The sequence below is a fragment of the Stomoxys calcitrans genome, chromosome 2 (genome assembly GCF_963082655.1).
Source record: "Stomoxys calcitrans chromosome 2, idStoCalc2.1, whole genome shotgun sequence".
Taxonomy (NCBI): Eukaryota; Metazoa; Arthropoda; class Insecta; order Diptera; family Muscidae; genus Stomoxys; species Stomoxys calcitrans.
Window position 1 is genome coordinate 211,355,919 of NC_081553.1, and position 121,896 is coordinate 211,477,814.

Consider the following 121,896-nt stretch of genomic DNA (forward strand, 5'->3'; position numbering starts at 1 on the left):
TTCTTCGATATGATGGCAACAGAGGCTGTTCGACAACATTGTTGCTGGGGCGTTAGTAAAATATTGTATAATATATTGGGTTGCTCAAAAAGTAATTGCGGATTTTTTAAAAGAAAGTAAATGCATTTTTAATAAAACTTAGAATGAACTTTAATCAAATATACTTTTTTACACTTTTTTCTAAAGCAAGCTAAAAGTAACAGCTGATAACTGACAGAAGAAAGAATGCAATTACAGAGTCACAAGCTGTGAAAAAATTTGTCAAAGCCGACTATATGAAAATTCCGCAATTACTTTTTGGGCAACCCAATAATATAAAAGGTTACATTGTTTTCAACTCTGAATTTTTCGACACGACGGCAACAGATACTCGTAGTCCTGGTAGAGCCAGTTCGAGCAGTATCGATATTGTGCTACCATACGTAGTTGATTTTTATTCTAGCGATTTTAGCGAAGATGGAGATCAATATTGTTGCACGGGCGCCAAGAGAAAGTTGTATGATGGCATAAGTTACACTGTTTGCAACACTGGTTGTTTTGGGCACAACTACAACAGCTGGTCCTGATGGAGGCTATTCAAGCAGTATCGATATTGTTCTACCATACACAATCGATTCTCATGCCCTTTCTGTTTCTAAGGAAATCAGCAAACTGAATCCTGTTTGTACGAGGGCATAAGTTACACTGTTTGCAACAGTGGTTGTTTTGGAAACGACTGCAAGAGCTGTTCCTGGTGGGAAAGCATTCCGAGCAGTATCGATAATGGGTTACCATATGTAGTCGATTTTTATGCTTTCCAAACAATATCGATAATGGGTTACCATATGTAGTCGATTTTTATGCCCCATATGTTTATAAGGAAATCAACAGAGCGAATGCTTTCCTTTGACGATGATGAGTTTGGAAAAAAGGCTTACTTTGGACGGACGGACGGTTTTCTTCCTAAAGATGGACGCACAGACAAGCAACAGTGTTGCACGGGCACTAATAAACAATTTAATGATGGCGTTAGTTTGATTGTTTTCAAGACTGAGTGCTTGTGCATGAAGGCAACGATGGTCCTGGTGGGGGCTGTCCGAGTAGTATCGATACACATGTAGTCGATTTTTATGCCCCTAATGTTTATAAGGATATCAGCAGAGAGAACGCTGTTTAGACTACTGCAACTTAATATACTACGTTGAATGACCCTTAAAACTAAGGTCTTTGACCGGACGGAACGGAAACGAATATTTCGTGTGACGACCTTGGAAAAGGGTAGTTTTAGTACCCTTAACCTAGGGAAAGGGTAGTTTTAATACCCTTTACCTTGGGAAAGGGTAGTTTTAATACCCTTTACCTTGAGAAAGGGTAGTTTTAATACCCTTTACCTTGGGAAAGGGTAGTTTTAATACCCTTTACCTTGGGAAAGGGTAGTTTTAATACCCTTTACCTTGGGAAAGGGTAGTTTTAGTACCCTTTGCCTTGGAAAAGAGTAGTTTGAGTACCCTTTAACTTGGGAAAGGGTAGTTTTAGTATCCGTTACCTGGAGAATAGGTAGTTTTATTACCATTTACCTTAAGAAAAGGTAGTTTTAATGCTACTTAGGGTAGTCTTAGTACCCTTTACCTTGGAAAAGGGTAGTTTTAGCACCCGTTACCTTGGAAAAATGTAGTTTTAGTATCCTTTGCCTTGGGAAAGGGTAGTTTTAGTACCTTTTACCTTGGGAAAGGGTAGTTTTAGCACCCTTTACCTTGGGAAAGGTTAGTTTTAGCACACTTTACCATGGAAGGAGTAGTTTTTGTACCCTTTACCAATGGGAAAGGATAGTTTTAGTACGCTTTACCCTGGGAAAGGGAAGTTTTAGTTATCTTTACCTTGGAAAAGTATAGTTTCAGTACCCTTTACCTTAGGAAAGGGTAGTTTTAGTACCCTTTACCTTAGGAAAGTGTAGTTTTGGTACCCTTTACCTTGAAAAAGGGTATTTTGAGTACCCTTTAACTTGGGAAAGGGTAGTTTAAGTATCCGTTGCCTAGAGAATAGGTAGTTTTATTACCATTTTTACCTTAAGAAAAGGTAGTTTTAGTACTATTTACCTTGGAAGAGGGTAGTCTTAGTACCCTTTATCTTGGAAAAGGGTAGTTTTAGTACCCTTTGCCTTGGGAAAGTGTAGTTTTAGTACCCCTTTGACTTGGAAAAGGGTAGTTTGAGTACACTTTACCTTGAAAGGAGAAGTTTTTGTACCCTTTATTTTGGGAAGGGGTAGTTTTAGTACCCTTTACCATGGGAAAAGATAGTTTTAGTACCTTTTACCTTGGGAAAGGGTAGTTTTAGTACACTTTACCTTAGAAAGGGAAGTTTTAATAAACTTTACCTTCGGAAAGGGTAGTTGTAGAACCCCTTATCTTGGGAAGGGGTAGTTTTAGCACCATTTATCAGGGGAAAGTGTACCCTTTACCTTGGGAAGAATAGTTTTTGTACCCTTTACCCTAGGAAGGGGTAGTTTTAGTACCCTTTACCATGGGAAAGGATAGTTTTGGTACCATTTACCTTGGAAAAGGGTAGTTTTAGCACCCTTTACCTTTGGAAAGGGTAGTTTTAGTACCCTTTGCCTTGGAAAAGGGTAGTTTTAACACACTTTACCTTGGGAAAGAGTATTTTTAGTACACTTTACCTTGGAAAGGAGTAGTTTTAGTATCTTTTGCCTCGGGAAAGGGTAGTTTTAGTACCCTTTACCTTGGGACAGAGTAGTTTTAACACCCATTACCTTGGGAAAGGGAATTTTTAGTACACTTTACCTTAGGAAGGTGTAGTTTAAGTACCCTTAACTATGGGAAGGGGTAGTTTTAGTACCGTTTACCTTGAGAAAGGGTAGTTTTAGTGACTTTTACCTTGCACTTAAATATTACTTTAAGTGCAAATATATTCAATGTTCATGTCTAATCTTAATTCGATCGACATGCCAAAACTCTAATTCAACTGGATTGGTATATAGAAGATATATAGATAAACCAACAACCTTCACCAAATCTGTCCTAGTTCAGAAGATAAAAGAGGCAATGAAATTCAATTAAAAAGTGAAATCTTTTTTCATTAACGCATATCATCAACTGACTTTACATAAAGTTAACAACAAGCCAAAAATCTTTTAATTAAAAAAAAAATGTGAAATCTTTTTCCATTAACGCAAGGCCCCGGCGAGATTCGAACTCACGATCTCCTGTTTACTAGACAGGCGCTTTAACCAACTAAGCCACGGCGCCATGAAATCGGTCTTGACGAACGCCCATTATTTTTGACATAAATAAGGGATGCTTAGTTACTTATGCCAAGTGATGAATGATGACTTGCGAATTGTTTTTCGCTTCCATGGTACAAGTAACTGAAGCATCGATGACAATTACTAGGGAATTACATGGATTTTATAGTGTGAAATTCACTTCTATGGCTACCATGTTATGTAGACCTTACATTGCACATTACAAGGCGTGTGTAAGACATTTTATAAGTAAACAAAGTAAAGAAAGTTTTTGCTGCGGTAATCATTCTTTACTCGCAATATTTGTGATAAGGAGAAGGCATACCTTTAAGCTTTGTTGGAGAACTTTTTGCATTTGTTAAACTTATCTCAAAACTGTTATAAAAACCATTTTATAAAATCGAACTCGGAACAGCGAAACGATCGGTGGGACGGCAAAAATCCTATGGGAAGATCCGGATCGTGAGAAGACGAGGCTATTACTGAAAGAATGTAAGAAGGTCAGTATAGCTTTCGGTTCCATAACGGGACACATGGGCCTACGAGCTCGCTTATGCAAAATCGGTGCGGCAAGTGAACTTACTTAGGGGCGTGGTATGGAAAAAAAATTAAGGATTTTGTCGTCGTTGTAGACACATTTTTATGTTGAGGTCGCGATCCTCATCCAGCTCTTATAGATGAGCAAGCTCGTTCTGGTCCAAAAGACCGATCGCCGTGGAACAGGGTGACCATTGGTTATTTAAATGTGCCAATAACTAGTCTTGTCATATCGAGCAGGTGCCGCCCGGCCTCTCACTGAGACTTTCCGCTCGATACCGCCGATTGTCCGCGACTGCCGTTGCAGCTACTCCGCATGGAGCATTCCACTATCTGCAACCTGTGGACACGCTAAGCTTCTCATGACGGCAATGAATACCACACAAATTGGAGCTCAATTTCCCAGCCTGTGTGGTGCTCGTCGTCCTCGCGTTAGCACCACACCACCTCACGCATTTCGTGACGCCCCGATCTAAGCCTGCAGGACCGGCAGTCTAAAACACATCTCAGTCCCTGGATTCTCAATGTAGACCCTCAGGCTCTCTTTGTTCTCCAGCTTTGATCCATCCGTGTAACATGATCTCCAAGATGGCAATACTAGGATTCCTTCAGTCCAAAACTGTGCCGCTGGCAGCAGTGTCTCACACTCGACTTCAAGTATCGTCTTAGGTATCCGATTGGAAACCTATTCCCTTCCTTACAGTTTTCTTATCGTCGCCTTGATTATACCGCGATGGTATGAGCTGCTCCCATCCTCAATCCATTCTCCCATCCCCTTAAGCCCCTTAGTCGCAGTGGTTGCTTCACACTTAATCTGTATGTCAATAGGTCGGATATCTAGAATAGTCTCCAGTGCTCTAGAGGGCGTGGTCCTCATTGCTTCACCTATGCCATGTTCTCTGAACCTGTTCTATGGTCCTTATGTTGCACTTTTTCTCAATAGCAGTCCACCAAACTACTGAGGCGTAAGTAAGTATTGGTCTAATCACGCTCCTGTAGAGCCAGTGGTCTAACCTGGGATTCAGGCCCCATTTTGAGCCTACGGCCCGTCTTTGATATCGCCGAGCCCCGAATACAATGCGAGACATAAAGGAACATTTTTAGAAACCGGGAGATCTTTGAGACCCTTAAGTACCATGGCATTTGAAGAAGTTTGGAATAAAAAAAAATATTGAAAAAAATATAGAAACCAATTAAAACCAAAAAAAAGCAAAAATTTAATGAAAAAAAATAAATTTTTTTTATAAATAAAATTTTTTTTATAAAAAAAAAAAAAAAATATTAAAAAAATTTGGAAACAATTTTTTTTTTGAAAAATTCTTTATGAAACAAATTTGAAAAAAATTAAGGAAAAAATTAAAATTTTTTTTTTATAAAACTATTTTTTTGTGGTTTTTCAAACATTTTAGCTCAAGATCATATTCAATGCTTTCTATTCAAAGAGTAACATAGCAAAGAACTTATAAAAGTCGGGCAAGTCTGTGCTGTCATCAAAACATTTTGAATGGGATGGTAGATCACGATTTCTGATGTTCCATGTATCTTCACCAACAGCTTTGTCAGGCGCTCTACATACCCAACGACTATTGAGTACAGTGTAGAGCACCCTTTTTGAAAACAGCACACATTTGCTTAACTTTTATAAGTTGTTTGGTACGCTATTCTTTGAATAAAAAGCATTGAATATGATCTCGAGCTGGAATATGTTCGAAAAATCAAAAAAAAAAAAAAAATTAACAAAAAAAATTTTAAAATTTTTTTCAAAAAAATTTTTTCCTTTATTTTTTTTAATTTGTTTTTTGAATATGATCACGAGGTGGAATATTTAATTTTTTTATTCTCTAAAATGAACGCAAGCAGAAAAATTTTTCGTTAAGTGAATAGCAGACCTTTATATATTTTTATATAAGCTAAAACTATCCGATAAGACATATAAAAAAATTTCTATCAAATTTTTTAAGAAAAACAAATTTTCTAAGAAAAACAAATTTTGACGAACTTTTTTAGAAATTAAATTTTTATAAAAAATTTCACAAAAAAACTGTGAAAAAAGAAACTTAAAAATCAAGTTCTCAACAAAATTGTCTGAAAAATATTCATTTTTGACGGAGAAATCTTTGAAAATTAATTTTTGAAAATATTTTCTTTGTGAATTAATTTTTGAAAAAATTTCGATACAATATGAAATCCGATTTTGACAAAATTTACAATAAAACGTAAAAAATCCTATTAAAATTCATTGAAACTTTTAATTTAAATGAAATTTTGTCTGTTTGTGCTTTCTTTTTTCGGTCTTTAAATATTAAAATCAAATTTAATAAAACTTTGTTGGATAAAAATGTTGGCAACATTTTTTAGGAAATTTAAATTTTTCCAAGATTTTTTTGATTTAAATAACTTTCGGCAAAATGTTCAATAAAATTTTGATATTGACGGAATTTTTTATGAAAATCTAATTTCTAAGTAAATTATAAAATTCGTATTTATTATTTTATTATCTAAAAATCTAAATATTTTAATGAATTTTTAGTTGGACTTTTATACTTTCATTTCGGGTAAATTGTAATATAGCGCATAATTGTCAAATGCAAATGTATCATTTAGTAAAGTAAGCCACTTAAGAAACAATTCCTATACTGAGAAGCAAAGAGAAGCTGAGAAGCCACTTTAGAGACAATTCCTATACTGAGAAGCAAAATCACCTATTTTTGTATCATCAAATGCTGTTTAAGAATGTTTGGGATAGATTTTGTTGCCTTATGAAGCCTTTTTTCTTTCAAAATTTTAATCTCAAATTTTATTCCAGGACAACTCCTTTTCAGGCTCCTGATTTTTATTTGAGCATAGGCCCCGGCGAGATTCGAACTCACGATCTCCTGTTTACTAGACAGGCGCTTTAACCAACTAAGCCACGGCGCCATCTGGCCACCGAAGTTAACAACTGCATATTGTTCTTAAAATACACTTTTACAAAAATTAATAAAAAAATAAATATATAAAAAAGTTGCATTTTTACAAGTCTTAAATAAAAAAATCACTTTTATCAAAAAAAAAAAAATTATTCTATGACGATCTCTTTTTCGTCTAGGCCCCGGCGAGATTCGAACTCACGATCTCCTGTTTACTAGACAGGCGCTTTAACCAACTAAGCCACGGCGCCACAGTGCGCACCGTTGCCAATAGCCACACTTCGCCTAGCGAAGTGGTTATAATGGTAAGGTATGACTTATTTTGAAATGTTTAGCAATGATAAAATATGTTTAAAGAATCATAACTAGAGAGTATTAACCCTGATACAATCAATAATTATGTGCTTTATATGAATTTTTGGCAGTACAAATATATTCAACACAACAATACCTTGTGGTATAATTATCTCGAATTTAATCAATAAATAAAATTAAAAAAAATCCATAACTTTTTAGTTAATTGATAATGAAACAAAAAGAATTGATACAAAAAGAACTTTCACAATTCATTTTTCTTTATTCACATGATATTGTGGATAGGCCCCGGCGAGATTCGAACTCACGATCTCCTGTTTACTAGACAGGCGCTTTAACCAACTAAGCCACGGCGCCACTTGAATACCGTTACATTGGTAAAAGACAGGTACAGTGGGTCAGATAGAACAAAATCATAGGGATTTTTGACGAAATTAATTTGTATACAAATGTTAACAAAAAATATGATTTCGTACAAATATAAATTTCGTACAAATTTAATTTTCTTAGAAATTATCTTAAAACTTTCATAGCGTCAAAAAATTTTTCAAAACTTAAATTATTTTTTTTCGTAATTTTTTGAAAATATTCCAGCTCAAGATCATATTCAATGCTTTCTGTTCAAAGAATAGCATAGCAAATAACTTATAAAAATTAGGCAAGGGTATGCTGTTATTCAAAACACTTTGATTGGCATGATGGGTCGCAATTTCTGGTACACCATGTATCTTCATCAATACTTTTGTCAAATTGATTAAGGAGCTCTACATACCCAACGACTATTGAGTACGGTGTAGAGTACGCTTTTGTTTTTAAAATAGGGCACAATAAATCCTTTAACTCTTCTTCGGACAGTAGGAGAGAGAGGAAAGTCTTACTATCCACTATTCCGATACAAACTAATCATCAATGCTAAGAACAACAAAGATATCAACACAAAACACTTGGATTGGCATGGTGGATCGCGATTTCTGGTGCACCATGTATCTTCATCAATACATTTGTCAAATTGATTAAGGAGCTCTACATACCCAACGACTATTGAGTACGGTGTAGAGCACGCTTTTGTTTTTAAAACAGGGCACAATAAATCCTTTAACTCTCCTTAGCACAGTTAGAGAGACGAAAGCCTTACTATCCGCTATTCCGATACAAACTAATCATCAATGCTAAGAACAACAAAGATATCAACACAAAACACTTGGACTGGCATGGTGGATCTCGATTTCTGGTACACCATGTATCTTCGTCAATACCTTTGTTAAATTGACTGAGAATACCCTCTATTCCGACTCCAACTATTTATCAATGCTAAGAACAATGTTGTCAAATTAGATTTTCATAAAAAAAAATTTTCAAAACTTCAAATTTTATTTTTTTTAATAAATAGATTTTTATTAAAAGAATGAAAATTTGACTTTCATAAAAATCTTTTCAAACTTTGGTTTTATAAAAATAAATTTAAAACTTGATTTTCTCAGACATTTTTGTCAAAATTTTATTTTTATAAAAAAATGTTACAATACGACATTTTTAATAAATTTGACTTTTTTAAAAATTTTGTCACAATTTTATTTTAATAAAAAATTTTGTTTCTATTTATTTCCTCGAACATTATGTCAAAAATTTTATTTTTAAGAAAAATTTTTATAACAAAATTTTCTATGAAGAAATTTACCAAAATTTTCTTTAAAAAAAGCCAAATCTAATTTTTATGAAAAATTTTGTCAAAATATAATTTTATAGAAAATTTTGTCAAAATTTTTTTTCATAAAAAATTTATTTTTTAATTTTATTTTAATAATTTTTTTTTAAAATTTGATTTAAAAAAAAAACAAATTCATAATTTTCATAGAAAAATTTTTGTTTTCATGGAAAATTTGTTTTTTATAGAAAAGTTCGACAAAATTAGATTTTCATATTTTTCAATTTTTATAAAAACTTAATTTTTACGGATGGCTAATTTCATTAAAATGTCAAAATACTTTCCTTAAACCAAATATGTTTATAAAAAAGTAACTAATTTATTTCATGTCAAGGCCCCGGCGAGATTCGAACTCACGATCTCCTGTTTACTAGACAGGCGCTTTAACCAACTAAGCCACGGCGCCTTTTTGGAACCAGTTGTAGTGCCATATTTTGGTATAAGACATCAAAACTTAAACTGCTAATAGAAAACTTTATGAAATGTCATAGATTTTTGCAATGATTATTTATTCTAATATTGGAGGCTGGCCTTAACAAAAAATGTGAACACAATTGTTTTCTAACCATATTTTACAATTTATTTGACATATGCCAAATAAGGATTTCCTCTTATTTTTTAGTTTTTTTCCGGTAATGAGGAATAATAACCTTATTTATATTCTCTTCTTTTATTTTTTCTCCAAAATACGTACTCACAAATGCTTTGTGCGAAAGGCCCCGGCGAGATTCGAACTCACGATCTCCTGTTTACTAGACAGGCGCTTTAACCAACTAAGCCACGGCGCCATGCATATACCGTTAATGCGTGTGAATTGTTGGTAACAGGACCCACCTGCTACCAATGTGTTAGGGTGTGTGTGTGTGTAAGTATCCTTTTATGTTTTGCTGTTACCATGGCCAACAAAAGGCGCCGTGGCTTAGTTGGTTAAAGCGCCTGTCTAGTAAACAGGAGATCGTGAGTTCGAATCTCGCCGGGGCCTTGACATAAAACTCTAAGTGCAATACTGCTTTTTGATGGTACATAGTTAAAAAGGATAACGTAGGAGCTCAGTAGAAGCGATTTTGTGATGGTCAAGTGAATGGAAAGGGAAAATACACGAGATTTGGAAGCAACTGCTGAACTACAAGAGTGAATTAAGGCCGTATGGTATGCTATAGCAGATACCTTTTACAATGAGGCGCAGAATATGTTTTTTTGTTATCGAAGGATGTGACAAACTTTTATTGGGTTGCCCAAAAAGTAATTGCGGATTTTTTAAAAGAAAGTAAATGCATTTTTAATAAAACCCTAGAGTGAACTTTAATCAAATATACTTTTTTTACACTTTTTTTCTAAAGCAAGCTAAAAGTCACAGCTGATAACTGACAGAAGAAAGAATGCAATTACAGAGTCACAAGTTGTGAAGAAATTTGTCAACGCCGACTATATGAAAAATCGGCAATTACTTTTTGGGCAACCCAATAGTTGTCTGGCAAATAATTTTACCGAGAAGACACAGGAATCATTAATAGAAGGTTAGGTCACATGCGTAAAAATAAAGTGGATAGGCCCCATGAACATCATTAAGGATGTCAAATCTGTCGATTGAAAATGTCATCATATAGAAGAAATCATAAACAAAAAATGAATGTATAAGGAGAACAATTTGACATCCTCAATGCCAAGTACTGCAAAAAATTTTATGTCAACTGATCGCTTGGCTTAATTTTATTCAGTGTATCCTAGAGAAGACATAGGATTTTCGATTATCGATAAAAACATGATGTTCTTTCGTGTAAAGCCCCTTTTAGTTGATATGTTTAATGATACTTTATCGAGAAAGTGTTTTTTTCATATTTTCAAATTTCTTTCCGACAAGTCCCCACTTTTTATACCATGTGATGTATTGAACATTGTTGTCGGCCTTGTAAATTTACAAAATAATGTACTCTTACAAATCATTGTTCTTCTTGATTAGCGTGTTTGTGTGAGTTTCCATTTTTGAGTTTCTTTTATTTTGCACACAACTAACTGCTCGATGTGTAACTGACAATTTGATGGACATTAACTACCGCTGCTGTTTGGCAAATTGTTTTAAGCAAACAAATTGTTTGTCTCTATTTTCGATTTTAACACAGTGCCAAAAGAGATTTGAATGTTTTTTTTTTTCCTCAAATAGTAGGGGTATTCACGAAAATAATGGAGGTATATTAAGTCTAGGTAGTGTAGATAGTATTGAAATTATCCATAGGTTTCAAAATTTACCAATGACGCCAGCTTGCCAATCAAAAGATTCGATAAGGCAGTAAATTTACCTCAATATTGTGTCAGAGGGGGAGGAAAATTACCCTCAAGAAAATCGAATATTTTTCGGAGCCTAAGCCTTATTCCAATAAGGAGTAAGATAAAAGATGTTGACATAAAACTCTGAGTGCAATACTGTTTTGTAGGTAAGGATAATTCAAGACACTATACCCGTATACAGCCTCTCTATTGGTGAGGACGCTCTAAGGTAATTGGTGACTGTAGTTCATATTCAGTTCGAGGCGAACGTTTAACCTCAGGGCGAAGTTTCCGTGGGGTCCATACGAAAAGCAATGTTGTGCAATGAACTAAAGTCAGCTAATCGCGACTTTCAACTCGGATGTGATAACAAAAATTTTTGCATAATCAAAGATATTTAGATTTTAAGGCAGAACGTTGTTCGACAATAATTTAACAAACAATACTTTACTGAAATATAAACTTATTCAAGCAATCCAAGTGTTTCCTTCCTCCTGCTGATACAACCATTTTGAGTTATATTTATATAGCCTCCATCGATGTCTAAAAAATTTTGATTTTAATTGAACTACGCACAACTCGTTGATTAAAATTCTCGGAAAACTTTTAAACAACTCAAAAAAAGGCCAAAGAGGACTTATGTAGAACTAAGATGAAATGTAGTCATTTTCTTGGAGATACAACCATTTTAAGTTCCTAATATTAAATGAGCCACGTCATTGCTGGCACTAAAAGGTTTGGTTTGTAAACATCATGCAAAAAGCTTTTAAACACCTTGAAGATACTCAGAAGCATAGACTTTCAACTCTTAAAGAAATGCCATACGATTTTTTGAATCCAAATCGGAAGCTCTAATCTCTGTAATCTTGGGGAACGCATGACTACTTGATTCACATTTTACAGGGATAGGTTGAAGGTCCTCAACTTTTTAACGTAATAGGCAGACTTCCACACGTCAAGAAAGGTTGTGTAATGGATAAAAAATGTCAAAGAGGACTAACGTAGACCTAAATCCAGTTAACATAATAGGTAGACTTCAGCACGTCGAACAAGGTTGAGCAATGGACAAAGAGGGTTCAAGAGGACTTATGTAAACCCAAATATAGCGAATGAGCTCTAATCTCTATAATCTTGGAGAACGCACGACTACTTGATTCAAATTTCTCGAGGATGGATTAAACGTCCACAACATTTTAACGTAATAGGTAGACAGCCACACGTCAAGTAAGGTTGCGTAATGGGCTAAAGATGTCGAAGAGGACTTTCGCAGACCTAAACCCAGGGAATGAGCTCTAATCTCTATAACCTTACGAAACGCATGACTACTTGGTTCAAATTTCTCGCGGACGGATTGAACGTCCCCAACTTTTAAACGTAATAGGTAGATTCCCATAAGTCTAATAAGTTTGCGTAATGGACAAAACGACTACAACACGTCGAACAAGGTTTAGCAATGGACAAAGAGGATTGAAGAGGACTTACATAAGCCCAAATACAGAAAATGAGCTCTAATCTCTATAATCTTGGAGAACGCACGACTACTTGGTTCAAATTTCTCGTGGATGGATTGAACGTCCAACATTTGAACGCAATAGGTAATTTAATGGACAAAAAGATTCGAAGAGGACTTACGTAGACCTAAACCCAGGGAATGAGTTATTATCTCTAGAACGTCGGGAAACGCACAGCTAATTGGTTCCCCTTTTACAGGGATCATTTTAACGTCCCAAGATGACTTGCTGGAACAAAGCCCGGGAAATTGTCTAATTATCCAATCTCTCTCACTCCGTTGGGAACATCAATTATTAAATATTGACTTAACACCCTCTAAAGATCTTACATGTTTGATCGCAATGGCATTCTAAGTCGCAAAGCCATAACAGTGCGCCTCTCTGCCGAAAATTACGGAATTCAATGTAGGTAACAAATTAAAATTTAATCTTCTCCTTGGAGATATCAGCATTTTAAGTTTTAATTTTCTACTTCACCGATGTCTAAGAAAGCTTGATATTAGTGTGGCAAGGTCATTATTGGCAACCAAAATTTGATTTGAGCCCAACATGTTTGTTGCTATTAAATTCCTTGGAGATATTCAGAAATAGCATAAAGTCCTAGTAGAGCAAACCGTATGCTTTCAATGGCTAGTATGGCCATTGAACTCGAACTGTACTTTGCACAACATTAGGAAACACACGACTACTTGGTTTGCCTTTTAAGGGATAGGTTGAACGTCTCCAACCACTTAATGTAATAGTAAATCTACCACGTATTAGGAAATCTACCACATAATAGATAATCGACCACTTAATAGGTAATCGGTTGAACGTCTCTAACCTCTATGCAATAGGCACTCTTCTGTGTAATAAGTAATCTACCGTGTACTAGGTAATCTACCACGTAATAGGTACTCTTCTGCGTACTAGGTAATCTGCCGTAATAGGTAATCTACCACGTAATAGGTAATCAAGTACGTAATAGGTTATTTACGTAATAACTAATCCACCACGAAATAGGTAATCTACCACGCATTTGCAAGATTGTGTGATGGACGAAAAAGGAGTGAAGAGGACTTACTTCAGGGGTGCACAAAACCGTCCCCATTCTTTCTACGTAATGGGTCGGGATGAAGATATCAAAAATATTTTAACCTACCAACTATTGGAGATACAGCTGTCAAAAAAAGTATTCATCATTCAATATTTTTTTTTAATAAGTCTACAAAAGACAATTGGAATAAAAACATATTAAACTAATGATGCAGTAGTGCTTGTGTGATATATATATACACAATTTCATTGTTTTTAAAGAAAAAAATAGTATTTATTGGAACAAAAAGGGCCATTTTACAGCTGAACACAAAAAATTAAACAAAAAAAGTATTCATCATTGCAAAAAAACAAAAAAATAAATAACATAATTTAAAAAAATTAATACTTTGTTATTCGACCACCGCGTCTTATAACTTCTTTTAAACGGTTTGACATCGATTGGACTAATTTAGCGGTTATATTTTGGTCTATATTAGTCCATTCCTCCATTATCACCTGTTGCATTTGACTCTTGCTCGAAAAATTGCGCGTTCTCAATTTGCGTTCGAGATGTTCCCAAAGATGTTCAATTGAGTTCAAGTCGGGACTTTGAGGAGGAGTTTTAATGACTTTGGGGCAGTTATACAGCATCCACATCTTGGTATTTAATGCAGAATGTTTGGGGTCATTATCTTGATAATATTGAAAGTTATTACCAAGCCCAAGTTTTACAGCACTATCTTTTAAATTCCTCTTTAAAATGTCAATGTAATACTTATGATCCATTACTCCATTAATAATTTCAAGATTTCCCGCTCCTGAAGCCGCCATACACCCCCAAACCATTAAACCACCTCCACCATGTTTTACAGTAGCAACTGTGTTTCGTTCTTCAAGCTCTGTATTTGGTTTTCTGTACACTATGACCTTTCCATCGCACCCAAAAAGATTAAACTTGCTCTCGTCTGCAAAAATGACTGTTTTCCAAAATGATTCGGGCTGTTTTACATACATTTTTGCGAAGTTTAGCCTTTTCACTCGGTTTATTTTATTTATAAAGGGCTTCTTACGTGCAGTTCTTCCTCTGTAACTATGCCTTTTGAGTGTATTTCGAATTGTTTGTGTAGTAACTTCCTTCCCTAAATATTCCATAGTGTTTTACGAAGAATGGTCGCATTTGTCTTCGGAGTTTTCTGAACTTGCCGCACTAGCCAACGCACATCTCCAACTGAAAGTGCTTTTGGTCGACCAGATCTTGGTTTATTGTCAACAGTTTTCGTTTCTGTCCACTTTCTGATGATGGATTGTATAGTAGATCGTGGTCTATTTAATATTTCACTGATAGTTTTTTGAGTTAAACCATTCCTGTGGTGTTTTATTATCAAAACTTTTACCTCATCAGAAACCTCGTTTTGCTTACGACCCATTTTGACAAAAACTATATTTTCAATGAAATTAAATATTTGCTGTCAAGGGCAAAGCCTCCTTTACTAAATAAAACAGAAAAGGGGGATTCCCAAATAATATTTGAATTTGACTTTGATGATAGCACATCAATGATGAATACTTTTTTTGTTCTGTTTTTGGTGTTATTATATAAAATCGCATTTTTTGCGCTAATTAAATTTATTTTTTAAATTTATTTTAAAACATATTACGAAAAATAAACTATTGCATAAAACTGCATTATTTGTTTACTTTAAATTTTCTTCAATTACCCAAAATAAGTGAATTTATTATCAATTTTGCTAATGATGAATACTTTTTTTGACCGCTGTACAAGCATTTTAAGTTATAGATGAACTTGCGACTATTCTACCCATCATTCCGTTTGAAACACCTCAAATAGTTATAGTTAAGGCCCAATAATGCATATGTATTTTTAATCGAATGTCGTTTTAAGTTGATATTGCCAAGTCCGTCTGTCTGCCTAATGCATATGTATTTCTAATCGAATGACCGTCTAATCGAAAATTTGTCTGTCTGCCAAAGCTGATATAGCTGCCATACAAACCGATATTTAAATTTGCTTTCTAAGGCCCCTATATAGGAAATTTTTATACAATTTGGATGGCAAATCTAAACAGATTTGCCCTACAAGTCATATTCCGAAGTAGTTGGCATATGCCATTCATAATAAAAGAAATTCAAAATTCTGCCCGGAAGAACTCAAATAAGGCAAACTATTCGAGGCATTTTTTTTCAGTAAAACCTTGTTCGAACAAATTCGCTTGCTATTTCGCATAGAAGAAATACATGTGCAAAATTTCAAGATGTAGGACATTAGGAATTGAAAAAGGTTCAAATCATTTAATGTTTGGATAAAGCTCCTAAGGCCCTAGGATCGTCAATTTGTATCCCCTTTGATACGTATAGTACATTTACGCACTCCAAGATATCGATTCTATACTTCCTTGTTTTGCTTTTCTACAGCTTCAGTCTACATTTCTCTTTAATTAAACATTTGATTGGGAGATAGAAGCATTTTAAGTTAAAAATTTCAAATAGGTTACCAAATGAATAGTACTACCGACCTAAGAGGCAGCCTACTAAATTTGCCCAGCTTTTTCAAATAGCGAATACCCCAAATAGCCATAACGCACTCCGACCAGTTCCTTTAACTCCAATCGAGACAAGAAAAAAATGTTGCTATGCCAGCCATTGATACCCAATTACCTATAATGATTGATCAGCGGCAACGGTTGGCAGATCAACGTCAGTCGAACAACATTTTATAAGTGCCAGAGCTTACATTTAAAACATTTAAACGATGTACAATTGACATTTTGATTACACTTAATGTCTGTGAATTGAGATCATTTGAAATTGTTATTTTATTTTCGCTTAGATATAATATGGGTAGTGTATCATTTAAAAGGCACTTAACCTCCAAGTAAGTTAGTTTTTGCTTGCTGCATATACTATTTTGTTTTGACATTTTGCAAGTAATAAAATCAGTTTTCGTATTAGTGTATTACCAAGAGAGCCAGTCACACCTTAACACCGCCGCCACACTCCCTCTGTTACTGGTGAAAGCTTTTTTTTATAACTTAATAGACAAAAATCTAAACGCATTTGTCCCGAGAGAATCGAAGACAACCGTTAAAGGCCCCGGCGAGATTCGAACTCACGATCTCCTGTTTACTAGACAGGCGCTTTAACCAACTAAGCCACGGCGCCTTTTGAGGCGCCTTCGTCCAATGCCAAACACTTAAGAGAGAGCACCTTACAGGGCGGCGTAGAAGAATAAGAATGCTGTGTGTGCGTTATTTTTAGAAAAGATTTATTAATTAGATAGCCATACACAGACTTTGGCATATAACACATTATTGCTTCCACTATAAGGTTTCTCGAAACATTTGAACAATCATAAAACAATTTTATGTGTGTGTGTGTGTGTTTCTATCTATATCTGACAGATAGTGTGTAATAATTGCACAATGTGTGCTAAATAACGGCATGCTTAGGGTATATGAAATACGAAAACACCAACAACTATCGATATGAATGAAAAATGCTTAGTTGACAATATAGACCAATCATAATTTCATTTCAATACTTGAATTGATAGTGGCGCGAAGACGTTTAATTGGGTTTTATTGTTTTGTTTTCTAAAAATAAACATATAAGAGTGGGACATGTTTTTTGAATCAACAAAAAATATATTCAGCAAGAAGGCATTGATAATACCGCCACCCCGAAAAAATTAAATAAAATAGTTTACCACAATTTAAGAATTATATTCTATTTAAGTATAAAACTTCGTTCTTTCCTGTTTTGATAATATATTTAGATTGGGAAATACAAGCATTTTAAGTTTTGCATTAAAAAGTCTATTACAGAAGTAACTTCGCCAGATGGAAAGTTCCCGGCATCTTGTAAGTACACTTCGCCAGAAAGAAAATCTTATGCGCCACTCAAATCAGCATGTCCCATGACAAGGTTATGGGAAAAGTTTGCCCCTGTTCCTTAATGGAATGTTCATGGACAAAATTTTTAATACCCCAATCACTTCTCGGAATTCCCCTAATCTTTCTTGCAACTCCTGCCATTCCTTCATTCAAGTGAACCGAGGAAACCATACTCTCTAAAACAGTCACTACGAAAAATTTTATAAGCGAAATGTAGCTGATCCTAGCTCCGCCAGTTCGAATCGTGGATAGAAAATTTCACGACAATATGTTCTTGAGTCAGCACAACACGATGTCTCTGTTTCTTCACAATATCCATGGCCTACTCGCCACGAGTTTCCAGTGCAAGTCTAGGATCGTCTTCAACTAAGACGAACTGGTCATCCGCATATGCACTGATCTCAGTCAAACACCGCAACAACAGATCCGTAATGCGGTGGATTTTGTTGATCTAGTGATATTTTCATCTCAAAAGCCAAACAGGTACGGTGATTTACGCTCGTCGCAGAACACTTTTGTTACCATTATACTCTTCACTACTTTTCAATTACTGGAATAAAGGTGACGCCCCCCCCTCAATCGATCCTATCTGCGCAGTCATACCAACTATGGAAGGTGACCTCCCGATCCTAAGCCGGCAGACTCTAGCCACCTCACGGGTCAACCAAATGACCTGACTCGATTTGTCACTCTGACGTCTACCAAGGAGCACATTATTCACCATACTTTTTTATCTGCGAATCAGGTCATCTATCGTCGGTGCTCAAAGGTCGTTTAAAGACAACGCTGATGCAGTCTCCCCAAAACGTTCCATATAAAGTCATAGTTTACGTCTCCACCCTTCCAGACCACTCCATCTATCCTTGACAGTAACCATAATATCAGTTGGATTATGTACAGTTATATCCAATTTTTTCAATAACGCCTTCAGACTCTTCAAAGGTATACATCTCACTCACCAGCATCGTTTCCACCTTATATGTCCACACAACGGCCGTACTCGCCTTTTGACGCCTTGATAGGGATTCTCACGAACAAGCGAATGCATATTCGAGAACCCCTTCGGACAAGTTTGCGTCAAGACAAATGATGAGCGGATTGCTACTCGCAACACCTACAGTAGATGTTGGCCAAGTATATCATTCCGCAACGCCCTCGTGCACCAATACAGACCCCCTACTGGCTATAGCTAACTATCGTACAATCAATGTCGCTGCAATCTCCAATTTTAGCAAAGTCTCTCTCGCAGTCAGTGAAGACTAGCATTCCCTCCGAAAATCCTCCACTGCTTCCATCCAGCGTGACTGAGCAACCAGTGCTGAGTATGAACTGGCCTAGTTTCAGAGTCACCGCTCTGGACCGCTGGCAGTTAAATTGGGACATACGCTCTCTGGGCCGCTAGTGGGTAAATTGCTAAAATTTAACTTCCATGAACAATCCATTAATGCCTTGCATTCATGCTAGCCGTCAAACCTGAATATATAGGGCACGCGCTGGAGATCATCATGAGAGCAACCAGTAACCCCTTGAACTTATAATTCCTGAAGCGAACGGTGTTGGGATAGCACGAAATACACTACCTTCTCAGACACACGGTCCCTGAGCTAGCGTGATCGAGTAACCATTGCTGCTTATTACCAGAGCCCTTCCGTCATTGCTCCGGACCGTTGGAAGCTAAATTAGTAAAATGTAACTTTCATGAACGGTTATACCTAGTGTACGGCCCAACCGCCAGATCCGCATATATCGGGCACTCACTGAAGATTATCATTTGATCCACTGGTAAACCTTTAAACTCGCAATACCTAAAGCGAACGGGGTTTGTACAACATGAAACCAAGTGTCCAGCCATTCCGAACCGAAACATAACTCCCGCTTGATGCCGCAATCACGCACACTATCGTCAAAATCCCATACATCTTTTGGCAAAAAAAAAAATACGGCGTCCTGCAACAGAGCCGAAAAACGGAACCACTTGACGTAGGCTTTCTCTTCACACAACATCAAAGGATAATCTTCAAGATCGCACCGTCGGGATTCCAAGGAGCACTGACGAACAGCGCAGACTCACCATCTCCTTCATTTTAAGTTCATACAACTCCAAGGACAATAAAAATAAATCTGGACGACCTTGTTAAATTTCTCAACTCAGCGTAATGGTTATAATCTCGAATAAAATATAGTAGAACCACAGATGTTACTCAAGTGGTGTAGCTTTCAAAACTATATTTTAGCTTACTAGTTGCGACCATAATAGGATAATAGCCAAAATGAAAACCCTCTAACAAACCATCCTACTTTAGGGAATACAAACATTTTAAGTTTTTTTCTTTAATATAGCATTTTCCACTTTCAACGACCATTAATTTAAGTTCCATGTTGACACGGTTGTTCAACTTCTCCGCTTGAGGGTTTTTGGGGGCTGGGGAGACCGACAGATACTTGGCGCCAAGATTTTGTATCAGATTTGTAATCTACACCCAAATTTCTTTCATTTGAGACTCATATTATCCTAATCAGACTACATGAATTTTAAGGTGGTTTTTGGGATAGGTTGTTTCCCCAGATTTCTTAAAACAGACGATAGTCTTCTACGTTTTGGATTTTTTGGGAACGGGAGGAGGCCCCAGACATTTGGTGTCAAGATTTTCTATCAGATATGTAATCTGCATCAAAATTCCCTTTATTTGAGACTCATATGTCCTAATCAGTCTACATGACCTTTAAGGTGGTTTTTGGATACGTTGTTCGCCCAGATTTCTTGACTCCAAAATAAAGGTACATCATTTGAGGGGCTGGACTTATTCCTTCTAAAGATAGGTTATTATCGACTGTTGGATTAGCAGACATTATATTCACCCAGGATGTCATCTTATGTCCTCATATATTTGCTTTTTAGGGCCATAGACCAATATTTCGAGGTTTTGCAATCGTTTCCATGAAAATTGTTTAACTACGCCTATAAATTAAGGATAAACTTTAATACCACCTTATATTTTTTTTGTCTGCTTCTTGCACGAATTCAATGGATATCATTCTATATAAACAACTTGTATCAAATTTGAATACCTCATGTAATAAAGCCATAAATTACGGTAATAATAACGCTAATCTCCCTACTCCAAATCCAAATGAGAATAAACAAAATTATCGAAATGATATGAAATTAGAATAACGAATAAAGAAACCTGCTTCTCATTAAGGACTTCCTTATATCCATGTCCAAAGGGGGAAACAATGATAAGTGTGCCAAGCTAATAATAAGCACTTTGCCTTACAACTTCAAAGTGGATAAAGGATCACATATTGTGTTTGTTAAGCAAATTTAAGGAAAAAAACTCAAAACAAGGATAATTTGGCGTATTATGCGCTTTGTTGGGCGATTTGTTTACTGCAAAAATGTAAGAAATACATATAGCAATAAAAGGATAACCTAGTCTTCAGAGCCAAAGGAGCAACTACACCTGCCACTGATAGTGGATTTAAGCCACTTGCTTAACTCAAAAATTCCCTTAGATCGTAAAGAGCATTGATCGCCACTTGTGTGTAGAGAAAACTGGTTTCTCCCTTGTGGGCAAATTAAAAAAACGCACATAATAATAATTTTAAAATTGAAATAATTTTCTTGGCTTGTAAAAATAATTGTATTTGTAAATTTATGTGAGAGGGAAAATACTTGGCAGTTTTATATAGCGGAAAATCGTCCTACAGTTGCCATTGATCATAAATGGGGTTAAGGATATTTTCATTCATATGGTGGCAAATTTGGGGGATACATTGCAGTTAAATAATGTTGGCTGCTTTTTCTGTGTGTTAATGATATGAAATGGCATTTGACATATTCTCTGCTTGTAAGAGGCCAAGGCAAGGTGTGTTATTCACCAAAGGCCAAGAAAAGAAGCCTCACGGTTGATACTCGTATCCTGAAACAAGCAAAACTACTTTGTGACCAGCGCACAAACAAATTAAAACGTTATCTGTATCGGTAAGGGTTAGTGATGTTCAGAGACTGGGGTAATTTTCTTGCAAACACGTCCTCGTAATATCTAGGGTTTTCTTGCCAAAAGGGACCTAAAAACACTGACATCCTTCATGACACATATCTTTTAAATGGTGATGTCTTGTGCTCATTAGCAACCCTATCTAAGACACGTGCCAATTTCAGTTATTTAACCGTTGTTGACGAAAGAAAAGCTTGGATATCAAGTTTTTTTGCTATGTTCAGTGAAAAGTGAAAAAATGTGTTTTCATAATTACACCTTATCGAAAATTACTTTGAATACCAAAAGCACAATATACATTGCATTTTTTTTTGAGATAATTTATAACACATTTACCATAAACGTTCATCGGAGAATGCCTCTAAATTTATGGCGAATTTAGTTTTAATTAAAATTGAAAAAGAGGAAAACGGTTACTTTATGCCTAGTAGAGAGACGCTACAGAAGGAGGTTTAACTAAAAACTTCAAGGACAACTTCAATGTCAATGACATTCCAGTGATAGCAATGAGAAGGAAATGTTTTTATCTGCGTGGAAAATCTATAGAATGTGTGCCTCAATCTTAAGCACAGGTAAACTTGAAGTACTCTTCAACAGAAGACACAAAATACGGAAGGAAACCTTTTGCAGACATTCTACTTTACAAAGTGAAAAGCACTTAACTTGCCTGGGCAAAATTTTCGCCACTAGGGGGAACCGGTTATGGTGGGATCATGCCGAAAGTCAACATGATCACTTATCTCAACCGGAGCATTACCTGTGGTAGACACATATAATAATCCCTCTTAAATTTAGATAAGGTTATGTCCGTAGTATATGGGTTAATTTCAGATGGCCGAATCTTATGAACCACGGTTTAAAGCATTTGCCCGAATCTTTCAATGACTTTTTCGAGTAAAGTGATAAACTTTTATGGAAGTTTTATCAAATTATGGACAGTTGTGGATCAAACTTGCCATAGCTGTGTCGTTGGTACATCGTTTTCCCCAATCATCTAAACGCTCCAAGTAAAACCCATTGAGCTTTAAACTCATGGACAGATTAAGTTGGGGCACGCCAAGCAAAACCTGTAGGGTATCACAGAGGCAGTCCTAAACTTAGGCAAGCTTGCCATTACAGCCACCCCGTGACGCTTATGTTGAGCTTAACGCAGATACCTGCCTTCACGGCCAAGATTTTCAATGGGTAAATACAATGCGTCTACCAAAGCCCCCACATGTAGTAACTCACACATGAGGGTCAAATTAACCACTCTCATGAGCGCCTTAGAAAGCCCCACAAGCCCCAATAATACTCCATAAGTAGCGTAGCAACAAATAAACCACCATACAACATAACGACCGAGACACCAATCACATCTCAGAATTTGTTTCACCATTCCTGATCGGTCATTCCCTCATCACCCAATTCATGTGGATCAGGAAACCCACACTCTTTGAGACAGTCACTGGCAAAAATTTTATAAGCGCTATGTCCCTGATAACTGATTTGCTTGGTCCGCCTGATGGAATAGTTAGTAAACCATTTTACGGCCCGGCCCGTCTTTAGTACCAATCACCTTGTACAGCATTTGGCAGGTTCATTGAAATACTTTTTCGAACATCGAAATTCCTGCTCTCGGTGCAGAGGACGGCGCTCTTAGGGTCATATCATCTTATCGGACAGTGGCAGAGCCCGCAGCCCTTGTAATAGCCGGAGTGGTTCCCATACGCCCACAGGCCATGGAGCGCGCCAGGCTCTACACCCCGAAGTGCAACACCCAGAGAGGACAAGGTGAGATTCAAACGGATCTTATACTGGCCATACGGGAGAAGACTATAGAGAGATGGCAACAAAGGTGGACGAATGCGTATCGGGCCAGGTGGACGCGATGACTAATAGCCGATGTACGGATGTGGAGATATAGGAAGCATGGCAACGTCAACTATTACGTCACATAGATTTTGACAGGCCATGGTAACTTCCAGAAATACCTGCACAAAATGAGCAAATGCTTTTCAAGCAAGTGCTTTTATTAGGAGATGGAAGTTGCAGACGAACGCACATTCTTCCACTGCGAGCGCTTTGTTGAAAGACGCAGGGAATTGAAAACAGCGATTGGCGACGTTTCAGGACGACGGGACAATAGTCCAGAGGATGCTGACTGAAGTCAAATCGGAAGATTGGTTGTATGGGAAATATATATGAAAACAATTTGGGCTATTTACTTAAATAACAAGACATTAAGTAAAGCCAGCCGAACTTTAGGTATAATATGCGCTATTTATGGGTGACCTTGACCTTCAACTGGGAGATCAGTCTATACGGGGTATATACTCACAAATGGTTCGTAACCTAAATCAGTAGATCGATCTACATGGGGCTATATTAAGATATAGACTAATTTAAACCATGTTAGACGCGGATGTCAAGGAACTTAACGCAAATCGGGAGGCCGGTCTACATCGGGGCTTTATTAAGATATAGATATATGTCATATTCAGCAGTGATGTCGAAATTTTAACACAAATACTTATACCAAATTTCCGCCAAATCGGGTTTTAAATACAGCTTTTTTGAGCCTAAGTCCCTATATCTACAAGTGGGCAATATAAAGATACGGACCGATTCGGATAGTTTTCAGCAGAGATGTCGAGGATCTTAACACAAATCGTTGCGCAAAATTTCGATGTGTTGCAAACGAAATGACAAAATTAATATACCCTCATCCTTCAGTGGTGAGTATAAAAAGTGTTTGCGAAACTCTGGTGTTTTCGAAACTCTGATTTTGTTATCAGTAAGTTCATCTTACACGGTTGGATCAAAGCTGAAGAACAGAGTGAACCTGGGGTCTACATTGAGGAAACAGGGGATATCTGACCATTATACGGTCCTGCATACGGAGATCCAAACGGTCACTAAAGGCGTTAGGTTGTATAGTGTCAGCAACTTTACTGGTCATCATGGTTGTAACAAACCAGACGATATGGTCACGAACAGTCTCGGAATGTAAGAAGGATATTACGGCTTCTCTGAAGATGGCACCATCCACATAGTTTAGGTGTTCGGCAATAGCAGAGTAAAGGGGAACGAAAGGGCAAACGACTTGGACGTAGGGAAAAAGGGACTGCCACCAGCAAAATTGATGACTGCAGTCAGAGTTAAGGGCGTGGGCAACGAACTCCCTTGAGGCAATGAGGTATCCGCATCGTTGGAAGACCCGTCCATTACTGAGAGGAAAATGAAAGAACATTAGTATGGGTTCGGTATCATTACGAGACACATAGAACTACGTACATATTTACACAGAATAGGTGCACCGTTGAACAGTGAAACGGTCGGTAGGACGACGAAAAGCCTAGAAGAGATTCAGAAAGTGAGGAGACGCGGCTATTACTGAGAGGAAGTAACAAGGAGGTCAAGAGGGGCAGCGTGTGTAGGGGATGTGGTAAAGACATTCAAACGTTGAAAACTTTTTCACAGCCTGCAGACTACGACACTTGAGTGTGAATAAGGTACCAGATTTGAACCAACTTTGGAGCATAAACAATTAAAGATTTTGTGAATAGAACAGAAATTTTGACATTGATCTATTCGGATTTAGAGCGCGCTTCAAGCCGATAACTGTCTTAAAATTCAAGTGACTTGCTTCGCTTGCACGGTGCGAAATTTGCATAAAATGTCATTCCGCTACATGTTTTTTTATGAAGGTACAGATCAATAATTCGATGTCAAATGGAATGACGAGAGGCTCAATATATCAAGAACGGAACTATAAACGACTATTATGTTCAATTTGGTCATATTTGGTTTGGTTATTGCAAGAAAAATGAAGCTTGGATGTGATTTATAGGCTAATTAAAAAAAAAGTGTGGAACCATATTAAACAAAAGAGCCTTCTTAGAGGTCAAGAGATGATATGAATGCATAGGTTTATAAGGGCGTACATCTGTATATACACCGATATAGCCCATTTGCATTCACCAACGACCCGCACGAAGAAGAAGTAGCTGAGCTACAGGTGTATAGTTACGTTAGTGTGTCTAAAAATGGCATTACTATTAAGAATTTATGTTCTTTATAGGGCATCATATCGATGCATAATTCTAAAGCTTTAAATGTCCTCAACCAGAATTTAACTAAAAATGTCTGTATGTCCTTAGTTGAAATTTAGCTTAAAATGTCTGTATGTCCTTAGCCGAAATTTAATTAAAATGTTTGTATGTTGTTAGTCAAACTATGCTGAAAGTAAAAAAGAAAACGTTAAAAATTTCCAAGTTTCCACGATTTTTCCTATATAAGAATAAGAAAATTTAATCATTCAAAAATAAAATGTTCTTGACTATCTTTGCCTTTACTTTTGCATGTACACAGACCAATAATTCTACCTTTCTAACACATTGTGATGTACAAGCCTAAAAGCTTTTGAGGTGTTGTTAATATAAATGAATAGGGAACCTCCAAAAGAAAACAACCCCCAAAACAATAAAAGCACCGCTTCTCTAAATAGCACTATGTTGTTAAAAATCATGAATATTCATAAAATAAATTTTAGCAAATATTTTTTGCCATAGTAAAAACGCAGTTTTTTTATCAATAACTTTATATCAAGCTCACTACCTTGTTAATGCCTTTTAGGGGCGGACACTGCAAAATTTTATAAACAAGTTAACGCTTGAACAAAATTCTAAGGACTTTTGACAATGTGTCCCTTAATTTTTCTCCTGCATGTAGTTAAAAGCAAAAGGACATGCTTTTTGTGAAAGGTAAGAAAATTAACGCAACATATAAAATAAATGACATGTGCAAGTGTTGACGAAAAGTGACAAACTGTAGGTTTTTGCGACAAAAAATGCTAGCCAATAGTTTTAGTTAATAATTGACACGTTGAAAAATTATTGTCTTTCTCTTGATTGATGTTTAAATCTAAAGTGTGGATGAGATATCAGACTTGAACCAACTTAGGGGCATAGAGAGGAAGACGATTAGGAAATATGCGAGGAGCACAGAATTCCTGGTGTAGGATTTTGGAAGATACTTTTTATTAGTTGGAGCGCACAACAAGCCCATTACTGGCATTAACGTATGGTAAAGTGGCATAGAACGGTTTAAAAATCCCCTCCGTCTTGTCAACCCGAATATTATTGGGCAAAAGTAACTGTACATTTAAAAACTTATGATAGAGTGCAAACTGCGTTACGAAGATAGGAAACATCGGTGCCGAATGTTACCCGGAGATAGTTAAGCGTTTAAAATACCATGCCTACGTAGGCAGAACCATGTTTTGAGAAAGGAAGGAGCTCGAGCAAGAAAGATATTAAAATCGACAACCCAATATAACTTAAAATTTGTTGGGGTAAGGCTCACGGGGGAAGGATCCTTTGGAGTTGGAGTATGATTTAGAACGAGTTTTGAGATTTCTTATTTTTTATTTGGATAACTTCCGGGTATGTACTGGAGAATGGGTTTCGTTGAGCTTGACCTTATTTCCGATATTCAGGTTTTACTGTGGAAACCCGGCTTAGTACTCCAATGACGGATCTGGGTGTCTTCATGAACAGAGACGCATGTGCAGACTTGGCTAAGTATTCTAGCTACGAATTTGGTGATCCTCAGGGAGGGTAGGCGTGTAGAGATCGTCTACGGTTCTAAAGATCGTAACAAAGGGAAGGAACATAGGGAGATATGGTTAAGTACTAGGGTTGTAGCGAATCTGGTTGCCTTTACGAGGCTTCTGACGGCTTTTTCGGATTAATTTTTTAATTGACAAGAAGAAGTTAAGGAAACCATTCCTAAGCGAATATCAGGTGACTTTCAGGATCATTTTAGGTAGCGCATACTCGTATGCTTATGGGATAACTCTTCTAAGTGTTGGATAACTTTTAAGGGTTTGTGTTCCGTGAAAGAAAATGGTCTAGCTATTGGGTTGCCCAAAAAGTAATTGCGGATTTTTTAAAAGAAAGTAAATGCATTTTTAATAAAACTTAGAATGAACTTTAATCAAATATACTTTTTTTAAACTTTTAAAGCTAAAAGTAACCGCTGATAACTGACAGAAGAAAGAATGCAATTACAGAGTCACAAGCTGTGAAAAAATTTGTCAACGCCGACTATATGAAAAATCCGCAATTACTTTTTGGGCAACCCAATAGAACGACATTTAAATAGAAAAGCCACTATAACGACAAGGTTACTTTATAAGCTGTAGTAAGGCTCATGGTCCGTCAGAGAAATATATAATTTCAGAGATAGAATGTATTTCGAGACTTGTCCCTGGGTAACTTGTAGTTAATACAGGGTAATAGGTTTACTTAGGATTGAGCTGAAGTCCGCAGTTCAGTGTATACGGGGAAAACCTGGCTAAGCAATCCGAAGTCGGATTTGGATAGGCATGTGGAAGAAATGACTAAGTACTCCGGCCACAGACCGGATGATTCTCAGGAACGGTAGGAGCGAGAGAAAAATTGACAATGTAGTCTGGCTACGGATCTAATGATTTTCTTTAAGTTAAGCACGTGTGGGCCTGGCTAAGTACTTCTACCGCTTTCTTCTTTATGTCCCTGCACGGACACAATCAGGCAAGCCCTCCACTTAAGTGGAAGGGTAAGTAGTCGAAATATGTTATTAGAAACGGGAGAAGGATACGAGATCGAAGGGTTACGATAAATGTATTTCGTTCGCCCAACGTCCCTGCGATTCCTTTCGTCCCCTTTCGATTTACGCAAACCTAAACTTTGATGGAAAGATGAATCCATGAAAACATATTAAAACTTGGGCTGTAAATTAGAGAAGAAGCAATGCCACAATGCCTACCAAAGCGCGGAGACAAATGTATTTCGTTAGACCAATATCCCTGCACGGGCGCCATTATGATGAAAAGAGTTAAGGAAGACATCACGGAACTTGGTGCTATATATTGATCATGCAGCGCATAATAATTTCCAAAGTGCTAAGAAAAATGTCATTCGGTCATCCAAAGTCCCTGTACGGGCGCCACTGTTGATTTACACAAACAGGGAAGATCCCAAAGTTCATGGGAAGATCAAGTTGAGGAACACATCCTGAAGCTTGGTGCTATAAATTGGAGAAGAAGCCCACAATACATGCAAAAGCGCCCAGAGAAATACACTTCGTTCGGCCAACGTTCTTACTTGGGCGCTACTTTTGGTTTACGCACTCGGCGAAAACAAAAACCTTAATGGCAAGATCAAGTTGAGAAAAATTTTAAAATTTGGTGCTATATTTTTGAAGAAAATGCCCACAATGCATCCTAAAATGCTCGGAGAAATGTCCTTCGTTTGTCCAAAGTCCCTGCACGGGCGCCCCTGCACGGGCGCTTTACGCAAAGAGAGAACACTTGAACTTTGAGGGAAATATCAAGTTAAAAACAATCTTTAAACTAAGTGAAAATGAAGAAGAAGCACATAGTATTTACCAAAGCGCAAAAACCTTCATTCGGCCAACATCCAGGCTTCACTTTTATTTTACACACACTGGGAAGACCTGGATTTTGATGGATGGATGTTAGAAAATTGAGAAAAAAAACTGGGAACTAGAAATTGAAGAAGAAGCACGACCATGTAATGAAAGTTTCCGTCTTTGACCACATATGTTAACGAGGAATAGGATAATATCAGACATTTACTGCCTAGATATCTGCAGATGCTACCGCGTAGCATAGATCCGGGTGGAATAATGGGCATTGCCTCTGATGAACGACACGCTACATAACTTGATAAAGGATTTCAATCTCCTTCTTTACCTATTTTTTTAAAATCAATCTTTTGTTTACTATAACGTAGAAAAATTAACTCCTTTCGGTCCAAATTCCTGCTCGGGCGCCACTTTAAATTTATGCCCACTGGGAGAACCTGAACTTTGATGGAAAGACTAAGTTAAGAAAAAAAAGCTTAACCTAAGAAAAAAAGCTTGTAGCTTAAAGCTTAAGCTAGAATTTGAAACGAAGCTCAGCCATGAAGGCCATCGTCAATCATTGGTTAGCATGCCCACATATGACACTAAATGGGTTCAAATCATGGCGGAAACATCAGAAGAAATTTTCAACGTTGTCGCCAAAATTTAAAGCTTCTAGGAACCGAACAAGGATGATCGAGAGGCAGTATCGCACAGTTGTTGGAAGTCGTAACTGAATTACGCATGCAATATTTATACAAAATACAAAAATTGTAAGGTATCAAGAAGTCTAATCGGGAGATCGGTTTATATGGGAGCTTTATCATGTTATAGACCGATTCGGACCCTACTCGGCACCATTGTTGGAAGTCATAACGGAACAACACATGCAAAATTTCAGCCAAATCAGACAAAAATTCCGGGTTGGAAGACAAATCCGGTTTATATGGGAGCTATATAAAGTTATAGACTGATATGGACCGTACTAGATGCTCAATTTCAGCCAAATCGGAAAAAATATTGGCTTTTAAGGACTCAAGATGTCAAACCGAGACATCAGTTCATATGGGAGCTATATCAGGTTATAGACCAAATCGGACTAAAATTACGGCTTCCAGGGGCTAAAGAATTCAATTCGATAGATCGGTTTATAAGGAAGCTATATCTTAATCTGAGCCGATATGGCTCATTTCCAATCCCCAACGACCTACATCAAGATTAAGTATGTGTGCAAAATTTCAAGTAGCTAGCTTTACGCGTTCGACCGCTATCTTAATTTCGACAGACAGACGGACGGACATGGCTAGATCGACTCAGAACGTCGAGACGATCAAGTGTATTTATATACATTATGAGGTCTTAGACGAATATATCGAGGTGTTACAAACGGAATGACTAGATTAGTATACCGCCATCCTATGGTGGTGGGTATAAGAAGGAGGCCCCTTATCATTAAACTATAATCGGACAGCTCATGTACAAATTTGAATTTTTTACAGAGCCATGAAATCAAAGTTTTCGTTTTTGGCCACCTATGTTAGGTTGAAATAGGATAATATCAGACATTTTCTGTCTTAGAATTCACTCTTTTTCTCATATTGAGCTGATTCGGGTGGAATAAAAGGCTTTGGCTCTGGTTGTCCGCACGCTTCATCACTTGATAAAGTTTTCAAGTCACCTGCCTAACTTTAACCACCTGGGTTATAGCTTTTGTTTTCTCACCGTGTACTTTGATAAAAACAAAAAAATATTTCGTTAACTGTTTTTATTGGTTTGTCGGCGTTTGTACAACATTTACAATGGCCACTTTTTAATGCATTTGTCTTGTTTATTATGGGGAGTTGTTATTTTTATGTATCTGGCACCTTATTAAAATTTAATATTTATGTTATTTTTTTTTTCAGAAATAACAAGTTTCCTCTTTTTTGATTCCTGACAGCATACCTATTTGTACATAAAATACCATGAGAAGTAAGTGAGGGTGCGTGTGTGTGTGTATGTATGTATGAATGCTAAGCAGTGACCCCTTTACTTTTTGCCACTCAATGCATTGTTGGGGTATTTTTATGATAAGTTTTATTATTGCAATTTGCAATTAAATTTGCAGTAAAATGCAGTTAAAGTGTCCACTTGGCCATGGTAATTAATCATGTGGTGGTTATTGTAGTTTTCTTCTTTCATTTATGGTATAAGTCAAGCATGCGTACATACTGAGGTACATAAATAAAATGTTTAAAATGTCTGAAAAACCAAAAATTCAGCGAATTACTTGCCAAGAGCATACAGCCCCACTGACTTTGTAACAATGGTCATATGGCAACATCACTCATACGACCGCTCGCTGGTATACGAGTAACCGACAGCCAGGCAGGTGACATGTGCAAAAAAAAAACGATATGGCAAGTTGTTGCCTTTGAGCCATTTATTCTATTGTAAAATTAACAGTTCGAGTGTGTATGTGTGTGTGTGTTTGTGCGTTTGAGTCTATGTCAATGAGGGAGCAAGAGAACTCTGTAATTAAATACAAATTATGTGAGCATTTAATAATTATGATGTTGTTAAAAACAATGACATTAAAGTGTACTAAAGAAAGAAAACGAAAATTACATACAATTTGGCTCCAGCGTCACAAAGAACAAAAAAGCTGGTGGGCGTTACAGAGCACACAGGAAATATCATTTTTGTTCTGTCACATTGAGAGTGATAAGCAACTTTTCTAGGCTTTTGCAGTTCACTTGCTCATTAATAGGTGGACATCAACATCATAGAAAGCCCCAAGATGACACCATATCAAATAGAAGGGGAGTGTTTTTCTTACGCCATTACAAAATGCCCCAAGGTTTTATACATCGTTCTACAAGGTTAAATAATGATAGAAATTTGCAAATTTACCCATGAAAATTCCATTAAGGAGCATGGGGGATACTTCTCTCATAGCAATGAGTGATGTACGATTTAAGTTTAAACGCAAGGACAAAGGACCACATTTTTTTGGCCGACTCCGATCACTTCTATATAAAAAACCAAATTTCAATACGACTTGGTTTCAATTTAATGCCTTTTCTCCATAAAATGTTCATCTTTCAGACTTTTTGTCATCTTGCCACTAATCGTTCAATATGACAAATTTCAGACAGAACCCTTTCCGGTCTATGACATTTCAAAGATAACAATCTAACCTTCCGCACGATATTGAATGTTTAATATTGTCGAACTGCGATGACAAAGCATCACAACCATTTCCCACGTTTTTTTTTGTTTAATTTACAAGTGCTGTTGCAATGTTTTCGAGCACATTCTACCATTGCAACGTAAATTTACAGCATCCACCTCTTCATGATCATGGTATGATCTTGGACAACAAGAAAAGACCAGTAGCTGCTAAGTTTAAATTTTAATAAAGCAAAAAAAAAACTACTGCATACATGGTAGACCCAAGAGCAGCTTTGCAAACCAACGAAATTTTTTTAAAACTCCAACATCGTTGTTGTTGTCCACAATGAAGATCGTTTATCGTTTTAACATTTTGTGGGATGACTTTTGGTAGTACAAGCGTATGTATTTTAATTTGAAATGACACCATACATATTCAAACAAAAAAGCTTCCTCCATATGGTACAGAACAATATGAGGGAGGTGAATGTCGTACGGTAGCAGCCTTAAAAGCAGTAGCTTTGCAATCCATCCATTGATCAGGAGGAGACCAACTAAAAAAATCAATGCAAAAACAGAAAAACCAACAGGACACACTCTCAAAAGATCAGCACAGAGAGGTGTTAATGACAAAAGAAGTTTAAATGAAGAAATATGAGAGTGACAGAGGTAACCCGGATACGGGAGTCCAGATAACCGATCCATAAAAATATTCGAAAAACATTGAAACTTACTTAAGTAAGTGGGTAAGCAGAAAAGTAAGTAAGTAAGTAGGTAAGTAAGCATGTGAGTAAGTAGGTAAGTAAGTCAGCAAGTAAGTGGGTTAGTATGTAAGTAAGTAAATAAGTATGTAAGTAAGTAAATAAGTATGTAAGTTAGTAAATAAGTATGTAAGTTAGTAAATAAGTGTGTAAGTATGTGAATAAGTGAGTAAGTAAGTAAGTAGGCTAGATTGATAGCCGTTTCACATAAAGACCTTAGGGTTCATTGGGTTGGGTGAGAAGAGACCGAGACGGAGAAAAAATTTATAAACATACACCACAAAAAGATACCAGGAATCAACAAGTAAATGGGTGCTATGTTCGGCCATACCGAATATTGGGAAACCACCACCACCAATTCTGGTAAAAATTATAATAATTGAAGGGCATAATTTTATTCTACATATCAAACTTCTATCAAACCAGTAAAAATGAAAACTTAGGAAACGAAAAGGATAATAGAGAAACCAAATTATATAGGAGCTATATTAGGTTGTAGACTGATTTTAACCGTACTTAGCACAGTTGTTGGAAGTCGTTGGAATAAGAATACCAAATGGAAAATTTCAGCCAAATCGGACAAAAAATGCGGTTTGTAAGGACTCAAGAAGTCAAATCGGAAATCGGTTTATATAGGAGCTATATCAGGTTGTAGACTGATTTGGACCGTACTTGGTACAATTGTTAGAAACCGTAACAGAACACTACATGCAAAATTCAGCCAAATGGAACAAAAATTGCGGTTTGTAAGGACTTACAAAGTCAAATCGGAAGATCGGTTTATATGGGAGCTATATCAGTTTATAGACCGATTTGGACTGTATTTGGCACAGTAGTTGAAAGTTATAACAGAACACTACATGCAAAATATCAGCCAAATCGGAAAAATTGAGGCTTGTAAGGGCTCAAAAAGACAAATCGGGAGATCGGTTTATATGGGAGCTATATCAGGTTATAGACCAATGTCAACCGTACTTGGCACAGTTATTGGAAGTTATAACAGAACACTATGTTAAAAATTTTAGCCAAATCGAACAAAAATTGCGGCTTGCAGCGACTAAAGATGTCATATCAGGAAATCGGTTTATATGGGAGCTATATATCAGGTTATGGGCCGATTTGGACCGTACTTGGCGCAGTTGATGGAAGTTCGAACAGAACACCGCATGCTAAATTTCAGCCCAATTGGACAAAGTTGAGGCTTCCAGGGGATCCCTATGTCAAATCGGAAGATCGGTTTATATGGGAGCAATATCCACATCTGAATCGATATGATCCATTTGCAATCCCCTGCGACCTACATCAATAGTATGTATCTGTGCAAAATTTGAAGTGGCTGGCTTAACGCCTTCGACCGCTATCATGATTTCTACAGACGTGGCTAGATCGACTCAGAATATCGAGACGATTACGAATATATATACTTATTGAGTTTTAGATCAATATTTCGAGGTGTTACAAACGGAATGACTAGATTAGTATACCCCCATCCTATGGTGGTGGATATAATTAAGGACAGAATAAAAGTCGAAAGCAGTCTCAATAGGTCGAATGCGGCCTCAATAGGTCGAATGCAGCCTCAATTCATCGAATGTGGCCTCAATAGGTCGAATTCGGCCTGAGAATGTCGAATGCGGATTTAGTAGGTCGAATGCAGCCTCAATTGATCGAATTTGGCCTCAATAGGTCGGCCTTAGTAGGTCGAATGCAGCATCAAAAATCGAATGTAGCCTCAATATGACAAATGCGCGCTCATGAGGTCGAATGGCCGTATTCGAACTCTTGAGATCGTATTCGACCTATTGAGGCCGCATTTGACCAAATGAGGCCGAATTTGACCTCATGAGGCTGAATTCGATGACCCGCATTCGACCTGTTGAGGCCGAAAGCGGCCTCAGAAGGTCAAATGCTGCCTCAATACGATAACAATAATACAATAGGTCAAATGCGACCTCAAGACGTCAAATACTACCTCAATTGTTTAAGTGCGGCCACAATAGGTCGAATGCAGCTTCCAGAGGTCGAATGCGGCCTCTAGAGGTTGAATGTGGCCCCAAGTAGTCGTATGGTACCTCAAGAGGTCGTATGGGACCTAATGCGGCGTCGAAAGGTCGAATGCGGCCTCGAAAGGTCAAATGCGACCTCAAGATGTCGAATGCGGCCTCGAAAGGTCTAATGCAGCCTCGAAAGGTCGAATGGGGCCTCGAATGGTCTAATGCAGCCTCGGAAGGTCGAATGGGGCCTCGAAAGGTCGAATGCGGCTTCAAGAGGTCTTATGCGGTCTCAAAAGGTCGTATTCGGCATCAAGAATTAACCCTGTTGACACGAGCGCAGTCTTGGATTGACAGAATTCCGTTTTTGCCATATGGTAGTTTATGTTACACTCAAGGACGTTGAAGTTGCATATCTTTACAGGAAGTTATTGGTGTTGTTGTAAGGGATTCTGGGATTCCCTAGGATTCCCTAGGAATCTCGGATTCCGTAGGAATCTCGGATTCCTTAGGAATTCCCTAGGAATCTCGGATTCCCTAGGAATCTGAGATTCCTCAGATTTCAAGTTTTTGTTACACGCAAGGACGTTGAAGTTGCATATCTTTACAGAAAGTTGTTGGTGTTGTTGTAAGGGATTCTGGGATTGCCTAGGAATCTGGGAATCCCTAGGAATCTCGGATTCCCTAGGAATCTGGGATACCCTAGGAATCTCGGATTCCATAGGAATCTGGGATTCCCTAGGAATCTGGGATTGCCTAGGAATCTGGGATTCCCTCGGAATCTGGGATTCCCTAGGAATCTGGGATTCCCTAGGAATCTCGGATTCCCTAGGAATTCCCTAGGAACCTGAGATTCCCTATGAATCTGAGATTCCTTAGGAATCTGATTCCCTAGGAATCTGGGATTCCCTAGGAATTTGGGATTCCCTAGGAATCTGGGACATTTATCGTAAATCATTTTGGGATCCCTAGGAATCTGAAATTCGTTAGGAATCTGGGATTCGTTAGGAATCTGGGATTCCCTAGGAATCTGGGATTCCCTAGGAATCTGGGATTCGTTAGGAATCTGGGATTCGTTAGAAATCTGGGAGTCCCTAGGATTTGAAATCCTAGATTTAGGAGCTGGGATTTCCTAAGAATCTGGAATTCCTAGGATTCCGGAATATCGACATAACGGAATATATGGGTTCGGAAATAAATAAATATTTCAATGTTTTGCAAATATAATGACCAAATTAACAAATCGCCTACCTTTGATAGTGGGTATAAAAACCGGTTCTTAACTCAAAAATGAACCGTCCAAGACCCGAGCGGATAAACTTGATGACACTTTAAGAAAACAGAGTTAACAATAAGTTATACAAAGTACAAGGTGTTGGTATGATGTTGCAAAACTATGTACACTGAGGGCTTCGGCATTTCGGGTCTCTGGCGGCCAGTAAATGGCAGACAGTTTGTCTGAGAAAACTTTGGTGATAAACACCAAGCATCCAACAAAGCGAGGTGTGAATGCTGGAGTAGATTGTGTAAAAACAAAAAATTATTCATTCGTTTTTAGCATAGGATTCCCTGACTTCCTTTTGCAAAAAAAAAAATAAAAACAAAAAACACTTTCCTCCAAAACTCTGCTGAACACAACTCAAGCCATTCAGCCAATTAAATTAAGAAATCTGATGAGCTGGCCAAGATTCTTGAAACAGCCAAGTCCAAGTTGAACTTAAACAACAACAAAAAAGACAAGTGCTAACTACTACTATGTTTACCTCTTTGGTGGTTTTTTTTTTTTCTTGCAATTTTTTGCTCTTTTTGAGGATCGTGAGTCACAAGCCACAGATATTTTTGTTCACTGTGTAAGTTTAGTAGCTTTTCTAAAAAGGTTTTCCTTAATTTATTTCGTGTGTTTGTTTAACATTTGTCACAGTCTCATTTTTCTTGTTTTTTGTGTGGAACATTTATCGTAAATCATTTTGTTTATGGAAATTAAGTGCATCTTCTTTCAGCCGCCTTGCCAAACATTTATAAATGATTATTACCCAAAGACATCACATCATTAGCAAGTAACCAACCAACCATATCCATGCCAACTGGTAAGGGAAGCTAGCCAAAAGTGCATTTAATGAGTTTTTCTAGGCAGTTAGATGTGGACAGACAGAATCAGCAACTTTGTTAACCAAAAAATTTGAGGCAGACACAAAACTGTATGAATAGAAGAATAGCCATCATCTTAGGCATAGAAAAGAACTTTGTCAATGGTGGGAGATATTTTTCAGCTCACTATGCTAAATTTGAGCAAAATCTGGTAAGAATGCTCATTCTAGTCCTAGACCTTTAATCTTGAGACCAGCATATCTGAGTATTATATCCAAATCAAGTCCGATTTAGACCATACTCGGCACGGATGTCAAGGGTCTTAACACAGCTCAGTGTGATTAATTGCAGTGAAATCAGGTGATAAAATATCCCAGAACCTTTAATCGAGAAATCCGTTTATATGGCAGCTATATCCAAATAGAGACCGACCCGATGAAATCAGGTCATAACATATCCCAGGACCTTTATTCGGGAGATCAGTTTATATGGCAGCTATATCCAAATATCGACCCGGACCATTTTCCATACGAATATAGAGGGGTCAAAAACAGCTCACTTTGTTAAATTTCTACGAAATCGGGAAATAAATGGGCTTTTACAAGGTTACAAGACATCAACATGGGAAATCGGTAAAAATGGCAGCTATAGACCAATCTGGACCATACTCCGTACGAATATCGAGAGTCATAAGACAGTACATTGTGGTTAATTTCGCCGAAATTTGGTAATAAATGTGTGTTTTATGGCCCCAATACTTTAAACCTGTAAATTGGTATATATGACAGCTATATGCAAATGTAGACTCATCTGGACCATACTCGGCAAGGATGTCGAGGGGCCTAACAAAACTCGCTGTTCCAAATTTCAACTGAATTTTGCAATTAAAACAGCTTTTATGGTCCTTAGATGTCAAAACTACTAAATGGTCTATATGGGGACTATAAAGATATAATCCCACATAGCCCATCTTCGACAAAAAGAATCTGTGGAAACTGTCAGCTCAATATTTTCTTTTACAGACAAATTGAAAATGAGTTTGTACAGTACATTTTACAGTACTTGTATGTACAAGTTAACAGTAATAATTTACATCACATTTAAGTACTTTTTACAGTATATACAGTACATTTTTACCTTTTACAGTACATGTTACAAGTCCCACACTGGCAGTCAGGAGTTCCACTTTTCCTTGAGAACTAGTCTGATTTGGCGGATGTGGATATTCTCACGTTGTTGTGGATTTTTAAACGATCTCGATGGTTAAACGGTACGAATTAGAATCATCTTCCTTCTCCTGTTCCTGTAGCTAATGGCCGAAAATGTCGAAGTGAGTCTTATATAGTACATATATACAGTACATTTATATAGTACATTTATAGAGTATATTTAAGTACATATACAGGGCAATTCTACAGTAGAAATACAGTACGTTTATACAATGTATTTTTACAGTTAATATTTCCTCTACATTCTCCTGTTCCTGTGGTATCCCAATGGCCGAAATGCCGAAATCTTCTACAGTACATTTATATAGTCCATTTTAGTACAACACATTTATACAGTCAAGTTTAGTACAGTGGATATACCGTAAGTTGTCAAAGCATATTTATACAGTACGTTTCAGTATAGCATGAACACAGTACTTTTTACAGTCCACTTCAGTATGGTAAAAATACAGTACATTTATGAAGTGAGTTTTTACAGTCCATTTCAGTACAGTAGAAATACAGTACATTTTTAAAGTGCATTTTCACAGCACATTTCTGCAGTAAATTTTTCCTCAGGCTAGACAAATGACATGTCCTAAAACGCTATTTTCAGTTTAAAATATTCCAAAACTTCATTTTTAAAGTTGCTCATTCTCCTATGCCTATGCCACTTCTTGAACAAGCCACAAAAAAAACAATTCCCAGCAGAATTTTCAAAAAAAAAAAACCAATTAAAATGTTTTCAATACCATATTGTGATTACAGTTCCCCCCAAAGACAACATGCCATGGACTCCTCTCTGCCAGTTATTTTGACCCTTAATGCCAAAAAATTCATTCACAAAAGCTATCTTAAAACCTTTGGTTGGTTACTTAGGTCCTTTATTCGCTTGAATTGGGAATTTAGCAGAAAAAAAAAACAAAAACCTCATGCTGCCGCTTAAATAATGAAATCTTTTCACACAATCTCAAATTGCTCATTAACATTTTGTGTTTGTCCTATCACTTGTGAAAATCATCATCATCATCATCATGGGCAAAAGGAAAAGTCATGGACTCAAAGGAGTGTGGGCAAAAAGCAGCACTAAACTCGAGAGTGAATCCGATTCTGGTGTGAAACCAATGATCGCTGTTAATGAATGAAAGTCAAATGGTTACCACTAAGCCATGTAAATGGCTGTGGTTTTTGCAGATTTTAACTCCACAGTTTCTGCTTCTCTCGACTCATTTTAGAATAAGGCAATGGTTTTTGCGAGGTAAAAACAAGTGGATTTCACATAGATTTTTAAAATATTGTATAAAGGTGGTGTAGAGTAGCAATGATTCACAAGGGAATACATACAAGGTGATGACGTAGAAAAAAATGCTGCTTCTTTTAAGTTACGATATTACGATGACCGAACCATCGGTCGCCGATGCTAATGTCATCGGCATAGGCGTGCAGCACCCGGGTTATCCCCTTATTAATGCTGGCTACATTTGTAACGTATCCTGCCATGTTAAAACTTCTCCACCAAGTTGTGTCGCTATGCGGCACGCCGTTCGCATTCGCCCTAAGAAAGGAGAGCCTTTATCAGTGAGCTTAAAATTTATTCGGACTGTACTCATTTCAATTGGATCGGACCACAAATGAAGATTTACCAGCCTGAACAATTTTTCGAAATGCCAAGGTGACCAAATTTAGGGCCCTGTCAAGAGGCTCCTGGACTTTCGAGGGATTCTTGGCACTATCCAGCGAAAAAATGTTTGGAAATCGGAGCACAAATGAAATTTGGCAGCCCGAAATTTTTTTCGAAATGCCAAGGTGACCAAATTTGGGACCATGCCAAGAGGCTCTCGAACCGCCTTGAAATTGTATGCAAATAATCTCGATAACACCTCAACTCTAATCATTTCAAATTTTAATGACTTATTTCCTTTGAGGTTCCTTATTAATAACCTTAAAATTTAATCGGGCTGCACTCATTGATATGAGAGAAGTATCCCCTGCTCCTTAATGTAATGTTTATGAGACCACCTAGGGCCTTGAAAATTTTCCAAATAATCTCGATAAAACCTCAGCTCTAACCATTCCAAATTTCAAGGACTTATCTCCAAGAGGCCACTGTGGCGCAGTGGTTAGCATGTCCGCCTATGACGCCGATAACCTGGGTTCAAACATCAGAACATTTTTCAGCGGTGGTTATCCCCTTACTAATGTTAGCTCCATTTGTGAGGTATGCTGCCATGTTAAAACTTCTCTACCAAGTGGTGTCGCTATGCAGCACGCCGTTCGGATTCACCATAAAAGGAGGCCCCTTATCAGAGAGCTTATTATTTAATCAGACTGCACTCAATGATATGAGAGAAGTATCCCCTGTTCCTTAATGGAATGTTCTTGGGAAAAATTGTATTTAGTAGTATCTCCATCCTTTCTCAAATGGGATATTTTTTACGACATTTTTCGATTTTTGCCATTGTGCAACATGTACATCTTGGCATCGAAAAGTTCTCTTATTTTGTGCAGAAGCTCGTGCAGAACGGTCTCCATTGACCTTCCCTAGACATAGATATGCTCTTTGTATCTGAGCAATTCCCCAAATGTCCTAATCATGGTATCCACTATACGCACCATTTTCAGTTAAAAGGACGTAAGGCTTAATAGTCTATAAGCATAAATTGCCTTGCCGGGTTTAAGATAGTCTTGCTTTGGTTTTTTTATAGGTTATTTTTCCTTTTTTTTAATGCCAAAAATTTTCCATCAACTCCAGGTGACTTTCAAAGTTGGACGCTCCTCAGAGCTTGCTTTACCCTAAAGTCTTTAATGTTGAGTTTTCCATCAATTTTATTGCTTCTAACTCACAGTGTCTCGTAAATCCCGTCCTATTGTGTAGAGTATGCGTTTTTATCAAAAGCCTCAACATGTCCTCCATAAACATTAGCTATCTATGCACAGAAAAGATTCCATTATTTACCTTTGGTCATCCTATTGTATACATTGAGCCTTTTGTAACATACATCTCAAAAATTTGATTTCGAGATTTAATAAACAGAAACCCTCGCTGGCAGCCCTGTTTCTTTCGATCATTGCGATTATCGACAATATGTCAATCAACATCTCCTCCAATGGTGAATTAATAACACAGTGGTGAGTTTGTAAATAAATGGAAAATAATGCATCTCTCCCCCTTTGGCAACCCTGTTTCTATCGTCAAATCATTTTGGTTATCGATCATTGTGATTATCGATAATTTGTTGGTCATCACCGCTTATCTTCTCAAATGGTGAATTAATAATACAGTCGTAATTTTATAAATAAACAGAGAAGAATGCATCTCCCTCCCACACCCTCCTCACATGAACCATTTTAATAAGCCAGCCCACCTTCATTTTAGCATATTTTTGCTATACCTTATTTTCATTTAAAACGGTTTAAGCGGAAAATTATGAAACTAAAATATTAACTTTCATAATTTATAAATATCATATTGCATAGGCGCTGCAAGAGCAGACACAAATTATAAAATAACCATGTTATGGACAAAAGCTTAAGCAAAGATATGTATCAATGATATTATATGCATAATAATTAAATTTGGCACAAGGGGTTAGTTCACATGGCACTAGGCTTGATACGTGCGTCATATCGTAACACATGCATGGAGAGGGGATCTTCGTTTGGGACTTCTCTGCAGACATACACCCTACACTTTTGTTTCGGAGACAAAGATCTGAACTGGGATGATGTTAAAACATTGTACCGTACCTTAGTATGTAAAATGTAAGTGGTAGGAAACTTTAATAACATGCAATAACTCTTAAGAAGTCTTTCGAAGCGGTTTAGCTGTAGCAACGGCAGCAGCCGTCGCTGTACAGGGGTGAGAAATTTCGCGTCCATGGGGAATGCAGAAACAACGATTATGCTAATTGTTGGTCATTGTTCATAACTCATCATCTTCCCCCAACGCCGAGGTCTTGGCCTTAGCGCAAAGCTGTAGGTAAGGCGACGAAGAATACTGCCTTAGTCATGTAAAGGAAATGGGGTCCTTCCATCATCATGTCTTGCAAGTGAACACGAGCGGCCACGCGCATTGACCCAAAAAAACACACAAACACACACACATTCCCTCAGAAGAAATTGGCAAGGTTGGTTTTTTTTCGTTAATTAAATATGTTAATAATTTTTCTCGAGCTTTCGGTTGCATTCACGACCATTAGTAAATGTCAATTTGAATAGAAAACTCATAAAATTAGAGCGCTTGCTAGCTTAACCCTGTCGCGGTTCCCAAAAGCAGTATATGATGCAGTAGTACACGTACTTGTTCACATGTATTGTACTTGAACAAGTGCTGTGGTGGTAGTGAAAGGTGCAAATTTTAAAAATATGTTTCATAAATACACGTTTTTAGCGCAGCATGTACTTGTTCGTTGAACATTTTTTTTTTTCTATGCCAAAGGATGCCAATTTTTCACATGCAATATGGTGTTCATTCCTTTTGGCGTTCAGAGAAGAAAACTCAAAAAGGGGAGTGGAAACATTGGTTTGTAACTGTAAGGCATAAATTTTAGGTTAATACTAGAAAGGTATTTGCATAGGAAATTGCTACAAGGAAAACTTTTGTATGCCGACATTTACCAGGGGTGTCCAATATTTGAAAGACATATTGGATGCGAAAATGTCCATTGCCATTGTTGGTGTATTGGTACACGAATTGATTATTTTATCATGGTATTATAAAATTTCCACGAATAATATCCTCTGTTCCTTAAAGGAATAGGGGATATTATTACATGCGATAAATATCTGGATAGAATTGCAATGCAAACTTGTACTGTATAGTTATCGATATCATGCGATAACAGATAACAAACAACGAATAATCGTGATTTCCCATATATTGTAGTACTACAAAAAAACACTAGAGCTGGCAAAATATCGATGATGCTATCGATATTTTATTTATTGTCTGAATATCGATTGATATTTGATACTTTATCGATACTACAGGCAAAGTTAATTTTTTTTAACAAATTTAACATTGCGCCTATAGAGGGCGCTTCTCTCACGACTTCCAACTGACTTTATTAAATTTGGTTTTATCCGGGCTGTGCATTGATATTGCTTCGATATAAATCGATCTCCTGATTTTTATACCCACCACCATAGGATGGGGGTATACTAATCTAGTCATTCCGTTTGTTACACCTCGAAATATTCGTCTAAGACCTCATAAATTATATATATTCTTGATAGTCTCGGCTTTCTAAATCGATCTAGTCATGTCCGTCTGTCGGAATCATGTTAGCGGTCGAACGCGTAAAGTTAGCCGCTTGAAATTTAACACAGATACTAACTTTTGATGTTGGATGGTGGGGATAGCAAATGGGCCACATCGGTTCAGATTTAGATATAGCTCCCATTTAAACTGATTTCCCGAATTGATTTGTTGAGCCCTTATAAGTCGCACTTTATGTCCGATTTGGCTGAAATTTTGCATGCGGTGTTCTGTGACGACTTTCAACAACTTTCCCAAGAACGATATAATTCAGTCTATAACTTGGTATAGCTCCCATATAAGCCGCAGAATCCATGGTGGTGAGTTCCCAAGATTCGGTACAGGTTAAATTAGAAAAAGAAAAATATAAACAAAAACTACGTGCAAAAAATGGGGTGGTGTGCCGTGAATGTAAACACAGAACTGACATTTGAATACCGTCAAACTGGCCAGCTGTTTTCAGCTGTTCGCGTGAGATCACCTTGTATTAGATTCTTGATTCCTGAAGTCTCATCAATACCCTACCAATACCATAGATGACATACATTTTGACAGGAATGAGAAGTACCCTAAAATAAAACACAAAGCGATAATGTCTGCCAACCGAAGGCACCAAGGTAGAGAATTATGCCGCATTGAAAATCGAATAAATCGAAAGATTCAAATCAAATGATTTGAATCAATTCAAATTGTTATAAAGCACATAGAAGCAATAAAAATAGACGCTATGGCACACTATACCCCTTGGAATCTTTTATATAATATATATTTCTATCAATCAAAATAAAAAATTAAAAAAATTATTACAACTAAAAAATAAAAAAAAAAAAAGTTACCACAAATCAGGCCCCGGCGAGATTCGAACTCACGATCTCCTGTTTACTAGACAGGCGCTTTAACCAACTAAGCCACGGCGCCACGATATATGCCAATTGTTTACATAACATCTAGAAATACGGGCGACAATGTGAAATCATTGAATTGTGTATCGGATGTGTGCGCTGTGTTGAGTGAGTGTGCTGTGTTGAGTTGTATATGTTGTGTTGAGTTAGTCGGGGCTATAAACATACCATCGTACATGGTTGTATTTTATGAATCACTACTTTAATACCAGTACTCATGAATACCATATGAATGGTTCGCAAATACTTCTGTTACAAATATACTTTTAAAATACACCAAAGAGAAGATTTCGATTTGCGATGAGATATTATTATTATTATATTTATATTATATAATTTTTTAGTTCTTAACAACTATGTAATAAACAATTTATCGTTTGGCTTGTAAAATGCTAAAAAGCAGATTTGTGAAATATAAATGTGCATTAAAGGCCGGAACTAAGTTGTATTTCACAGATAATATTAAAGCTTTTCACGATTTCTTTTTTCTAGATTATAAATTTTGAAGCGAAAAAAATACACGTGAAAAGGCGAAAAGGCGTAACGCAGGCCTTTCGAATTTTTCTATAGCAAACACTTGGCGACAAATAACGATACTTTCATTTGAACAATATTTTATACTTATTCGGAAATAAATTATAAAAATTAAGTGTTATGATGTGCAAATAAATATATTATAAAGTACAAAGTATAATCAAATTATTTGTTCCAACTTGATGATGGCGAAAAAATCCTCAATACTTACAATGTCAATGTGTACTTTTACACGATTTCGAGATTTTCGATGTTAATGAAATGTTCTCTAGAGGCATATTTAATTGCTGTCAAATTTCGCCCGCGAAGCAATTAAAAATTTCAGCGGCTATTCCGAAAGCAGAATAACATACCAACCCTCAAGGGTTAAGGGAATAGACGCTGCATTTTTAATTGTTTCTCAAGCGAAATTTGAAAGCAATCAAATGTTTTTGTTTCCATACCAAAACACGTTTCTTTATCTGTACTAATTGTTTTCTCTATATACTTTTTCTCAAATATATAAAGAAAAACGAACCACTGAAACCAATAAAACAAACAAAAATGATGCCGGCAATAGTTTCAAGTGATGCCACTATAATGGTTTTGTGCCATTTTCCTCACTATAAGCAAGGTACTACTTTTCCGCCTTATTTATTATTGAACCGGGATTATTGAACCGGGTATATCCCATCCCGGGATATCTATTCTTTATTATAGTTACCAAGATATATTCATTTACAGGTAGTGGCAGTGTCCCAACAACAAAATATTGAGTGCACTAACTGTCAAAATCAGTGATTAGTGAAGCTCTAGTTTCGTGTATGTTACTTGTTCGCGCCATTTTTCGTTGTTTGTGTATGTGTGGTTTTCAGCTATAATACACATACACAACCAAAACTATGTTGAGAGATAGTGCACTTCGCTAGAAAAAAATTTACTCATCTGCGGTACACTACCTGGTAATTATGTCATGCTCACTAACCTTCTCCTTCATTTCTTTTTAGAGCATTTTAATTATTGTACAGTCGAAAAATCCAACCTAGTACTAGGTTTTAGTTGAGTGGAAATCCCTGCAGTTTCAAAACAATTCTGATTTGCAATCTCTAAACATTTCCCCAGCAAACAGCTGTGTTGACACCAACAAAAGGCAAAATGTCAATTTTTTGATTTTGTGAGGAGCTGAGTTGCTAAAAAATAATTTATTTTATTATATTTCGTTAAAATATTTATTCCAATCTTATAAAGAAACAAATTTTAAACTACAATGGATGATTTGCTGCTGGATTTTCGTGATTTCTCATTGTTGGAAATGTATAAATTCGATGATGAAAAAGTCTCAACGGTGACATCCCGAGAACAGGTGTTTATCGAAAAGAATCCCTAACAGCACCACAACTTTTTGCAACTCATTTTAATGTATTTTAGCAAAAGACAGAAAACTCTATAGAAAAATGTTTTGATCGCTTTCTGCAACTGAGATACTTGGATGGTCTAAGAGTAACGAAATTCTATCGTGAAGAACACCAAAGATTTCTGGAGTGCATGCTGCATAGGCTGCCGCCCAACTATGAATGCCTGGACAGTAGTAGGCCATGGTGCATATATTGGATTTTACAGGCGGCCCATGTTCTTAATTTTACTTTTGCCCCAGAGACTTTGGAGCAGGTGGTGGCATTTTTGGAAAAGTAAGTTTGAAGAAGTATTTTCTCAGCTAATTACTATAATGAAATTGTGTGTTTTTACCTGGTTAAAGATGTCGCCATTCTCAAGGTGGTTTCGCCGGAGGTCCTGGCCAATATGCCCATTTGGCCCCTACTTATGCCGCGGTTAATAGTTTGGCTATGATTGGCACACCTAGTGCATTTCGAGCTATTGATCGTGATTCCTTGGAAAAGTTTCTATTTGCAGTAAGAGAGCCGGATGGCTCATTTCGCCTGCATGTAGATGGGGAAACTGATGTTAGGGGAGCCTATTGTGCTGTTTCAGTTGCAAAACTAACCAACATGCCCGAGCCAACATTGAAGAAATTATTCAATAAGACTGGAGATTGGATAGCAAGTTGTCAGACCTATGAGGGAGGTTTTGGTGGGGCCCCAGATCTTGAGGCACATGGAGGTTATACATTTTGCGGTATAGCTGCCTTGGCTTTACTAAACGAAGGCCATAAATGTGATCAGGAGCAGCTATTGGTAAGACATTTAACAATACCAGACTTATGAAAATGATTGTAGCAACAAATACTTTCACAGAAATGGACTTTACAACGGCAAATGGCGTATGAAGGAGGTTTTCAGGGACGCACCAATAAATTGGTTGATGGTTGTTATTCATTTTGGGTTGGCGCCACAATTCCCGTTACCCAGGCCATAATGAATAATGATGGAAAGCCCTTGGCCAAGGCCCTCTTTGATGTGGGAGCCCTACAGGAGTATATATTACTTTGTTGTCAAAAATCAAATGGTGGTCTTATAGACAAGCCGGGAAAGTATGTTTAACAAATTTTCCAATGTAAAAATTATTTTATCTGATGAGTTTTCATTTTTAAGACCTCAAGATCTTTATCACACCTGTTATACCTTGAGTGGCATAGCGATTGCTCAGCATTCTGAATCTGCCGAAATGCCAGCCGTCTTGGGAGATCCTGCAAATGAACTACAACCCACTCATCCATTGTTTAATGTACCTCCTGAAGCTGTAGCTCATACTACACATTTCTACCAACAATTAAATAATCTGCGTGCATTTGCGCAAAAAGAGCAAAACGGTGATGGTGATGATGTTGCTAATGGAGAGACATCTTAAAGGATATCAAATCACTAGCCCCTAGGGTACAAACTCTCTCACACTTTTTTATATGATAATAAGAAACAGAAATGTTAAATATTTTTTACCTACATACATTTTATTAATATTATTATATATATATTGTACTTTTTGAAAGAAAATTGGAAATACGAACTCTCTAAAATGCACCGAAGTAACAGAATGTCCTTTTAAATTTAAAACCCATATAGCATTAAAGTGTGTGATATACATAAATGTTATTTTCTTAATAAAAACAATTATTTAAAAACTTGAATCGGACAGCAATCAGTGATATGTGAGAAGTTTGTCCCAAATTTGCATTGAACTAAGTACCTCTGATCACCGGACGAATATCAATCAGAACGAACCCGATTGGGACCGCTGCAGACAATAGACCAACCGCGGCTTCAGTGACCTGCCAGCTGTCTCAGATATAGGTATTGCTGAGAAGAAATTCCGAGAGATCATTAATGCACCAGCCGCTGGCTTTGTATCAGCCGATCGACTACCCCAAGTGCGGCTCTACTTCCCAGCGGAGGAAGTGGTAATCGGAGCCGAGCATTCTAGAATTCGCTGTTCTGATCCTACAGGGAACTGAATCTGGAAAGCATTCGGGTGGTTAAGGATCATAAGCGGATTTTACGGATAGAGGACTTGAAGAGCTCTTGCCGATCGGAGCGCGCAGCACGGGATAACTATCAGCATCACGCAGCCCAGAACTTTGAGCTTCAATCTGTGTGGTGTTCTTTGTTATCACGAAAAGCTTAGCTGGGAGCTAACGGGCGCGTCCACAAGTTGCTGATAGTGGAATGCTCCATACGGAGTAGTTGCAACTGCAGTCGCGCACAATCAGCGGTAATGAGTGGAGAGTCTCAGTGAGAGACCGGGTGGCACTGGCTCTTGCTTAAATACTGAGTGTCTATGATGTTCGATACTACCACCAGTTATGGAACGCCACCTCCACATGCAAATATGGTTACAACAACAAGAGCACGCTCTATTCGTATTCGACGTACATTAAGAAAGTCTTGTGGATACAGCGACATATATGTAAATCGCTTTTCGTGCAATAGCACCTTAAGTCACTTTCGAGCCGCTGCAAGAGGGATCACAGGACCTCAAACGTAACATTGGCTGATCCTTAGAAATGCGCCTAGTTATTTAACCATTAATTTATTGAGATTTCGGGATAGTTATTCATCGTATTTGTAGTCTCTGAGCCGTTGAACAACCATCGCAATTTACCTTGGACGAAGCTACAAATTCCACCCGCTTCGTCAATTAGACCATGGCGCTGGGCCCAGACGGAGTATCTAAACTGATGCTGAAGCAACTGGAAGTACGGGTAGTCGAGTACATGACACAAATCCTCAACCTAACTCTGAGTACTCTCATAGTTCCCGATGTCTGGAACATGGGCAGAGTGATTCCACTACTAATGCCTGGAAAGGACCCGAGTCAATCCCATGGCAGGCCGAATTACCCGATGGAGTCCTTCATCGAAAAGGGCTGCCGCCTCAGTGTACAACACGCTGCTACAATAACAAGGACACGAGTAAAATAGAGACGTACTGACCTATCTCGCTTCTTTCGCCAATAGCAACATGCTTGAGGGACTTCTCCTCCCGAGCCTAGTAGAAGAATTTCCATTTGCTGAACATCAGCGTGGATTTCGAAGACTGCATAGCACAACAAGTGCTTTACATGCCATCACCGCACACATTTGCCGTGGCTTCAAACAACCCAGTCCATGTTATTGAACGTTCCTCGTGACCTCGAAAGCATTCGACACGGTCACCCATGCCAAACTATTTGAAGACATGGCTAACACGTCCCTCCAGCCAGGCCTATGTAGAGAAGAAGTGGAAGTCCCGTAAAATGAAAAAGGGATTTCTTCAAGGAGGGGTGAAATCTCTGTTCAACCTCTACCTCACTTATAAACCACCCGGCTAGATGGCATCGAGATCTTAACATATGTGCGCCGTTGAACGGTGGCTTCGGCCATAGTCTTTGATGACATCAGCATGAGGTTGAACTACTTCCTCGCCGATATTGCCGTCAATTTTGCAGCAAAAAATGTGAAGATATAGAATGATGATAAAAAAAGAAACTTTGCTGACTATATATATACAAAGCAATTGGCTGGACAGCGACAATCAGGGGAGAAACAATCACACCTGTCAGAAAGGCAATGACGGCAGTCTGTTACCTCAGTTCTCATGTGGACGACCACCGTCAGGAGGCAAAGATCATACCCTTGCGAAGGCACAACTGTCAATTCGTATCTACTGGGCCGTTATCGCAAAGATGCAGATTTTCCGATGAACATCCCATTAAAGAACAGGGATTTTCCCCTGTTCCTTCTTACCGAACACAGGCGTTCAGATTTATGGTCGGACATGCTTACATCTGCGCTACGGTGACCACAAAGACTATCCGAACAACCATCTTTTGGGTCGGCATCCACCGCCCAGAGATATTAGCCCGATATACGTACCGGATTGACCCGATGTAGTTCCTCATCGGCAAGGGTGAGGCCTCAGTGGGAGGGCGGCCGGCATCGCCTCTTGTTTAAATACTGAGGGTCTATGATGCTCGAAATGACAAGGCGGTTTATAGGCGTTTTTAAATTACCAATGGCCATGTCTTTGTTGTTGTTGTAGCACTAAGGCGGCAGCCCTTGCCTATGAAGGACTTCATCGGGTCAATCCGTACAACCGGCTGCCATGGGATTGGCCAATGGCCATAACGTTCCCGCGGCAATCGATCCTATGAACCGGAACGAACTCGCTCTCAAATGGAGCTTGACGAGTATCGCCACCTCCACATACACATGTGGTTACAACAACAATAAGCTCCAGCACGGGATAGCTGTTAGCACCACACAGACTGGAACACTCAGGTCCGATCTGTGTGGTGTTCATTGATGTCACGAGAAGCTTAGCTGTGAGCTACCGGGCGCGTCCACAGGTTGCGGATAGTGGAATGCTCCATGCGGAATCGAACGGAGAGTCTCAGTGAGAGGTCGGGCGGCAACGGCTCTTGCACAAATACTGAGTGCCCATGATGATCGATATGACAAGGCGAATTGTTTGCGTCTTTAAATAACCAATGGCCAATAACTCTCAACAGATGGCCAATTAAATAACCAATGTTCTCGCGCCGATTGGTCCTATGGACCGGAACGAGCTTGATTGCATACAGGAGCTTGACGAGGATCGCCACCTCCACATGAAAATGTGGCTACGACAACGACAACGACACCAACAACAACAATCAGCTGTATTAAATGGAACATCCCACTGGCAGACTGGTGACACCGACTATGGCTTAAATACTGACTGCGTATGATACTCGATGCGACAAGCTGAGTTACTGGTGCCTTTAAATAAACAATCCGCTTCATATTTTCCCTGCGAGCGGTCCTTTGGACCAGAACAAGCTTGCTCATCTATAGGAGCTTGATGAGAATCGCTACATCCTCATGCATATATGGCTACAACAACATAAAATATTGTTCAAGACAAATACTTTTACAGCTTAATTATATCTCTCGCTTTATGAACTTAAGATATGATACAAATCTTTTTAAATTTTATTAAAACTTTGTAGAAAATTCAGTCCTACCTTTTTTTCTCTGCATATTGGAATTCATCCATCGGGGACCATTGTAGATGAGATCAATCCCATGGCAGCCGGTTAAACGTAACGGAATGTCCCGATGGAGTCATTCATCGGCAAATGCTGCCGTTTCGGTGTACAGCACACTGCTACAAAAACAATATGGTTAATGGGATCCATAATGAAGGCTGCATTGAAAAGTGAGGTTATAAAACTAAGCACTGTCGAGATGTTTTACGAACGAACGTTCCCAACGCATCCACTCTTTCCCACCCCTTCCGACCGTGGGGGCGACCTTCCCTTGACGTGAGAATATCGTACCGTACACACCATGATCCGAATCATGGCGGGTAAAGCAAATAGTAGAAGATGGAAAACCAGCTACAGAAGAAATTTCCAGCAACCGTTTGAATATACCACATATATACATTTAAGCACATTAATAATATTTTGTTGCACATTATTAACTGATATTCTGATTTGTATATCACGTATATCTTTTAACCATTGCACTAAAACTTTGTATAACACATGAACCTACGATCTTTAAGATTGCAACCAAAAATTAGCAAGCAGCATTTTACTCATGATTTATTTATCTCTACTCTGTTAAATGTTTATTTTCCACATATATTTCACAATTGTTTCACAAAACCCAAATTAATTATCTTTTTTAAGCAAATAAAATTTTTATTCCATTTTCCACCTGTTTGTTTACACGCGTTGTTTACGTTTTGTGTGTTTGGCCACATTTAAATAGTCACCGTTATGAGCTTTGTACTATATAAATGTTCATGCAACACAGTTACTCTTTATACTGGTGATGGCAACTCTGTAATTAGCATTGTAATGCAACCCTGTCACCATATGTTTACCTCTGCTTCTTGGCGCGTTCTTCTCTGGCATTCTTGTTTACGTCTGGTGAAATAGTATAGTTTATGCAGAAGTAAAGAAATTGTGCAAAATTTTGTCTGTTGAAAAATTGTAGTGAAAACTTGAATATTGTTGGCATAACATCGAAATCTGAGCGAAAAAAACACCAAAATACAACTGCATAAAGCAGAAAAAGGTTAGTACATATACACGCAGGGGATACAAACAGACGGGCCATTCCTTAAGTTATGGTCTAAGATCAAAGGATACATTTGAGACGGTTTTGTTGGTCTTTTTGCATTGTGACGAAACGTATTTTTTAAGGTAACAACAATAAGTTGTTGTTGTAGCCTCGTTTGTGAGGCCGGCTTCTCGTTGAGACTTTCTGCGATACCACTCTATATAGGGAGCATCCTATTATCCACAATCTTTGGATGCGCTCGGTAACTCTCAACAGATCTTCTCATGATGAGAATGTACACCACACAAATCGAAGCTCAGTTACAATCTGTGTGGTGTCTATAATCATCCCTTGCCAGGCTCGTTGTTTTTGTTGTATTTTTTTTTTTAGAAAATTGAAGTTTTCTGGATAATCTTAAAAGCAATTGTATCTAAATAAAGCACGGCTTCTGTTTCAAACGTTGCTGCTATACAAATAGTTAACTTGCATTCCCTTAAACCTTCTTTCACTAACTCCTGCCTTTGTTCTATTCTTTGCAGCATATTTTCTCTAATCTTTCAAGGGCAACTCAAGCAAAGCCATGTCCTCCACATTGGAACTATGCGAAAAGTTGTTTGATACCAAAGATGTCTACAAACTATTTCAAATTGAAAAGACCGCCACAGAGAAAGAACTGAAAAAAGCATATTACAAATTATCTCTCTTAGTACATCCGGATCGTGTGCCAGAAGCCCAAAAACATGATGCCACAGAAAAATTTAAGCTCATATCAAAATTATACGAAACCCTTTCGGATAAAGACAAGAGGGCTTTGTACGATGAGCAGGGTATCATAGACGATGATGATGATAATTTGGAGGGTAAGCTGAACAATTGGTTGGAATTGTGGAGGAAACTTTTCAAACCCATTACCACCGAAGACATCAATAACTATGAAAAGTCTTATGTGGGATCTGATTTGGAAAAGGCTGACATCAAGAAAGCCTATCTCAATGGAAAGGGTTGTATTAATTACATGATGAATTCGGTGCCGTTTATGAAGGTCGAAGATGAGCCCCGTATTCAGGAGGTTGTACGTAAAATGATTGAAGAAGAAGAGTTGCCAGAATACAAGGCATTCACACAAGAACCAGAAATGAAGCGCAAAAAACGTCACAAGAAATATGCCCGCGAATCTAAGGAGGCCAAAGAAATATTGGCCAAAATTGAAGCAAAAAATAAAAAGCAGGCTGATGCTGCCGGTAGTACCAGTCTGGAGCAAGCCATTATGCATAGACAAAAAGCTCGTGGGGAGGGCTTCAGTTCTCTGCTTGATAACCTAATGGCAAAATATGGTAATGAAGATGATGATGAGGCCATAAGTTTGGAAGATTTGGGAAAATCCAGAGGCAAGAAAAAGGGACAAAAGAAAAGCGCAACAAAAAAAGATAAGGATGAGCCACAATTGCATACTGTAAAAAATGGTAAAGTTAAAAAGCGCTAAATAAGTTTTCCGTGGAAGCCTATGAATATACTTAAAATTATAGAACCACACTGTAGATCATAAGATGTATTTTACTATACTACTCATTTTTGCCCAACCCAATCAACTTGATCTTATCGTAAAAATTATTTGGAAAATGTTTTGCAAGTACGAGTTTTTGTTTTAATCGTCTGAACTTTGGAGGTGTAAAGAAATGTTCTCTACGATTATTTGAATTTTTTGTGTTCACACCTTTTTCTGTTTTGCACTTGAATTTTACCAAACTGTGTTGTAAATTAGTAGTTGTAGTGTCTTTATTAATAAAAAAAAAATCATATATAACAAGTACAAAAATGTGTATCACCCGTTGTCGAAGGCGTAGTCGAATTCCGACCTTAAAGAACGCCATTATGGTTGTCGAAGACGAGTATCACGTAAGTGGAATTCGGCTGTCAAATTTGGTGAACACGGTCTATTGATCGATCACTATGCCTAGGTTTAGAAAGAGCATGGTGCTTCTTCAAATCATACACTGGCGTAGGCAATTAACAAGCTATGATGCCGCTGACCTCAATACTTTGAAACTATACAACGAAGGCAGCTATATGCATTTTCAGCGAACTTGGGTAAAAAAATTAGCATTTTATTAGATAAGGAAGTTCAAGTTTCCGATCGATAGCTTTGTTGTAACTGGGTTCTGTAAATATCTACAAATCACATGGTGCAATCCATCATCTTGCCATCAAGTTGATCGACGTTTTGCAAACTTACACAAAAAAATTTGTGTTTGTATAGGTGTGCGTTCAGGAGCAGGGAATATTCGAGAAAGACAAATACAACATAGGGAATGCAAACAAAAATATGACATCTTAATACCGTACAACAACCAATCCATTGGGAGCCGGTTGTACGTATCGGATTGACCCGATGGAATTCTTCATCGGCAAGGGCTGCCGCTTCAGTGTATACACACTGCTACAACATGGGATTCATAAGTAAAAAAAAGTAATTGCAAAAATTCCACAAATGACTGGCGGCCACACAGATAATACGGGATTTTAGAACTGGCCTGAAGAATGTTTTGACGATTTTCTTTAAAAGCGTGGTAAGGCTGAACGCATTGAAAACCTTCAAGAGGTCCATGGCCGCCAGGGCCATCCTATCTTATTGCCCGACCTGTTTGAAATTAATGTTAATATGATGACGTACAAAGCAGTCGTTGTTGCTTTGTACGTCAGAAATTCTTCAAAAACGCCCGGGAGGAGAATCCCGTCTGCAACTTCGTCCACGATAAATGATAATGGTTGCTTATCGAAGAACACGAATACGTCGAATGACTCTCCTCCTTGCCTTGTCACTCTCGGTATGCTCAATAAATTGACGGTTGAATTACCGGGCGCAATCTGTCACTGTTACGTCGCCAAAAGTGGCAGAGGTCCCTTCATCGCTTTTACAGGGGGTCTTGAATGACCTGGCACGCTACGGGTAGTTAGGAGCACCACACAGGCTGGAACCTTAAGCTTCGATCTGTGTGGTTTTCATTTTTATCACGAGAAGCATCCACAGGTTGCGGATAGTGGAATTCTCCGTATAAGGAGTAGCTGTAACTGCAGTCGCGGTCAACCAGGGGTATTAAGTGCAGAATCTCAATGAGAGGCCGGGCGGCACCGGCTCTTGCTTCAATTCCGAGTGGCTACTACACTCGATATGACAGGGGAGTTATGTGCGCCTTAAAATAATCAATGGTCTTCATATGTCCGCAGCAACAGAGCTTATGGGGTTCACATAAGCTTCTACAGGAGCTTAAAGAATTTCCCCACTACTAAAACGGCATAAAACGACCAATACGTATTGCATTTTACCGCTATTCGACAAACGTTGCCATTGAGCTCGCATTTGCCAGATTTTCCAGTCAATATGGCAACATTAAAGAGTTGTTGACATAAAATGAGAACAGTTTTCAAAGATCATAATACCGGCTTTGTTTACAATTCATAAACCAGATTATTGGCGCAGATAAGAATCTGGGGTATATATTTACAGCAAAAACATTGCGTAGCACAAAAGCGTTAGTAAAACCAAGGAGAGACAATGCTAAAATTCAGTTTAATTGTTGCAGTTTGCGAAAATTTTGGAATTGGTATTAAAGGGGATTTGCCATGGCTCTTAAAGTGGGTATAAGTAAGTCCCTCGCAAAATGCCAATTAAAATATCTTTTATAACCTTACAGATCGGAACTTAAATACTTCAGCAGCACAACCAAACGTCTAAAAGATCCATCGAAACGTAATGTTGTCATTATGGGCCGTAAGACCTATTTTGGTGTTCCCGAATCGAAAAGGCCTTTGCCGCAACGTTTGAATATTGTATTGAGCACCACCTTGAAGGCATCAGATTTGCCCAAGGATGTATTGCTACATCCCAATTTGGAATCGGCCATGGAGTTTCTGGAAAACGACGAGGAAATGAAAAAACAAATCGAAACCGTCTGGATTGTTGGTGGAAGTGGGGTTTACAAGGAAGCCATGGCATCTCCTCGATGTCACCGTTTGTACTTGACAAAGATTCATGCACAATTCGAATGTGATACTTTCTTCCCCTCAATACCGGAGGATTTCAGAGAAGTTGAATTAGATCCCGAAACACCTAAGGGCATACAGGAGGAAAATAACATAACATATGAGTATAAAATCTTGGAGAAACTGGAACAAAAAGAAAATTAAAAAAGCCGCATTCATTTATTCGTAATATCTTCTTTTGTTATGACATCGCCATCGAGGCCCTTGGCAGCTAACATCAACTCATAGAGTTGTACTGCTTGGTCATCCTTCAACATTTCCACAGTTCTCTCATCTATGTCTTCGCCTAGTGTACCCGTAGGCTTTCCTCTAATACCCAATTGTTTTGTGATTGTAACAGCGTATTTCTGAAATGCAAATAAACATCATTTAATGGGCACTCTTGTTGCTCCTTGGGAATATTGTTAGAAACTTACTGCCCATTCTGTCATGAAAAGTTGAGCTTCCATGGGGGTACATTTTAAATGTCTTCGGAATTCATCTTTTACATATTTATCACCCAAGTCTCGCAATTCCTCTGGGAGACCTGTAACCGTCATTATGGAAATTCAAAGTTTGTGACCACAGCCAACATGCCGACTTACCTCTGTGTAACCTTAATATTGTCTTGTATAATATCCTCACTCTTTGTGGATGTGTCAATTGATTAACTACAATTTGTGACATTATTTTTATTTCACGTAATTTCAATTATTTTATATTTGTATTTCTAGCCAATGTTGAGGTTATATAAAAAAATCAAAATAAAAACATATGTTATCAGAGTGTATGTTCAGTATAAGAATATTATTGAATAGGGTTGCCAATAGTTCCTATTCTCCAATATCTTAATGGCACCTTCACATTTAAAGGCCGTCCGTAACCTGTTTAACGAAATGCTTTTGTACAACATATATGCAGAGTTACAAAATGGTTCTAGGCAGGATTCACTAATAGGTAAGGACACTTGCATGGCGAAACAATTAAAGGTGGTCTCATTTGTACAACAACCACAAATCATATGGTGCAATCCGCCATCTTTTCATCGAGCTGATCGAGGATTTGCCAACATTCACAAAGAAATTTGTGTGCGTGGGTGTATACGTGTGCAGAAAGTGTCCGTAGATGAGCAGAGAATGTGCGATGCATATGCACCCTATTATTTACAGGTAGTGGCAATTGCCCAATAACAAAATATTGAGAGCACAGCTGTTAAAATCAATGATTACTGCAAATCTGATTTTAGCCATTTTCGTTGTTTGTGTGTGTTATAGTTCTTAACTATAATACACTCACACAACAAAAACTCGTTGAAAGAGAGTGCACTTAGCGAGAAAAAATTTTACTCAGCTGTTTACGGTCCACTACCTGGTAATTATGTCATGAATCACCATCTTAATACCGTCAAACCTGGCCGGCTGTTAGCAGATGTTCGCGTGAAACCACCTTTTTACTAAATTTTTAAGTAGAGTACTTTTTTTTCGTCTATTTTTTTTCGCGAGCGAAATTTGACAGCCGTCCAATGTTTTTGTTTCCATCCTAAAACACGTTCCTTTATCTGCATTTATTGTTTTTTCTATTTTTCTCAAATAAATAAAGAGCAACGAACCACTGAAACCAATAAAACAAACAAAAATTATGCCTGCAATAGTTTTAAGTTTTGCCACTATAGTAGTTTTTTGCCATTTTCCTCGCTAAAAGCAGAGTACTACTTTTCCGCCTATTTTTAGACAACGTTCCACCGACGTTTTTTTATGGAGTTTGACAGCATTCCGTCTGAAAAACTAAACAGAATACCCTGCTATAGCAAATTAGACAATTTTTTAGTTCTGCAAATCATTACGTGTGTGTCCTCCTGGATTGTACGATAAATCGAACATTATGCAAACAAATACAACCGTGGCCAAAGAATGTACCAGAATAACGCACAATTTTTTGCAAGCGTGCCCTTATTGGGGTTTATAAGGCAAAGTGTGCGCTAAAAAACAGCATTCCTAAATTAAGTGTGAAGTTGACCGAACGTGTGATTGCCGCACGAGACAAAAACGAAAGAAGAAGAAGAAAGAAAAGTGCAACCAAAAATTTGGAGTATTAAGTTTATACAAATTTTACATTAAGTAACTAATAAATAAACACAAAGGTAAGTAAATTAAGTTCATTCAACTTGAAAAAGTAATTAAACAAAATGCATTGCATTGCAAATGTTAGAACACAAAAGTGACTGAAAAGATTTTAGCCAGAAAAAGAAAATGAGGTGATACACACAAAAAAGCACGTGGGGCGTTTCAGATGAATTAACTATTAAAAAATCATTATTTTGTGAAATTTCGAAATACATTGTTTCATTATGTGACGCTGCGTTACAATTTTATTGCTCATACCTTACCTTGAATTCTTAGTAGACACAAAATTTGTTGGGAAGAATCTGGAAATATAGTTTTTTTTTTCTGTATATGGAAGCGACGAGAGTATAACTATGACTCATATTTTTCAATGTTATAATTCTATAGTATAGACTGCAAGAGCAGTGACTTCTACTGTTGACTTTGTGTGTTCGTTAATGGATGATTCGAGTTATGGATAATTTCCCTCGTTATCACCCTTTAACTAAACATTTATACAAACGTGGACTTTGTGTATGATGAAATCAATGTACAATTAACATGAGTTTTTCGCCTTATCTCGATTAAAATGTTCTCACGTTGTAGCTTGCTTTAACCTCCCTTTTTTTTCATTCTCGTGGTTTCATTTTTTTTTTCTGTACCCGCATTGAAAAAAAAGATAGCTTTCGTCTGTTCGTTTATATGTAGTGGTGCATTTCACGGCTTTTTTTTTTTTGCTTTATGTGTAGGCATGTGTATGCCTCGTGTGACTGAGTTTTATTTTCTCCATACTAATCGCCATTGCATTTTATTTCGAGAAGAATGTGTGTGTATGAAAGGGCCTTGGTAACAGAATGTTCCACACTACTACAACGACACGCATGTAAATGACGCCATTACCTGAAAAAGCAACTGTGCGAATAAATTTTAACCCTTCGGCATTTTGTTGCTTTGCTGTAACCGTTATACAATTTGCGCTGCGCAAATCCATATAACAGTTGGTTTTTATTTTTTGTTATAACAATTGTTAAGAGGTATTTTCTGGAATTTCGATTCGCGAGTAGTTGCGGCAATGGTATAATAAGATAAAGGGGCTACGCTGTTTTATTACATCCGAGGTGGTTAAAGATATTTTCTCTGCCCTAAAGATAAAGAAAAGCAAACGTACAAAGTTAATTTATTGTTTTTATAAGGCAATCGTATGCATATTGGATTAAATGCCTGAAAATAATAATTTTTTAATCTCAAGCATTAAATGTGTATAGTATGTTGCATATAACAACTTTAGTTGCTGAAACCATTAGCCTTTACCATTTGCGAATAATAAACAGCAGACTTTTGTAGCTGATTGTAAAAGGGTGTGCCGCAGAGCTACACACGGCCTTATTCAGCACTTTACAAATAAAATCAGGCACATTCTTGATAATGGAGTTGAAAACAAAAAAAAAAAAAACATTTTGGCATTTTTGCAAAAAACCGGCAAAATGCTCAAAATTTGCAAATCTGGCATTTTTTTCTGAAAAACTGTTCAACCAGGGGATGTTTCCAGCTTCGTGAGTTGACACGTTAAAATCTTTGCGCCACAGTGGCATCGAATGCTTATCCCTAAAAAGGTTGGAACACCAGTTGTAGGCTAGTAAGTATAATTCTTTCGGTATGATTTTTATAACACTTTAAAAACTTCCAACCTCCATGATTTTTTTTGTAGATTTTTGGGACATTTTCATCCTTTCCCTTATAGTGTTTCAGTATGAATTTCCTTACCAAACAGGCGTAATTCAATGTATGGAACGTTTCAGAAAATTCTATTAAATAATCGAACTACGTGTAAAAGGCACTTAACTTAGTTCTTAGAAACCACTCTTCATACAAAGCAGGTAGCGCCTAGCATTTCTAAGAAAATATCATAACTGAAGGGGCCACAAATATTTGGTTAACTTTACGATTCCTAGGAGTGCAATGACGAATTGTGTGGTATACCCTGTTATCAAATGCACAACAATTTTGTTTGTTTGTATATATGACTCATGCTCTATTGATGACAATCAAAATTAAAAAAGAAAAGAAAGTCTTGACGAAAGCCCCTGCCACACCAACGAACCAGTTTATCTTTGTGTTTTTGCAAAATTCAGTTGTTGGTGCTAATGAACTTTTTCTTAACAATAGCCGACAACAAAGCAAATAGATTATTGAATTACCCTTTGAAGTTTTTAAATAAACAATTTCTTAATTTTTCTTTTTTTTTCTCTTTCACTTGCAGATGTCTAAAGCTCCTGCTGTTGGTATTGATTTGGGTACCACCTACTCTTGCGTAGGTGTATTCCAACATGGCAAAGTTGAAATTATTGCCAACGATCAGGGTAATCGTACTACACCCTCCTATGTTGCCTTTACCGATACTGAACGTCTTATTGGAGACGCTGCCAAAAATCAAGTCGCTATGAATCCCACAAACACCATTTTTGATGCTAAGCGCTTGATTGGTCGCAAATTTGATGATGCTCCCGTTCAAGCTGACATGAAACATTGGCCCTTCGATGTCGTCAATGTAGATAGCAAACCAAAAATCCAAGTCATCTACAAAGATGAGAAGAAGACCTTCTTCCCCGAGGAAATCTCATCCATGGTTCTGTCCAAAATGAAGGAGACCGCTGAGGCTTACTTGGGTAAAACGGTTACAAATGCTGTCATCACTGTGCCAGCCTATTTCAACGATTCCCAGCGTCAGGCTACAAAGGATGCTGGTACCATTGCCGGTTTGAATGTGTTGCGTATCATCAATGAACCCACTGCTGCCGCCATTGCCTACGGTTTGGATAAGAAGGCCATTGGTGAACGTAATGTGTTGATTTTCGATTTGGGCGGTGGTACTTTTGATGTATCCATTCTCTCCATTGACGACGGCATCTTCGAGGTCAAGTCCACTGCTGGTGACACCCATTTGGGTGGTGAAGATTTCGACAACCGCCTTGTCACCCACTTTGTTCAGGAATTCAAGCGCAAGCACAAGAAGGACCTTGCTAGTAACAAGCGTGCTTTGCGTCGTCTCCGTACCGCTTGCGAACGTGCAAAGCGTACTTTGTCCTCCTCCACTCAGGCTAGCATTGAAATCGATTCCTTGTTCGAGGGTACCGATTTCTATACCTCCATCACCCGTGCTCGTTTCGAGGAATTGAACGCCGATTTGTTCCGCAGCACCATGGATCCCGTTGAGAAGGCTTTGCGTGATGCCAAGCTCGATAAGGCTCAAATCCATGACATTGTTTTGGTCGGTGGTTCCACCCGTATCCCCAAGGTGCAAAAGTTGTTGCAAGATTTCTTCAATGGCAAGGAATTGAACAAGTCCATCAATCCCGATGAGGCTGTTGCCTACGGCGCTGCCGTCCAGGCTGCCATCTTGCACGGTGACAAGTCCCAAGAAGTACAAGACTTGTTGTTGCTCGACGTTACCCCATTGTCCTTGGGTATTGAAACCGCTGGCGGTGTCATGAGTGTACTAATCAAGCGTAACACTACCATCCCCACTAAGCAAACGCAAACCTTCACCACTTACTCCGACAACCAACCCGGTGTATTGATCCAGGTCTACGAAGGTGAACGTGCTATGACCAAAGATAACAACTTGTTGGGCAAATTCGAATTGTCCGGCATTCCACCAGCTCCTCGTGGTGTACCTCAAATCGAAGTTACCTTCGATATTGATGCCAACGGTATCTTGAACGTCACTGCATTGGAACGTTCCACCAACAAGGAAAACAAGATCACCATCACCAACGACAAGGGCCGTCTGTCAAAGGAGGATATCGAACGTATGGTCAACGAGGCTGAAAAATACCGCAATGAAGATGAGAAGCAAAAGGAAACCATTGCCGCCAAGAACTCCTTGGAATCGTACTGCTTCAACATGAAGGCTACATTGGACGAAGAGAACTTGAAGACCAAGATCTCCGAGTCGGACCGCACCACCATCATGGAGAAATGCAACGAGACCATCAAATGGTTGGATGCCAATCAATTGGCCGATAAGGAAGAATACGAGCATCGTCAAAAGGAATTGGAAGGTGTTTGCAACCCCATCATCACCAAGTTGTACCAAGGTGCTGGTGGAGCTCCCGGTGGCATGCCCGGCGGTATGCCTGGCTTCCCCGGTGGCGCTGGTGCTGCTCCCGGTGCCGGTTCCGGTGCCGGTCCCACCATCGAAGAAGTCGATTAAACAACCAATTGACGAAAAACTTCTACTTCTCCATACAGTATATCGTCTACTCCAATTAAAATTAAATACTATGCTGCTTGGATTTTAAATTAAACCCTAGAACAACTGCTCCATGATCGTATTCTATTCTCATCTACGAAACATCCAAACACCATTTCACATTACACACTGAAAGTAAAGCGGATTCCAACATCTTCTAGTAAAAAAAAAAGCATTTTACTTGCATCATTGATTGATTTTCAAAGAAATAAAACTAAAGAATGAAGCTAAAACAGAGAAAACATAAAATTTGGTGTCTTTTATTTGGCGGTCATCAAATGTGGGCATATAAAATGGATTTTTTTGAAGGGTTGTCAAGCAGTCAAGAGGAGGATGCTATTTGGGTGGCATGTAAGAGTTTTGGAAATTTTTTGGATTTTGCAATTCTTGGCTCTTTTTTTTTTATTGTATCAAATAGGGGAATGCACTAGAAAAAAAACGGGAGTTAATAGGCTATTGAACCCTCGGATTTAATAAATTTTGGTTTCAAAACATTTTGGATGATTTTAATAAAGTTCAAAAACCACTATCGAGGGGCGTTTTTAATCATGGACAAGTTTTTTTTGTGCAGCTGGTGAGTGCGAATAGTTTAAGTTTTATATATGTTAGACTTGAAGGCCTGTGATTCATAAATCGATGTTCATTTTCTTCTAGAATTGTGGTGGTATGACGTCAGTAATGTCCGAACAGTTGGCTTTCATTTATTTCTCCACGATTTCACTGCGTTTCTATTTGGTCGATATAAACAAATTTGCCTCCCCAACCACCTAAGGAGGGGGGTGTTTAAAAATAGAATGGAAATGTTTTTTCTTTAGAATAGTGAAGACTTGCGAAACGATATAATCAATAAGGAAGGCGGTGAGTATATCTGACATGATTTATGTATATTATTTCTATTTATATGCGCGCCCTGCTATACAAATCCACTTAATAAGCGCAAAGTCTCTATGGTTCAGTTGGCGTGGTATATATCGAACTTACACCTATAAATTATTGAAAATCTAAAGAATTAAAAGCCAACAAGCTATGAGCTGTAAGCAAGATACACAGAGCCCTGGTGAAAACCATACTAGCACTGATAAGAGTTACTGGTAAAGTCCTGAAACATCTGCTGATGGCGTGTTGTCAGTGACCAAACCACACTGCGGATTCTCCGGCAGGAGTATTTATCCGTAGCTGGAGTAAGCATGCCTAACTGTGAGCCGACCTGCGAAAACGGTTAAATTCTTTGATTTTGACTCGTGTCAACTTCATCTTCATCCTTCTGTTGTCTTGCAATGTATTTCTCCATTCCGTTCCACTAGTCGAACACAGAATAGCGTTCTAAGCGCCTCGATCTTCTGGACTAATTCTAAAATCTCTGACACCAAGTTTCGAGGTGTCTCCCACCACTTGATCTTTCCAACGGCCTTTTGTTCTTCCCGGTTTGTGTGTACCACCGTGTTTGCCTTTAAAAGACTTCTTTGCTGGAGAACATTCCACTAAGGAACAGGGGCAAACTTCTCAGATATCAATGAGTGCAGTCCGATTCAAGTTTAAGCTCAATGATAAGGGGCTTTCTTTTTATAGCCGAGTCCGAATGGTGTACCGCAGTGCGACACCTCTTTGGAGAGAGGTTTTACATAGTATAGTACCTTACAAATGTTGCCAGCATTAGGAGGGGGAAAACCACCGCTGAAAATTTTTTCTGATGGTCTCGCCAGGATTCGAACCCAAGCGTTCAGCATCATAGGCGGACATGCTAATCTCTGCGCTACTTTGGCCTCCGCTAGTGGTTTATACGTCGCCAGTACTCTCCATTGACGCAAACTGGTCCACATATATTTTACGAAGAATCTTTCTCTTAAATACTCCAAGCACTACCTCATCTGCTTTCACAAGTACCCATGTGTCAGAACCCTATAACAACACGGGCAGTATCAGTGTCTTGTATAGTGTAATCTTAGTCTGTCGAAAGGTGGCCTTGTTTCTAAACTGCTAACTTAGTCCAAAGTAGCATCTGTTTGCCAGTATTATTCTTCGCATATTCTCAAAACTCTATTTTCTTTTTCTGTTCGGTTTTACAAGGCGTTTTGGGAGTTGAAACCATCCATTTCTTCTTATCTCCATTTACTGACTTACAGACCCATTTTAACTGAATCTCTTTCGATTTTTTTCAAAGGCTGCAGTTACTACTTCTGGTGACCGACTTTTGATGTCGATGTCGTCGGCGGCATAGGCGAGTAGCATGTTTTCTCTTGTGATTAGTGTGCCATATCTATTCACATCTTCATCTCGTATAATCTTCTCCAGCAGGATATTAAAGAGATCACACGATAGGCTGTCTCCTTGTCTGAAATTTCGTTTCGTATTGAATGGTTCGGAGAGATTCTTTCCTATTCTTACTGAGGAACGCGTATCAGCAAGTGTCATCCTGCAGAGCCTTATTAATTTTTCAGGGATACCAAACTCAGAGATGGATTGACCTTTGAACGTAAAGGAGTATTGAAGGCGGCTCTGTAGTCAACAAAGAGATGGTAGGTGTTGATTTGTTCTTTTCGGGTCCTTTTCAGGATTTGGCGCAGTGTGAATATCTGGTTCAGGGTGGATTTACCAGGTCCAAAGAAAGCCGCATTTATAGAGCCCAATTATCTCATTTACTTTAGGTTTTAATCTTTCACTCAGTACGCTAGAGAGTATCTTGTAGGCAATGGGGAGCAGACTTATTCCTCTGTAGTTGACACATTCCGTCTTGTCTCCTTTCTTGTGTACGGGATATAGTATGCTGAGATTCCAAACATCGGGTATGCGTTCTTCAGGTCATATTGCGCAGATAAGCTGATGCATACGCCTTATCAGCGTTTCGGCTTCGGTCTTAAATAGTTTAGCGGGTAACCCTTCGGCTCCTGCTTCCTTGTTGCTCTTTAGTCGGGTCACTGCTACCTGGGTCTCATTCTGAGTAGGAGGGAAACATTCTATACCATCATCATTGATTGGTTCTGTGGTATCCTCTTCGCCGCCAACGTCAACGTTGGGTAAAATGTTCTTTCCATGCTATCTGTGTCAGTTACCAGATTTCTTTCTTTGTCTCTGCAGGAGGATGTGCCTGCACCAAAGCCATCAGTTTGATGTTTAATTCTTTGGTAGAATTTCCGGACTTCATTCTAACTCCTGTACATCTCAATTCGTTCACACTCACGTCTTTCCATTTCCTTTTTCTTTCTGCGGAATAGACGTTTCTCCTCTCTTCCGATACCTCTTCTTCAACTGGCGCGTTGCTACTGATTGCAGGGTTGCTTCATATGCCCCATTCTTGGTTTCAGTAGCAGCTCGACACTTGGTCGTACCATGGGTTTCTTAGAGGAGGCTTCCGGTAGCCAAATACGGGTTTCGCCTCTTTTTCCGTGGAGTGGGCAATAATTTGCCATTGCGTCATATGAACAAGGAGTGCTTTCTTCACCATCAGTTGGGTCAGTCGAGTAGATTATGCCGCTGCCATATGTTGTGTTTGCAGCTTTTCAATGTCCAGCTTCCGTGCAGTGTCAGATCGTACTTTCCTCGCCATGTTCAAACGAGTGCGAACCTATGCTGCAACAAGGTATCTTGTTGCTGAATCTGAATCTGTATTCGCTCCACGAATCGATCGATAGATGAATACCTTCCATCTATCACAACGAATCAAATTCCTCGTGTTTTGATCGGGTGGCATCCATGTGGCTTTGTGAATATTTTTATGTTGAAATCTTGTGCTACTAACTACCATGTTTTTTGCCGCGGCAAAATCTATCTATTCTGGTGATATTCATAGTCAAATTAGCCCTACACTCCGCTTTGCAAAAAACAAAGAACCAAAGAAAAATGCTTTAGGATCAGCCGGGTCGATTCTAATATACCCTCCACCATGGGCTCCATGTCATAAATTCCCTGGACGACCTTTTTGCTATAGACAGAAATTAAAACGACGTTATTAGTGTTCATAACAGAGTTCCACATGCCAAATTGGATAAGGTACACAATTGGAAATCATACCCGCACTCAACATGCAGTTTCAATCAAATTCTAGATTGTCAAGAAGGCGAATCAGGAGATGTTGCAACTGTGTTGTGTACGGCAGCTCTTGCCAATCAAGGATTCCATTGGGTCAATCCGGTACGTACATCCGGCTGACTTTTTTTTTGGAGTCAGTATGGGAAAATTCTTTACGCCAGTGACGAGTTCGTCTTTCGCCTTATGCCGGACTCCGTTATCAACGTTACCAGCTGAAAACCCACCCTGGTGATTTTTCATATCATCTTTGTTGTGTCTGCGTTCAGACCTTCGCCTTCATACGCTACGCCACTGCGTATTTTCTTCCTGCGCAATACTTGTTCGGCGTATCTCTTCAGCACCTCCCACTTCTTTTTGTCTTCCAGCATCCTCTGGACTATTGTCCTAGGCGAAACGTAGCCAATGGCTGTTTGCAGTTCCCTGCGTCTTTCAACCCAGCGCTCGCAGTGGAAGAATGTGTTTTCCACATCGTTTGCAAATTCTAGCTCCTCATAAAAGCACTTGCTAGAGGAGTATTTGCCCATTCTATGCAGGTATTTCCGAAACTAACCATGGTCTGTCAGCAACTATGTAATGCAACAGTTGACATCGCTATGCTATCTATCTCTTCACAGCCGTACATCGGGTATTAGTCGTCGCGTCCACCTGGCTCGATTCTCATTCGTCCACCTATGTTACTATTGCTCGATAGTCTTCTCTCGTATGGTCTGTGTAAGATATGTTGGAATCTTAATCTGCCTCTATGGGTGTTGCACTTCGCGATGTAGAGCCTGGCACGCTCCATGGCCTGTTGGTCTATCGGAAACATTCCGGCTATTACGAGGGTTGCGTGTTCGGTAGGATGATATGACCCTAAGAGCCGCCGTCCTCAGTATCGAGAACAGGGACTTCGCTCGGCATGCTGTCTGCAGTGTCTGGCGTCATATTTCGCTCACGTAGATGGGGATACTTTCGCATTTCTCTATTTAGAGTCTGCGCTTGCTCGGGAATGGCACACCTATATTTGACAACAGTCGACTGTGTTGCGCCGGTATCTTAGTGACTTTTGTTGCTCCGTGCCGAATTTGATCTGCATAGGTCAGGCTTTGGATCCAGTCGGATACATAGATATGTGTGCATTCTCTTGGTTTTCACCAGTATATCTTCTTTGCGCGTATCCACTTCCACTGGAATATTTTTTCTCATTAGGCGTAGCAACTTCGTCTCCTCCATCGCAAATTGTAAGCCGTGGGAGTCCAGCCAGTACTTTGCCCTTGGCAACACCTGCACCTTTCGTGCCTCTTGCCGTGATGGATGCAGCAATGTTGTAAGCATAACCACTACATTTCTGTGTGTATCAACTGGCATTACAAAGATCCTGTAATGCAAGTAAATTCTCTTTATTCTCATCAGATACGCCGGTACATTAAAGGCCTCTCTGAGTGCTTAAAGAACGTTAGACCATTCCATCATAACTGGCATTACAAAGATCCTGTAATGCAAGTAAATTCTCTTTATTCTCATCAGATACGCCGGTACATTAAAGGCCTCTCTGAGTGCTTAAAGAACGTTAGACCATCCAGCTCCCTCATTGAAATGCCCCCTCCAGACAGCATAGAGATCGTATCATATGTGGACGATTGTGCGATCATAGCATCAGCGCCGCCGTACTGTCCGCATAAATCCTAAGTTTTAAGGGCGGTAGATCCCTTACCAGAATTTTTCTTGCAGCCTTTGCTCGAAGGACCGAAGATTCGTCCGGTAGTCTTAGAAACATACCGATGTTGAGTACTTCGAAGTAGACCCCAAATCCATTCCCTGACTCAATATTGGAGCCATCAGTGAAGATTGAGGACTCATCCCCCTCAAAGACAGCATTGGCAATTCGTGACTCCCTGGAAACGAATCCTGAAGGCCTTTCTCCCAATCGATACCTGTGCCTGATAATCGGAGATCCTCCTCAATTTACCTGTCCTTCAATATACCTACATCAGTCTAAGCGCGACCTTGGCGGCGCAGTTCCGAGTATAGGGCCTGCATATCCCGCACCGCCTCCAGACCTGCATGCGTTGCGGCTCTCAGTGCTCCTGTGATTTCGATGCAGGCCAGTCTCTGGACCTACGGCCTTTTACCATACCAATTTCCTATAGATCAGTACTGGTCTCACAATGGCAGTATACGTCCAAAAAATCATCTTGAAGGTTACCCTCCACTTAAGGACTTATAAGGGAATAGTGCCTTACGGCTCCTTTCCTCCGCATTGCTCTTCCAGGATAGTTTCGAATTGAGGATTATTCCAAGGTACTTCGCTTCCTTCGACCGCTGCAGGGAGTCTAAACTCAGGTTGTTGTTGCTATACACTGAGGCGGCAGCCCTTGCTGATGAAGAACTCCATCGGGTCAATCCGGTACGTACAACCGGCTGCCATGGGATTGCCTGAACTCCGGTATTTTGTATCTGCGAGTGAAGAGCAACAGATTTAAGTATGTGCACAAACATTTTCAATTAAAACACCGAAAGAAATGCTGCCTAAATTATTTATTTATTTTTTGTTGTTGTTTTGGATCATTAATCTAACCAGGCAAAATTAGTATCCTTATCTTTGTTGTTTATATCTTTATTTGATATTATGGGTAATTCCTTATTATTTGGCTTGTAATAACCATCACCATCCGCCACTATATTTGCCGCTTGTTGAGTGTTAATGTGAACGGTTTTAAATTTCCGGCTAAAAACATTGCCCAGACTTTCTCTAGCCTTCAGAGGTGACTTATAACCACTGCTCATATCGAAGTTATCATCATTTTTTGACGTATTTTTACCTGCTGGTCCCTTTTGATGTAGATAAGTTTGCCATTGTTGCAGTTTATCTTCGGCAGCTCGTAATTGGGCCAGCGATTTTTCATGACCTGGATTTAAACCGATTGGTTGTACTCCAGCTACTTCGTTAAGGTCAACTTTAAGCGGTGCCAAGGCAGATATGGCTCGTGATAAACCGATTTGTGAGTGGCGAATGCGATGTTCCATTAAATCGGCACCCAATAACTCCTCATTGGGATCCATGCGTATGGGAACGATTTTATTGACAATATAAAGAAGCAGAAATGTTGAACATATGCCCCAACATGTCAAGCACAGGGCTGAAAGACATTGTATGCCCAGTAAATACCAGCCGCCACCTTTGAAAAGGCCCGAACGACCCTTGGTAGTATCGAGGGGAATGGGATTATCGGCAAATAGACCCACAGCAATGACGCCCTACAACGAGAAAAAATAATTAAATCAGGTAAAAGTGCATTAAGTTCGGCTGGGCCGAATCATATTTACCCTCCAGCATGGATCGTATTTGTCAAGTTCGTTGAATGACTTTTTCAAGTATATATGAGCTATATCAAGTTATTGACCGATATGGACCGTACTTTTCATGACTGTACTAAAATTTCAGGCATATCAAGTATTATTTGCGCCCTCTAGGGGCTCAGAAAATCAAATTGGGATATCGGTTTATATGGTAGCTATATTAGATTATTAGCCGATTTAGACTATACTTGGCACAGTTGTTAGAAGACATGGACAAAATTTCAACCGAATTGTAAAAGAATTTCGCCCTCTAGAGGCTAAAGGAGTCTAATCAGGAGATCGGTTTATGTGACAGCTATATCAGGTTGCTGACAGATTTATTCCATAATTGGCACAGTTGTTGGAAGGCTTACCAAAACAACATGTGCAAAATTTCAACCAAATTGTAAAAGAATTGCGCCCTCTAGAGGCTAAAAAAGTCTAATCGGGAGATCGGTTTATGTGGCAGCTACATCAGGTTATAGACTGATTTATACCATACGTGGCACAGTTGTTTGAAGTCATACCATAATAACATGTGCAAAATTTCAACCAAATTGTAAAAGAATTACCCCCTCTAAAGGCTAGAGAAGTCTAATCGGGAGATGGGTTTGTGTGACAGCTATATCAGGTTACAGACTGATTTAGACCATACTTGGCACTGCTGTTTGAAGTCATATCAAAATAACATGTGCAATATTTCAACCAAATTGTAAAAGAATTGCGCCCTCTAGGGGGTAAAGAATTAGAATCGGGAGATGGGTTTATATGGCAGCTACATCAGATTACAGACTGATTTATACCATACTTTGCACAGTTGTTTGAAGACATATCAAACAAATTGTAAGAGAATTGCGCCCTCTAGAGGTTAAAGATGTCTAATCAGGAGATCGGTTTATGTTGCAGCTATATCAGGTTGCTGATTTATACCATACGTGGCACAGTTGTTTGAAGTCATACCAAAATAACATGTGCAAAATTTCAAACGAATTGTAAAAGAATTGCCCCCTCTAGACCATACTTGGCACTGCTGTTTGAAGTCATATCAAAATAACATGTACAAAATTTCAACCAAATTGTAAAAGCATTGCGCCCTTTAGAGGTTAAAGAAGTCTAATCGGGAGATCGGATTATGTGGCAGCTACACCAGGTTATAGACTGATTTATACTATACGTGGCACAGTTGTTTGAAGTCATACCAAAATAACATGTGCAAAATGTCAACTAAATTCTAAAAGAATTGCCCCCTCTAGAGGCTAGAGAAGTCTAATCGGGAGATGGGTTTGTGTGACAGCTATATCAGATTACAGACTGATTAAGACCATACTTAGCACTGCTGTTTGAAGTCATACCAAAATAACATGTGCAAAATTTCAACCAAATTGTAAAAGAATTGCGCCCTCTAAGAGGTAAAGAAGTCTAATCGGGAGATGGGTTTATGTGGCAGCTATATCAGATTACAGACTGATTTATACCATACTTGGCACAGTTGTTGGAAGTCATACCAAAACAACATGTGTAAAATTTCAACCTAATTGTAAAAGAATTGCGCCCTCTAGAGGCTAGAGAAGTCTAATCGGGAGATGGGTTTGTGTAACTGGTATATCAGGTTACAGACTGATTTAGACCATACTTGGCACAGCTGTTTGAAGTCATATCAAAATAACATGTGCAAAATTTCAACCAAATTGTAAAAGAATGGCGCCCTCTAGGGGGTAAAGAAGTCTAATCGGGAGATGGGTTTATATGGCAGCTATATCAGGTTGCTGACTTATTTATACCATAAATGGCACAGATGTTGGAAGGCATACCAAAAACCATGTGCAAAATTTGAAATAAATTGTAAAAGAATTGCGCCCTCTAGAGGCTAAAGAAGTTGAATCGGGTGATGTGACAGCTATATCACGTTAAGACTGATTTAGACCATACTTGGCACTGTATGCTGTTTGGAGTCATACCAAAACGATATGTGCAAAATTTCAGCCAAATCGGATAAGAATTACGCCCTCTAGAAGCTCAAGAAAATCAAGACCTAAGATGGGTTTATATGGCAGCTATATCAAAACATGGACCGATTTGGCTCATTTAAAATCCCAACCGATCCACACTAATAAGAAGCATTTGTGCAAAATGTCAAGCGATTAGCTGTACTACTTGGAAAGTTAGCGTGCTACAGACAGACGGATGGACAGACAGACGAGCGAACATGGCTAGATCGACTTAAAATATCATGACTATCAAGAATTATACTTTATGGCGTCTTAGACGAATATTTCGAGGTGTTACAAACGGAATGGCGAAATTAGTACACCCCCATCCTATGGTGGAGGGTATAAAAATAACTGCCAAAAAAAAACTTTTTGTCACTCGATTCGTTCGCCAATTTTTAATAGCCTGCTGTTTTTCCTTTACCAAATCCGCTGATTTCTATGATTTGGCGAACGAATCGAGTGACAAAAAGTTAATGATTTTGGCAGTAGGCTTCAACATAAGATGTGTATTATAAGTTTTGCTTTAAGGCAGGTTCAATTCGAAGATGTTGCGATTTACCTTTTTGTATTTGTTCACACTTATCATATTCTACCTACCCATATGCCGCACACTCCATGCACAGCGCTAGCGCCCACGGGATCATCAACGCCCATACGATCGAATAGGGGCATGGCCAAGACACATAGCAAAGCGCCCAACATACCAATAAGCAATGCCTCCCAGGCTCTATACAGAAAACAGCCCGCAGTTATTGAGACCAACGAGCCCAAGACTCCATTTATTAGATCTATAATATCCAAACGTCCATCATGGCGCCACAGAGAATATCTAAAAATAGACTTATTTCGTCTAAGTGATCTCCTAAGTAGGCTCTTACTTACATGGTACATATTATGCCACCTCCAAAGGAACCCATCATGGTCATAACAGCAGCTCTAGCTGCATATTGCCACTTGGCACCACTAACACCATAAGTACTGCCCGAATTGAAGGCCAACCAGCCCCACCATAGCACAAATAATCCCATGCAAGCATTCACTGGATTGCCCAAGGGCAAGGGATCATACCCATCAGCATAGCGACCTAAACGCGGTCCCAACATGGCAGCCGAAGCAAATGCAGCAGTTCCACCTGAAACACCATTATTTTGCTATTAACAAAAACTCTGTTGCCTTGATGTGCTATACCTATTAAATGCACTGGCCCGCTACCGGCTATATCCACTGCTCCTAAATTGTTGAGAAATCCATGTTCACCCCATACCCAACCGCTTGGTATGCAATATATTACGGTGTTTAATAATGAAAACAGGCAATATGCCTTGAAGTTACATCTGCAAATAGAAACAAGTTATGGTCCGATTCGGACCATAATTGAATTGAATGTTAGAGACCATAGTAGTAGTAGAAGTTATAGTGTAAACTTTCAGCCAATTCGTGTAAGAATTGGGCTCAAAATTGAGAGATCGGTTTATATGGGAGCTATATGGGAGATAATTACGCCCTCTGGAGGTCCAAGATCACAGATCGATTTAAATGGCTGCTATATCAGGTTATGGATCGAACAGAACACCTAATGCAAAATTTCAGCCATATCAGATAAGAATTGCGCCATCTAGTGGCTCAAGAAGTCAAGATTCAAGATAGGTTTATATGACAGCTATACCAGGTTATGAACCGATTTGAATCATACTTAGCACAGTTGTTGGAAGTGATGCCAAAACACTACGTGTAAAATAACAGTCAAATCGGATAAGAATTTCGCCCTCTGAAAGCTGAAGAAGTCAAGACCCCAGATCGGTTTATATGACAGCTATATCAGGTTCCTAACCGACTTCAACTATACCTAGCACAGTTGTTGGAAGTGATATCAAAATACTATGTGCAAAATTTCAGTAAAATCGGACGAGAATTGCGCCTTCTAGAGGCTCAAGAAGTCAAGACCCAAGATCGGTTTATATGGCAGCTATATCAAAATATGAGAATTGTGCCCTCTGAAAGCTGAAGAAGTCAAGACCCCAGATCGGTTTATATGGCAGCTATATCAGGTTTCTAACCGACTGCAACCATACTTAGCACAGTTGTTGGAAGTGATATCAAAACACTATGTGCAAAATTTCAGTAAAATTGGACGAGAATTGCGCCTTCTAGAAGTCAAGGCTCAAGAAGTCAAGGCCCAAGATCGGTTTATATGGCAGCTATACCAAAACATGGACCGGTTTGGCCTATTTACTATCCCAACAGATTTATAAAAAGTATTTGTGCAAAATTTCAAGCGGCTAGCTCTACTCCTTCAAAAGTTTGCGTGCTTTCGACAGACAGACGGACGGACTGGCTAGTTCGACTTAAAATGTCACGACGATCAAGAATATATTGGGTTGCCCAAAAAGTAATTGCGGATTTTTCATATAGTCGGCGTTGACAAATTTTTTCACAGCTTGTGACTCTGTAATTGCATTCTTTCTTCTGTCAGTTATCAGCTGTTACTTTTAGCTTGCTTTAGAAAAAAAGTGTAAAAAAAGTATATTTGATTAAAGTTCATTCTAAGTTTTATTAAAAATGCATTTACTTTCTTTTAAAAAATCCGCAATTACTTTTTGGGCAACCCAATGTATACTTTATGGGGTCTAAGACGCATATTTCGAGGTTTTACAAACAGAATGACGAAATTAGTATACCCCCATCCTATGGTGGAGGGTATAAAAAGAGAGGGTATGCGTTCTGACTTTCCTTTTCCATTTTCTAAGAAAAATCTCTAATCATTGAGATCGTCTCGAAAGAGAAACAAACAAAAATTTAAAAATTTAATTCATCAAGACACCTTTCCACAGATGCACAGAATCGTATGTGTACCATGGAAGTAGTGTAATTGTGTAGACAAAACATCTGCCATTAAACAAAAACACATGCATTGCGAAAAGTACAGCTTATAGACAGGGTTGCCCAGTGTGGGTAATGTCGTATTTATGCCATGGAGGCGTTTTCGTAAAAAATTCGTTATAAGTACAACATACCCAACTTACGGCCCTTGAAGCTTTCACACTTTATATGGCTGATGAGTAATTCTGAACCAAATTACGAAACACGCCCCATAGTAGTTGGTGTGTATTGCGATATCTGGCTTTCTTTTTCCATTTGTAAAGAAAAATCTCTGATCATTGAGCTCGTCTTGAAAGAGAAACAAGCAAAAATACTTTTTGTTTTTTGGGACACTCTAATATATTGGGTTGCCCAAAAAGTAATTGCGGATTTTTTAAAAGAAAGTAAATGCAATTTTTATAAAACTTAGAATGAACTTTAATCAAATATACTTTTTTTACACTTTTTTTCTAAAGCAAGCTAAAAGTAACATCTGATAACTGACAGAAGAAAGAATGCAATTACAGAGTCACAAGCTGTGAAAAAATTTGTCAACGCCGACTATATGAAAAATCCGCAATTCCTTTTTGGGCAACCCAATATATTTATCACAATTGAATTCAGCTGTTGTTTTCCGTTCGCTTATGCTGACTTCATTTGCTTGTCACCTTTGTTGGCATGGTGTGTCGCCTCAGCTATTCTTTGGATCCTAACGAGTATTGAATAGTTGCCATCCATCAGATAACAAAATAATCCTCTCAGATTATTTTTCTCAGTCTACCGTGAAGTAGTGCGGGAAGATTTTTGAGAGACATATCTAAGAGTGCTGAAAAACTTCCCCCTAACTGTAATAACAGGTGATTACAATACGACTATTCAGCTGTATAGACTTTCCCCAGCACTAAGCGTGTCAGGAAATCCTTAAGAATCTTGGGCTTTACCATGATGTCATTATCATAATTAGACGCTGTTGAACATATTGAAAACGTGCGGTGATATTTTCGATGATATAAGTCCAATGGATTTCTTCTCACTTAATATTTTATCATTCTTGGTTCACTTCAACTCACCTCTCCGCCATAGCTCCGCTGACTATAGTTGTCGATGTGGTAGCAAAGGAAAGCTGAAACAAAAATGCAGCGAAAATCTGACCCATTAGGGGATCATCAACGGGTGGATCCAAGAGAAAATCTCCAATGGCAATGAAAGGATTCGACAAAGGACCACGTCCATAACTCATGCCATAGCCAAACAGCCAATAGGTGAAGCCACCCAAAACAATATCAATGACATTCTTCATCATAATATTCACTTCATTTTTAATGGAAACACAGCCGGATTCCAACATGCCAAAACCTTGGGAAATAAGCCATTAATGAAATCACTGTAGTTTTTTTTCGAAACATTCAAATTCTACTTGGCCTACCAGTTTGCATGGTGAATATTATAAATGATGATGTTAACACCCAATTGGTGTCCTCTGTACTTAGGTCGTATAGGCCAGGTATAACATAGCTACTATTGCGTACTATACCCTTCAAGGCCGTCTGTTGTGACGCTGTAGCATTGATCAACTTGGATGCCATTTTGTCTCTGTAGCCCCTTCTCAGTGACCTCAAAGTTCTACTCGGGTTGTAAATGCCGCGAGTTTGGCTTGTCCTTTATCTAGATAACAACAAGGTGTGACTGCTTCTAACTTGAATTGAATTTGTCAAACTATTGGAGGGTCATTTAAGAAAGAGACATGCATATATTCGAAGTTTCTAAATCAGCGATATTTTCGTGAATAATGCACAGACAAATATGTTGTACACTTTGTGTTTTAATTTAATTTGAAATTAACTGCCCATTGACCACAATTACACAGTAGATAGGGGGGAGGTTGGCAACGATAGAGAAAAACACAAAATAAGGTAACTCAAGCTTAAGTACATGCAACACGCTACTGTAAACATACACCGGTGATGAAATGTCTGTGATAGATTTGTTGGTTTGATATTTAAACGGGCGTCAGTTCTGCAATGTTATATGGACACCTTCATATATGCTATCCCAGCAGGCCGCGAAGTCAACACGTCTTAAACCATGACCATGTTAAACCGTTGAAGACAAATAGCCCACAGCCCATACAAATCGTTGATGACATTTTCATATAGTTTTCGCGAAAATCGTGCATGACATTTTAAGCGACATTGTGAACTAACATGTCATCATGTCTCATGACAATTCAAGTGACAGGTCTGTTATGATGTCCTTTAGAAAGCTTTCGTTTTTACGAAGAAAAAAATTAAAAAAAATTTAAGTTTCTGAAAAAAAAGAAAAATACCGGATTTGTGCATGGACCCGGTTGGGAAGGAAATTCATCGACAATAAAATTGTATAGCCGACAATATGTAAGATACGTCAGCAGATATGCCATATCGGTGACAAAACTCAAATTGCCTTAGTCTTTGGGGCCAATGTCATGGTAGACGTGTGGACTGCTGGGATAAGACAGTGATGATCACACTGACACTGGTGAAAAGATCAAACTGTGTTTTTGTGAGTTAAATCAAACATCAACTAAATGAGATAGCTTTGAAATAAAAGGTAACCCAACGAAGCCAGCGAATTGAAGTTGTTTACATTGTCTGTGTGCTTCTATTCGTTTGATATGAGAAAAGTATCCCCTGTACCTAAAATTACATTTACATTGATTATTAAAACCTGTTTTAAACCATTAAATCATAACCCAACAGGCCACGTCGTCAAGACGACTTAAAAAGAAGGGTACATTACCATGTTAAATCGTTGAAGACATTGTTGATTTTGAATAACTATGCGGGATTCACTGACTAAGGTTAAACCAAGCGATCAGTTGACATAAATTTTTTTTTTTAATTTTTGACAGTACTCGGCATTGAGGGTGTCAACTTGATCTTTGTTTATATTCTTCCATTCGTTGTTTGTTTACGTTTTATGTTATTTTTTTTAAGTTTGAATTTGCATTTGCATTTGAGTAATCGCTTTGATTCTGCATGGCGAAACAAAGGTGGTCTCATTTGTACAACAACCACAAATCATGTGGTGCTATACGCCATCTTGTCATCAAGCTGATCGACGTTTTGTCAACACACACAAAGAATTTTGTGTGCGTACATGAGCAGAGAATATGAGAAAGAAGATGACAACAAAGAGAATGCAAACAAAAATTCGACATTTTAATATCACATATCTGGACGGCTGTTAACAGCTGTTCGCGTAAGACCACCTTTTTAAATCCGCCTTGATTCTATTGCAGCATTTGAAATATCTATTCGCTAAACTATATCTTTAAGCCTCTATGAATGACTATTTTTTTCCTCCAGTGTAAGCTGTTGTATTTTTCATGTTGCCATTGAAAATTTTGTTTGCATGTCTCCATGTTAATATAAAATTAATCTTAAAAATATTCGTTCCCATTGCTAGTAATGTTGTTGTTATTGTTTGTTTTATCAATTAACCACTTAAATTTAACTAAACGGCTACCACATATGAATGAATGGAACACACGTTAAGGTTGGAATCTTATCTGTTTGTTCCCAATTTAGTCCCCTGCTATTTTCCGCAAAGAAATTTCAAAAAAAAAGAATCAAGTAGCGGCAAATCCGTTTTGTGGTCAAGAAAAAAACAACCAATTTAAACAAATTAAGATAAAATTGTCTTAGGCAATTTTGGATGGGTGACCAAGGTCATGACAATAGTTTATCGGAGTTAAGGCATGACCTAGGATAATGAAGCCCGTAAAAGTTTGATTTTCAAAATTTTCGAGGTAACATTTTATTGTAATAGTTATTTTAATAATGAACATATATTAATTTTAGTAAAAATAAACATTTGATAGAATATTTATTGCCAAGCTATGGGCATCGTGATTCCGCTAAGGCGGATAATACTATCAGTTTGCTTGTCAAATGGGTTGACAAATCTCCACCCATTTAATAATTTGCGAGGGTAAGAAAAGAAGTATAAACCTACTTCCAAGATTACAACTCAAAGAAAGGAAGGGCGAAATTCTGAAGGACTCATATGTGGTTTCTTGGTCAAACTTTTACGCAACTGAAACCTATTCGCCTGTGTATAATGATTTCCACATTTCCTTTGCAACTGTACCTTGCACCACTACCTTTGCTGCAATGTAGTGTACGGTTCGACTCTGAAATTCTTCCTGATTCGGCTGGCCCCGTTTTTGATACCCCCTTTTAGTGTAGGACTTCCAAAAACCTATGTAGTCACTCGATTAATAAGATTATGAAGTTTTGTAATAATTGAGTATAAAATCTGTTCTCTTCTGTAAAGAATGTACCAAATAGTACCGAGAATAAAAATACATCGTATTCATCATTAAGTCGCCAAACATATTTTGTCAAGGTATAAATTAATCCCAATTTTGGTCGCTTTAGCTCAATTCGTAAAGAAAGTACCACTTTGTATGTAGTGGTAGTTGCCCAAAAAATATTAAGTGCACTATCTGTCATAATTAGTGATTAGTGCAACTCTGATTTTGTGTGTGTAACTAGTTCGCGCCACTTTTCGTTGTTTGTGTGTGTTATGGTTCTGAACTATAATACACACACACAACCAAAACTCGTTGACAGATAGTGCACTTCGCGAGAAAAAATTGTGCTCAGCTGTTTACGGTGCACTACCTAAAAATTATGCCATGGCTGTATACCAATTTCGAGATCATACTGTAAAGAAAGTACCATTTTGTATGTGTTAGTACCTAAATGCACGAATTAAATACAAATCTTATTTCCGCCCAATATTTACTCTGAAATTGTATCTCAATGTTGAGTTCTTTAGCTCAATTCGTAAATAATTTATCATTTTGTACGTTTGAGTACCTAAATGTAAGATTTTGAATAATCTTCTGATAACCTAAAATTTATAGTCAATGTGTACTTGTATCCCAATTTTAAGAGCTTGAGTTCACTTCGTTAAAAAAGTACCGTTTTGTACATTTGAGTACCTAAACGTATAAAAATTATTTTGCACTTTTTAGTACCAAATGTACTAATTTTGAATGGATCATTTAGTCACCCATTATGTATTTCCTTCATGTAATTACATGCCAAATTTAAGACCTCTACCTCCATCTGTAAAAAAGTACCAAATGGCACCAAAATGTACGAGTTGTGAATAGATTATTTGGTCACCCATCATATTTTTCCTAGTTGAACCCGCATGCTAAATTTCAAACCTCTAACTCCATCTGTAAAGAAAGTACAATTTTGGTTCCAAAATTCATGAATTTTTAGCAGATCATTTAGTCACCTATCATATATTTCTTAGTTATACCTACATGCCAAATTTCAGACCCCTAGTTCCATCCATGAAGAAAGTACCAAATGGTACCAATTTTGGTACCTGAAAGTGCGAATGGTGAATAGATCATTTAGAATATATCAAATATATGATGTTATACTTCTTATTTGTACCTACATGGCTATGAAGATATTACTGAAACGAATTAAGAAGGAGGTCAGTATAGCTATTGGTTTCATAACGAGACACATAGGACTTCAAACTCACACAAATACAACAAATTTTGCCCATGAACATTCCACTAAGGAACAGGGGCAAACTTCTCACATATCAATGAGTGCAGTCCGATTCAATTTTAAACAGAATGATAAGGGGCCTCCTTTTTATAGCCGAGTCCGAACGGCGTGCCGCAGTTCGACACCTCTTCGGAGAGAAGTTTTACATGGCATTGTACCTCACAAATGTTGCCAGCATTAGGAGGGGAAAACCAACGCTGAAATTTTCTTCTGATGGTCTCGCCAGGTTTCGAACCCAGGCGTTCAGCGTCATAGGCGGACATGCTAACCTCTGCGCTACGGTGGCCTCGAGCTCACTTATGTAAAATCGGTGCGGCAAGTGATAGTATGTGTAGGGCATGCGATGAAAGATGATGAGACGTTGGAGCATTTGCTTTTTTATTGTCCGGCTTTCGCGTCTAACAGATACCGGCACTTAGGTGGAGACACAATACCAGACATGAACCAATGGAGTGGTATTGAAAACAATTAAGGATTTTGTAAGAAGCACGGAATTCCTAGCCTAAAATTTTCTTTTTCGAGGTTACTTAACAGTTTTTAGAGCGCACAACAAGCCGATTACGGGCTTTTCAACCTAACCTACATGTAAAAAAGTACCGTATGGTACAAATTTTGGTACCAAATGCACGAATTTTGAATAGATCATTTAGTCACCCATCATGTATATCCTAGTTTAACTACATGCCAAATTTCAGACCTCTTGCCCCATCTTTAAAGAAAGTACCAAATGGAACCAATTGCGGTACTAACATACGTTTTCTGCCTTTGCCAGTACCATTTTTCCATTTCCATCCAAACACCACCCAAAATCAAAAATGGACCGATCGGGACAGTGTGCGTATCAAAGTTATTGGAGATTAGAATACGAATATGGTATTTAAAATTGGTTCTAGGTGGCGCTTTAACTCCTAAAGCCACCTCAAATAGGCTAATTGACCCATCATGACAATATGGAACTTAAATGAAAGATATTTGAGAGTAGAAAACAAATTTAATATCCTTATTTGGGCGCAAAATCTGAGGGACTATCCCACCACCCAAAAAGTACTCCCACAATATGGGTATCAAATGAGAGGTATCGGAGAGTGGAACACGAATATGGGACTCAAATGAATGGTATTTGGGAGTAGATTACTAATATGGCATAAAAAATGAAGTCCAATGAAGCCCCACCTCCAAAACCCCCCAAAGGGCATATTAGCCGATCATGACTATATGTGAATCAAATAAAAGTTATTCGAAATCTATTGAATATGGCATTAGCATTTGTGTACAAGTATCTAGGCGGAGATTTCCCTCTTAAAAACACCTCAAATAGGTTAATTGACCCATCATGACAATATGGAACTCAAATGAAAGGTATTTGAGAGTAGAAAACGAAGCTGATATCTAATTTTGGAGTTAAGTTTTTGGGGGTACGCCTTTTTTCGACCATGGGAATAGTGGTGCCGAATTACCGCATAAGTGATCGAGTGCGCTTTCGAATCTAATGAAATTTCATCTCGTATTTAACAGACGCTGTACCCCATTTATAAACATTTTAATGTAAAATTGTTTTTATAAATTATGACCGACTTTAACATTTGCGTTCTAAGTTTCAAAAATTTTGTTTCAAAAAAGAAATACATAATTCACAATAGAGAGATTTCGAACGATTTCACTCATTCACATATGTGGTAATTCGGTCCCTGGGCTCAAATGAAAGGTATTGGCGAGTAGAAAACATATGCGTTCAGAGATATATCGGCCTCCAACCGTTTGGGGGACGAGCGGCCTTCCAGATACTTGTCGCTTTATTTGTATATCATGGGTTATTTTCGGTTTGCTTGATACCAAAAATTTTTTAAAAGTCTTTGGGTTAAGGTTAAGGTGGAAAAAATTGTTTTAAGGAATGTGCCTGTCTTTTGAGAAACATATTGTCCTGAATAAATAGGGACAAGAGCAGATTTTGGGTATTAGGGCGCTACTACATACGCTGGCACCTACCAGTTACAACCATTGAAGATTTCGTAAAGATATCTATCCATAGGAGGTGTTACAAACTAGTCATTCCGTTTGTAACACCTCGAAATATTGATCTACGACCCCCATAAAGTATATATATTCTGAATCATCTCGACATTCGGAGACGATCTAGCATTTTCTGTCCACCCGTCCGATTTGGGTACAATTTTGCAGATAGTGTTCTGTTTGAATTCAAACAACTGTGCCGAGTACGGTCCATATCGGTCTATAACCTGAAATAGCTCCCAAAAGCCACAATTGTTGTCCGATTTTGCTTAAATTTTGCTCATAGTGTTCTTTTATAACTTCCAAAACCTGAGCTATGTACGGTTCAAATCGGTCTATAACCTGATATAGCTCCCATATAAACCGTTCTCCCTATTTGACTTCTTGAGCCCTGGAAGTCGATATAGCTTAAACTTTGCATTAAGTGTTCTGTTACGATTTGACTTCTTTATTGATTAAATTTTTTTATTTAATTTTATTTTTTTGAAGTTCTCGAATTTTGATTCATAACAGATTCCCATTTGTCCGTTAATGCATACGTGCATTGGATTCAGCCTAAACTACAAATTTGCAGAGTTGTATTTCGTCATGTCGTTCACATTGCTATCATATGAATGTATTTCTTTGCTTTATGTAATGCAAGTCCGCACTTTGGTATGGTACTCAATCAGTATTTAATAATTGTATATGTTGAAACTTGGCTCATGAACATCCCATTGGGAAACAGTGTGTCCAATTTAAGTTTTAGCTCATGGATAATATGTTTACCTACAACATGTAAATTTAATATTTCGTTTTGCTTTCATAAAGAATTTAATCACGTTTTCCCTTTTTCGTTTTGCTTCTCTGTTTGTTTTAAATGCCTTTTGCGTAGCACGTAGCTATTTTACGCTCAACGCAGTTAATTAGGCGATATACAATGTCAAAAGAAAAGTTCGTTATTTTACATTCCACCTTCCACACCCATCAATGTATTGGCACTCAGAGCGCTCAGCTAAACTGTTATATGGGCATTGCCTTCGAATTTTGTAAATTGCTTTTAATGATAATTAATAAAAATTGAAAAAATCAACTATAAAATCATAACAATCAAAGATTGAATGCAACCGTTACACTCATAATTATTAAGATTATTCCGAGCTGCAAGTGCTGCCGCCGACCCAATTTTCTAAAATCCCTCAGCAACGCCGTCGTCTTGTTTTTGATCGGCTTTGTTTTTGTAGTAGCTGGCACCGTCACTTGTATTCCCATGTATACATAAATAAAGTTCTCTGGTCATTTAAATTCGAACGAAATAGATTGTTGTTTTATGTGAATAAAGCCATTTTCAACAACATTATAGAACAAAATCATAAACAATGTGCAATAAAATGTATTTACAAATCGTGTTTGTGATAAATTTCATTCATAATATCAATGGTAAAAAAATATACAAAATTCGCCCTATGCACAACCCGTGTGAAAAATCCAATTTGATATGGAAGAAAATGATGGGGAAAATGAAAATGAAGTTTTTTGTGTGTGTACAGTGGAATTAATTCAATGCCTAGCAAGCAAGGATGGTCTTATTAGATTCTAGTTAAAAGGAATATTCTGTGAAGGAAACAGATTCAAAATTATGGCTAAAAGAAAATTTAATTAATAAAAAAAGAGTATGTCTGTGTGTGTGTTAATGGTTTTTTTAATAGATGTCCATGACCAATGTATGCAGGCAGCCCCCACTTTTTGGTGGCAGTAAAAGAAGAAGAAGCAAAAATATGGAGAAAAAAAATTATCCATGGCACACATTTGGATGGTATTTGGTATTTATAATTTTGCATGCGTTTCGTATGTATGGTGAAGGAGAGAAGTGAGTGTTTTCCTGTTTTTCTGTGTGAGTGTTTGTGTTATGTTTACCCTGCAACCAAGAGAGGAGATGAATCTCGCCAGAGACTATGCATATACATATATATATATATATGTATGAGGGAGTCCTTTTCAAAATCACGTACTATCTTTCTCGCTCTCTCTCTCTCTTTTTTGCTCGTCAAGGCAAGGATGATTGTATGTGCATTGATGACGGCGACGTCGACGAGCAGGACAAGTGTACAACAACATATTTGGGAGTGTTGGGAATACTGTAGTTATTTTTCTCATGTTTGTTGTAGATATATATGTACATATACGCGTGAGTATGTAGTAGTGTTTGAATATCAAATAATTGAGAGTGGGTGGTGGTTTCTATGCTGCAATAGTGTCGCTGTTGTTGTTTTTGTTGTTTCTGTGTTTAAAGTGTTGATATGGATGTCAGTTGCGGGGCGAAAATTGTTGTGGGTCTTGTTATACAAGTGTGTGTGTGTTCGTGTAGCGGATATGTCAAAGGATATATGTCACAAACACAATGTTATTTTGCTGCTGCCACTGCGAATTTCGCACACCCACAGGCATACCAACATTTTCTTATTCATACCCCACCTCCATTACCATATGCTGTCGGAGAGAAACACTCATTTTTATATTAAGTTCTTCTTTTAGGAACCAAATCCTCATTTTTTCTGTAATGAAGTTTGCTTGCAAGATGTTGTTGGCAATGTTGTTTTTTTTTCGTTTCATTTGTTTTATGCACTTCTGCTCAAGATGTCACACATATGTGTGCCATTATATGAGCATAAACATCACAACACGGCTACTCTGTTCTATAATGTTGCATTACAATAATACAAAAAAAAAAAACTAAACACAATGGGGCCAAGCTCTACAAACAGACAAGCAATAACAAGTGTATATGGGTAGGGGAAGGAAAACGGAAATTATGTCTTAGTTGTTATGATGATGTCTTCGGGGTTTTGTCAATTTCTTTTGCTTTTTGGAGGCCACAATAGTTCCTTAAGCATATCGTACCAGATGAAGAAAAAGGGAACAACATCGTATAAATTTCATATGTATGTGTACCTATTTGTCAAATGTTATGTGCTCGTTGTACATAACCTATGTTTACATCAACAATGCCATATTGTGAATTAAAAATGTTGTTGCCATTATTTTTTGAGTAAAAATCAACTGATCGCCGTTTAAAAACTTAATCTAAAAATCTAGCATGTCCATTGCGCCAGACCCAAAGCTTCAGGTGGCAATCGAAACCCCGGAACCTTGCTATAGTAATCCAAACGCGCTGTCAACACAGCAATCGGAGTGGTTATACGGAGACATTACAAAACGACATTACAGGATGGCCCACGAAAAGTAGTGCAACCGCTGGTGGTGCTGTTCTATTAAGATGATCATCATCGTTCAACGACATCCTGCCGATATCAAAATAACATTATTTTTCGAATGACTTATTGGAGGCCACAGCAGCGCAGAGGTTAGTATATCCTCCTATGACGCTAAAAGCCTGGGTTCAAACCCCGGGCGTGAACATGAAAATTTTCTCAGCGGTGGTTATCCCCTTATGCTGGTTACATTTGTGAGGTATCTTTCCAAGTAAAACTTCTCTACCATGTGGTGTCGCTATGCGGCTGCCCGTTCGGACTCGGCATAAAAAAGGTGGCCCCTTACCACTGAGCATAAAATTTAATCGGCCTGCACTCATTGATATAAGAGAAGTATTCCTTGTTCCTTAATGGAATGTTATGGGAAATTAAGGAAAGCGGATAATAATTGGATTGTACCATAATTAGATATTGCCGCACAATAGAAATTTTAACATGGCAGGATGCCTCGCAAATTTAGCCAGCTTTAGTAAAAAAATAACATGCGCTGAAAAATTTTCAGATTTTCCCGACGCCATTTGAACCCGGCCGTTCGGGGTCGTAGGTGGACGTGCTAACCTCTGCGCCACGGTGGCCTCCACACTTAACCGATCTCGGTACGAAAGTCGAGGCGCCTTACACTACTCATTGTTCGTACTTTCAGCCAAATCGGTAGTAAATTCGCCTTTAAAAGCCTAAAACCTTAAATCGGGAGATCGCAGCTACATCAAAATCTGAACCGATTTGGGCCGTATTGAACAGGGTTATCGAGGAACCAAACACAACTCGCTATACCAATATTCTGCGAAATAGAACAATAAATGCGCCTATTATGGCCCCAAGACCTTAAATCGTGAGATCTGTCCATATGGAAGGAATATACAAATCTGAACCAATCTAGTCCAAATAAAACAAGGATTTCGAGGAGCTTAAGTAAGGTTAGGTTGGAAGAGGATAACGCCAGGATTTATGTCTTAGCGTCTGCGTAAGCCATCATGCAACCCATTGTGATTCCTCGTGGGGAAACTTAATATCCAAAATTTCAGCGAAACCACACATAAAATGTGCCTGTTATGAGCCCATGACCTTAAATCGAGAGATCGGTCTATATGGCAGCTTCTAAATCTGGGCCGATCTGGTCCGTTATGGACAAGAATGGCAAGAGGCCTAACACGACTCACTGTTTCAAATTTCAACGAAATCGAATAATAAATGTGGCTTTAATGGGTCTAGACCTTAAATCGGCACATCGTTCTATATAGGGCCCATATCAAAATATTGCCCGATGAAGCTCATCTTCGAACTAAACCTGCCTATGGACAAAAATAATCTGTGCAATGTTTGAGCTCAATATCTTTAATTTTAAAGACTGTAGCGTGATTTCGACAGACAGACGGACGGACATGGCTAGAACTTAGATAACGATGGCTAGAACTTAGATTTTTACGAAGATCAAGAATATGCATATATACTTTATAGGGCCGGAAATGGATATTTCGATGTGTTGCAAAGTGAGTGACAAAAGGAATATACCCCCATCCTTCGCGGGTGGGTACAAAAAAAAGAGATGCAACAAAGTTCCCGATTAAGCTTAAGACACAGCACCAACTTTTTTAAAATAATTTCTTCTTAAAGTTTATTGAACATGGGTGGGTATGATTACTTTTCGATAGTTATGGTTAGATATGTCAAACATCATACGCCACCTTGGTCACTCGTCTATTATTTACAAAAGAAAGTGTTGCGCTTTGTTTGTTTCTTCCGAATAGACTCAAAAATGGCTCATGCGATTTTCATTAAATTTTCAGAGATGGTAGAGTTTGGCCCCCCGTGAAAAAGGGTGCTTTATGTTCTAATATCAACGAATGGGGAGGACCCTCCCTTTAACCCTAATTTTCAAAAACGCCAGGTTTTGGAGTGGCTGCATCGATTTTAGTGAAATTTTGTATACCATCTTATGGTAACTCAAAGCTAAAAATTGGTATAAAAATTTGAGGTCAAATAACCGTGGGGGACGACCTACACCAAAACCCACCCAAAGGGACATATTGGAAAAATATGGGTACAAAATGAAAGGTATGTAAGAGAAGAGTACGAACTAAGTATAACAATTTGACTCCAAATGCCGGGGTACCCACCCCACCCCCAAAAATCACCAAAAAATGACATGTTTACCGATTGTGGTAATATGGGTGTCAAATGAAAGGTAATTGAAAGTAAAATACGAAACTTGCATAAAAATTTTGGGTCAAGTCTCAGGGGGACCGCCCTACCGCAAAATTGTGCCCCAAATGCACATGTATACTAAACGGGACAATATGGGACTCTAATCAAAGTTATTTGAGAGTTAAATAAGACTATAAATAATTTTTAAATTTTGGACCATTTCAAAAGACGACGGCAGACACTTATGGGTGTAGCGAATCGCACCGAACCAAACTTAAGCGACCGCCAAAATATGAACACAATTAATCACTAAATGTTATTAGGTTAGTTTAGGTGGAAAAGAGGATATTAATACTTCCCCATGTCATTATGAACCTACATCTTAGCCAGTAATCGGCTTGTTGTGCGGTCTAAATATCTAAAAGAAATCTTGAAATAATCTAAAACAGGAATTCTGTGCTATCAATAAAATCCTTAATTGTTCTCCATGCAACTTCCCTAAGTTCGTTCATGTCTGGCATTATGTTCCAACAAAAGTGCCGGTGTCTGTTAGCCGCGAAAACAGGACAATGACATGGGAAATGCTCCAACGTCACATAATCTTACCCAAATACCATACACAAGCTATCACTTGCGGCACCTATTCTGCATAAGTGAGCTCTTAATCCTATGTGTCCCGTTATGATACCGAAAGCTATACTGACGTCCTACTTACTTCTTTTCATTGATAGCCTCGTTTTCTGAGAATCCTGATCTCCCCATTTCTCCGTCCTATCGACAGTTTCGCTGGTCCACAGTATTACATGCGCTTACGTCACGTCCTTACGACCCGAAAGGTGTCGACACAGAAAGGCGCAGTCCAAGTTTATTGACGGCAGTCCTCTGGCCTTCACTGTCAAATCGTCTCCTCTTTTCTTCCTCCTTATTCCGCTAAGTCGCGGATGCCGATCGTGTTGTAATTGCCCTGATGGCATCCTGATGGATGTTTACCGTCCGTAAAGATGTTCACACTCGACGTCCTCGAGTTAGCAACTCACACATTGCTTGATTGCACGGATCTCCGCCTGCAGGACCATATTATGGTCAGGCAGTCGAAAACAGATCTCAGTCTCTGGGTTCACAAGGTAGACCCCAGGCCCACCCTGTCCTCTAGCTTTGATCTATTTGTGTAGGATGAACTTCCAGATAGCAATACCAGAGTTCTGTCAGTCCAAGACTTTGCCACTGACGCCTTGCAATCGACCTCAAGTGTCGTCTCAGGTATCTCATCGGAAACCTCTTCTCTGACTTTCTGGTTTCCTAATGTCGCCTTGATTACACAGCGATGGTATGACTTGCTCCTTTTCTCTATCCATTCCCCCATCGCCTTATGTCTCATAATCGCAGTGGCTGTCTCACACATAATCTGTATGTCAATGTGTCGGATATCTAGAAAAGTCTCCAGTGTCTTAGAGGGCATGGTCCTCATCGCTCCACCTATGCCAATACAATAACCTGTGGCGTGCCTTGGTTCATCCAGACTCTAAGGACCCGGTCAATACGGCACTAGTCTAAAGATGAGTGTGCCGGTTCTTACACCGCCCTCCTCTTGCAGGGCGGTCTCCATCGACCTTCCCTTGACATGGGCATGCTGTTTGTATGTGGTCAATTTGCCGGTTGTCCTACTATTTATCATGGTATCTACAAAACGTTCCATGGTTTTGAGTAGAAAGGACGTAAGGCTTATAATCTGTAGGCATTTGGGGTCGCATAATTTGCCTTGCCATGGTTGCCTCCTGCCAGGCTTTCGGAGTATGATACTAGGTGGGGCGCCTTCTTCCATGATAATGCCTGCCATATATATAAATGGTTGAATGCTACATTACCATAAATTCTGTAATGATAAGCCTTCGATCAACCTTCATCCTGCTATAAACGCTTTTTCATCAAAAGCCTAAACATGTCCTCCCAAGTCGCCTACTAACGTTTCAGTGTTATTGACCCTTTGGACCATTCCGCAGAAAAGCTTTCGTGAGGCACGTTTTGAAGCTTTGCTGATCTTGTTGCATTCTTTGAGAAGTGTTGCGTATGCATCCCAACAAACTGCCCCTTTTTTACGATGTGCACTTTTTTAAAGTCTGCGGAATTCATTCCCAATGTTGCGAATCTTTCCGATCATCCCGGGTTTATTTGCTTTTCCGAAGAGGACAACTATCTTCGAAAGACCTCGGTCAAATAACCATTTTAGAATATTTGATGCAGCCATTTCACTCAGTTGGAGGTTTTTCTGGATGACCTGAATTATTGATCCTACAGGAAATGGGGGATTCTGGGGTTGGTCTCATCGTCTGCACCCTATTTGTTATGCTGTATTTAATCTCCTCTCATTGCACTGCCGGTTGGTTTATTATTAGAATCTTCGCCTATCCTAGTCTTCCCAATATTGAGAATTTGGGCGATAGTCTCGTCTTCGGTCCCCCATTCGTTAGGCAGAATTGAGTCTCCTGTCACTGCACTGCTTGATGTCTCAATATTAGGATCTTTGCCTATTCCAGTCTTGCCAATAATGCAAAAGACAGCCTTGAACGCGTGGAACGGCATACCTTTAGTCTTAGCCAAACTAGTCATGGTGACTTGGTCGAGGTCTTTCGACGAGCTTTTGACGACATCAATACATTCTGCTGAAGCAAAGCCCAGCATCAAGATGCCCACTCTATACTCGCAGCACTCTCTCTAAATCTGATCATTATCCAGTTTCTCCATTTAAGACCGAAGATTTGGTGGAATCCTACCGGATGCATTGCTAATATCGACGACTGTATATGTCAGCTCGTTTCTGCTGTGCTTCCAGGCCACTTTAGCGTAAGCTGACCGAAAGTGAAGATGGACTACCATCTTCCTCTTCCTCGATGAAAGCCACAATCCTCCATGAAGACGCAGGAGCCGTGTGCGCTTCCGTCGTATTTGTTCCGACTTTGTCTCCCTCTGTAGGATATTCTCTGGAGTCTCCATTGGGGTAGGGCTGGCTTGATTTTCCCAGAATACTTGAAAGTGGGGAATTCTTTTTCAAAGGTTTCTGCTCTTCGGGGGACTCGATTTTCTTTCCAGCTCCCGTAGAAGTGGTTGGAATGTCTGTTTTATACCGCAATCGGGCGAAAGTGCAGGATGCTCTTCGCCCGATTGCGCTGCCTGTACATATTACTCAGTCTTCTTTTACGTGCCCCGAATTACTTTGTCGAGCTCCTTGTGAGCTTAGCAAAACTCACACTCACTACTACCGTAATCTCGCTGACCTCATCTTCTGCGATGATTATTCTATTGACACTGTCGCTGTCTGAGTTTGAATAGGAAACACCAGCCTTACATAAAGTCGAGTAATTGGCGCCTTAAAATAACCAATGGCCACCCTGTTCCCGCGGCGATCGGTTCTTTGGACCGGAGCGAGCTTGCTTACCTACAGGAGCTTGACGATGATCGCCACCTCCACAAGAAAATGTAGCTACAACAACCAACCGCCAATCGAAGCTATCCTTGAATGAGTTTAAATTTTTGACGTAATAGGTAGTACCTATTCCGAGAAACAAAAATTTTTGAAAAGCGAAATTCGTCGAACATTCGATAGAAATACCCTTAACAGCATTTGCGATCCGAATTCCGGGGAAAACTCCCAAACTCACTTCTTGACTCTTTCGAAGTTCTGATGGTCCGTTGAAGTCCATTTCTGGGTTAAGCGACACGGAATCAGAGTCGAACTATTAAGCCGGAGTCGGAATTCGGTTCGAAGTTGAGCACGCTTCCCCCGACTTCGAACCGCTCTCCGACTTAAATACTACGACTCTGACTTAGACTGTGACCCGGGTCGAAGTCGATGGTCAGACACCGCAACCCTGGTGTGAATCCCACATTGTTTTGATCGGCCTACATGTCCGTTTAGGTTTGGTTTTTGGTGTGGGGCAGACCCCCTGGGACTTGACCCAAATCTTTTTCTAAATTTCGTATTCTACTTGCTTTACGTTTGTTTTGATACCATTATTGTCTCAAATAATAAATATGTAATTTTTGGGTAGTTTTTTAAGGGTGGGGCGGGTCCCCCGACACTACCTAACTACCCTTTCATTTGATACCCATATTGGCCCAATCGGTTAACATGTATCATTCTGAGCAGAATTGGCGGGTGGGGAGGTCCTACCGACACTTTGGGTTAAATTGTTATATCAAGTTCATGCTATACTCTTAAATACTTTTCATTTGATGCCAATATTGTCCCAATCGGCGTCCTCCTCGGTTATTTGACCTGTCGTTTTTGAAAATTGTGGTTAGGGGAAGGGCTCCCCCCCTCGCGGATACCACAAAATAATGTACCATGTTCTTACCGGGGTGCTAAACTCTACCATCTGCGAAAATTTCATGAAAATCAGTTCAGACCTTTTTAAGTCTATTCGGAATAAAAAAAGCGCAACACTTTCATTTTTATACCCACCACCATTGGATGGGAGTTTGCTAATCTAGTCATTGGTTTGTAAAACCTTAAAATATGGCTCTGCGACCCCATAATGTATATATGTATATTCTGGGTCGTTTGGACTTTCTGAGTCTGATCTGCGAACCCATAAAGTATATACGTATATTTTGGGTCATCTGGACATTCTGAGACGATCAAGCCATGTTCTTCTGTCTGTCGAAATCACGATAGCGGTGGAACACGTAAAGCTAGCCGCTTGAAATTTTGCACAAATACTTCTTATTGGTGTAAGTCGTTGGGGATTGTAAATGGGCCATTTCGAATCATATAGCCCCCCTATAAACCGATCCCCGAAATTGACTACTTGAGCCCTTAGAAGCCTAAATTTTCATCCTGTTTGGCTGAAATTTAGAACAAAGACTTCTGTTACGATTTTCAATATCCATGCCAAGCATATTCTGAATCGGTCTATAAAGAGATATAGCCCATAGACAAACCGATCCCCGGATTTGAATCCTTGATCCCATAGAAGCCTCCGACTTCGCTAAAATTTGGAACAAAGTCTTGAGTTATGACTTCCAACATCCATGCCAAGTATGATTCGAATCGGTCTATAAACAGTTGTAGTACTATATAAATCCATCCCCGAAATTGACTCCTTGAGCCCTTAGAAGCCTCGATTTTTATCCGATTTGTCTGAAATTTGAAACAAAGACTTATGTTATGACTTCCAACATCCATGTCAAGTATGTTCCGATTCGGTCTATAAACGGATATAGCCCCCACATAAACCAATACCCGGATTTGAATTCTTAAGCTCTTAGAATCCTAAATTTTTGCCTGATTTGGCTGAAATTTGGAACAAAGACTTGTGTTATGACTTTCAACATCCATGCAATGTGGGATCCGAATCGGTCTATAAACAAATATAGCCCCCATACAAACCGATCCCCGGATTTGACTTCTTCAGCCCGTAGAAGCCTAAATTTTTGCCTGATTTGACTGAAACCTATCTTATGATTTACAACAAAAACCTATTTTATGATTTACAACAAAAGTGCAAAGTTTTATCCGAATCGGTCAATATGCTGATAGTAGCACCCTTAGTGATATAGACTCCCCTAAATACAAACGCAGTTAATAAGGGTACATTTTGAGCGGAATCCACCGTGGTGTGTATCCAAGATTCGGCCTTAGCACGATTTTACTTGTTACATAATAAATAAGATTTGTGGGTCAAATGGTTGATGAAACGTATTTCCTTTGAAAGTTTTATTTTTTATTTTATTTTTGTAGAACAGTTTAGAAAACCTTTTTCTATTCTATTGTAGCTGTCTGGCAACATTGTTTAACATCCATTTCACTTTACCTACATACATACATACATATATCTGTATATTAGTGTTGTTCTGATTGTGTGCATTTGTACCTTAGTGGCATGGCCCACTAGGCAGTCTCTCTAGTCATTTCCGTTTCATTGTTGTTTGTACAAACGCACAATGATTGTGTTAACTTTAAAACTCGATTTCAAGCGCTTAGAAATCCATATTCATAACCTAGTTTTTCTTTTGGGATTTTTTTTTCAGAGTCTCGCGTTTGCAACTTCCAACCAATGCCAATTTCTAAAGCTCTCTCGAGTATTTATTATTCATAAATGTTAATTGTAGTGAACTCTGTTCCATGCTAATTGCTTTCAATTGCCTTTTCAATAACAACAACTACATGCATAGGTAGCTGCTGCTATCTGATGGGAAATTCGTTAAGAATATATGTACGTACATTGTATGTTAAAATTTTTTTGTGAAGAAGTCAAGTTTATTGGCAGCCTAGAGATTGCACACCTTGAATATAAACGAAAAATTAAAAATAAAAATCACAGTCATCAATTATTTTTGTTTTGTTTTGTTTTTTACCATTAAGAAGAAAGAAAATCGCCAAATCAAGGTAGTTTCCAAGTGTTCCACAAGTTTGCTATTTATTATTATTCCAAATCACGATTAATCGTTTCGTATTATCTGTTATTGCATGTTATCGATAACTTACCAGTAAAACTTTGCACTGATATTTTATCCAGAACATCTGACTTGCACTGGATAGAACAAAAATAAAACACAGTGTTGTCAAATTAGGGAATATATGGGGCTATATAAATTATGTGGGGGCCACCGTAGCGCAGAGGTTAGGCCTGCGTTCGAAATTTTCAGCGGTGTTTATCCCCTCCAAATGCTGGCGACATTTGGGAGGTACTGTACCATTTGGTATGGCATCCATGTAAAAACTTCTCCAAAAAGAGGTGTCGCACTGCGGCACGCCGTTCGGACTCGGCTATAAAATGGAGGTCCCTTATCATTGAGCTTAAAACTTGAATGGGATTGATATGTGAGAAGTTTTGCCCCTATTCCTTTATATGCAAATTTGCATATAAATTATGTGTAGGTGTGCTTGAGATCTTTTCGAGCCCTTCCCGCAAAAATTATGGTAGGCAACATTAAGAGTGTTCGCATACTTAGACATTTGTGTAAATTTGCACAAATTTTAACTGTAAGTCGTTTGCATACTTTATTTGCCAACAGAAGAGAGCGGGACAGTGCGTGAGAGCGAGCAAAATTTTGAAAGTTTAGTACCTGAGAGCTGAAGATTTTTTTCCGAACAGAAATTTGCAGCATTGAACTACTGTTTTATAAAAACCAGCTGTTTAATTTTAATAAATGACAAACGTGAGTAAAGGCTGCAATTTTGTACTGGCAAGAATTTACTGGAAAAGTACGCGAACATACATATTTTGTCGATTTTCCTTTTTTAATGGATATTGATAGAGAGTATCGAATTACGTTACCTCTCCATCTATTGGTGGTGTACTAGAGCTGGCAAACTATCGATAATCACAACATTTGATATTTTCGATATATTTAATAATAAATATCGATAAATCGATACTATCGTTAAGTTCCCATTGCCTATATTTCAAGCGAAAATGTGAAGTAAAAATCAAAGAGTCCGATTTATGTAGAAGCAATATCAATGCACAGACCAAATAAAACCAAGTCAGTTGAAAGCCAAGAGAGAAATCATTGTACAACATTATAGCCTAATCAGATGAAAATTGTATATTCAGTGTCGGATCGCTTATTACTGTTTAATTTTCCAAAAAATTAACTTTGCCTATAGTAACAATAGGAAAAATATCAACCGATATTCAGACAAAAAATAAAATATCGATAGTGCCGTCTATATTTTGCTAGCTCTATGGTTTACCCTGAACCGTTATTAAATGCACTTTCAAAGGTTATGGGAGAGAAAATCTGATTAAACATTTTTATGGGAGCTATACATAAAAACCCGTTGCGCAGCAAATTAAAAAAAAAAAAAACAGTTAGGAAAGGCAAAAGTCGGCCGGTGTATAATACCCTACACTTGCCAGTTAAGTACGAAGTGGGAGCTATTTCTAATTTTGAACCAATTTTGATGGACTTTGACGGATGTTTCAGACTTTGACGGATGTTTCAGATGGTTATTAAACAATCCGTATCAAGTTACGAGCAATTATGTTTCAACTGTAATAACTGCAGTTGATAAATGACAACATTATTGCATATTATCCAAAATTTGACAAACATATATATGATAGCCAGGGACGTAGCCAGGATTTTATGTTGGGGGTGGTCCAACCCACAGTTTTTAAAATCGAAAATTGCCAAAATTCTTGTTGCTGTGAAATTGGTAAAGATACCTCCATTTTTTTGAAAATTGTAGTAGCTATTGGGTGCAGGAACTGACACATCGGCGATGACATTTAGTCATAAAGTCAGAGCTGAATTTTACACTGATTGCTAACACAGTGGAAATATCTTTTGAAAGTTGTATTAATGGCTTCGAAAGCTAGACAACGGCTCTTGCTGCTGCTCCGCGTGCCCAGGTCCACATTAACGACGAAAAATACTCAAGAATAGAGATGCCTTATAAAAATTCTAGCTCGAGTTAGGAAAGAGGTATTGTAATGATATTTGGGTTGGCGTAAAGTAGACAACTGAAACCAGTTACAACAATTTTTCCCGTCATGTTTTGGGGGAAAATTGGCTTGTCAGAAGTAGGTAATTTTTTATAACCCAAAAATCAAACGAAAAAATTTCTCAAAATTCTTAGATGTTAGATTTCTGGAACCCGTGTTAATGTCTTGTTGCATTTGATCGTTTCTATAAAAAATATATTTATGCCAACAATCCTATTTCTTTTGACAGCAGGTTCTATTGTATGCCAAAATCATTAATCATCCAGCTTTCTTCGCTAAATGGTCTAAAATATTAAGAAAATTATTTTTTTTGTTGTAGGGGCTTAGGAAATGAAAAGAATGGCCATTTTAAAAGTTTTATTGCCTAAATTTGCGAATTAAAAAAACTCTAGTCGGTCGATAAATATTGTCAAGGTGTAACTGTATCGCAATTTTGAGATCTTTATCTCTTTGTTTGTTTCAAAAAAAACTTCTAGTCATCCATTACATACTGCTAAGATGTACCTGTATCCCTAATTTCTGCAAATAATGAACGAATATCAACAAAATCTGCTAGTCATCCGGTACATGCTGCCAATAAGTGCCTGTATCCAAAATTTCAGATCTATAGCTCCATCTATAAAGAAAGTACATAATAGTACCAATTATATCACTTAAGTACTTTTTATTCCAATCCTGGTATGATTTCATCATTTCATATTTAGTACAACTTATCGTATATTTCTCAAAACATCGATCATTTTTAGTAAATTTTTAATTTTACCCTCCTCCGTTTTATGCAATTTTTCGTATTTTTTGATACCAAAATGTACGATTTGTGCTAATTTCAGAGCTCTAGTTCTATCCATAAAAAAAGTATGAAACGGTACCAAATGCGTTACTAAACGTACGTTTTTTCCATTTCCATTACTATTTTTCATATTTTTTCTATCTACCACCTTTACTTCGTAACAACAATCATTTAAGCCAAATTTAGAAGTTCAAGCTCTGCCCGTTCGCCCTATGAAAATGGCTGAAACGATTTTCATGCAATATATGGTACTTCATTCTGTGATATGGACGAGGGCGACGGACCATCTTCCTAACCCTAATTTTCAAAAACGCCTGATCTTGGAGATGTGTGCATCAATTTAAGAGAAATTTTGTATGCCCCCTTATAGTAATCCAAAAACACAAAATTGGTATAAAACTTTGGTGGACGCCCTATCCCAAAACCCATCCAAACGGCCATGCTTACCGATTGGGATAATATGGGTATTAAATGAAAGGTATTTAAGAACAGAGTACGAAATTGATATAATAATCCTAGGTGTAGGGCGGTCTGCCACACCCCAAAAACCGTCAAAAATGGCAAAATTGGAAGTAGAATATGAAAATTATATAAAAATTTAAGGTTAAGTCTCAGGGGAGTCGCCCACACCAAAAAAACAGCCGAAACGAACAAATAGGCCGATAGGTACAATATGGGATTCATACTAAAGGTTCTTGAGAGTAGGATACTAAACATATATAAAAATATGGGGTCTATTCCAAGGCGGATCGCCCCATGATTAAGCCCCAAATAGACATGTACACCGAACGGGACAGTATGGAATTCTAATGAAAGATATTTGAAAGTTAAATACGAATATAAATTATTTTCAAATTTGGACCATGTCAAACACTTAAGGGTGTAGCAAAGCACACCGAGCCAGCTAGTAATGTATAAATTTGAATGGGATAGCACCCATTGTAATGTGAGAAGTTTGCCTGTTGTTCCTATATGGAATGCTTGTGGGCAAATATGTAAATTTGCATTTGGTACGCCACATTTCTCAACTATAGATGGGGCATTGCGATGGAGACAACTCAGGGCGGCGGTGATGATCTCTGAAACAAGAAGTTCCTCTAGAGAGGCGTTGAATGTCATGTTCTGCAGTAAAGATCGCCTTTAGGCTGAGAGAGTCAGGAAACTTTGGCCCTACTCAAACCTTGGACATTCTGCTGGTCTGCCGAAGGATGGCGATGCGGCTTGGGAGCATGCTATATACCACGCAAAGGATTATTTAGCAAGAAGTCCTTCCTTGTTGAAGAATTGGGATGTAGACAATTGAGCGCGGCAGTGATGATCTCTGTAACAAGGAGAAGTTCCCCCAGAGAGGCGTTGAATTCTATGTTCTGCAGTAAATATCGCCCTTAGACTGGGGGAGTCAGGAAACTTTGGCACCACTCAAACTTTGGACATTCTTCTGGTCTGCTGGGGGATAGCGATAAGGCATGGGAGCGTGCTATATGCGGTGCGAATGATTATTTAGCAGGAAGTCCTTCCATGTTGAAGAATTGGGATGTAGCTCTATAGGTGAGCCATATTGTACAGGTCCATAGGATCGATCTCAGCATTTTGATCATTTTTTATTTAAAGGGGCTAGTAACTCGCCTTGTCATAGCGAGCATCATAGATACTCAGTAATTAAGCTAGATCGGGTGCCGCCTGGCCTCGTAATGCCGAAACAGAATGAGTGCGTTGAGCTTTGTTTTTGAGTGTCGTGTTGCAAAAATGCAACTCTGCACACAAATCCCAGAAAAGCAACGCGGTAAAGTTAAAACAATTTTCAACTTTGACGCTTGAAAGCGAGCATCATTCAGTGTTGCCACATGTAGCTAGTGTTTTTGGTCGTCAAAGTTAAAAATTGTTTATCTTTTGTGAGTTGATTTCTTGGCATTTGTATGCAGAGTTGCATTTTTCAACACGATGCTCCTCAACGCGCTCATTCTGTTCTGGCCTTTACTGAGACTCTTCACTCGATATGGCTGTTTGTCTGCGATTGCAGTTGCAGCTACTATGTATGGAGCATTCCAGTATCCGCAATCTGTGGACGCGCCCGGTAGCTCTCAGCTGAGCTTCTCGTTACTACGATAAACACCACACAGATTGAGGCTCAAAGTTCCAGCCTGTGAGACTCCGACTTCCGCGGAACTTTCTGTATATATCAACAGATCGAAAGTGGATTGGGGACGCCATGGCAGGAACCTTCAATGAATTCCTTAGATTCTGGGAATCTATAAGCTTCTGGAAGGGTGTAGCGTGTTTCAGGCGATGGTCTTCGCCTTCTTGAAGGCACTGGCGGCTGCCCGATCGGACTATCACGACGGCGCTGAAGGCCTTGGAGTCGGGACCATCAAAATCGGGACTGACTACAACATGCAAAGAACTTCTTCGAACAATCGAAAAAATTGTCAGTTCTATTTGGCTCCCGGGCCATCAAGGGGTGGCTTGATGGTAATACGGAATCAGTGAAACCACCCGTGTGCCAGATTTTTGGTAGGGTGGGCACTTTCTACTTGGGAGGTCACGGTAGCGCTGAGGTTAACATATCCGCTTGGGTTCAAATCCTGGCGAGAATATCAGAATTTTTTTTTTCTTTGGTGGCGATTTCTCTCCAAAGAAGTGCCGCACAGTGGCACGCCGTTCGTACTCGAATATAAAAAGGAGGCCGCTTACCATTGAGCTTAAATTTGAATCGGACAGCACTCAGTGATATGTGAGAAGTTTGGTTCTGTTACTTAATGGAATGTTCATGGGCAAATTTGTATCTGGATGCTTTCTACGATGGCCGCGCTAATAAAGCGTGTGCTGATGCGGTGGGTTGCAGGGTAGCAAAGGCCCTATGTCCCAGTATTTTTTCCGTAACAGAGCTACACTTATGATGGGGTTAAGGAAGCATGACCTCGGATTGCTGATTTAAGTCCTGACTGGTGATAACAACGCCAGGTCTTTGACGTTGCCCGGGGAGGAGTTAGAAATGGTTAAACACCTTTTGTGAAAACTTCATTTGAATGAATACCTTTTTTCGTGCCTGGATTCCTTGCTGTCACTTAGTCCTTCCGTTATTCTCGAGTTCTATGAGAGTTTTTCCCCAGTCTGCCCGGTTTTTTCCTTTTTTGTCTTATGCGTTGGTTTCCTTTTTTCTACCTCTATTGTTTCTACCTTCATCTAGAGTATAAGTCGCGTACTGCTAGATCATACTGCTGGCTTATGTAAGAAGGCTTGTCTGCAATACAGACCTGTTGTTGGTCCATGCTACTGCTATTGTACCGGTGAGAATATTAAGTGCTTTGTATTATTCGAAAAGGTTTGGTCCCGCTAACAGTAAAACTTCATCGTCTAAAATTTTCATTTTCCCTTGAAAAAAAAGGTGCCCGTTATTCTGAAAACATTACACAAACTAATTTCACTTACTCTTTCTTCTCAGATGTACTTTCTGCCAGTTCGAGTCTTACAGCGGGTGGCCATTGTCGTGACTACAATGGCAAGCTGTATGAGACAGGCATGCATTATATGCCCGGTCCAGACTCTTGCCGTTTGTGCATTTGTGACAGTGGCCTTCCAAAAGCCTGTAAAATGGTTTTGTGTGAAGCCTTCACAAAATGTAAGTCCTTTCAAACGGTGGGTTCTGGCAATAACTGCTGTGAGGTAATATGCCTGGACGATCAGCTAGCGGATGGGAGTACGGATTTTGGCGTTTGACTAATCGTTAGTGGCATCACAGCCACGCTATCACTTTCCATGATTTTTTTCCTCATAAATCGCTTTAGACGTAAAAAATTGAGGGCACGCGAAAATCGCCAAACAGCTGAAGATCAAAGGAGTATTGTGGGAAGTATTGGGTGAGTATTGAAAATATTTTAGATTGCTACAAGAACTCCATTTAATGGTTTTGTTATTTTCTAACTTTTAGTTATATTGCTGGCAATATGGGCTATATGGAGGGTAATTTAAGCAGCATGGATTACACATATGGAGGCGCTGCTCACTACCCCTTGTGGAAACCACCCAGTGGCTATTTTCCGCGAGGTGAGGCGCCACCGCCTTATGATGAGGCGGTTGCCATCTCACAGGCCGAAGCATTGAGTGCACAATGTGCAGCTGCTGCAGCAGTGGCCCAGGTGGCTGCCAACCAGCGTGCCACCATGGGCATGAATTCGGTGGAGCTACAAACCGACATGAATCGCCGTGCCCAGGTGCAGCAAATGCAACAAATACAACATCACCAGCAACCGCAGTTGTCGCATCAGAGTACACACGTTGTGCCCACCACATTGCAGACGCATGTGTTGTCCGCGCCAGCACCTCAAGCGCAGGCCCAGACAAATTCTCAGTCGCATCAGATTACCCAAAGTACCACCAATTTAATAAATATCAATATAAACAGTGGAGGCAATATAACTACCATAGCCACCGGAGAAAATCATCAGCCACCTTATAGTTTACAAGATGAGGCAACTGCAGGAGCTGCCCTAATGCAGAGCCAACAGACTGCTGCGATAGTGGCGCAACAACAGCAGCATCACCAGCAACAGCATCAACAAATGATTGCTGCTGCCGTAGGCAATGTTGGTGGTCACAACAACAGCAGCAGCAGCAGTAATACCAGTCGGGTACACATAGCCCAAAGTAATTCGATATGTGTGCAAACCATGACTCCAGTGGTGAGCCAACAGCAACATCAACACCAACAACAGCAGCAGCAGCAACAGATGTCCACAAATCAGCAGCCGTCGACAACACAAAGTGTTCTACAGCCAGCTCAAATAATGACATCCACTTTAACGGCCAACACCTCGACTGCCTCGATGAGTCGTCAGCAATCTGGAACACCACAAAATGTGGCATCTGCCGGCAACCCCAATGATTGTGGCTATAAAAATTGTCATCTGAATGTAGCCAATGTGGCCACCAGCACTGTATCACGCCGTTTGCATAGACCCTCTGAACCTCCCCTACAACAATATGTGGTGGACGTTGAAGTGAATGTCAGCAATTCAGGTTCTGGGCGCGGTTACCATTCACTACCTCCTTGTACAAACGCCTTGGCCACCGATGTGGATGGCTCGGCTTCTCCCACCCAATTTGGCAATATTTCGCCATCGCTAACAGCAGCCATTTCTACACCAGCCATAGATGTTGAAGACTCCAATGGAGCAAATGAGCATTCCTCCTTTGCAGCGGGGCCAAACACGGACAGCCTTATGCAAATACCATCAACGGGTCACAATACCTTGCCCCTACAACATTCTCAATCCAATAAGGTGTCAAGTTCGTCAGGCGGCAGTTCGGGCAAAACTTCAACATCCTCCAGCTCAAAGCGTTATCATCGGACCATGCCTCGTTACTATGCCGTGGCAGATCCATTATCACAGACTATAAGTGGCAAAACGAAATCCGATTCAAAGATGTCGGCAAACTCTTCGGCGAACAGCAATGCTTCCTCTTCGACTTCCTCAAATGCCTCGTCATCCACCAAGAAGCCAACGTGCCAGTGCCCTGTGCAACATGTGCCAATGTCTTATATGGGCTCCACACAGCTCAGCAATGCTCAAAATGCCACAAATAATGCTTTTTTCACTGTCTTGAGCAATAAATTGAACTCAAACTCTTCCGCCTCGAATTCACCTTCGCCTAGTCAGCATTCGTCGTCGCGTCTGCAAACACACTCCAATACAAGTTCTATGAATTATCAACAACGAGGCTCATCAAAGGCTTCGCAATCGTCGTCCTCGACGGATAATAATGTGATCAATTCGGCCAACAACACGATGAAGCGCTCTTCGAATTCCAGCCACTGTAACTATGAGGGAAAGATTGCCACAATTTCATCGGGAGAATTAACAAGCTCGGCAACGACTCAGCAGCAGCAGCAACAGACACAACATCATCACCATGGCCATGCTCATCACCACAGTCATGGCCACCATTCGTCATCTTTGATGTTGCCACCTCAGCATCATGACGATTCTTCGCCCATTGTATTGGGTAGAGTGACAAAACGTAGCTCCAGCAGCAGTGGCGACCGATTACGCAGTGCCAGTAGTGGCAGTACCCGAACATCAATGGTTGACGGTGCCACAATCACATCACCGGCCGCCGCCGCATATTTGAACAGCAAGGTATGTATGATGATGTCGCCATGAATTGTTTAAATAATGACTTGTGTACGGCAGTCATAGACCGACAGTTGTATTCCTTATATCATCTTTTTTTTTATAACTACAAAATATGTTAGTCATATGATTTGGCATGGATTTCGGGTTGAATCATCTGATATGGGATCTGATGTCTTACCGACATCGTAACTAAAAACGAGAGAAGTGGTTGTCATGTTGTCGGAACGACACGGCTCAGGGCAATCTGATGTATTTACCGACATATCGTATAGATATTAGACCGACAGTTGGAATGACGAATCCTTTTGGTTCAGATGGGTGCTTTCTAAGGACCTGAAGAACATACTGGGAGGCAACGGCACTCAGCAGTAGTCAAGCTCTAAATTCTCGAGCTACTGGCTGCAACACACTTCCCATGTGTCATACGGCTTTTTGAGGTAACTTTAAGGAGTTGCATTTTGCTGGATTTTTTGGCAAGTAGGTGGCATGAGGTTAGGGTAGTTTTATCCCGAAAACTGGGAAACCTATCCACTCCCTGTCCAAGAATTACAGACTAATTTGTGTCTAATTCTTCGTCTTAAATACCATTAAGAGACTGTTGGTCCTTGTCGGCCCATCATTGTTCATATGTTCGCGTACTTTTCCAGTAAAAATTTGCAGGAAAGTAAGAACACTTGATTTCTAAAGGGATTTTGTTGTTGCTTGTTGAATAAAAAAACCTGATCTAAGCTGGAGAATTTGTGACCAAATTAAAAAGAAGCGCAAAAACAGATGAATGCACGGACAGCACGTCGAGGTTATTCTATGGCCAACGAGGATTGTCTGGATAACAAGTCTTGGCTCCGTGTGTGTTGCTAGTGCTAGATGTCTTTTTGAGGAGATGGTGACTTGTTGTTGATTTTAACATTTTCTTGCTGCGCGATAAGAAGAAGTTAACCAATATGACCCAACGTTTCATTCAAAGACATGCTCATACCATTGCACTGCTCACTAATTAGTGAGTAGGTGGAACACATGTAATCTTTTAGTGGCGATTTTCATTGGCTTTTATGTCAAAATCAGCTGATTTCTAAGTAAAAAAAAAATCGACAGGCTGGAACATTGAGGTCCAATCTCTGTGATGTTCATTGTTGTCACGAGAAGCTTAGCTGCATCCACAGGTTGCTCTTGCACAAATATTGAGTGTCTTTGATGCTCGATATTACAAGGCGAGTTATTGGTTCCCGCGGCAAGCTCGTTCCTTGGACCGGAACGAGCTTGCTCACGAGGACCGCCAACTCCACTTGAAAATTTGGCTGCAACAACATCAACGTCGTCATCAAGATAGGCTTTTTCGTTCAGAGTCCAATCATTAAGATGTCTGGATGGGCGATAGCAAATTAGCTTGGCATAGTCCCCAAAAAGACGTAGCTGGTGCTATTCAGATCATAAACTTGGTGTTTCCAGGGGACCTGCCCCTGATGGGATAGAGCTGCCTCTCACTCCGGAGGCCAAGCATCTGGACGTGATTATGGACCAGAAATTAAACTGGAGAAGAAACGTCAATGAGAAGGTCAAAAAGAGACTGACCTTCTCTCTTCTAATGATTGCGGTTTGGCTGTTTTTCACCTATGGATGTCTGAATTGGGAGAGTACAGCTGCTCCTTAGAATGATTGAGAGCGGTACAGAGTTCCCTGGCGGTGCTAATCTCCTAAGAAAGGAGTTGCTCCCCGAGAGAAGCGGTGAATACCATATGCAAGACAACGGTGCCTGTTTTGGGCTACTCTGGCTCAAGCCCCAAAAACGTGTTCCTGGGGTCATTTATTTTTTTTGCAATTTTCCCCGTAATCTGCACACAAGCAGATACCATTTACCGGGTATGCGTTCTTTCTAAATAGTAAAGCTGGTAACCCATTGGCTCCTGCTGCCTAAGTATACTTTATTCGGCATCATCCGCAAGATGGATGGATGGGAAGTGCAGTATACTCGATGAAAACGAGTTTTATTCTAGTTTTTAAAAGAATATGCCTTTTTTATGCAAATTCATTTGACTTACATTTTAGTGTAGTTTTCTTATATGTAAATTCACTATTTTGTTATTTTTTTCAAAAACATGTTTTCTATGTATTATTTACCATCATCACTTTAATTTTACAGAACATTACTTCATTACGCAGACAATAACAATAATCATCATTTCTTATTGCACCACAAATCTCATACAATTATAGTTGAGAGACTCTTTCTTTCTCTCTGACTCTCTCTCCTCTCCCCCCACCATTCACCACAAAATTGTATCATTTCACTATTCACATACAAGAAAAATCAAAAAAAAAAATCAAGATTTTTAATGAAACAAGCACCAACATCAACAGCAAAAAAAGAAATAGCAATTATATGTAATTTTGTACAAAAACAAAAACAACAACATCACAAAACCCAAAAATAAGCAATAACAAATTTTCCTAAAAATTCTCTTTTTTGAACATTTTAATGTGGATGGATACATATGCATGTGGTGTGCGGGTGTATGTGTGTGTGTGTGAAATGAAAATAACAAAACGGCAATATGGCAATATTTTAATACGATGAAACCAACATAACGATGTTGAAGGTCGATGCCTATTTGAGTTTTGCACATGGGGCCGTTAGCAGCCACCACCTGAAGGCTTATCACAATGATATAATGAATCCAGCATTACCACCGAAATTGCATAAAAGTTTAACGAATTTAAAGAGTTCTTCATCCAACGCAGCGGGCGGCAATAATCACCTTCAGCAACAGCAACAACAACAACAACACCATAACATTCAGAGCACCAACAATGGGTTGGCTACAGCTGCAACAACAAACACAAATACATCGACACATCGAAATTCAACATCACATAAATCGCATGATTTGAATACGAATTCGAACACTACCTCCGCCAACAATACAGTGCTGCTAAATTGTAACAATTCTAACCTAACTTCTTCCTCCTACTCCGTTAATCCCAACAACAGCACTCACAGCCCCTCCACAGTAATATCACCGTCATCATCCTCATTGGCAACCTCTTCCTATAACAATATGTCAGCAGCAGCTGCCTCTTCGTCTTCATCTTCCTCCACCACCTCTGTACAAACCATATACACTTTAAGTAAGCCCTCCTCCACCTCAGCAAATACAGCAGCAGCATCATCACTTATTGGCTTGACCGCCAGCAATACCACCAGTACGTCATGCACCCCCTCAAATCATCGTTCGCTCAAGGATCATCATGATCACATAATGAAAATACAACCGCCTTCATTGACACTACCATTGAGTACCACGTCAACCACATCATCGTTTACCAGTTCCACCAGTAAAATTAACTCTTCAACATTTTATCCTTTGCAAAATAATGTAACCTATACGCTGCCAAAGAATGTGGGAGGTGGTAAGGTGTCCCTGAACAGTACCATCAATAGTGTGGTGAGCAAAGTACCTTCCGTCATAAGTCTGCCACTGCATGGTACAGAGCAAAATAATAATAACAACAATTACAATGGCTATGGTGGTAGTGGCAACTATGGTGGTGGTGGTGCTAACGGCTATAGCACCAATATGTTATCCAGTGATAGTTCATACAACAGCCACCAATATTTAAATGAAATGAATGGAGTGGGTGGAGTAGGTGTAGGAGGGGCAGGGGTAACGGTAGCTGTGGGCCCCACAGCCACAACTTCAAAGAGCACAACACTGCCAAAGATATTGCGCTCAAAACGAGATGGCCTACAACACAATGCCACCAGCTCCTCGCTGGCTCCCTCGAATATCAATTGCAATCCCTCAAATACTTCGTCCTCTTCCAATTATGCGGTTTCGCAGTGCTCCATGCCAGCCTATCCCAAACAATATGGCAACTCTTCTAATAATGGCGGTGCTGGTAGCGCTGGTGGGGCGGGCAACAGCAACACCACCCATTATCACCAACAGCAGCAACAACAACAGCAACAGCCAAATATTAATAACATGCAAACGCAAACAATAACATCAACTTTAGCCGCTAATTATTGTCCAGAGGATTCACATTTGAATACACATTCCAATTCAACTATAGGCTCCCATGCCCGTTCCACCTCCCCATCTGCCTCCTCCAGCACTTTAGCCAAGCAACTGCCTGTATGCACCACATCCAAGAATTGTCTAAATCCCAAAGAACATTTTCTACCCAACGATACCAGTTTGGACGATGATTATCTCAGCGAATGTGAGAATTGTAAAATAGCTCAAAGCTCCAAATACTATTTAAATGCCGAAGCTTTGACTAGCGTCGGCGGTCCCCAAGAGACTATGACATTGCAACGTAAATCATTGGAGGAATGCAAGGAGGAGCCAGACACAGGATATTATCGTATATCACATACATTGCCAACAAATTCTAAAAAGAATGCGTAAGTATTACATTGAATAATAAAGAATTGATGATTGAAGCAAGCACTTTTAAATTAAAACCACTAAAAGCGTGCTAAGTTTGGCAGGACCGAATCTTATATACCCTCCACCTTTGATCGCATCAATCGATGTCAAGTTCTTTTACCGGTATCCATTTATAAAGGAAAAAAGGATAATGGGTAAAAAATGCTGTGCCATAGCTGTTATGTCAGCTAATGGGCCGATTCGGACCCTTCTTGGTTTGGTTGTGGGAGATCATTGTAAAAGTCATTGTACTAAATTGTAGCCAAATCAGATAAGATGTGCGTCCTGTAGAGGCTTAAGAAGTAGAACCGGGAGATAGGTTTATGTGGGAGCTATATCAGGTTTTGAACCGATTGGGACCTTATTTTGCAAGTATGTTAGAGGTCATAGGAGAATTCAGTGTGCAAAGTTTCAGGCAAATCGGATAAGAACTGTGCCCTTAAGTGGCTTAAGATGTAAAATCGGAAGAACGCTTTAGATTGGATTAGATTCAGACAATACTTGCACGGCAAACAGACACCGACACTTAGGTAGAGACCCAAAACCAGACATGAACCAACTTAAGGGCGTGGTATGGAAATCAATTAAGAATTTTATAAGTAGCACGGAATTTCTGACTTTGATTGTCTTTTTCAAGTTTAGGTTAGGTTAGGTAGTAAAGAGGGTGTAGATATTAATGCGCCCCACGCTGCTAAACCAGTAATCAGCTTGTTTCGCGCCCTAAATACAAAAAAAGTAACCTCGAAAAAGGAAATTTAAGTTAGGAAGTCCGTGCTACTTACAAAATCCTTAATTTTTTTCCATACCACACCCCTAAGTTGGTTCAAGTCTGGAATAGTGTCCCCACCTAAGTGCCGATATCTGTTAGAAGCGAAAGCCGGGCAATGACAAAGGAAATGCTCCATGGTCTCATCATCTGCCCCGCATTGTATACACATGCTATCACTTGCCCCACTGATTTTACATAAGTGAGCTCATAAGTCCTATGTGTCCCGTCATGATACCAACAGCTATACTGACCTCCTTCTTACTTCCTTTCAGTAATAGCCTCGCCTTCTCACGATCTGTATCCCTCAATAGGATTCTTGCCGTCCTACCGACCGTTCCGCTGTTCCACAGGGTTGCATGCGCATCCGTCGCCCACGCCCTTTACTTGAACTGCGTCGACCCGAAAGGTTTCGGATTAGCCAAGTTCATTGACGGCAGTACACCTTCACTGCCAAACCGTCTGTCCTTTCATTCCCCCTTACTCCGTTATGGCCCGGCACCCAAACGATACGGATTTTGCCATTCTCAGAAAATGCGTTAATCTCCTTCTTACACTGCAAGACTGTTCGCGACCTTACCACACCACTTCACGCGTTCCGTGATCATCCGTATCTTCGCCTGCAGGACCGTATTATAGTCAGGCAGTCTAAAACAGTTTTCAGTCCCTGGGTTCTCAATGTAGACCCCTAGGTCCAATCTGTCCTCTAGCTTTGATCCATTCGAGTAACATGATCTTTCAGATGGCAATACTAGGTTTCCGTCAATCCAAGACTGTGCTGATGGCAGCAGTGGCTTACACTCGACTTCATAATTCATCTCAGGTATCCAATCGGAAACCTCTTCCCTTCCTTCCAGTTTTCCAATTGTCGCCTCGATTATACCGCGATGGTATGAGCTGCTCCCATCCTCAATTCATTCTCCCATCGCCTTTAGTCTCATAGCCGCAGTGGATGCCTCACACTTTATCTGTATGCCATTGAGTCGGATATCTAGAATAGTTTCCAGTGCCCTAGTGAGCGTGGTCCTCATCTCACCGCCTATGCCAAGACAACATGTTCTCTGAACCTGTTGAATGGTCCTTATGTTTACTTTTTCTCCATAGCAGTCCACCAAACTACTGAGGAGTAAGCAAGGGTTGGTCTAATCATGCTCCTATGGAGCCAGTGGACTTGGCTTGGATTCAGGCCCCATTTCGAGCCTACAGCGCGTCTAAATAGTTCCCATCATCTGTGAGCCTTCTCTGTACGCTCCGGAATGTGACATTTCCAATTCAGTTTCCTGTCCAAGATCACACCTAAGTATTTGACCTTGTCAGAAATCGAAATCGTCTTATTGAGGAAACATGGTGCGTTAAATTGACCCAATGCTATATGCAAAACCCTTTCGATCCTTCTGCATAGCTGGTTCGGATCCTTATCCCTTAGAAAAATAATAACATCGTCTGTCATCCCTCCTCAGTCGGCATCCGTTATATGTCATTTTTGGTGGTCACCCATAGGAGTGGCGACTAAATGACCCACACTGTGGCGTGCCTTGTGCCCCTTTGTCCCTTATATTTATGTTCAGAAGCACACAATTTATCCACCTGTTTCTTAGCATATGGTTGATCCAGCCTCTAAGGACCGGTACTGGTCTAAGAATTGGATCAGTGTGTAGGTCCGCACATTCTTAATTCCTTCGGCATCAAAGGATTCTTCTATTTTATGCACAGCCTAGTGCAGGGCAGTCTCCACCAACCTTCCCTTGACATAGGCATGCTATTTGTAATTGAGCAGTTTGCTGGTTGTCCTACTCTTTATCATGATGTCCACAATACGTTCCATGGTTTTGAGTAGAAAGGACGTAAGACTTTTGGGTCTGTAGGAATTTGCTGTCGCATAACTTGCCTTGCTGGACTAAGGTATAAATACCACCCTTGCCTACTTCCAGGCTTTCGGAGTATATGCAAATCCCAGGCAAGCTGTGAAAATATTGGCCAGGTTGTGCGCTAGATGGCTATCTTCCTCTTTCTGTAGTAACGCCATCAGGTCCGGGTGACTTAAATGGTTTGAAGCTCCTCAAGGATTCCTTCACCATAAATTACGTAATTATAAACCTTAGATCAACATCATTATTCCAAGATTCCGGTGTCTCCGTGAGTCCCGTCATATCCTGTGGAAAATAAGTTTTAATCAAAAGACTCAACATGTCCTCTGTTGTCTCTGCTCTCACTCCCGTGTCGTCTACCCAAGTTTCAGTTTGGATATGGGTTTTTGAGAGAATCTTTTTCATCTTGGGGGCGTCATTAACGCTATCGACCTGTTCGCAGAAAAGCTTCCAGGAGGTACATTTTGCCGCTCTGGTTATCTTATTGTATTCCTTGAGACGTATGTAATACACATCCAATAAACTTTCACTTTTTTGCGGAACGTGCTCTTTCTTTCTCTCTAATTATTTTATGGTAAATGATTGACTGGTCACAAATTTTTGATCTTTTAATTTCTTTTTTCAGACCAGTAAAAAATAATAATCGTGATCAATGGTTTTCAACTATACCAGCAGCCAGTTCATCCTCAGAGGAAGATATCAATGAATGAGATTTAACACATTTTCTTTAGTATTTAATCAGATCTTTAGAAGGGAAATAAGCCAACAAGGAATCAACAACCACAATAGGCAATAAAACAACAAAAACAAAAGCAAACGGAGAAAATCTTTTCCCCCCCCCCAAAAAAAAAAACTAAAGCCACATACCAAAGTTCTATACAAAACAAAAATAGATGTTGTTAATTTAAAAAAAAAAAAACAAAAAGATGATCTTATTTGCATAACACAACAACAACAACTAAGTATAATTAAATTTAATTCCAAACATTAAAAAAATAGTGAAGCAAATAGAGAAAGTATATGAATTTTAAATATTTCATAGAAAAAGAAAAGACATAAACAAAACAAACACTCAGAATCTCTCACACACACATACACATATAACAGACAAAACAAACCAAAAGTAAAGTTTAAAAACAAAATGACCGCCATTATAATTATGATAATTAATAATTTAAGAATACAAACCAAAAAGAAGGAAAGGAAAAACAAAGAAGAAAATTTAATTGTTACAATATACATAATATACAACAACAACTTCAGCAACAGATGTTCTCAAAAGTTTAAACGTACATGTATAAACAAACAAAATACAGCAATTCAAGACACACACAAACAAACACAAAAGGAAACGAGCGGAAACGATCGGTTACGATAGACAAAACGGTAGTAGAAAAAGAACAAAAAAAAACTAACCAAACACAAATCACATTCAGCATAAATTAAAAAAGTGTTAATTTAAATGTACAAATTATAACTGTATATTGCAAAATAAAAACAAAAAGACATTCTCTTCAAAAAGACACATAGAAACACACTCACACAGGTACTATATATGCTGTGTTTTATTTTAGTACCGTACAGCATAGACAATAACACCGGTTTTCAGAAAACTAAATGTCGATTTAAAATAGGTTTATTTGAGATATTTTCTTTATAGAACTGTCAAATAATCCTATGTTAAGGCTTCATTAAGTTTTGTGAATAACGCCGTTAATGAATATTGGATGTCTCCAAGAGACTCTTTAAGTGCAAACATAATAAATAAATGAAGAAAATTAAGAGAAAAAAATAACTTTGTATGAACAAAGAATGTAATTTAGCTTTTTTGCAATCGATTGTGGACATTTTTGTTGCTTTTAAACTTCATCATTTAAATCATCTTTTAACTTTTTTGTTGCCATCCTTTTATAAATTTACTTGTTTTTCCTACAGTTTTTATGTTCTCCAAATTGCTTTTTTTCCTCTCTAAGGTGACTCTTAGGAATGAAACCAAAGAAAACGTCAGATTTCTAAGCGTAGTTCGCACACAGAAAAAAAATCGCAACAAAAATTTCAATTCAAAATAAAATCGTTTACAATTAAAAAAATAATTGATTCAATCATTTTTTAATTGAATATAAATTTATTTCAATTACAGTCGTGATCTAAATTTTGCCATTTCAATCAAAAAAAAAAAAAATGATTTAGTTAACCTTTTAATTGAAACTGAAAATTTTCAAATCAAATTCAAAATTATGTAATTTTTAAGTAAAAGTTTAAATGATTCAATCTTTTTTTAATCGTATCTAAAAAATGTTCCAATATGGTGCTTAAGTAAATTCAACTAAAGGCTATTATGTCCGATTTCCTACAATATCAACGTAAGGAGATTTCAAAGACCCACACGTCAAACATTTCGACAAATCTATAGAAATACCATGGCAGCCGGTTCTACGTGCCGGATTAACCTAATGGAGTCCTTCATACGCCAAGGACTACCGCCTCAGTGCACAATACACTGCTACGACAACAACAACAAATCTGTAGGGCACCCAATGGCAAAACAATTAAAGGTGGTCTCATTTATACAACAACCACAAATCATATGGTGCAATCCACCATCTAGCCATTAAGGTGATCGACGTTTTGCCAACACACAAATAAATTTGTGTGCTTGTGTGCATATGTGTGCGTACATGAGCAGGTAATATGCGAGAAAGAAGACGACAACAAAGAGAATGCAAACAAAAATGTGGCATCGTAATATCGTCCGGCCGGCTGTTAACAGCTGTTCGCGTGAGACCACTTTTTTAAAACCGCCTTGAGGGTACCCCTACCCGACCCGGGTGCTCACGGACCTTTGCCCAAACAACACACCTCAAGTTTTGTTCAATTTTGTAAAAAAAATTAACTGCCAATAGTATGGATAAGAAAAATATCAATCGATATTCAGACAAAAAAAATTAAATATCGATAATGCCATCGATATTTTGCCGACTCTACCTACTAGAGCTGGCAAACTATCGATATTCGCAACAATCGATATTTCTCATAATAAATATCGATAGTATCGATACTATCGTTTATTTCCCATCACCTATATTTCAAACGAAAATAAGAAGTAAAAATCAAATGATCAATTTATAAAAAAGCAATATCAATGCACAGACTGAATAAAACCAAATTTAACAGTCAGTTGGATGTCATGGGAGAAATCGTTGTACAAAATTTAAGCCTAATCGAATGTAGATAGCGCCCTCTAAAGGCGCAATGTGTCTTATATGATACATTCAGTGTCGGGTCGGTTATTTTTGTTCAATTTTGCAAAAAAAATAACTGCCGATAGTATCGATAGGAAAAATATCAAGCAATATTCAAAAAATAAAATATCGATAGCACCATCGATATTTTGCCAGCTCTTCTACCTACAGACTCTTAATAAACCAGATAAGCCATTGTTCTCAATGAAACAACGATTAGAAATCTGACGTTTTCTTTTGTTTCATTGGGGGATCATAAAAAATAAGTGAAGTTAAAAAATGTTTTGTAAAACTAAAGTTAAAACTAAGTTAAAATATTTTTCTTCGTTTATTTCTAATCTTTGTTCTTGGTGCCTCATTAAAAGAGTCGATTGTCTGTGCCACGAACGTTATTTGTCAAAAAGTTATCGAAATCGCAATATTTCAGTAGCTGGGCAGGTTACTTGACCTTCTTTAGTGAACACTGTTCTTTGAACTTTAGTGGACACTGTGCCAACGGCGCTTTTTCGTTGTCTGTTTTTATTTCGGGCAAGCATAAGAAAAACAACAGTCAAAATAAAATGTATAATTGGATAAAGTTAGAAGCATTTCCTTGAAATATCCTGCCGCATAAAATGTAGTGGTTAAATGGCACAATTTTTAGCTTTGGTCACGTTTGTAGCCAATTTGATTATTTGCTTTGCAAATTTTAACCTTTGTCCAAATTAAAGGACCGAAATTGTAAATATATTATTATTATTGTTTTATTTTTTTAAATAAATATTTCAAAGTCCTATTTTTATCAATTTTTTTTTAATGGAAGAAAATTTATTGTCCGCTATACTGCGGACAAAAATTCGCACATTTCTTTTCGAATTTTCGATTAAAATCATTCGATAACGGATGCCATCATCCAAAAGTCGATTGCGGGAATTAGGCCCTAGGGATATTCATGATTTATCGGTTATCGCATGATATCGATATATTTCCAGTACTACTTTGCACTGCAATTCTATCAAGAACTTCTGATTTGCACTGGATAGGACTAAAATAAAACACGGCAATTGTGTATTTGTGAAAATCATCGTACATATTATTAATAAACAAAAAACCCCAAACATACATACACACACAAAAGACTAAACACATACTTAAGCATACATGAAAATTAAAATCCATAGGACTACTAAATAGAACCAAAAAAAAACTAAATAAAAAAATTTAAAATTATTAGCTAAAGCCAAGTTAAAAGAATCTCAAAATAATATTAAAAAAAAAACAAATAATATTAAAAACGAAATGAACTTTTTGCTCATTTTCAACTGCTATAAAGAAGAGAAAGCCAACAAACGAATGTAATAATGATTAAAAACCCACAAAAAACTGTAATAACAAAATGTGTGAGTATATTTAAAAATATTATTTTTTCCTTTTACAGTTTATTATAAAGAAAAAAACTTACTATTTTTTTCTTTTTATCAATGTATCATACTAAAGACCAAACTTCTTAGCACAAAGCAAAAGAGATATTTATAAAAAAACAAAAACCAAAAACAAACAAGAAACCACAAAATTTACAGCATTTACAATATTTATGATAAACGAGCAACTGAACAAAATAAAACAAAAGAAACCAACATATAAATCCATTGACTCTACACTACTCCACACTAGGCATTTCAAAAATGTCTCATAATCACATATATTTTTTCCTCACTCTACATCATCACTACAAGTAATGACTTCAAAGTGCAATCGATTGTATAGAAATACTCGTACAAATGGGTCATGATTTGGGAAAACAATTTTAAAGCTTAAACATACACGGTATTCACAAAACTTAAAAGCTAGACCTTTAATATTTTTTTTATCACTCTATTCATTCGCCAATTCAATGAAAACAGCTGTTTTCCCTTTATACAATCAGCTGTTTTCAATGAATTGGCGAACGAATCGAGTGGCAAAAAGAAAAAGAGTTAGTGGTTTAGGCCGTTATTGTAGATTTAAAGTAGGTTTATTTGACAGATTTCCTTTATAGAACTGCCAAACAAACCTATTTTAAGGCTTCATTAAGTTTTGTGCGGTTAATATTTTACTTAAACCAAAAAGGGCACAGAAATAAGACCACAAGCTAAATTTTACCATATTCGGTTAAGAAATGCAGCCTGTAGGCTTTGCCGGGATTCAGGATTCTGGTACTACGTACCCTATCCCCAATCCTGCTGAATTGTCAGTTGATATTACCCCAGGGGATACCGGAACACTCATAGCCTTACTCCACATTCTCAAACACTATCTGCCCTTGGGCAGCTCTATGTTGGCTTTCGAGTAATCTCTTTCTCTTGTAGTGGTTTGTGAACTACTGTCTTATAAACGTCGATCGCGTTTCAACTCTCTTTAGACTCTAACATAATGGTTACCAGGGCGCCCCGTTAGTCGAGTTGGTAGCGTGCTTGGATTACCAGTGCAGCCGTCGTGGGTTCGATTCCCGCCAGAAGTCTTGGTCTGTCACTGTGGTATCACAATGGACTTCAAATTTGTCTAAGTGAGTCTGTAAAGGACGGTTACTCTTACCTAACATGATGGTTACTATAAAGATATATTCATTTACAGGTAGTGGCAGTTGTCGAACAACAAAATATTGAGTGCACTATCTTTCAAAATCAGTGATTAGTGCAACTCTGATTTTGAGTATGTTACTAGTTTGCGCCATTTTTCGTTGTTTGTGTGTATGGTTCTTAACTATAATACACACACACACCCAACCAAAACTCGTTGACAGATAGTGCACTGCGCGACAAAAAATCGTACTCAGCTGTTTACGGTACACTACCTGGTAATTATGACATGGATACTATATTATCCGCCATTAACCGTTTGCTTATAATGGACTCCACTATATTGCAACCTATGGCGAATCTGATCATGTGAATACCACATGTTTTGCGTTCTCATCCATTATAGTACATTTTGGGAATCGTGGAGAGGTGTTGTGCCTGCGGCAATATTGGTACATATGTAGCTTCTGAGCCGCCTGTCAGAAATTGGGTCAGGTTGAAGTCTAGCCTCTCGAACTTTCGCTTTAACCACTTGTTTGTGATTGGTAATAATTTATGCGAAGAACCACCATTTGGGTCTCCACGGTGCCCAAAGTGTCCCATCACCTTTGCTAGTCTTCCATCGTAATCTCTCACGCACAGACCGAATAAAATCACATTAAATCAGTTGGAAGTCATGAGAGAAAAAATTGTAAAAAGTTTTAGCCTAACCGGACGAAAATTGCGCCCTCTATAGACGGAATATATCATGAGGGATGCATTCATTGTTGAATAGCCTATTTTTGTTAAATTTTGCAAAATAATTTAACTTTGCCGAAGTATTGATGGGAAAGATATCAATCAATATCAAGATATCAATCGATATTCAGACAAAAAATAAAGGTCCTTATTATGTATGTCGTATTTGAATATTCGACTACAACTCCCGAGAATTCGCGGTTTTATTTCGTCGGTTTTATGAACAATATTGAGGTGATTGCTTTCTTTACACATGAGCTACTTGCAAGCATCATATATTACAAAAACAAAGCAACTCGATTTTGCACATAATCCCAATGAAATATTAACTTTAATTTTCAGCTGTCGAAGTCGAAAATTCGACTACGACATACTTAATAAGGGTGAAAATATCGATAGTGTCATCAATGTTTTGCCAGCTGTAATTCAGACCGCGGCTGATATGTGTGGTGAATGCGATAAGCACTGTTGTTGTGATGTATATTTTAGGGAATCCATGTTGATGATGTGCACCCCAACCAGCCAGGAGGAGCGCTTCGAGTGTATTTGCAATCGGGCATAGCAGAGAGATCGGCCCATATGATTCCTTTGGTACGAGAATCTACCCGACTTAAAAACGAAGAGATTTATTTTCCATATTTGGGGTATTACTAGGTGGATTTGAACAAATTGAGGATATTCGTCAGGTATTTCATGTCCACCTCACCTATATATTTGACCTAAGCAACATCTTCGGCTATGAATGGCTGTGATTTCAACTGGGAGCTGCTTTGATATCCTTAAAATGCTTTTTTGCCTTTTCTTTCATTGGGTGTTCGCCAAATTGTCTGCCTGCACACTGTTACGAATCCGTTAACTGTTGTACGTGAAACGCTATGGTAACCCTACTTATCTACCGCGACAAGGCGGATTTAAAAAGATTGTCGCACGCGAACAGCTGTTAACAGCCGGCAGGGTTTGACGGTATTAAGATGTTAGATTTTTGTTTGCATTCTCTTCGTTGTTATCTTCTTTCTCGCATATTCCCTGCTCATGTACGCACATGTAAACACACACGCACACAAATGTCTTTGTGGGTCTTGGCAAAACGTCGATCAGCTTGATGGTGGATTGTACCATGTGATTTGTGGTTGTTGTATAAATGAGACCACCTTTAATTTTTTCGCCATGGTACCGCTAGTTAAGTACCTAAATGAAGATCTAAACAGAATGAGAGCGTTGAGGAGTGTTGCGTTGAAAAATGCTACTCTGCCAACAAATGTCAAAAAATCAACTAACAAAAGTTAAACAATGTTCAACTTTTACGACTAAAAACACTACTTACCAGTGGCAGCACAGAATGACGCTCGCTTTCTCGTTGTTGGGCGGTGTTGAGTCACCTGCCACTGCATGGCCTGGTGTCGCAGAATGAAAATTTCTGCCTATCCTAGTCTTCCCAATCTTGAAAAAGACAGCTTTGCTCCCGTAGTGCGCCATGTCTTTAGTCTTAGCCAAACTCGTCACGGGGACTTGATCAATGCCAACCACAGAGAGAGTTCCTTCCTCCTTCCAAGACCAGAACCTTGCAAGCCATTTCATTACAAACGTTTGACCCGGCAACATTAACGAAAACGCAAATTTCGATCCCTTTTCTTATATCGGCTCTCATTGCACCTTTAGAGGCTCAAAAGTATATGATCAACTTTTTCTATGGTTCTTGGGCCTCGAAAACCTCAACTACTGCCTCAAGGCATTAATCCCAATTTGTGCACACACATCACCTATGCGTTTTTTGAACTAATTTTTAAAAGTAGAACATTTTTTTAATTTTTCCGCGTGTTTTTTTTTTGTGGGATTGGTATGCAGAGTAGCATTTTTGCTACGTGACGCTGAAAAACAAAGTTCAACGCGCTGTTTCTGTGTCGGTCTTTGTCTATGGACACTCTTAAAGTTCTCAATGTATGTGAAATGGGCACAGTGATCCCATTTCTGAAACCAGGAGAGAATTCGAACAAGGAAAACTCGTTCAAACCCATTTCCCTTCTTTCGTCGGAGACTTGTAGCCCCACTTCTCCCGAGCTTTTGTTGGAGAACATTATACACACTTTATACTGATATCAGTTTAAGATTCGAAGCATTTGCATTTAAATCCGCCTTGGATCCGGAAGTATTAAACTGCTTGAGAATTTCGATATATAAATAGCTTCTGAACATTTTCCATGCATTCTACAAGCAGAAAATTTTGTAGTATATCTGAGAAAGTTTTTTCATAATATATTTTTATAAAATTTTTGATTGTTTCTTATATTTTTATTTTATTAAAAATTCTTTTGTATATTCTTAAACGTGAATTTTGAAATTGTTCAACAATATCATGACCCTATGAAACGAAATAATCCGAAAATGCAGATTAAAAAAAGAAATAACTTAAGAAACCCAAAAGCAATCTCCCATAGAATTTAAAAAAGAAAAAAAAAATATTTCAGATAAAGCCAAGGATGATGATGATACCAAATACACATAAGACAACAGGAAAGACCCCAAGAAAAATAAAACTGGAGAGCATTAACTAGGAAATTAAAAATATGATTGCAAGCAAAACAAAAAATCTTAAAAAATAGTATATATACATATATATTTAGTAAGTGTAATTTGTAAAACATTAAATATACACTCACACACACACACACTCATATTAAATAGTATTTGAAAACCAATATTGAATTTAATAGCAATTGTAATCAACAATCAATCTCAATCACCACTACAACCACCAGAAACAAAACGAAAACAAAAACCGAAACCGAAACACAGATACAACAAGGCATTTAAATTCCCCCCCCTGGGTCACATCCCAAAGTATGCTGTAAGTTGGCTGTTTGGCTTTTAAGATACATAAGTACATACATACATACATAAGAGTATGTTATATGAATAGGATTAATTAGGAATGTTTATCAAATTGAAAGAAAAACTCACATCACACACAACAGAAACAGTATACATATGTATGGGTAGGTATACCGAAAGATTTACTGAAATGTCCAAATAACGAATGCAATTTTTTGAATGTATTTGAATCAAACGAAGGATTTTCTTATTTTAAATACCTTAGTTTTTTTTTATTTTAATTAATTTTATACTCCTTTCATATTTAAAGATGGACCCGGACCCCTTTTACAATACACGGAACAAAATAACTTTTTCTGAAATACCATATCTCATGTTGAGCTTTCCATTTAAGTTTTTGTCTTCAATATTTGCGAAATCCATACGAATGTGGACGAACATGCCCTAGTCAATGCAGGTTGTTGTTGTTGTTGTAGCAGTGTGTTGTATACTGAGGCGGCAGCCCTTGCCGATGACGGACTTCATCGGGTCAATCCGGTACGTACAACCGGCTGCCTTGGGATTGAGTAAATGCAGGTGTTGTCACTATGTAACTGTCGGCATTTGAATCATGTGGCTCGTGGCTTGACCGATTCGTATATTCCTTCTCTCTTCTTTCATCCTCTCAAAACACCTCAAGTGCTCCAAGCGTAATCTGCTTCCAGGATCCATTAAAAGACATGGCTCACTTATAAAAGGTAATAGGACGGTCCTCGTGGCACTGGACCTATCGAAGCCATTCAACACGGTCAGCCATGCCAAATTATTTGAGGACATCGCCAACACGTCCCTCCAGCCAGGCCTGAAACGTTGGGTCGCAAATTATCTGTGTAGTCGCCAGTCTTTTGTGGAATTTAGGGATAAGAAGTCGAAGCACCGTAGAGTGAAACAGGGAGTTCCCCAAGGTGGGGTGATGTCTCCGGCACTGTTTAACCTCGCCTTATCCTCCTTTCCACACCTTCCAGACGGCATAGAGATCATATGCGGACGACTGTACGATCATGACATCAGGCCCCCTACCCATTGTTGACATCTGCGATAGGTTGAACGTCTACCTTAACGAACTTGCCTCATATTTCGCTGCAAGAAATCTGACGATATCTACCACCAAATCTTCAGCAACATTGTTCACTACAAATACGCGTGAGGTAAATACTGAGCTGACTGTGATGGTCGATGGAGAAATGATTCCGACCATCAAGTGTCCCAAAATACTTGGCGTCACATTGGACAGTTCTCACACATTTTCCCCACATGCCACAACAATTTGCGATAAAGTCAAAAGTAGAAACAAGGTCCTCAAGTCACTTGGGGTGCAGACAAAGAAACCTTGTTGACCACGTACAAAGCAATTGGCCGGTCTGTGGTAAGTTATGCAGCGCCAGTGTGGTCTCGTCAACTTTGTGATACGCAGTGGAATAATATTCAGATCTGTCAGAATGCCGTCCTCCGAACTGCGACGGGCTGTCTTCTCAGTTCTCATGTGGACCACCTCCATCAGGAGACAAAGATCCTACCAGTGCGAAGACATAACTACATGCTGTCTAAGCAATACCTTTTGTGCTGTTATCGCAGAGACCATCCAAATCATCATCTTGTGGATTGATATCCATCGCCCATAAGCCTTGAGGTAGATCTACATGATCTAGAGCAGGAGGTTCAGCGCTACAAGAGAGAACCTCTAGATCAAGCGGCATCTCAAGCAGGTCTAGACAACATTCATACAGACACGGTAGCAGATGCGGTAAATGGCTACCGGGCGAATGTAGTCCTTGGAGAACGACCGCCTCCCATTGCACCTGAAGAAATTGACCTTCCCCGGCAAACCAGAGTCGTTCTGGCTCAATTACGTTCCGGCAGATGCAGCCGCCTCAACTACTACAGAGAAAGGATTGATGCCGAAAAGGTTTCATGAACATTAAGGATGTCAAAATGTGTCCTATCCAGCAGGATATTAAATAGATCACACGATCTGCAAAGTCGTCAGTTTTTCAGGAATACCGAACCTTTGAACATATAGGGATGTCGAAAGACGAAGAGATGGTAAGAGTTGACCTGTCCTCCTCGGGTCTGTCAATATCTGGTCTATGGTGTATTTACCAGGATTCAAGCCCCATCGATAGGATCCAAATATCTCATTAACTCAAGGTGTTACACCCATACAGCTTTATGGTAATATTACCAGGTAGTGGACCGTAAACAGCGGAATACAATTTTTTCTCGCGAAGTGCACAATCTGTCAACTAGTTTTGGTTATGTGTGTGTATTATAGTTAAGAACCATAACACACAACGAAAAATGGCGCGAACTAGTAACATACATAAAATCAGAGTTGCAGTAATCACTGATTTTGACAGATAGTG

The 121,896-nt window shown here is 38.7% G+C and overlaps 7 protein-coding genes and 9 non-coding genes across 18 annotated transcripts; 6 read left to right on the forward strand and 10 right to left on the reverse strand.

Moving 5' to 3' along the window:
• Positions 1-3,168: 3,168 nt before the first annotated feature.
• Trnat-agu (transfer RNA threonine (anticodon AGU)) lies at positions 3,169-3,242 on the reverse strand. The gene has a single exon. It is a non-coding gene; the product is annotated as a tRNA-Thr (tRNA).
• Positions 3,243-6,620: 3,378 nt separating this feature from the next.
• Trnat-agu (transfer RNA threonine (anticodon AGU)) lies at positions 6,621-6,694 on the reverse strand. The gene has a single exon. It is a non-coding gene; the product is annotated as a tRNA-Thr (tRNA).
• A 167-nt stretch (positions 6,695-6,861) lies between these two features.
• Trnat-agu (transfer RNA threonine (anticodon AGU)) lies at positions 6,862-6,935 on the reverse strand. The gene has a single exon. It is a non-coding gene; the product is annotated as a tRNA-Thr (tRNA).
• Positions 6,936-7,282: 347 nt separating this feature from the next.
• Trnat-agu (transfer RNA threonine (anticodon AGU)) lies at positions 7,283-7,356 on the reverse strand. The gene has a single exon. It is a non-coding gene; the product is annotated as a tRNA-Thr (tRNA).
• A 1,680-nt stretch (positions 7,357-9,036) lies between these two features.
• On the reverse strand, positions 9,037-9,110 carry Trnat-agu (transfer RNA threonine (anticodon AGU)). Its single transcript has one exon. It is a non-coding gene; the product is annotated as a tRNA-Thr (tRNA).
• Positions 9,111-9,418: 308 nt separating this feature from the next.
• Trnat-agu (transfer RNA threonine (anticodon AGU)) lies at positions 9,419-9,492 on the reverse strand. Its single transcript has one exon. It is a non-coding gene; the product is annotated as a tRNA-Thr (tRNA).
• Positions 9,493-9,612: 120 nt separating this feature from the next.
• Trnat-agu (transfer RNA threonine (anticodon AGU)) lies at positions 9,613-9,686 on the forward strand. Its single transcript has one exon. It is a non-coding gene; the product is annotated as a tRNA-Thr (tRNA).
• Positions 9,687-16,603: 6,917 nt separating this feature from the next.
• On the reverse strand, positions 16,604-16,677 carry Trnat-agu (transfer RNA threonine (anticodon AGU)). The gene has a single exon. It is a non-coding gene; the product is annotated as a tRNA-Thr (tRNA).
• Positions 16,678-44,103: 27,426 nt separating this feature from the next.
• Trnat-agu (transfer RNA threonine (anticodon AGU)) lies at positions 44,104-44,177 on the reverse strand. Its single transcript has one exon. It is a non-coding gene; the product is annotated as a tRNA-Thr (tRNA).
• A 1,630-nt stretch (positions 44,178-45,807) lies between these two features.
• Positions 45,808-47,722, forward strand: LOC106087684 (protein farnesyltransferase subunit beta). Its single transcript, XM_013252823.2, has 5 exons — positions 45,808-46,037; positions 46,103-46,362; positions 46,431-46,866; positions 46,927-47,162; positions 47,224-47,722. The coding sequence occupies exons 1-5, from the start codon at positions 45,942-45,944 to the stop codon at positions 47,477-47,479; spliced, it is 1,284 nt and encodes a 427-aa protein (XP_013108277.2). The 5' UTR covers positions 45,808-45,941; the 3' UTR covers positions 47,480-47,722.
• Positions 47,723-51,999: 4,277 nt separating this feature from the next.
• On the forward strand, positions 52,000-53,790 carry LOC106087682 (J domain-containing protein CG6693). Its single transcript, XM_013252822.2, has 2 exons — positions 52,000-52,172; positions 52,697-53,790. Exon 2 carries the CDS (start codon positions 52,738-52,740, stop codon positions 53,638-53,640), a length of 903 nt encoding a protein of 300 aa, XP_013108276.2. The 5' UTR covers positions 52,000-52,172; positions 52,697-52,737; the 3' UTR covers positions 53,641-53,790.
• Positions 53,791-55,571: 1,781 nt separating this feature from the next.
• Positions 55,572-56,597, forward strand: LOC106087685 (dihydrofolate reductase). Its single transcript, XM_013252824.2, has 2 exons — positions 55,572-55,790; positions 55,850-56,597. Exons 1-2 carry the CDS (start codon positions 55,711-55,713, stop codon positions 56,340-56,342), a joined length of 573 nt encoding a protein of 190 aa, XP_013108278.2. The 5' UTR covers positions 55,572-55,710; the 3' UTR covers positions 56,343-56,597.
• LOC106087686 (succinate dehydrogenase assembly factor 3, mitochondrial) lies at positions 56,339-56,957 on the reverse strand. The gene is made up of 3 exons (XM_013252825.2): positions 56,783-56,957; positions 56,615-56,724; positions 56,339-56,545 (listed from the first exon to the last, which is right to left on the reverse strand). The coding sequence occupies exons 1-3, from the start codon at positions 56,862-56,864 to the stop codon at positions 56,354-56,356; spliced, it is 384 nt and encodes a 127-aa protein (XP_013108279.1). The 5' UTR covers positions 56,865-56,957; the 3' UTR covers positions 56,339-56,353.
• Positions 56,958-58,161: 1,204 nt separating this feature from the next.
• On the forward strand, positions 58,162-62,780 carry LOC106087688 (heat shock 70 kDa protein cognate 4). Its single transcript, XM_013252827.2, has 2 exons — positions 58,162-58,317; positions 60,540-62,780. The coding sequence occupies exon 2, from the start codon at positions 60,540-60,542 to the stop codon at positions 62,490-62,492; it is 1,953 nt and encodes a 650-aa protein (XP_013108281.1). The 5' UTR covers positions 58,162-58,317; the 3' UTR covers positions 62,493-62,780.
• Positions 62,781-63,337: 557 nt separating this feature from the next.
• Positions 63,338-111,863, forward strand: LOC106087681 (putative uncharacterized protein DDB_G0277255). 3 transcript variants are annotated; one of them, XM_059362643.1, is made up of 5 exons: positions 63,338-63,389; positions 100,396-100,810; positions 100,882-103,090; positions 105,682-107,489; positions 110,774-111,863. In XM_059362643.1, exons 2-5 carry the CDS (start codon positions 100,710-100,712, stop codon positions 110,856-110,858), a joined length of 4,203 nt encoding a protein of 1,400 aa, XP_059218626.1. In that variant the 5' UTR covers positions 63,338-63,389; positions 100,396-100,709; the 3' UTR covers positions 110,859-111,863. The 3 variants fall into 3 exon arrangements, with proteins under 3 accessions (XP_059218626.1, XP_059218625.1, XP_059218627.1); XM_059362642.1 differs by lacking the exon at positions 63,338-63,389 and adding an exon at positions 83,554-83,736; XM_059362644.1 differs by lacking the exon at positions 63,338-63,389 and adding an exon at positions 83,554-83,736 and having other exon boundaries at positions 106,480-107,489.
• On the reverse strand, positions 69,060-76,430 carry LOC106087689 (putative ammonium transporter 2). Its single transcript, XM_013252828.2, has 6 exons — positions 76,152-76,430; positions 75,796-76,081; positions 73,055-73,200; positions 72,749-72,998; positions 72,464-72,695; positions 69,060-69,794 (listed from the first exon to the last, which is right to left on the reverse strand). Exons 1-6 carry the CDS (start codon positions 76,309-76,311, stop codon positions 69,105-69,107), a joined length of 1,764 nt encoding a protein of 587 aa, XP_013108282.1. The 5' UTR covers positions 76,312-76,430; the 3' UTR covers positions 69,060-69,104.
• Positions 111,864-121,896: the final 10,033 nt, after the last annotated feature.

What these genes read in the sequence shown, in the direction of transcription:
- LOC106087686 (XM_013252825.2), bottom strand. Translation starts at nt 56,864, where the DNA reads ATGTCACAAATTGTAGTTAATCAATTGACACATCCACAAAGAGTGAGG. An exon ending in AATATTAAGGTTACACAGAG is followed by an intron (nt 56,725 to 56,782) that starts GTAAGTCGGCAT and finishes TGACGGTTACAG; the next exon opens with GTCTCCCAGAGGAATTGCGA. An exon ending in TTTTCATGACAGAATGGGCA is followed by an intron (nt 56,546 to 56,614) that starts GTAAGTTTCTAA and finishes TTTGCATTTCAG; the next exon opens with AAATACGCTGTTACAATCAC.
- LOC106087681 (XM_059362643.1), top strand. Translation starts at nt 100,710, where the DNA reads ATGATTTTTTTCCTCATAAATCGCTTTAGACGTAAAAAATTGAGGGCA. An exon ending in AGTATTGTGGGAAGTATTGG is followed by an intron (nt 100,811 to 100,881) that starts GTGAGTATTGAA and finishes TCTAACTTTTAG; the next exon opens with TTATATTGCTGGCAATATGG. An exon ending in CCGCATATTTGAACAGCAAG is followed by an intron (nt 103,091 to 105,681) that starts GTATGTATGATG and finishes ACGATGTTGAAG; the next exon opens with GTCGATGCCTATTTGAGTTT.
- LOC106087682 (XM_013252822.2), top strand. Translation starts at nt 52,738, where the DNA reads ATGTCCTCCACATTGGAACTATGCGAAAAGTTGTTTGATACCAAAGAT.
- LOC106087685 (XM_013252824.2), top strand. Translation starts at nt 55,711, where the DNA reads ATGCTAAAATTCAGTTTAATTGTTGCAGTTTGCGAAAATTTTGGAATT. An exon ending in GATTTGCCATGGCTCTTAAA is followed by an intron (nt 55,791 to 55,849) that starts GTGGGTATAAGT and finishes ATAACCTTACAG; the next exon opens with ATCGGAACTTAAATACTTCA.
- LOC106087689 (XM_013252828.2), bottom strand. Translation starts at nt 76,311, where the DNA reads ATGGCATCCAAGTTGATCAATGCTACAGCGTCACAACAGACGGCCTTG. An exon ending in AATATTCACCATGCAAACTG is followed by an intron (nt 76,082 to 76,151) that starts GTAGGCCAAGTA and finishes TTATTTCCCAAG; the next exon opens with GTTTTGGCATGTTGGAATCC. An exon ending in CGGGCCAGTGCATTTAATAG is followed by an intron (nt 72,999 to 73,054) that starts GTATAGCACATC and finishes ATGGTGTTTCAG; the next exon opens with GTGGAACTGCTGCATTTGCT.
- LOC106087684 (XM_013252823.2), top strand. Translation starts at nt 45,942, where the DNA reads ATGGATGATTTGCTGCTGGATTTTCGTGATTTCTCATTGTTGGAAATG. An exon ending in GTGATCAGGAGCAGCTATTG is followed by an intron (nt 46,867 to 46,926) that starts GTAAGACATTTA and finishes ATACTTTCACAG; the next exon opens with AAATGGACTTTACAACGGCA. An exon ending in CTTATAGACAAGCCGGGAAA is followed by an intron (nt 47,163 to 47,223) that starts GTATGTTTAACA and finishes TTCATTTTTAAG; the next exon opens with ACCTCAAGATCTTTATCACA.
- LOC106087688 (XM_013252827.2), top strand. Translation starts at nt 60,540, where the DNA reads ATGTCTAAAGCTCCTGCTGTTGGTATTGATTTGGGTACCACCTACTCT.